This window comes from Salvia hispanica, chromosome 2, assembly GCF_029641045.1.
Source record: "Salvia hispanica isolate PSC_SH4W2 chromosome 2, Shi_PSC_v1, whole genome shotgun sequence".
Classification (NCBI taxonomy): Eukaryota; Viridiplantae; Streptophyta; class Magnoliopsida; order Lamiales; family Lamiaceae; genus Salvia; species Salvia hispanica.
The window spans coordinates 49,372,972-49,517,150 of record NC_142693.1 but is presented as its reverse complement, the minus strand read 5'-3'; positions in this window follow the sequence as shown (position 1 = coordinate 49,517,150).

Sequence of the window (144,179 nt, the reverse complement as noted above, 5' to 3'; positions counted from 1 at the left end):
AGTGGCACATCCTTAAAAACAAAATACGGCATGACACAACATATTTGAATTTTAAGCACATAACTCATACTTGAAAGATATTGCGTAAATTTAAAAGTTAGCCTACACAATAATGTAGGATAGAAAGGCCACCTCGTTCTCTTAATATTCTTAACTTGAAAATTCTCACTCTGCCTTAACTCGCTTGCAAAAATAAACCCTGCAGAAAAATCTTAGTCTCTATTCACGGCTTTCTCCCTACTCCTCTATTTTCTCTCTCTCAGATTTGAATGTGATGAAACGTGAAATCGTGTGGAGAGTATATATATATATATATAAAAAACGAATTGCAATTGTTGGGGGAAAGATATATCAAAAAGCTCCGATTTTTAGTTGGAGATATTTAAGGCGGTGGGATAAGGATGAAGCCGTTTAGAATTGGGAGTGGAAGAAAGATTTGAAGGAAATTTGGGCTTCTCCCAGAATACATTCAAAAGGATTGGGCTCGGATGTATTACTAAAATAAACAAAGATAGGCCCTAAATTTTATTCTTTGACCACTCATTTATATTTGAGAAAAAAATATAATTTCTAATTTCTCCTCAAGAATCGTGTATCATTCCTCGATAAAAGAAAACAAAGGTGCAAAAATTTCCCGGTGCTCAAACGACATCCCTTTAAGAACAAAAAGAAAGGTGGAAAAGGTCGGGGTGTTACAATCTACCCATCTTAACAAAAATTTCATCCCGAAATTTGGTTACGTCCTTCGAATAGCATTATTCTCCATCATCTTGTCTTTCCATTTCCAAGCAGCTTCCTCGTATTGATAAAACTAATAACTATAGTTAAAGGTTGTATCTTCATAATATTTTTGTAATGTCACAAATGTCATTCTCGTAGAATATTTTAATCATCCCCGTGCATGCTCTAAAGGTTCCCTCTGTCGTGTCGCCACTTTTAGCAAATTACGCAAGATTAGCCTATACAAATTTAAATCGCGAGTACGATCTCTCGTCGTTGCATGGTTACATCACTTGGCATCTGCTCTCGTCTCACACTCTTTCTCGTCTGAAATTTTTTTTCATTTTGAACTTCTTTTCTTCTTGAACTCCTTATCACACGCAACATCGTTTTGTATTCTCCTTGTTTTTAAGGTTCAGGGAAAATGATAGGAAATTGTAACTACCCATCTTAACTCGAGCTCAACTACAGATTTTAGTTAATCTTATCACTCAGGGAAGTGGGGTTGCAGCTGAAACTTCTTAACTAAATTCGAGCATGTTCATCCTAGCCTATCTCTTAGTTACTCTATGTTCGCACGCAAAGCTCATTGTCTCATACTTCACTTCCATCAACAATTTCATAATCTACCTCATACCTCAACATCTACAAACCATTACATAAAAACGTCATTCATATCTCACATAATTAAACATGCATAAACACATAACACCTCGCATCCTATGTCGCAGCACCTTCGCGTTTCTCGTCCACTTCCACAATCCAAGCTCTTCGAAAGAAACAAAAGTTACTCGTTTTCTCTTGAAACTCAAAATATATTTGAAACTCACACATTTTCTCCAAACACAAAAGCCTTTACTTTCAAACTTTAAAAGGTTTTGACTCGAAACAAACATCATCATAAAACTCTCAACTTATCTTTAAAAAAATTGAACTGTCTCTCTCACTTTCAAACTCAAAATTCAAACTCAACCCAAACTCAAACACAAACTCATCATTCCTCTTCAAAACTCGCTCTTTTCTTAAACATAGCAAATACTCTTCTCAGTTTGAAATCAGTCCCATGCTTCACATTGAGGAAGAAAAAGGCGAAACAGCCCACGAAAGAGCCTAGTCGACCTTCTTATACCCGTCGAACCAATCTCGGGCCGGAGCCCACCCGACGGGATTGGAAGCCAAAAAAGCCTTCGGCCGACATCCACATCATGAACCCGGACCGAGAGACCACGCCCAAGGAGGCAAGCGTGCCGGGGATAAGCAAAGAGAAGGGGGGTGCGGACGGGACATCAAGAGTGAGAGCACCATCGAAGGCACAAATCCAAGTTGATGAAGATGGGTTTCAATTAGTGTCAAACCGACGGAAAGGAAAACCGACATATACCTTTCACCAACCGCAAGGAGGTGCTCATAAAGCTACCTATTTGGACTCTCTCCTCAAAGGAAGCAACGTGGCGACGGTATCCTTTGGGATAGGCAATGCCGAGGTGATTGATCCGGGAGGAAGTTCGACCAACCTCAACTTGTGAGGTCAATGGAAAGCTTGGTTTTGCGATGCGGGTGGCATCATTCCAATGGTATTAGGTTTCGTTAAGAGTAGATAGGTGGCTACTCTAGTTGATAGAGAAGCCCTCATTGTACTCTCAATGGTCTTGGCGACTCGTCACTTTTGGGCGACTCGGTGTTTGTTTTCATTGTCTTTGGTAATGCACAGGTGTGGGTCCGCCTTAACCCTCCACCCATGGGGTGATTTTAAAAAAAAAAAAAAAAAAACAAAGATAGGCCCTAAATTTTATTCTTTGACCACTCATTTATATTTGAGAAAAAAATATAATTTCGAATTTCTTCTCAAGAATCGTGTATCATTCCTCGATAAAAGAAAACAAAGGTGCAAAAATTTCCCGGTGCTCAAACGACATCCCTTTAAGAACAAAAAGAAAGGTGGAAAAGGTCGGGGTGTTACAATCTACCCATCTTAACAAAAATTTCATCCCGAAATTTGGTTACGTCCTTCGAATAGCATTATTCTCCATCATCTTGTCTTTCCATTTCCAAGCAGCTTCCTCGTATTGATAAAACTAATAACTATAGTTAAAGGTTGTATCTTCATAATATTTTTGTAATGTCACAAATGTCATTCTCGTAGAATATTTTAATCATCCCCGTGCATGCTCTAAAGGTTCCCTCTGTCGTGTCGCCACTTTTAGCAAATTACGCAAGATTAGCCTATACAAATTTAAATCGCGAGTACGATCTCTCGTCGTTGCATGGTTACATCACTTGGCATCTCCTCTTGTCTCACACTCTTTCTCGTCTGAAATTTTTTTTCATTTTGAACTTCTTTTCTTCTTGAACTCCTTATCACACGCAACATCGTTTTGTATTCTCCTTGTTTTTAAGGTTCAGGGAAAATGATAGGAAATTGTAACTACCCATCTTAACTCGAGCTCAACTACAGATTTTAGTTAATCTTATCACTCAGGAATGTGGGGTTGCAGCTGAAACTTCTTAACTAAATTCGAGCATGTTCATCCTAGCCCATCTCTTAGTTACTCTATGTTCGCACGCAAAGCTCATTGTCTCATACTTCACTTCCATCAACAATTTCATAATCTACCTCATACCTCAACATCTACAAACCATTACATAAAAACGTCATTCATATCTCACATAATTAAACATGCATAAACACATAACACCTCGCATCCTATGTCGCAGCACCTTCGCGTTTCTCGTCCACTTCCACAATCCAAGCTCTTCGAAAGAAACAAAAGTTACACATTTTCTCTTGAAACTCAAAATATATTTGAAACTCACACATTTTCTCCAAACTCAAAAGCCTTTACTTTCAAACTTTAAAAGGTTTTGACTCGAAACAAACATCATCATAAAACTCGCAACTTATCTTTAAAAAAATTGAACTGTCTCTCTCACTTTCAAAATCAAAATTCAAACTCAACCCAAACTCAAACTCAAACTCATCATTCCTCTTCAAAACTCGCTCTTTTTTTAAACATAGCAAATACTCTTCTCAGTTTGAAATCAGTCCCTCACGGAAAGATTTTACTTCCTCATTCTTACAAAAAATTTCTCTTCTTTCTTTCTCAAAAATTTTCTACTTCCTTTTCTCATTAAAATAAATTACCTCTTTCTCGGTTGAGCGTGGTGAGCCTTCATTACTAAAACTGTTTAGTCTAGTGAAACGAAACTAGACTAACGCTGAAAAAGACTCTCGGGTCCAGAGCGGAAAGAAAAATTGCTCTGATACCAATTTGTCACGACCGCATTTTCTAAGGATAGAAAACACGGTTGAATCGCGACTAGGGGAGGATTAAAGAAGAGGGGAAGAAAGGGGAAAACAACAAAACTCGACCATAGCTCGAAATAAATGGGAATAGCTCGAACAAAATCAGAGTGTCTCAACAATCAACAACTTGAAAAGAATATTATCTCAACAATACAAGAACTCAAAAGAAAGATAACTACTCAGCGGAAGCATTCGAGAGAAGGAATATGCCACGTGTGAAGACATGACACATTCTGAACACTTATATTTCCTGCACATTTTTAAAACATATGCAGGGCTGAGTACTTGATGTACCCAGTGAACACGTGCCAAAATAATTCAATAAAATATTGTGTCAGCATTTAAAAGTGAACTCGGTGTTTTACAAAAGACCAAGTCACCAAAACATTTCTCGCTCAAAAGTATGGCTGAAGCCCATTTTTCTCTCTCCTCATACCATATCTGAACCTCATATGTGAAACGAGAACGTGGCCACATTGTCGATCACCGCACCGGCCATCTCGAAAGCTAGCGCACGAACCCCTCTGTTTACACTAGCTTGAATAGGGACTCACTCCCTAGACAAACCCGAATTCGATTAAACTCAAAACTTCTAGTAGGGACTCACTCCCCACTAGGGCGATCAGATAGTGGCACATCCTTAAAAACAAAATACGGCATGACACAACATATTTGAATTTTAAGCACATAACTCATACTTGAAAGATATTGCGTAAATTTAAAAGTTAGCCTACACAATAATGTAGGATAGAAAGGCCACCTCGTTCTCTTAATATTCTTAACTTGAAAATTCTCACTCTGCCTTAACTCGCTTGCAAAAATAAACCCTGCAGAAAAATCTTGGTCTCTACTCACGGCTTTCTCCCTACTCCTCTATTTTCTCTCTCTCGGATTTGAATGTGATGAAACGTGAAATCGTGTGGAGAGTATATATATATATATATATAAAACGGATTGCTATTGTTGGGGGAAAGATATATCAAAAAGATCCGATTTTTAGTTGTTGATATTTAAGGCGGTGGGATAAGGATGAAGCCGTTTAGAATTGGGAGTGGAAGAAAGATTTGAAGGAAATTTGGGCTTCTCCCAGAATACACTCAAAAGGATTGGGCTCGGATGTATTACTAAAATAAACAAAGATAGGCCCTAAATTTTATTCTTTGACCACTCATTTATATTTGAGAAAAAAATATAATTTCTAATTTCTCCTCAAGAATCGTGTATCATTCCTCGATAAAAGAAAACAAAGGTGCAAAAATTTCCCGGTGCTCAAACGACATCCCTTTAAGAACAAAAAGAAAGGTGGAAAAGGTCGGGTCTTAACAAAAATTTCATCCCGAAATTTGGTTACGTCCTTCGAATAGCATTATTCTCCATCATCTTGTCTTTCCATTTCCAAGCAGCTTCCTCGTATTGATAAAACTAATAACTATAGTTAAAGGTTGTATCTTCATAATATTTTTGTAATGTCACAAATGTCATTCTCGTAGAATATTTTAATCATCCCCGTGCATGCTCTAAAGGTTCCCTCTGTCGTGTCGCCACTTTTAGCAAATTACGCAAGATTAGCCTATACAAATTTAAATTGCGAGTACGATCTCTCGTCGTTGCATGGTTACATCACTTGGCATCTCCTCTTGTCTCACACTCTTTCTCGTCTGAATTTTTTTTTCATTTTGAACTTCTTTTCTTCTTGAACTGCTTATCACACGCAACATCGTTTTGTATTCTCCTTGTTTTTAAGGTTCAGGGAAAATGATAGGAAATTGTAACTACCCATCTTAACTCGAGCTCAACTACAGATTTTAGTTAATCTTATCACTCAGGAAAGTGGGGTTGCAGCTGAAACTTCTTAACTAAATTCGAGCATGTTCATCCTAGCCCATCTCTTAGTTACTCTATGTTCGCACGCAAAGCTCATTGTCTCATACTTCACTTCCATCAACAATTTCATAATCTACCTCATACCTCAACATCTACAAACCATTACATAAAAACGTCATTCATATCTCACATAATTAAACATGCATAAACACATAACACCTCGCATCCTATGTCGCAGCACCTTCGCGTTTCTCGTCCACTTCCACAATCCAAGCTCTTCGAAAGAAACAAAAGTTACACATTTTCTCTTGAAACTCAAAATATATTTGAAACTCACACATTTTCTCCAAACTCAAAAGCCTTTACTTTCAAACTTTAAAAGGTTTTGACTCGAAACAAACATCATCATAAAACTCTCAACTTATCTTTAAAAAAATTGAACTGTCTCTCTCACTTTCAAACTCAAATTCAAACTCAACCCAAACTCAAACTCAAACTCATCATTCCTCTTCAAAACTCGCTCTTTTTTTAAACATAGCAAATACTCTTCTCAGTTTGAAATCAGTCCCTCACGGAAAGATTTTACTTCCTCATTCTTACAAAAAATTTCTCTTCTTTCTTTCTCAAAAATTTTCTACTTCCTTTTCTCATTAAAATAAATTACCTCTTTCTCGGTTGAGCGTGGTGAGCCTTCATTACTAAAACTGTTTAGTCTAGTGAAACGAAACTAGACTAACGCTGAAAAAGACTCTCGGGTCCAGAGCGGAAAGAAAAATTGCTCTGATACCAATTTGTCACGACCGCATTTTCTAAGGATAGAAAACACGGTTGAATCGCGACTAGGGGAGGATTAAAGAAGAGGGGAAGAAAGGGGAAAACAACAAAACTCGACCATAGCTCGAAATAAATGGGAATAGCTCGAACAAAATCAGAGTGTCTCAACAATCAACAACTTGAAAAGAATATTATCTCAACAATACAAGAACTCAAAAGAAAGATAACTACTCAGCGGAAGCATTCGAGAGAAGGAATATGCCACGTGTGAAGACATGACACATTCTGAACACTTATATTTCCTGCACATTTTTAAAACATATGCAGGGCTGATACTTGATGTACCCAGTGAACACGTGCCAAAATAATTCAATAAAATATTGTGTCAGCATTTAAAAGTGAACTCGGTGTTTTACAAAAGACCAAGTCACCAAAACATTTCTCGCTCAAAAGTATGGATGAAGCCCATTTTTCTCTCTCCTCATACCATATCTGAACCTCATATGTGAAACGAGAACGTGGCCACATTGTCGATCACCGCACCGGCCAACTCGAAAGCTAGCGCACGAACCCCTCTGTTTACACTAGCTTGAATAGGGACTCACTCCCTAGACAAACCCGAATTCGATTAAACTCAAAACTTCTAGTAGGGACTCACTCCCCACTAGGGCGATCAGATAGTGGCACATCCTTAAAAACAAAATACGGCATGACACAACATATTTGAATTTTAAGCACATAACTCATACTTGAAAGATATTGCGTAAATTTAAAAGTTAGCCTACACAATAATGTAGGATAGAAAGGCCACCTCGTTCTCTTAATATTCTTAACTTGAAAATTCTCACTCTGCCTTAACTCGCTTGCAAAAATAAACCCTGCAGAAAAATCTTGGTCTCTACTCACGGCTTTCTCCCTACTCCTCTATTTTCTCTCTCTCGGATTTGAATGTGATGAAACGTGAAATCGTGTGGAGAGTATATATATATATATATAAAACGGATTGCTATTGTTGGGGGAAAGATATATCAAAAAGATCCGATTTTTAGTTGGAGATATTTAAGGCGGTGGGATAAGGATGAAGCCGTTTAGAATTGGGAGTGGAAGAAAGATTTGAAGGAAATTTGGGCTTCTCCCAGAATACACTCAAAAGGATTGGGCTCGGATGTATTACTAAAATAAACAAAGATAGGCCCTAAATTTTATTCTTTGACCACTCATTTATATTTGAGAAAAAAATATAATTTCTAATTTCTCCTCAAGAATCGTGTATCATTCCTCTATAAAAGAAAACAAAGGTGCAAAAATTTCCCGTTGCTCAGACGACATCCCTTTAAGAACAAAAAGAAAGGTGGAAAAGGTCGGGGTGTTACAATCTACCCATCTTAACAAAAATTTCATCCCGAAATTTGGTTACGTCCTTCGAATAGCATTATTCTCCATCATCTTGTCTTTCCATTTCCAAGCAGCTTCCTCGTATTGATAAAACTAATAACTATAGTTAAAGGTTGTATCTTCATAATATTTTTGTAATGTCACAAATGTCATTCTCGTAGAATATTTTAATCATCCCCGTGCATGCTCTAAAGGTTCCCTCTGTCGTGTCGCCACTTTTAGCAAATTACGCAAGATTAACCTATACAAATTTAAATCGAGAGTACGATCTCTCGTCGTTGCATGGTTACATCACTTGGCATCTCCTCTTGTCTCACACTCTTTCTCGTCTGAAATTTTTTTTCATTTTGAACTTCTTTTCTTCTTGAACTCCTTATCACACGCAACATCATTTTGTATTCTCCTTGTTTTTAAGGTTCAGGGAAAATGATAGGAAATTGTAACTACCCATCTTAACTCGAGCTCAACTACAGATTTTAGTTAATCTTATCACTCAAGAAAGTGGGGTTGCAGCTGAAACTTCTTAACTAAATTCGAGCATGTTCATCCTAGCCCATCTCTTAGTTACTCTATGTTCGCACGCAAAGCTCATTGTCTCATACTTCACTTCCATCAACAATTTCATAATCTACCTCATACCTCAACATCTACAAACCATTACATAAAAACGTCATTCATATCTCACATAATTAAACATGCATAAACACATAACACCTCGCATCCTATGTCGCAGCACCTTCGCGTTTCTCGTCCACTTCCACAATCCAAGCTCTTCGAAAGAAACAAAAGTTACTCGTTTTCTCTTGAAACTCAAAATATATTTGAAACTCACACATTTTCTCCAAACTCAAAAGCCTTTACTTTCAAACTTTAAAAGGTTTTGACTCGAAACAAACATCATCATAAAACTCTCAACTTATCTTTAAAAAAATTGAACTGTCTCTCTCACTTTCAAACTCAAAATTCAAACTCAACCCAAACTCAGACTCAAACTCATCATTCCTCTTCAAAACTCGCTCTTTTCTTAAACATAGCAAATACTCTTCTCAGTTTGAAATCAGTCCCTCACGGAAAGATTTTACTTCCTCATTCTTACAAAAATTTTCTCTTCTTTCTTTCTCTTTTTTTTTTTATTTTTTTTAAAATCACCCCATGGGTGGAGGGTTAAGGCGGACCCACACCTGTGCATTACCAAAGACAATGAAAACAAACACCGAGTTGCCCAAAAGTGACGAGTCGCCAAGACCATTGAGAGTACAATGAGGGCTTCTCTATCAACTAGAGTACCCACCTATCTACTCTTAACGAAACCTAATACCATTGGAATGATGCCACCCGCATCGCAAAACCATGCTTTCCATTGACCTCACAAGTTGAGGTTGGTCGAACTTCCTCCCGGATCAATCACCTCGGCATTGCCTATCCCAAAGGATACCGTCGCCACGTTGCTTCCTTTGAGGAGAGAGTCCAAATAGGTAGCTTTATGAGCACCTCCTTGCGGTTGGTGAAAGGTATTGTCGGTTTTCCTTTCCGTCGGTTTGACACTAATTGAAACCCATCTTCATCAACTTGGATTTGTGCCTTCGATGGTGCTCTCACTCTTGATGTCCCGTCTGCACCCCCCTTCTCTTTGCTTGTCCCCGGCACGCTTGCCTCCTTGGGCGTGGTCTCTCGGTCCGGGTTCATGATGTGGATGTCGGCCGAAGGCTTTTTTGGCTTCCAATCCCGTCGGGTGGGCTCCGACCCGAGATTGGTTCGACGGGTATGAGAAGGTCGACTAGGCTCTTTCGTGGGCTGTTTCGCCTTTTTCTTCCTCAATGTGAAGCATGCTTCCTTGACGTGCCCAACATGCTTGCATTCCACACAATACAACGGGATACGCTCCCACACCACCTTGTACCTAGTGTCCTTGCCTAGGATGTTGAGGATGATCTCTTCCGGTGGAGGCGTCGAGATATCAATCTCAATACACATCCGGGCAAAAGTGAGTCGGTTTTGGTTAAGTGTCGCCCGATCAGCTTGAATTGGCTTACCCAAGAGCTTGCCAATCGCAATAAGGGCTGATTGGTCGTAGAGGTGGATTGGGAGGCCAATCACCCTACACCAAACCACGGCAAATGGAGATTCAAAGAAAGTGTCGAAATCCGGTGTCCACTTGAAGACCCGCATAGGATGTTGTTCTATGTACCACACCGGCGCTCCATTGGGGCCATTGAGCATCCGGCCGTAGTCTCGTGCATCCCGGAATTGAATGTGGATGTGTTTGGCATTTACAAACTTCCACTTAAACCCATCAACGAATTGGATGTGGGATAGGGATTTTTGGATTTGATGTGGTGTCGGGATGGTATGGGAGAACTTCCCGATGATGGCATGCCCAATCTTGTCCGCCAATACCTTTGTTTCGTCGTTTGAGAAAGTGAGCGATGGAACTCCATCGCTCCTCCCGGCTGTTCCTAGCTCCTTATTATTGCCAGCGTCGAGGTTCACCGGGTCGAAATCCGCTGCACCTCCAAACTCTCCCTCGGTGCTTTGTCTCTCGGGCTTCTCCCCATGCGTCGGCTTGGCACGGTGGCTCCACACATTGCCGTGCAGATCGGCATTAGGGACCAACGGCTCTACTGGTCTCTCGGGGAGTGCAACCACGCTTCCTTCCTCGCAAGTCGGGCTGTCGGGATGGGGCTGCTCGTTGTCATGCTGGGCCAAACTTTCCTCCGGTGAGCTTTCCGGCGCCGGCGGCTCCCCGGCGACCTCAGCCCCACCGACCCCATTAGCTTCCTTGGTCAAGGTGGTTGTACCTTCATCCAATTTGAATTCAAAATTGTTTGTACTAAGAGGTAAGTCACATGTCTTACCCTCTAGAGTACAACTAGACATTTCCGGAAATGGTGCAGCAAGTTTGGTTGACTCGGAAAGCATGTTGGCACCTTTCCCGATCTGGATTTCGTCCTCATCCATTGTGGATAGGCTTGCAACAACCTCCACTTGTGTTGACCGAGACAAGTCAAGTTCACCGGCCCTATTTCCTTCCGGTCGGTCATCCTCCGGCCGAACTCCGGCCGAGCTCGCCTGACCGGTTCCGGCAGCAACATCCGGTTGGCTCCAGGCCGAGGCATCCTTTCGGCCCATTGTGAAATGCAGCTCCCTCGCAAGCAATGGTAGAGCTCCTGGCACCATTTCGGAAGCTCTATAGCTGGCCTCGAACGGACCAGGCCGTGCCTTCCTAGACCACCGGCCTCCCTTTCTAACACCATTTGGAGAGCTCACCTTGACTTCACCGGCAAGGGCATTGGTTCCCCCATTATTTCCGGCAGCAAGCTCTTCGAGCTCAAATACAATCTTCTTCCTCACCCGCCCGGTCTCCACCAATGAAACAATAGCATTACGTTTTGGGTTACCTTCGATTTTCCCGGGATGAGGAGTGGCTGGCCTTTTCATTTTCCGCCCCGCTTTGGGTGGCCGGAACTTCCATCTTGGCGTGGAGGACGAGTTCAAATCCTTGCCCTCCTTCGCCGGTGAGTCCCTTCCGGACTGAACCATGACCGGGGAGAAGCCGGTCACATATCCACCTCACCCAAGGTGAGGGAGGTGGACGAAATCTTAGAGAGAAGTGAGAGCGGGGTGGTGTTCTCTTCTTTCTTTCTCAAAAATTTTCTACTTCCTTTTCTCATTAAAATAAATTACCTCTTTCTCGGTTGAGCGTGGTGAGCCTTCAATACTAAAACTGTTTAGTCTAGTGAAACGAAACTAGACTAACGCTGAAAAAGAATCTCGGGTCCAGAGCGGAAAGAAAAATTGCTCTGATACCAATTTGTCACGACCGCATTTTCTAAGGATAGAAAACACGGTTGAATCGCGACTAGGGGAGGATTAAAGAAGAGGGGAAGAAAGGGGGAAACAACGAAACTCGACCATAGCTCGAAATAAATGGGAATAGCTCGAATAAAATCGGAGTGTCTCAACAATCAACAACTTGAAAAGAATATTATCTCAACAGTACAAGAACTCAAAAGAAAGATAACTACTCAGCGGAAGCATTCGAGAGAAGGAATATGCCACGTGTGAAGACATGACACATTCTGAACACTTATATTTCCTGCACATTTTTAAAACATATGCAGGGCTGAGTACCTGATGTACCCAGTGAACACGTGCCAAAATAATTCAACAAAATATTGTGTCAGCATTTAAAAGTCAACTCGATGTTTTACAAAATACCAAGTCACCAAAACATTTCTCGCTCAAAAGTATGGCTGAAGCCCATTTTTCTCTCTCCTCATACCATATCTGAACCTCATATGTGAAACGAGAACGTGGCCACATTGTCGATCACCGCACCGGCCAACTCGAAAGCTAGCGCACGAACCCCTCTGTTTACACTAGCTTGAATAGGGACTCACTCCCTAGACAAACCCGAACTCGATTAAACTCAAAACATCTAGTAGGGACTCACTCCCCACTAGGGCGATCAGATAGTGGCACATCCTTAAAAACAAAATACGGCATGACACAACATATTTGAATTTTAAGCACATAACTCATACTTGAAAGATATTGCGTAAATTTAAAAGTTAGCCTACACAATAATGTAGGATAGAAAGGCCACCTCGTTCTCTTAATATTCTTAACTTGAAAATTCTCACTCTGCCTTAACTCGCTTGCAAAAATAAACCCTACAGAAAAATCTTGGTCTCTACTCACGGCTTTCTCCCTACTCCTCTATTTTCTCTCTCTCGGATTTGAATGTGATGAAACGTGAAATCGTGTGGAGAGTATATATATATATATATAAAACGGATTGCTATTGTTGGGGGAAAGATATATCAAAAAGATCCGATTTTTAGTTGGAGATATTTAAGGCGGTGGGATAAGGATGAAGCCGTTTAGAATTGGGAGTGGAAGAAAGATTTGAAGGAAATTTGGGCTTCTCCCAGAATACACTCAAAAGGATTGGGCTCAGATGTATTACTAAAATAAACAAAGATAGGCCCTAAATTTTATTCTTTGACCACTCATTTATATTTGAGAAAAAAATATAATTTCTAATTTCTCCTCAAGAATCGTGTATCATTCCTCGATAAAAGAAAACAAAGGTGCAAAAATTTCCCGGTGCTCAAACGACATCCCTTTAAGAACAAAAAGAAAGGTGGAAAAGGTCGGGGTGTTACAATATACCCATCTTAACAAAAATTTCATCCCGAAATTTGGTTACGTCCTTCGAATAGCATTATTCTCCATCATCTTGTCTTTCCATTTCCAAGCAGCTTCCTCGTATTGATAAAACTAATAACTATAGTTAAAGGTTGTATCTTCATAATATTTTTGTAATTTCACAAATATCATTCTCGTAGAATATTTTAATCATCCCCGTGCATGCTCTAAAGGTTCCCTCTGTCGTGTCGCCACTTTTAGCAAATTACGCAAGATTAGCCTATACAAATTTAAATCGCGAGTACGATCTCTCGTCGTTGCATGGTTACATCACTTGGCATCTCCTCTTGTTCTCGTCTGAATTTGTTTTTCATTTTGAACTTCTTTTCTTCTTGAACTCCTTATCACACGCAACATCGTTTTGTATTCTCCTTGTTTTTAAGGTTCAGGGAAAATGATAGGAAATTGTAACTACCCATCTTAACTCGAGCTCAACTACAGATTTTAGTTAATCTTATCACTCAGGAAAGTGGGGTTGCAGCTGAAACTTCTTAACTAAATTCGAGCATGTTCATCCTAGCCCATCTCTTAGTTACTCTATGTTCGCACGCAAAGCTCATTGTCTCATACTTCACTTCCATCAACAATTTCATAATCTACCTCATACCTCAACATCTACAAACCATTACATAAAAACGTCATTCATATCTCACATAATTAAACATGCATAAACACATAACACCTCGCATCCTATGTCGCAGCACCTTCGCGTTTCTCGTCCACTTCCACAATCCAAGCTCTTCGAAAGAAACAAAAGTTACTCGTTTTCTCTTGAAACTCAAAATATATTTGAAACTCACACATTTTCTCCAAACTCAAAAGCCTTTACTTTCAAACTTTAAAAGGTTTTGACTCGAAACAAACATCATCATAAAACTCTCAACTTATCTTTAAAAAAATTGAACTATCTCTCTCACTTTCAAATTCAAAATTCAAACTCAACCCAAACTCAAACTCAAACTCATCATTCCTCTTCAAAACTCGCTCTTTTCTTAAACATAGCAAATACTCTTCTCAGTTTGAAATCAGTCCCTCACGGAAAGATTTTACTTCCTCATTCTTACAAAAATTTTCTCTTCTTTCTTTCTCAAAAATTTTCTACTTCCTTTTCTCATTAAAATAAATTACCTCTTTCTCGGTTGAGCGTGGTGAGCCTTCAATACTAAAACTGTTTAGTCTAGTGAAATGAAACTAGACTAACGCTGAAAAAGACTCTCGGGTCCAGAGCGGAAAGAAAAATTGCTCTGATACCAATTTGTCACGACCGCATTTTCTAAGGATAGAAAACACGGTTGAATCGCGACTAGGGGAGGATTAAAGAAGAGGGGAAGAAAGGGGAAAACAACGAAACTCGACCATAGCTCGAAATAAATGGGAATAGCTCGAACAAAATCAGAGTGTCTCAACAATCAACAACTTGAAAAGAATATTATCTCAACAATACAAGAACTCAAAAGAAAGATAACTACTCAGCGGAAGCATTCGAGAGAAGGAATATGCCACGTGTGAAGACATGACACATTCTGAACACTTATATTTCCTTCACATTTTTAAAACATATGCAGGGCTGAGTACTTGATGTACCCAGTGAACACGTGCCAAAATAATTCAATAAAATATTGTGTCAGCATTTAAAAGTGAACTCGGTGTTTTACAAAAGACCAAGTCACCAAAACATTTCTCGCTCAAAAGTATGGCTGAAGCCCATTTTTCTCTCTCCTCATACCATATCTGAACCTCATATGTGAAACGAGAACGTGGCCACATTGTCAATCACCGCACCGGCCAACTCGAAAGCTAGCGCACGAACCCCTCTGTTTACACTAGCTTGAATAGGGACTCACTCCCTAGACAAACCCGAATTCGATTAAACTCAAAACTTCTAGTAGGGACTCACTCCCCACTAGGGCGATCAGATAGTGGCACATCCTTAAAAACAAAATACGGCATGACACAACATATTTGAATTTTAAGCACATAACTCATACTTGAAAGATATTGCGTAAATTTAAAAGTTAGCCTACACAATAATGTAGGATAGAAAGGCCACCTCGTTCTCTTAATATTCTTAACTTGAAAATTCTCACTCTGCCTTAACTCGCTTGCAAAAATAAACCCTACAGAAAAATCTTGGTCTCTACTCACGGCTTTCTCCCTACTCCTCTATTTTCTCTCTCTCGGATTTGAATGTGATGAAACGTGAAATCGTGTGGAGAGTATATATATATATATATAAAACGGATTGCTATTGTTGGGGGAAAGATATATCAAAAAGATCCGATTTTTAGTTGGAGATATTTAAGGCGGTGGGATAAGGATGAAGCCGTTTAGAATTGGGAGTGGAAGAAAGATTTGAAGGAAATTTGGGCTTCTCCAAGAATACACTCAAAAGGATTGGGCTCGGATGTATTACTAAAATAAACAAAGATAGGCCCTAAATTTTATTCTTTGACCACTCATTTATATTTGAGAAAAAAATATAATTTCTAATTTCTCCTCAAGAATCGTGTATCATTCCTCGATAAAAGAAAACAAAGGTGCAAAAATTTCCCGGTGCTCAAACGACATCCCTTTAAGAACAAAAAGAAAGGTGGAAAAGGTCGGGGTGTTACAATCTACCCATCTTAACAAAAATTTCATCCCGAAATTTGGTTACGTGCTTCGAATAGCATTATTCTCCATCATCTTGTCTTTCCATTTCCAAGCAGCTTCCTCGTATTGATAAAACTAATAACTATAGTTAAAGGTTGTATCTTCATAATATTTTTGTAATGTCACAAATGTCATTCTCGTAGAATATTTTAATCATCCCCGTGCATGCTCTAAAGGTTCCCTCTGTCGTGTCGCCACTTTTAGCAAATTACGCAAGATTAGCCTATACAAATTTAAATCGCGAGTACGATCTCTCGTCGTTGCATGGTTACATCACTTGGCATCTCCTCTTGTCTCACACTCTTTCTCGTCTGAAATTTTTTTTCATTTTGAACTTCTTTTCTTCTTGAACTCCTTATCACACGCAACATCGTTTTGTATTCTCCTTGTTTTTAAGGTTCAGGGAAAATGATAGGAAATTGTAACTACCCATCTTAACTCGAGCTCAACTACAGATTTTAGTTAATCTTATCACTCAGGAAAGTGGGGTTGCAGCTGAAACTTCTTAACTAAATTCAAGCATGTTCATCCTAGCCCATCTCTTAGTTACTCTATGTTCGCACGCAAAGCTCATTGTCTCATACTTCACTTCCATCAACAATTTCATAATTTACCTCATACCTCAACATCTACAAACCATTACATAAAAACGTCATTCATATCTCACATAATTAAACATGCATAAACACATAACACCTCGCATCCTATGTCGCAGCACCTTCGCGTTTCTCGTCCACTTCCACAATCCAAGCTCTTCGAAAGAAACAAAAGTTACTCGTTTTCTCTTGAAACTCAAAATATATTTGAAACTCACACATTTTCTCCAAACTCAAAAGCCTTTACTTTCAAACTTTAAAAGGTTTTGACTCGAAACAAACATCATCATAAAACTCTCAACTTATCTTTAAAAAAATTGAACTGTCTCTCTCACTTTCAAACTCAAAATTCAAACTCAACCCAAACTCAAACTCAAACTCAAACTCATCATTCCTCTTCAAAACTCGCTCTTTTCTTAAACATAGCAAATACTCTTCTCAGTTTGAAATCAGTCCCTCACGGAAAGATTTTACTTCCTCATTCTTATAAAAATTTTCTCTTCTTTCTTTCTCAAAAATTTTCTACTTCCTTTTCTCATTAAAATAAATTACCTCTTTCTCGGTTGACCGTGGTGAGCCTTCAATACTAAAACTGTTTAGTCTAGTGAAACGAAACTAGACTAACGCTGAAAAAGACTCTCGGGTCCAGAGCGGAAAGAAAAATTGCTCTGATACCAATTTGTCACGACCGCATTTTCTAAGGATAGAAAACACGATTGAATCGCGACTAGAGGAGGATTAAAGAAGAGGGGAAGAAAGGGGAAAACAACGAAACTCGACCATAGCTCGAAATAAATGGGAATAGCTCGAACAAAATCAGAGTGTCTCAACAATCAACAACTTGAAAAGAATATTATCTCAACAATACAAGAACTCAAAAGAAAGATAACTACTCAGCGGAAGCATTCGAGAGAAGGAATATGCCACGTGTGAAGACATGACACATTCTGAACACTTATATTTCCTGCACATTTTTAAAACATATGCAGGGCTGAGTACTTGATGTACCCAGTGAACACGTGCCAAAATAATTCAATAAAATATTGTGTCAGCATTTAAAAGTGAACTCGGTGTTTTATAAAAGACCAAGTCACCAAAACATTTCTCGCTCAAAAGTATGGCTGAAGCCCATTTTTCTCTCTCCTCATACCATATCTGAACCTCATATGTGAAACGAGAACGTGGCCACATTGTCGATCACCGCACCGGCCAACTCGAAAGCTAGCGCACGAACCCCTCTGTTTACACTAGCTTGAATAGGGACTCACTCCCTAGACAAACCCGAATTCGATTAAACTCAAAACTTCTAGTAGGGACTCACTCCCCACTAGGGCGATCAGATAGTGGCACATCCTTAAAAACAAAATACGGCATGACACAACATATTTGAATTTTAAGCACATAACTCATACTTGAAAGATATTGCGTAAATTTAAAAGTTAGCCTACACAATAATGTAGGATAGAAAGGCCACCTCGTTCTCTTAATATTCTTAACTTGAAAATTCTCACTCTGCCTTAACTCGCTTGCAAAAATAAACCCTGCAGAAAAATCTTGGTCTCTACTCACGGCTTTCTCCCTACTCCTCTATTTTCTCTCTCTCGGATTTGAATGTGATGAAACGTGAAATTGTGTGGAGAGTATATATATATATATATAACGGATTGCTATTGTTGGGGGAAAGATATATCAAAAAGATCCGATTTTTAGTTGGAGATATTTAAGGCGGTGGGATAAGGATGAAGCCGTTTAGAATTGGGAGTGGAAGAAAGATTTGAAGGAAATTTGGGCTTCTCCTAGAATACACTCAAAAGGATTGGGCTCGGATGTATTACTAAAATAAACAAAGATAGGCCCTAAATTTTATTCTTTGACCACTCATTTATATTTGAGAAAAAAATATAATTTCTAATTTCTCCTCAAGAATCGTGTATCATTCCTCGATAAAAGAAAACAAAGGTGCAAAAATTTCCCGGTGCTCAAACGACATCCCTTTAAGAACAAAAAGAAAGGTGGAAAAGGTCGGGGTGTTACAATCTACCCATCTTAACAAAAATTTCATCCCGAAATTTGGTTACGTGCTTCGAATAGCATTATTCTCCATCATCTTGTCTTTCCATTTCCAAGCAGCTTCCTCGTATTGATAAAACTAATAACTATAGTTAAAGGTTGTATCTTCATAATATTTTTGTAATGTCACAAATGTCATTCTCGTAGAATATTTTAATCATCCCCGTGCATGCTCTAAAGGTTCCCTCTGTCGTGTCGCCACTTTTAGCAAATTACGAAAGATTAGCCTATACAAATTTAAATCGCGAGTACGATCTCTCGTCGTTGCATGGTTACATCACTTGGCATCTCCTCTTGTCTCACACTCTTTCTCGTCTGGATTTTTTTTTCATTTTGAACTTCTTTTCTTCTTGAACTCCTTATCACACGCAACATCGTTTTGTATTCTCCTTGTTTTTAAGGTTCAGGGAAAATGATAGGAAATTGTAACTACCCATCTTAACTCGAGCTCAACTACAGATTTTAGTTAATCTTATCACTCAGGAAAGTGGGGTTGCAGCTGAAACTTCTTAACTAAATTCGAGCATGTTCATCCTAGCCCATCTTTTAGTTACTCTATGTTCGCACGCAAAGCTCATTGTCTCATACTTCACTTCCATCAACAATTTCATAATCTACCTCATACCTCAACATCTACAAACCATTACATAAAAACGTCATTCATATCTCACATAATTAAACATGCATAAACACATAACACCTCGCATCCTATGTCGCAGCACCTTCGCGTTTCTCGTCCACTTCCACAATCCAAGCTCTTCGAAAGAAACAAAAGTTACTCGTTTTCTCTTGAAACTCAAAATATATTTGAAACTCACACATTTTCTCCAAACTCAAAAGCCTTTACTTTCAAACTTTAAAAGGTTTTGACTCGAAACAAACATCATCATAAAACTCTCAACTTATCTTTAAAAAAATTGAACTGTCTCTCTCACTTTCAAACTCAAAATTCAAACTCAACCCAAACTCAAACTCAAACTCATCATTCCTCTTCAAAACTCGCTCTTTTCTTAAACATAGCAAATACTCTTCTCAGTTTGAAATCAGTCCCTCACGGAAAGATTTTACTTCCTCATTCTTACAAAAATTTTCTCTTCTTTCTTTCTCAAAAATTTTCTACTTCCTTTTCTCATTAAAATAAATTACCTCTTTCTCGGTTGAGCGTGGTGAGCCTTCAATACTAAAACTGTTTAGTCTAGTGAAACGAAACTAAACTAACGCTGAAAAAGACTCTCGGGTCCAGAGCGGATAGAAAAATTGCTCTGATACCAATTTGTCACGACCGCATTTTCTAAGGATAGAAAACACGGTTGAATCGCGACTAGGGGAGGATTAAAGAAGAGGGGAAGAAAGGGGAAAACAACGAAACTCGACCATAGCTCGAAATAAATGGGAATAGCTCGAACAAAATCAGAGTGTCTCAACAATCAACAACATGAAAAGAATATTATCTCAACAATACAAGAACTCAAAAGAAAGATAACTACTCAGCGGAAGCATTCGAGAGAAGGAATATGCCACGTGTGAAGACATGACACATTCTGAACACTTATATTTCCTGCACATTTTTAAAACATATGCAGGGCTGAGTACTTGATGTACCCAGTGAACACGTGCCAAAATAATTCAATAAAATATTGTGTCAGCATTTAAAAGTGAACTCGGTGTTTTACAAAAGACCAAGTCACCAAAACATTTCTCGCTCAAAAGTATGGCTGAAGCCCATTTTTCTCTCTCCTCATACCATATCTGAACCTCATATGTGAAACGAGAACGTGGCCACATTGTCGATCACCGCACCGGCCAACTCGAAAGCTAGCGCACGAACCCCTCTGTTTACACTAGCTTGAATAGGGACTCACTCCCTAGACAAACCCGAATTCGATTAAACTCAAAACTTCTAGTAGGGACTCACTCCCCACTAGGGCGATCAGATAGTGGCACATCCTTAAAAACAAAATACGGCATGACACAACATATTTGAATTTTAAGCACATAACTCATACTTGAAAGATATTGCGTAAATTTAAAAGTTAGCCTACACAATAATGTAGGATAGAAAGGCCACCTCGTTCTCTTAATATTCTTAACTTGAAAATTCTCACTCTGCCTTAACTCGCTTGCAAAAATAAACCCTGCAGAAAAATCTTGGTCTCTACTCACGGCTTTCTCCCTACTCCTCTATTTTCTCTCTCTCGGATTTGAATGTGATGAAGCGTGAAATCGTGTGGAGAGTATATATATATAAATATATAAAACGGATTGCTATAGTTGGGGGAAAGATATATCAAAAAGATCCGATTTTTAGTTGGAGATATTTAAGGCGGTGGGATAAGGATGAAGCCCGTTAGAATTGGGAGTGGAAGAAAGATTTGAAGGAAATTTGGGCTTCTCCCAGAATACACTCAAAAGGATTGGGCTCGGACGTATTACTAAAATAAACAAAGATAGGCCCTAAATTTTATTCTTTGACCACTCATTTAAATTTGAGAAAAAAATATAATTTCTAATTTCTCCTCAAGAATCGTGTATCATTCCTCGATAAAAGAAAACAAAGGTGCAAAAATTTCCCGGTGCTCAAACGACATCCCTTTAAGAACAAAAAGAAAGGTGGAAAAGGTCGGGGTGTTACAATCTACCCATCTTAACAAAAATTTCATCCCGAAATTTGGTTACGTCCTTCGAATAGCATTATTTTCCATCATCTTGTCTTTCCATTTCCAAGCAGCTTCCTCGTATTGATAAAACTAATAACTATAGTTAAAGGTTGTATCTTCATAATATTTTTGTAATGTCACAAATGTCATTTTCGTAGAATATTTTAATCATCCCCGTGCATGCTCTAAAGGTTCCCTCTGTCGTGTCGCCACTTTTAGCAAATTACGCAAGATTAGCCTATACAAATTTAAATCGCGAGTACGATCTCTCGTCGTTGCATGGTTACATCACTTGGCATCTCCTCTTGTCTCACACTCTTTCTCGTCTGAATTTTTTTTTCATTTTGAACTTCTTTTCTTCTTGAACTCCTTATCACACGCAACATCGTTTTGTATTCTCCTTGTTTTTAAGGTTCAGGGAAAATGATAGGAAATTGTAACTACCCATCTTAACTTGAGCTCAACTACAGATTTTAGTTAATCTTATCACTCAGGAAAGTGGGGTTGCAGCTGAAACTTCTTAACTAAATTCGAGCATGTTCATCCTAGCCCATCTCTTAGTTACTCTATGTTCGCACGCAAAGCTCATTGTCTCATACTTCACTTCCATCAACAATTTCATAATCTACCTCATACCTCAACATCTACAAACCATTACATAAAAACGTCATTCATATCTCACATAATTAAACATGCATAAACACATAACACCTCGCATCCTATGTCGCAGCACCTTCGCGTTTCTCGTCCACTTCCACAATCCAAGCTCTTCGAAAGAAACAAAAGTTACTCGTTTTCTCTTGAAACTCAAAATATATTTGAAACTCACACATTTTCTCCAAACTCAAAAGCCTTTACTTTCAAACTTCATCATAAAACTCTCAACTTATCTTTAAAAAAATTGAACTGTCTCTCTCACTTTCAAACTCAAAATTCAAACTCAAACTCAAACTCATCATTCTTCTTCAAAACTCGCTCTTTTCTTAAACATAGCAAATACTCTTCTCAGTTTGAAATCAGTCCCTCACGGAAAGATTTTACTTCCTCATTCTTACAAAAAATTTCTCTTCTTTCTTTCTCAAAACTTTTCTACTTCCTTTTCTCATTAAAATAAATTACCTCTTTCTCGGTTGAGCGTGGTGAGCCTTCAATACTAAAACTGTTTAGTCTAGTGAAACGAAACTAGACTAACGCTGAAAAAGACTCTCGGGTCCAGAGCGGAAAGAAAAATTGCTCTGATACCAATTTGTCACGACCGCATTTTCTAAGGATAGAAAACAAGGTTGAATCGCGACTAGGGGAGGATTAAAGAAGAGGGGAAGAAAGGGGAAAACAACGAAACTCGACCATAGCTCGAAATAAATGGGAATAGCTCGAACAAAATCAGAGTGTCTCAACAATCAACAACATGAAAAGAATATTATCTCAACAATACAAGAACTCAAAAGAAAGATAACTACTCAGCGGAAGCATTCGAGAGAAGGAATATGCCACGTGTGAAGACATGACACATTCTGAACACTTATATTTCATGCACATTTTTAAAACATATGCAGGGCTGAGTACTTGATGTACCCAGTGAACACATGCCAAAATAATTCAATAAAATATTGTGTCAGCATTTAAAAGTGAACTCGGGGTTTTACAAAAGACCAAGTCACCAAAACATTTCTCGCTCAAAAGTATGGCTGAAGCACATTTTTCTCTCTCCTCATACCATATCTGAACCTCATATGTGAAACGAGAACGTGGCCACATTCTCGATCACCGCACCGGCCAACTCGAAAGCTAGTGCACGATCCCTTTGTGTACACTAGCTTGAATAGGGACTCACTCCCTAGACAAACCCGAATTCGATTAAACTCATAACTTCTAGTAGGGACTCACTCCCCACTAGGGCGATCAGATAGTGGCACATCCTTAAAAACAAAATACGGCATGACACAACATATTTGAATTTTAAATACATAACTCATACTTGAAAGATATTGCGTAAATTTAAAAGTTAGCCTACACAGTAATGTAGGATAGAAAGGCCACCTCGTTCTCTTAATATTCTTAACTTGAAAATTCTCACTCTGCCTTAAATCGCTTGCGAAAATAAACCCTGCAGAAAAATCTTGGTCTCTACTCACGGCTTTCTCCGTACTCCACTAGGATAAGGAGATATTTAAGGCGGTGGGATAAGGATGAAGCCCGTTAGAATTGGGAGTGGAAGAAAGATTTGAAGGAAATTTGGGCTTCTCCCAGAATACACTCAAAATGATTGGGCTCGGATGTATTACTAAAATAAACAAAGATAGGCCCTAAATTTTATTCTTTGACCACTCATTTAAATTTGAGAAAAAAATATAATTTCTAATTTCTCCTCAAGAATCGTGTATCAGAGGGGAGGATTAAAGAAGAGGGGAAGAAAGGGGAAAACAACGAAACTCGACCATAGCTCGAAATAAATGGGAATAGCTCGAACAAAATCAGAGTGTCTCAACAATCAACAACATGAAAAGAATATTATCTCAACAATACAAGAACTCAAAAGAAAGATAACTACTCAGCGGAAGCATTCGAGAGAAGGAATATGCCACGTGTGAAGACATGACACATTCTGAACACTTATATTTCCTGCACATTTTTAAAACATATGCAGGGCTGAGTACTTGATGTACCCAGTGAACACGTGCCAAAATAATTCAATAAAATATTGTGTCAGCATTTAAAAGTGAACTCGGTGTTTTACAAAAGACCAAGTCACCAAAACATTTCTCGCTCAAAAGTATGGCTGAAGCCTATTTTTCTCTCTCCTCATACCATATCTGAACCTCATATGTGAAACGAGAACGTGGCCACATTGTCGATCACCGCACCGGCCAACTCGAAAGCTAGCGCACGAACCCCTCTGTTTACACTAGCTTGAATAGGGACTCACTCCCTAGACAAACCCGAATTCGATTAAACTCAAAACTTCTAGTAGGGACTCACTCCCCACTAGGGCGATCAGATAGTGGCACATCCTTAAAAACAAAATACGGCATGACACAACATATTTGAATTTTAAGCACATAACTCATACTTGAAAGATATTGCGTAAATTTAAAAGTTAGCCTACACAATAATGTAGGATAGAAAGGCCACCTCGTTCTCTTAATATTCTTAACTTGAAAATTCTCACTCTGCCTTAACTCGCTTGCAAAAATAAACCCTGCAGAAAAATCTTGGTCTCTACTCACGGCTTTCTCCCTACTCCTCTATTTTCTCTCTCTCGGATTTGAATGTGATGAAGCGTGAAATCGTGTGGAGAGTATATATATATAAATATATAAAACGGATTGCTATTGTTGGGGGAAAGATATATCAAAAAGATCCGATTTTTAGTTGGAGATATTTAAGGCGGTGGGATAAGGATGAAGCCCGTTAGAATTGGGAGTGGAAGAAAGATTTGAAGGAAATTTGGGCTTCTCCCAGAATACACTCAAAAGGATTGGGCTCGGACGTATTACTAAAATAAACAAAGATAGGCCCTAAATTTTATTCTTTGACCACTCATTTAAATTTGAGAAAAAAATATAATTTCTAATTTCTCCTCAAGAATCGTGTATCATTCCTCGATAAAAGAAAACAAAGGTGCAAAAATTTCCCGGTGCTCAAACGACATCCCTTTAAGAACAAAAAGAAAGGTGGAAAAGGTCGGGGTGTTACAATCTACCCATCTTAACAAAAATTTCATCCCGAAATTTGGTTACGTCCTTCGAATAGCATTATTTTCCATCATCTTGTCTTTCCATTTCCAAGCAGCTTCCTCGTATTGATAAAACTAATAACTATAGTTAAAGGTTGTATCTTCATAATATTTTTGTAATGTCACAAATGTCATTTTCGTAGAATATTTTAATCATCCCCGTGCATGCTCTAAAGGTTCCCTCTGTCGTGTCGCCACTTTTAGCAAATTACGCAAGATTAGCCTATACAAATTTAAATCGCGAGTACGATCTCTCGTCGTTGCATGGTTACATCACTTGGCATCTCCTCTTGTCTCACACTCTTTCTCGTCTGAATTTTTTTTTCATTTTGAACTTCTTTTCTTCTTGAACTCCTTATCACACGCAACATCGTTTTGTATTCTCCTTGTTTTTAAGGTTCAGGGAAAATGATAGGAAATTGTAACTACCCATCTTAACTTGAGCTCAACTACAGATTTTAGTTAATCTTATCACTCAGGAAAGTGGGGTTGCAGCTGAAACTTCTTAACTAAATTCGAGCATGTTCATCCTAGCCCATCTCTTAGTTACTCTATGTTCGCACGCAAAGCTCATTGTCTCATACTTCACTTCCATCAACAATTTCATAATCTACCTCATACCTCAACATCTACAAACCATTACATAAAAACGTCATTCATATCTCACATAATTAAACATGCATAAACACATAACACCTCGCATCCTATGTCGCAGCACCTTCGCGTTTCTCGTCCACTTCCACAATCCAAGCTCTTCGAAAGAAACAAAAGTTACTCGTTTTCTCTTGAAACTCAAAATATATTTGAAACTCACACATTTTCTCCAAACTCAAAAGCCTTTACTTTCAAACTTCATCATAAAACTCTCAACTTATCTTTAAAAAAATTGAACTGTCTCTCTCACTTTCAAACTCAAAATTCAAACTCAAACTCAAACTCATCATTCCTCTTCAAAACTCGCTCTTTTCTTAAACATAGCAAATACTCTTCTCAGTTTGAAATCAGTCCCTCACGGAAAGATTTTACTTCCTCATTCTTACAAAAAATTTCTCTTCTTTCTTTCTCAAAACTTTTCTACTTCCTTTTCTCATTAAAATAAATTACCTCTTTCTCGGTTGAGCGTGGTGAGCCTTCAATACTAAAACTGTTTAGTCTAGTGAAACGAAACTAGACTAACGCTGAAAAAGACTCTCGGGTCCAGAGCGGAAAGAAAAATTGCTCTGATACCAATTTGTCACGACCGCATTTTCTAAGGATAGAAAACACGGTTGAATCGCGACTAGGGGAGGATTAAAGAAGAGGGGAAGAAAGGGGAAAACAAAGAAACTCGACCATAGCTCGAAATAAATGGGAATAGCTCGAACAAAATCAGAGTGTCTCAACAATCAACAACTTGAAAAGAATATTATCTCAACAATACAAGAACTCAAAAGAAAGATAACTACTCAGCGGAAGCATTCGAGAGAAGGAATATGCCACGTGTGAAGACATGACACATTCTGAACACTTATATTTCCTGCACATTTTTAAAACATATGCAGGGCTGAGTACTTGATGTACCCAGTGAACACGTGCCAAAATAATTCAATAAAATATTGTGTCAGCATTTAAAAGTGAACTCGGTGTTTTATAAAAGACCAAGTCACCAAAACATTTCTCGCTCAAAAGTATGGCTGAAGCCCATTTTTCTCTCTCCTCATACCATATCTGAACCTCATATGTGAAACGAGAACGTGGCCACATTGTCGATCACCGCACCGGCCAACTCGAAAGCTAGCGCACGAACCCCTCTGTTTACACTAGCTTGAATAGGGACTCACTCCCTAGACAAACCCGAATTCGATTAAACTCAAAACTTCTAGTAGGGACTCACTCCCCACTAGGGCGATCAGATAGTGGCACATCCTTAAAAACAAAATACGGCATGACACAACATATTTGAATTTTAAGCACATAACTCATACTTGAAAGATATTGCGTAAATTTAAAAGTTAGCCTACACAATAATGTAGGATAGAAAGGCCACCTCGTTCTCTTAATATTCTTAACTTGAAAATTCTCACTCTGCCTTAACTCGCTTGCAAAAATAAACCCTGCAGAAAAATCTTGGTCTCTACTCACGGCTTTCTCCCTACTCCTCTATTTTCTCTCTCTCGGATTTGAATGTGATGAAACGTGAAATTGTGTGGAGAGTATATATATATATATATAACGGATTGCTATTGTTGGGGGAAAGATATATCAAAAAGATCCGATTTTTAGTTGGAGATATTTAAGGCGGTGGGATAAGGATGAAGCCGTTTAGAATTGGGAGTGGAAGAAAGATTTGAAGGAAATTTGGGCTTCTCCTAGAATACACTCAAAAGGATTGGGCTCGGATGTATTACTAAAATAAACAAAGATAGGCCCTAAATTTTATTCTTTGACCACTCATTTATATTTGAGAAAAAAATATAATTTCTAATTTCTCCTCAAGAATCGTGTATCATTCCTCGATAAAAGAAAACAAAGGTGCAAAAATTTCCCGGTGCTCAAACGACATCCCTTTAAGAACAAAAAGAAAGGTGGAAAAGGTCGGGGTGTTACAATCTACCCATCTTAACAAAAATTTCATCCCGAAATTTGGTTACGTGCTTCGAATAGCATTATTCTCCATCATCTTGTCTTTCCATTTCCAAGCAGCTTCCTCGTATTGATAAAACTAATAACTATAGTTAAAGGTTGTATCTTCATAATATTTTTGTAATGTCACAAATGTCATTCTCGTAGAATATTTTAATCATCCCCGTGCATGCTCTAAAGGTTCCCTCTGTCGTGTCGCCACTTTTAGCAAATTACGAAAGATTAGCCTATACAAATTTAAATCGCGAGTACGATCTCTCGTCGTTGCATGGTTACATCACTTGGCATCTCCTCTTGTCTCACACTCTTTCTCGTCTGGATTTTTTTTTCATTTTGAACTTCTTTTCTTCTTGAACTCCTTATCACACGCAACATCGTTTTGTATTCTCCTTGTTTTTAAGGTTCAGGGAAAATGATAGGAAATTGTAACTACCCATCTTAACTCGAGCTCAACTACAGATTTTAGTTAATCTTATCACTCAGGAAAGTGGGGTTGCAGCTGAAACTTCTTAACTAAATTCGAGCATGTTCATCCTAGCCCATCTTTTAGTTACTCTATGTTCGCACGCAAAGCTCATTGTCTCATACTTCACTTCCATCAACAATTTCATAATCTACCTCATACCTCAACATCTACAAACCATTACATAAAAACGTCATTCATATCTCACATAATTAAACATGCATAAACACATAACACCTCGCATCCTATGTCGCAGCACCTTCGCGTTTCTCGTCCACTTCCACAATCCAAGCTCTTCGAAAGAAACAAAAGTTACTCGTTTTCTCTTGAAACTCAAAATATATTTGAAACTCACACATTTTCTCCAAACTCAAAAGCCTTTACTTTCAAACTTTAAAAGGTTTTGACTCGAAACAAACATCATCATAAAACTCTCAACTTATCTTTAAAAAAATTGAACTGTCTCTCTCACTTTCAAACTCAAAATTCAAACTCAACCCAAACTCAAACTCAAACTCATCATTCCTCTTCAAAACTCGCTCTTTTCTTAAACATAGCAAATACTCTTCTCAGTTTGAAATCAGTCCCTCACGGAAAGATTTTACTTCCTCATTCTTACAAAAATTTTCTCTTCTTTCTTTCTCAAAAATTTTCTACTTCCTTTTCTCATTAAAATAAATTACCTCTTTCTCGGTTGAGCGTGGTGAGCCTTCAATACTAAAACTGTTTAGTCTAGTGAAACGAAACTAAACTAACGCTGAAAAAGACTCTCGGGTCCAGAGCGGATAGAAAAATTGCTCTGATACCAATTTGTCACGACCGCATTTTCTAAGGATAGAAAACACGGTTGAATCGCGACTAGGGGAGGATTAAAGAAGAGGGGAAGAAAGGGGAAAACAACGAAACTCGACCATAGCTCGAAATAAATGGGAATAGCTCGAACAAAATCAGAGTGTCTCAACAATCAACAACATGAAAAGAATATTATCTCAACAATACAAGAACTCAAAAGAAAGATAACTACTCAGCGGAAGCATTCGAGAGAAGGAATATGCCACGTGTGAAGACATGACACATTCTGAACACTTATATTTCCTGCACATTTTTAAAACATATGCAGGGCTGAGTACTTGATGTACCCAGTGAACACGTGCCAAAATAATTCAATAAAATATTGTGTCAGCATTTAAAAGTGAACTCGGTGTTTTACAAAAGACCAAGTCACCAAAACATTTCTCGCTCAAAAGTATGGCTGAAGCCCATTTTTCTCTCTCCTCATACCATATCTGAACCTCATATGTGAAACGAGAACGTGGCCACATTGTCGATCACCGCACCGGCCAACTCGAAAGCTAGCGCACGAACCCCTCTGTTTACACTAGCTTGAATAGGGACTCACTCCCTAGACAAACCCGAATTCGATTAAACTCAAAACTTCTAGTAGGGACTCACTCCCCACTAGGGCGATCAGATAGTGGCACATCCTTAAAAACAAAATACGGCATGACACAACATATTTGAATTTTAAGCACATAACTCATACTTGAAAGATATTGCGTAAATTTAAAAGTTAGCCTACACAATAATGTAGGATAGAAAGGCCACCTCGTTCTCTTAATATTCTTAACTTGAAAATTCTCACTCTGCCTTAACTCGCTTGCAAAAATAAACCCTGCAGAAAAATCTTGGTCTCTACTCACGGCTTTCTCCCTACTCCTCTATTTTCTCTCTCTCGGATTTGAATGTGATGAAGCGTGAAATCGTGTGGAGAGTATATATATATAAATATATAAAACGGATTGCTATAGTTGGGGGAAAGATATATCAAAAAGATCCGATTTTTAGTTGGAGATATTTAAGGCGGTGGGATAAGGATGAAGCCCGTTAGAATTGGGAGTGGAAGAAAGATTTGAAGGAAATTTGGGCTTCTCCCAGAATACACTCAAAAGGATTGGGCTCGGACGTATTACTAAAATAAACAAAGATAGGCCCTAAATTTTATTCTTTGACCACTCATTTAAATTTGAGAAAAAAATATAATTTCTAATTTCTCCTCAAGAATCGTGTATCATTCCTCGATAAAAGAAAACAAAGGTGCAAAAATTTCCCGGTGCTCAAACGACATCCCTTTAAGAACAAAAAGAAAGGTGGAAAAGGTCGGGGTGTTACAATCTACCCATCTTAACAAAAATTTCATCCCGAAATTTGGTTACGTCCTTCGAATAGCATTATTTTCCATCATCTTGTCTTTCCATTTCCAAGCAGCTTCCTCGTATTGATAAAACTAATAACTATAGTTAAAGGTTGTATCTTCATAATATTTTTGTAATGTCACAAATGTCATTTTCGTAGAATATTTTAATCATCCCCGTGCATGCTCTAAAGGTTCCCTCTGTCGTGTCGCCACTTTTAGCAAATTACGCAAGATTAGCCTATACAAATTTAAATCGCGAGTACGATCTCTCGTCGTTGCATGGTTACATCACTTGGCATCTCCTCTTGTCTCACACTCTTTCTCGTCTGAATTTTTTTTTCATTTTGAACTTCTTTTCTTCTTGAACTCCTTATCACACGCAACATCGTTTTGTATTCTCCTTGTTTTTAAGGTTCAGGGAAAATGATAGGAAATTGTAACTACCCATCTTAACTTGAGCTCAACTACAGATTTTAGTTAATCTTATCACTCAGGAAAGTGGGGTTGCAGCTGAAACTTCTTAACTAAATTCGAGCATGTTCATCCTAGCCCATCTCTTAGTTACTCTATGTTCGCACGCAAAGCTCATTGTCTCATACTTCACTTCCATCAACAATTTCATAATCTACCTCATACCTCAACATCTACAAACCATTACATAAAAACGTCATTCATATCTCACATAATTAAACATGCATAAACACATAACACCTCGCATCCTATGTCGCAGCACCTTCGCGTTTCTCGTCCACTTCCACAATCCAAGCTCTTCGAAAGAAACAAAAGTTACTCGTTTTCTCTTGAAACTCAAAATATATTTGAAACTCACACATTTTCTCCAAACTCAAAAGCCTTTACTTTCAAACTTCATCATAAAACTCTCAACTTATCTTTAAAAAAATTGAACTGTCTCTCTCACTTTCAAACTCAAAATTCAAACTCAAACTCAAACTCATCATTCTTCTTCAAAACTCGCTCTTTTCTTAAACATAGCAAATACTCTTCTCAGTTTGAAATCAGTCCCTCACGGAAAGATTTTACTTCCTCATTCTTACAAAAAATTTCTCTTCTTTCTTTCTCAAAACTTTTCTACTTCCTTTTCTCATTAAAATAAATTACCTCTTTCTCGGTTGAGCGTGGTGAGCCTTCAATACTAAAACTGTTTAGTCTAGTGAAACGAAACTAGACTAACGCTGAAAAAGACTCTCGGGTCCAGAGCGGAAAGAAAAATTGCTCTGATACCAATTTGTCACGACCGCATTTTCTAAGGATAGAAAACAAGGTTGAATCGCGACTAGGGGAGGATTAAAGAAGAGGGGAAGAAAGGGGAAAACAACGAAACTCGACCATAGCTCGAAATAAATGGGAATAGCTCGAACAAAATCAGAGTGTCTCAACAATCAACAACATGAAAAGAATATTATCTCAACAATACAAGAACTCAAAAGAAAGATAACTACTCAGCGGAAGCATTCGAGAGAAGGAATATGCCACGTGTGAAGACATGACACATTCTGAACACTTATATTTCATGCACATTTTTAAAACATATGCAGGGCTGAGTACTTGATGTACCCAGTGAACACATGCCAAAATAATTCAATAAAATATTGTGTCAGCATTTAAAAGTGAACTCGGGGTTTTACAAAAGACCAAGTCACCAAAACATTTCTCGCTCAAAAGTATGGCTGAAGCACATTTTTCTCTCTCCTCATACCATATCTGAACCTCATATGTGAAACGAGAACGTGGCCACATTCTCGATCACCGCACCGGCCAACTCGAAAGCTAGTGCACGATCCCTTTGTGTACACTAGCTTGAATAGGGACTCACTCCCTAGACAAACCCGAATTCGATTAAACTCATAACTTCTAGTAGGGACTCACTCCCCACTAGGGCGATCAGATAGTGGCACATCCTTAAAAACAAAATACGGCATGACACAACATATTTGAATTTTAAGTACATAACTCATACTTGAAAGATATTGCGTAAATTTAAAAGTTAGCCTACACAGTAATGTAGGATAGAAAGGCCACCTCGTTCTCTTAATATTCTTAACTTGAAAATTCTCACTCTGCCTTAAATCGCTTGCGAAAATAAACCCTGCAGAAAAATCTTGGTCTCTACTCACGGCTTTCTCCGTACTCCACTAGGATAAGGAGATATTTAAGGCGGTGGGATAAGGATGAAGCCCGTTAGAATTGGGAGTGGAAGAAAGATTTGAAGGAAATTTGGGCTTCTCCCAGAATACACTCAAAATGATTGGGCTCGGATGTATTACTAAAATAAACAAAGATAGGCCCTAAATTTTATTCTTTGACCACTCATTTAAATTTGAGAAAAAAATATAATTTCTAATTTCTCCTCAAGAATCGTGTATCAGAGGGGAGGATTAAAGAAGAGGGGAAGAAAGGGGAAAACAACGAAACTCGACCATAGCTCGAAATAAATGGGAATAGCTCGAACAAAATCAGAGTGTCTCAACAATCAACAACATGAAAAGAATATTATCTCAACAATACAAGAACTCAAAAGAAAGATAACTACTCAGCGGAAGCATTCGAGAGAAGGAATATGCCACGTGTGAAGACATGACACATTCTGAACACTTATATTTCCTGCACATTTTTAAAACATATGCAGGGCTGAGTACTTGATGTACCCAGTGAACACGTGCCAAAATAATTCAATAAAATATTGTGTCAGCATTTAAAAGTGAACTCGGTGTTTTACAAAAGACCAAGTCACCAAAACATTTCTCGCTCAAAAGTATGGCTGAAGCCTATTTTTCTCTCTCCTCATACCATATCTGAACCTCATATGTGAAACGAGAACGTGGCCACATTGTCGATCACCGCACCGGCCAACTCGAAAGCTAGCGCACGAACCCCTCTGTTTACACTAGCTTGAATAGGGACTCACTCCCTAGACAAACCCGAATTCGATTAAACTCAAAACTTCTAGTAGGGACTCACTCCCCACTAGGGCGATCAGATAGTGGCACATCCTTAAAAACAAAATACGGCATGACACAACATATTTGAATTTTAAGCACATAACTCATACTTGAAAGATATTGCGTAAATTTAAAAGTTAGCCTACACAATAATGTAGGATAGAAAGGCCACCTCGTTCTCTTAATATTCTTAACTTGAAAATTCTCACTCTGCCTTAACTCGCTTGCAAAAATAAACCCTGCAGAAAAATCTTGGTCTCTACTCACGGCTTTCTCCCTACTCCTCTATTTTCTCTCTCTCGGATTTGAATGTGATGAAGCGTGAAATCGTGTGGAGAGTATATATATATAAATATATAAAACGGATTGCTATTGTTGGGGGAAAGATATATCAAAAAGATCCGATTTTTAGTTGGAGATATTTAAGGCGGTGGGATAAGGATGAAGCCCGTTAGAATTGGGAGTGGAAGAAAGATTTGAAGGAAATTTGGGCTTCTCCCAGAATACACTCAAAAGGATTGGGCTCGGACGTATTACTAAAATAAACAAAGATAGGCCCTAAATTTTATTCTTTGACCACTCATTTAAATTTGAGAAAAAAATATAATTTCTAATTTCTCCTCAAGAATCGTGTATCATTCCTCGATAAAAGAAAACAAAGGTGCAAAAATTTCCCGGTGCTCAAACGACATCCCTTTAAGAACAAAAAGAAAGGTGGAAAAGGTCGGGGTGTTACAATCTACCCATCTTAACAAAAATTTCATCCCGAAATTTGGTTACGTCCTTCGAATAGCATTATTTTCCATCATCTTGTCTTTCCATTTCCAAGCAGCTTCCTCGTATTGATAAAACTAATAACTATAGTTAAAGGTTGTATCTTCATAATATTTTTGTAATGTCACAAATGTCATTTTCGTAGAATATTTTAATCATCCCCGTGCATGCTCTAAAGGTTCCCTCTGTCGTGTCGCCACTTTTAGCAAATTACGCAAGATTAGCCTATACAAATTTAAATCGCGAGTACGATCTCTCGTCGTTGCATGGTTACATCACTTGGCATCTCCTCTTGTCTCACACTCTTTCTCGTCTGAATTTTTTTTTCATTTTGAACTTCTTTTCTTCTTGAACTCCTTATCACACGCAACATCGTTTTGTATTCTCCTTGTTTTTAAGGTTCAGGGAAAATGATAGGAAATTGTAACTACCCATCTTAACTTGAGCTCAACTACAGATTTTAGTTAATCTTATCACTCAGGAAAGTGGGGTTGCAGCTGAAACTTCTTAACTAAATTCGAGCATGTTCATCCTAGCCCATCTCTTAGTTACTCTATGTTCGCACGCAAAGCTCATTGTCTCATACTTCACTTCCATCAACAATTTCATAATCTACCTCATACCTCAACATCTACAAACCATTACATAAAAACGTCATTCATATCTCACATAATTAAACATGCATAAACACATAACACCTCGCATCCTATGTCGCAGCACCTTCGCGTTTCTCGTCCACTTCCACAATCCAAGCTCTTCGAAAGAAACAAAAGTTACTCGTTTTCTCTTGAAACTCAAAATATATTTGAAACTCACACATTTTCTCCAAACTCAAAAGCCTTTACTTTCAAACTTCATCATAAAACTCTCAACTTATCTTTAAAAAAATTGAACTGTCTCTCTCACTTTCAAACTCAAAATTCAAACTCAAACTCAAACTCATCATTCCTCTTCAAAACTCGCTCTTTTCTTAAACATAGCAAATACTCTTCTCAGTTTGAAATCAGTCCCTCACGGAAAGATTTTACTTCCTCATTCTTACAAAAAATTTCTCTTCTTTCTTTCTCAAAACTTTTCTACTTCCTTTTCTCATTAAAATAAATTACCTCTTTCTCGGTTGAGCGTGGTGAGCCTTCAATACTAAAACTGTTTAGTCTAGTGAAACGAAACTAGACTAACGCTGAAAAAGACTCTCGGGTCCAGAGCGGAAAGAAAAATTGCTCTGATACCAATTTGTCACGACCGCATTTTCTAAGGATAGAAAACACGGTTGAATCGCGACTAGGGGAGGATTAAAGAAGAGGGGAAGAAAGGGGAAAACAAAGAAACTCGACCATAGCTCGAAATAAATGGGAATAGCTCGAACAAAATCAGAGTGTCTCAACAATCAACAACTTGAAAAGAATATTATCTCAACAATACAAGAACTCAAAAGAAAGATAACTACTCAGCGGAAGCATTCGAGAGAAGGAATATGCCACGTGTGAAGACATGACACATTCTGAACACTTATATTTCCTGCACATTTTTAAAACATATGCAGGGCTGAGTACTTGATGTACCCAGTGAACACGTGCCAAAATAATTCAATAAAATATTGTGTCAGCATTTAAAAGTGAACTCGGTGTTTTACAAAAGACCAAGTCACCAAAACATTTCTCGCTCAAAAGTATGGCTGAAGCCCATTTTTCTCTCTCCTCATACCATATCTGAACCTCATATGTGAAACGAGAACGTGGCCACATTGTCGATCACCGCACCGGCCAACTCGAAAGCTAGCGCACAACCCCTCTGTTTACACTAGCTTGAATAGGGACTCACTCCCTAGACAAACCCGAATTCGATTAAACTCAAAACTTCTAGTAGGGACTCACTCCCCACTAGGGCGATCAGATAGTGGCACATCCTTAAAAACAAAATACGGCATGACACAACATATTTGAATTTTAAGCACATAACTCATACTTGAAAGATATTGCGTAAATTTAAAAGTTAGCCTACACAATAATGTAGGATAGAAAGGCCACCTCGTTCTCTTAATATTCTTAACTTGAAAATTCTCACTCTGCCTTAACTCGCTTGCAAAAATAAACCCTGCAGAAAAATCTTGGTCTCTACTCATGGCTTTCTCCCTACTCCTCTATTTTCTCTCTCTCGGATTTGAATGTGATGAAGCGTGAAATCGTGTGGAGAGTATATATATATAAATATATAAAACGGATTGCTATTGTTGGGGGAAAGATATATCAAAAAGATCCGATTTTTAGTTGGAGATATTTAAGGCGGTGGGATAAGGATGAAGCCCGTTAGAATTGGGAGTGGAAGAAAGATTTGAAGGAAATTTGGGCTTCTCCCAGAATACACTCAAAAGGATTGGGCTCGGACGTATTACTAAAATAAACAAAGATAGGCCCTAAATTTTATTCTTTGACCACTCATTTAAATTTGAGAAAAAAATATAATTTCTAATTTCTCCTCAAGAATCGTGTATCATTCCTCGATAAAAGAAAACAAAGGTGCAAAAATTTCCCGGTGCTCAAACGACATCCCTTTAAGAACAAAAAGAAAGGTGGAAAAGGTCGGGGTGTTACAATCTACCCATCTTAACAAAAATTTCATCCCGAAATTTGGTTACGTCCTTCGAATAGCATTATTTTCCATCATCTTGTCTTTCCATTTCCAAGCAGCTTCCTCGTATTGATAAAACTAATAACTATAGTTAAAGGTTGTATCTTCATAATATTTTTGTAATGTCACAAATGTCATTTTCGTAGAATATTTTAATCATCCCCGTGCATGCTCTAAAGGTTCCCTCTGTCGTGTCGCCACTTTTAGCAAATTACGCAAGATTAGCCTATACAAATTTAAATCGCGAGTACGATCTCTCGTCGTTGCATGGTTACATCACTTGGCATCTCCTCTTGTCTCACACTCTTTCTCGTCTGAATTTTTTTTTCATTTTGAACTTCTTTTCTTCTTGAACTCCTTATCACACGCAACATCGTTTTGTATTCTCCTTGTTTTTAAGGTTCAGGGAAAATGATAGGAAATTGTAACTACCCATCTTAACTTGAGCTCAACTACAGATTTTAGTTAATCTTATCACTCAGGAAAGTGGGGTTGCAGCTGAAACTTCTTAACTAAATTCGAGCATGTTCATCCTAGCCCATCTCTTAGTTACTCTATGTTCGCACGCAAAGCTCATTGTCTCATACTTCACTTCCATCAACAATTTCATAATCTACCTCATACCTCAACATCTACAAACCATTACATAAAAACGTCATTCATATCTCACATAATTAAACATGCATAAACACATAACACCTCGCATCCTATGTCGCAGCACCTTCGCGTTTCTCGTCCACTTCCACAATCCAAGCTCTTCGAAAGAAACAAAAGTTACTCGTTTTCTCTTGAAACTCAAAATATATTTGAAACTCACACATTTTCTCCAAACTCAAAAGCCTTTACTTTCAAACTTCATCATAAAACTCTCAACTTATCTTTAAAAAAATTGAACTGTCTCTCTCACTTTCAAACTCAAAATTCAAACTCAAACTCAAACTCATCATTCCTCTTCAAAACTCGCTCTTTTCTTAAACATAGCAAATACTCTTCTCAGTTTGAAATCAGTCCCTCACGGAAAGATTTTACTTCCTCATTCTTACAAAAAATTTCTCTTCTTTCTTTCTCAAAACTTTTCTACTTCCTTTTCTCATTAAAATAAATTACCTCTTTCTCGGTTGAGCGTGGTGAGCCTTCAATACTAAAACTGTTTAGTCTAGTGAAACGAAACTAGACTAACGCTGAAAAAGACTCTCGGGTCCAGAGCGGAAAGAAAAATTGCTCTGATACCAATTTGTCACGACCGCATTTTCTAAGGATAGAAAACACGGTTGAATCGCGACTAGGGGAGGATTAAAGAAGAGGGGAAGAAAGGGGAAAACAAAGAAACTCGACCATAGCTCGAAATAAATGGGAATAGCTCGAACAAAATCAGAGTGTCTCAACAATCAACAACTTGAAAAGAATATTATCTCAACAATACAAGAACTCAAAAGAAAGATAACTACTCAGCGGAAGCATTCGAGAGAAGGAATATGCCACGTGTGAAGACATGACACATTCTGAACACTTATATTTCCTGCACATTTTTAAAACATATGCAGGGCTGAGTACTTGATGTACCCAGTGAACACGTGCCAAAATAATTCAATAAAATATTGTGTCAGCATTTAAAAGTGAACTCGGTGTTTTACAAAAGACCAAGTCACCAAAACATTTCTCGCTCAAAAGTATGGCTGAAGCCCATTTTTCTCTCTCCTCATACCATATCTGAACCTCATATGTGAAACGAGAACGTGGCCACATTGTCGATCACCGCACCGGCCAACTCGAAAGCTAGCGCACAACCCCTCTGTTTACACTAGCTTGAATAGGGACTCACTCCCTAGACAAACCCGAATTCGATTAAACTCAAAACTTCTAGTAGGGACTCACTCCCCACTAGGGCGATCAGATAGTGGCACATCCTTAAAAACAAAATACGGCATGACACAACATATTTGAATTTTAAGCACATAACTCATACTTGAAAGATATTGCGTAAATTTAAAAGTTAGCCTACACAATAATGTAGGATAGAAAGGCCACCTCGTTCTCTTAATATTCTTAACTTGAAAATTCTCACTCTGCCTTAACTCGCTTGCAAAAATAAACCCTGCAGAAAAATCTTGGTCTCTACTCACGGCTTTCTCCCTACTCCTCTATTTTCTCTCTCTCGGATTTGAATGTGATGAAGCGTGAAATCGTGTGGAGAGTATGTTAGAGTTTGTATACTAGAAATCACGTTTCGAGTGATTGAATACTGTAAAACTCTTATTTTATTTTCCAATGAATAAAACAGATTATTTTTGTCATAATGTTGTTATGTTTTACATTTAATGGATGTTAATGCATGTTTAAATGTATAAGTTAACTTAACAAAGTCTAAGTCTTTGTTTTAGTAGACCGGTTGTGGGCGTCGTCCACTTTAAGGTAATACGGTCAGTTCTAAACAAAGAAAAATATGAATTTCACAACCTAGATGGAATTAGACTACCCATCGAGAAAGGTTGCAATGTCAGTCCGTATATTTCTAAGCCTTACTGAAATAAGATGACATTGGTGTGGTATAGCACTGAACGGATCTAACAGCAAGACTTGCCTTGGGCTATCTACTGAAAGGCGAGGTCTTGATAAATATTTATTTCTTAATCAATGTAGGTTAGCATTGAGCATACGGTATTGATTATGCATTGCTTTGACTTATCAAATGGTGCGGGTTTTTCGTAGCCCAATTATCCTGATATATTGGGCAGTGGTGATCGATATCTAGCGGTGCTAGGATTGCTATTATATTGAATCGTGCACGAGGTGAGTCTCGTTTGATAATGTCCTCAAGAGGAGCGCGAAACTAAGTTTTATTATTCGGAACCTAGCTAGTTGGAGTATGATTACTCTATGAATAATAAATGAGTGTTTCATGCTAAGTCCACTCTTGGAATTAATAAGAAGTTAATTAATTAAGTCAATAGCAGACATTAATTAATTAATGGACATATTAATCTTAAGCACGGGAAATGAAAGATAAACGGAAACCCGGATTACTTATAATTTCGGATTTGGATGGGGAGAGTTCAATATTACTTCTGTAGTGGCTGCTCGTAATATTCCAATTATAACTTATATTAAATTGTGGGTTCAATTTAATTAGTAAAAAGTAAATTGGATGAGCCCATATCCAAAGCCTTCCATAGATCCCTGTCTGGGCCCAAAAGGAACTTAATATAAATAGGAGAATAAAGGAGACAGAAAATACACAATATCTCATATTGCAATTTTCGAAAATTTCGATCTCTCCCAGCTGTAGGAGATTTCGAATTTGAGTCCTATTCCAAAAAGGATTTCTTCTGTCTTCTTTATTTAAGTCCTAGTATTCTAGTAAGATCAGCCCACACTGATATTAGAGTACAGTTCGGGAACCAGAGAGAAGATTTGTGGTCTAGTACTTAAAGCTACACGTGGAGAAGTCGCTAGCCATCTTCAATTCTTTGGAGAATTAATTAGGTATTATTCTACTCCGTAGAAAAGCATGTTTTAGGTTTTCAATATTCTTAAAGCATGATTAATTCAAGTTATGAGCATGATACATGTGATAATTACGCGAATAGATTTTGTCTAAATAATCTGCTAAATAGATCTGATTATTATGTGATTTATTTACATGCTCTTCCGCTGCGTGCACCAACAATTGGTATCAGAGCCAGGTTTTGGCTCTGATTATTTGGATTTAAATTTCGCGAAATTCATGTATGCATGTCTTGATTGATTACGAAGCATGTTCTTGTGTTTTTATTTTTTTTATGTTTATGCATGTTGAACTCAAGAACATTCGAATCATAGAACTTGAATTATTCGAACGAACTAGATGTGCGATTCGTCGGCGCTTGCGCCGGGACGAATTGCGCTATGATCGATCGAAGAGGGTTGCCAATCGAGTGGGAGCCGAGGGCGACGGGCATGGGGCGACGCGCCGGCGAGCAAGGGCTCGCGCGCGCCACCGGCCAAGCCCGCCAAACCCTAGCCGGCCCCGATCAAACGGCGTGGTGGCTCGTCCGAGAGCTGCCGAGGCGCCAAGAATCCGACGAAACCCTAACCCTAACCCTAGAATCCTAGTCGACCCAGCCCTAACGAGGCGCAACCGAGAGCAGCAACGCCGGCAGGCGGCGTCTGCTGGAGCGCGCGAGCTCGTTGGGCAGTGGGAGATCGCCGGAAAGTCGCGGCTCCGGCTGTGCTTTCTGGCTTGACGTTGACGGAGGGAGATGCGGCGATGCCGCGGAAGGGAGAAGGAAGCAGCGCGCCATCGGTGCGAACTGTCGGCGGTGGTCGGGCGGCGAACACGCCGCTCCGGCGAGCATCTCCGGGAGGAGTCTTCAAATCTTCGTCGTGTTGATTCGTGCAAACCTCGAATCGCAAGATAATGACGAAAGATTATTTTAATGATTATTTAATTCCTAAATTAATAGAAATCATTAAAAATAATATTATTTAATGAAATAAAATATTTTGGGAAGATTTCCCTAGATTTTAGGAATATTTGGATTATTTTCTATATCTATGAATATTTTATATCCTAGATGATATAGATAAGAATAATTTAATAGTTTCCTAAATATAATATATCTAGAATCTATAATAAGATAAGATATATATAAGATTACATTAAATAATATATTTTAATTTTCTTCCTAATCTTGAACTTGGAAATTATATGAATTTAATTTTTCATGTCTAATTAAGATTATAAATAATGTACTTTATTTTAGATATATCTTATAGAATGACGTGAATAAGAATTAAATTCTAGAACAATAATTCCTAAACTAAGATATTAAAGATTATAAAAGATTTAATTATCCAGTAAATTAAATACCAATAGAATTTAATTAGTCTTAATCTGCCTTAAGGCTAAAGGATAATTAATTAAAACCATAACCCAAATATCTAAGCGATAATTATGAACTAATGGTTTATATATGGTCTCCATCGGTTGGACTGCCAAATTTTGTGAAGCTGATTTTCTAATATTATCGCCACCTACAGAGTAGGGACAATAATCCTACGAAAACAGTAAGTTCATAAGGGCGGACTTCTCAAATAATGAATAGAGTGAACTAGAAAGTGATTCCTAATATTATCGCCACCTACAGAGTAGGGACAATAATCCTAAGGAATTGCGAGTTTCAGGGTTCAATCGGAATTTATGAGATAGCTTGATTTTGTTATCAACACATGAACATTGTTATGGGAGTGTGTTGTAGAAATAAAATACTGTAATGCTAAACCAGGTGGTCGTGCTTAGGAAGCATTTGACATGTCAACCTCCAGAGGAGGAAGCTATTGATATGTCGGTGTTGTGACCAGTAAATTGTCGAAATTTTAATGCGTATTAACCTCCTGAGGAGGATACAATTTATTAATTTTGCTGTTGTAAGATTTTGAAAAGTTTTATGGTTAATCTACTCAATTTCCTTACATAAGTTTATGACAAATAGTAAAAACTTCTGTTTGCAGTGCAATAAAATTCGTCAAGATGTCTTTTAATCCTCTTTCTGCCATTCTCAAAGAAAACAAACTCGAAGGCCAAAATTACATCGAATGGAAACAAAACTTGGATATCGTTCTCACAGCAGAAGAGTACAAGTTCGTACTCACTACTCCACGCCCAGCTGTCCCGGCTGCTAGTGCCAGCCAAGCATTGCGAGATGCGCATAGACGGTGGCATAAGGCGAATGAGATGGCTAAGTGCTACATGTTGGCTTCTATGTCATCAGTACTCAAGCATCAGCATTCTGCCATGGAAACTGCCGCCGAGATCATGACAAATCTCGCAAATCTTTTTGGTACTCAGAATCGAACGGCTAAGTCTCAAGCCTTTCGGAGTATCATGACGAAGTCTATGAAGGAAGGCTCGTCTGTGAGGCAACACGTCCTCGAGATGATGAGTCACCTCAACCAGATTGAGGTATTGGGAGGGACGATCGATCCCGAGTCCCAGGTTACTATAATCCTTCAGAGTCTTCCCCCTAGCTTCCAGCAGTTCAAGCTCAACTTTGAGATGAACAAACGGAATTATACTTTAGCAGAGTTGCTGACTGAACTTCAGTCGGCGGAGGACCTTATGGTTCAAGCTAAAGTAGCTATGATGAGTATCGCGCCTAATTCCTCTGGCTCTAAGGCTAGAAGAGGAAAGAAAAAGGCACCGAACCAAGTAGCAGTCAACAATGCTAAGGGAAAGAAGAAACAGCGGGGTGACAAGAAGCAAACTGGAAAATGCTTCAAGTGTGGAGAGAAAGGTCATTGGAAGCCAGATTGTCCTAAAAAGGGCAAGGCTACAGGTATGCACCATGCTCTAGTAGTCGAGTCATGTTTGGCTTTGACATCTACTCATACTTGGGTTATTGATACTGGAGCAACTGATCATATATGTTTTGATCCTGACTTGATGCAGGTGACAAGACGGCTACATGATCGTGAGATAGAGGTCCAGCTGGGCGACGCTACGAAAGTGGCGGCCGTTGCAGTGGGAGACGTTTATTTACGTTTTTCTAGTGATAGATTTTTGATTTTGAAGAATGTTTTGTTGATACCCTCTTTTAGAAGAAATTTAATTTCAGTTTCTAAATTGTCTTATGATGGATATTCGATTTCTTTTAATGACAATTGCGTTATTAAGAAAGATGGTTCTTATATCTGTCGCGGTATCATGGAAAACAATCTGTACACGATCACTTCTACACAATTTAATCAACGTAAATCAGAACTCAATGCTACATCGAAAATTTCTAAGAAAAGAAAAGAACCTTCAACTTCAATGAATGAAACGTACTTATGGCACCTTAGACTTGGTCATGCCAACGAAAGAAGGATTCATGCGATGGTTGATCAAGATCTTATTAAAGGTCTTGAGAAGGAACCGTTTTCGAAGTGTGAGTCCTGTCTCGAAGGCAAGATGACTAAGAGATCTTTTAGATCAAAGGGGAATAGGGCCAAAGAAGTACTTGAGCTCATTCATACTGATGTGTGTGGACCAATGTCAACCGAGGCAAGGGGCGGTTTTCGATATTTCGTCACCTTTACAGATGACTACTCGAAAATCGGATACATCTATTTGATGCGCTACAAGTCTGAAACTTTTGACAAGTTCAAGGAGTTTAAGGCTAAAGTAGAGACGCAACATGGTAAGAGTATCAAATGCCTGCGATCTGATCGCGGAGGCGAATACCTAAGTGCCGAGTTTTTGGACTATTTATCGGTAGCTGGGATTGAATCCCAAACGACTGCGCCGGGCACACCCCAGCAGAATGGCGTGGCTGAAAGAAGGAATAGGACCTTATTAAATATGGTCAGATCGATGATGAGTTATGCACGGTTACCTGTTTCGTTTTGGGGTCATGCTTTGCTTTCTGCAAACTATCTCTTAGACGTCTTACCTTCTAAATCTGTTCCTACTACCCCATATGAGTTGTGGAATGGGCGTAAGCCCAATCTAGAACATCTCAGAGTATGGGGGTGTCCGGCTCATGTATTGGAAAAGGATCCAACTAAGCTGGAATCTAGGACTGAGGTTTGCGTGTTTATAGGATACCCTAGAGGAACGAAAGCTTATGAATTCTATAGTCTCAGAGATCAGAAAGTGATTGTGAGCACTCATGCCACATTCTTAGAGGAAGACTATGTAATGAATCATAAGTCCAGCAGTGAGATTGCTCTAGAAGAGCTAACTCAAGTTTCAACTTCCATTAACCAAGAACAATTACCAAGTGTAACAACAATTCCAGAAACTTCAACTAATACTCCAGATATTGTAGTGCCGCGCCGCAGTGGGAGGGTCTCTCATGAGCCCGATAGATACATTGGTTTGGGTGAGTGTATGGATCACTCCTCGGACAGCAATGTACTGGATCCCTGGAATTTTGCAGAGGCGCAGGCTGATGTCGATCATTGCGAATGGGTGAAAGCAATGGATTCGGAACTACAATCTATGTTAGACAAAGACGTCTACGATTTGTCTGTCCTACCCGAAGGCTGTACTGCCATTGGGAGCAAGTGGATATACAAACGTAAACGTGGACCCGATGGACGAGTTAAAGTCTTCAAGGCAAGACTAGTGGCTAAGGGGTATACCCAAAAGGAAGGTATCGATTACGATGAGACCTTCTCCCCAGTGGCCATGCTCAAATCGATCCGTATACTTTTGTCTATAGCAGCTTACATGGATTGGGAAGTATGGCAGATGGACGTTAAGACTGCGTTTCTAAACGGGAGTCTTGAGGAGACCATCTACATGGAACAACCCGAAGGCTATGTAGTGAAGGGCAAGGAACACATGGTTTGGAAGCTTAAGAAGGCCATTTATGGTCTCAAGCAAGCATCTAGATCATGGAACCAGTGTTTCGATCAAACTGTTCAAAAGTTTGGATTCGAAAAATGCCCTAATGAAAACTGCGTGTATAAGAAGGTTGAAAAAGGAAATGTTGTGTTCTTAGTTTTGTATGTAGATGACATTCTTCTAATTGGAAACAATAAAAAGATGTTGTCATCAGTGCGAACTTGGTTGTCCAGCCAGTTCGAGATGAAAGATATGGGTGATGCGGGACACATTCTCGGTATCAAGGTTCTTAGGAACCGAGGTAAGAAATTGTTGTGCTTATCCCAAGAATCTTACATCGAAACGGTACTTAGACGCTTTAGCATGCAAGATGCCAAGAAAGGTTTCCTACCTTTTAGACATGGCATCCAGTTGTCTCAAGAGATGTGTCCTAAGACAGCATCTGAGATAGCAGAGATGAGAAGAATACCATATGCCCCGGCAGTTGGTAGTCTCATGTATGCTATGCTTTGTACTAGACCCGATATCTGCTTTGCTGTTGGCATGGTAGCAAGATATCAATCAAATCCCGGCCAAGGACATTGGACTGCCGTAAAGAACATACTCAAGTACCTTAATCGGACTAAGGACTATGTTCTAGTTTACAATGCAGCCGAGCTCTGTCCTTTAGGATATACAGATTCAGACTTTCAGGCTGATCTGGATTCGAGAAAATCAACTTCCGGATATGTGTTTACCTTAGGAGGTGGAGCTATAGTTTGGAAGAGTGTAAAGCAGAAATGCATTGCAGACTCTACCATGGAAGCCGAGTATGTAGCCGCTTCGGAGGCTGCAAAGGAGGCTGTATGGCTTAAGAACTTCCTTCTGGACTTAGGTGTGGTTACGAATATGCCCAAGCGCATCACCGTTTATTGTGATAACTCTGGTGCTGTGGCAAATTCGAGGGAACCACGGGCTCATAAGGCGAGCAAGCACATAGAGAGGAAGTATCATATCATTCGAGATATAGTGCAGAGAGGAGACATACAAGTGGTCAAGATTGAGTCAGAAAACAACCTGGCAGATCCTTTCACGAAGGCGTTAGCGGTAAAGCCGTATGAAAGCCATGTTGAAGGAATGGGAGTTCGACTAATTCAAGACCTCAATCCGCTTTCAGTATAAGTGGGAGATTTAGACGTTAGCACATTTTGTATACTCGAAAGTGTTTTGAGTATAAGTGGGAGATTGTTAGAGTTTGTATACTAGAAATCACGTTTCGAGTGATTGAATACTGTAAAACTCTTATTTTATTTTCCAATGAATAAAACAGATTATTTTTGTCATAATGTTGTTATGTTTTACATTTAATGGATGTTAATGCATGTTTAAATGTATAAGTTAACTTAACAAAGTCTAAGTCTTTGTTTTAGTAGACCGGTTGTGGGCGTCGTCCACTTTAAGGTAATACGGTCAGTTCTAAACAAAGAAAAATATGAATTTCACAACCTAGATGGAATTAGACTACCCATCGAGAAAGGTTGCAATGTCAGTCCGTATATTTCTAAGCCTTACTGAAATAAGATGACATTGGTGTGGTATAGCACTGAACGGATCTAACAGCAAGACTTGCCTTGGGCTATCTACTGAAAGGCGAGGTCTTGATAAATATTTATTTCTTAATCAATGTAGGTTAGCATTGAGCATACGGTATTGATTATGCATTGCTTTGACTTATCAAATGGTGCGGGTTTTTCGTAGCCCAATTATCCTGATATATTGGGCAGTGGTGATCGATATCTAGCGGTGCTAGGATTGCTATTATATTGAATCGTGCACGAGGTGAGTCTCGTTTGATAATGTCCTCAAGAGGAGCGCGAAACTAAGTTTTATTATTCGGAACCTAGCTAGTTGGAGTATGATTACTCTATGAATAATAAATGAGTGTTTCATGCTAAGTCCACTCTTGGAATTAATAAGAAGTTAATTAATTAAGTCAATAGCAGACATTAATTAATTAATGGACATATTAATCTTAAGCACGGGAAATGAAAGATAAACGGAAACCCGGATTACTTATAATTTCGGATTTGGATGGGGAGAGTTCAATATTACTTCTGTAGTGGCTGCTCGTAATATTCCAATTATAACTTATATTAAATTGTGGGTTCAATTTAATTAGTAAAAAGTAAATTGGATGAGCCCATATCCAAAGCCTTCCATAGATCCCTGTCTGGGCCCAAAAGGAACTTAATATAAATAGGAGAATAAAGGAGACAGAAAATACACAATATCTCATATTGCAATTTTCGAAAATTTCGATCTCTCCCAGCTGTAGGAGATTTCGAATTTGAGTCCTATTCCAAAAAGGATTTCTTCTGTCTTCTTTATTTAAGTCCTAGTATTCTAGTAAGATCAGCCCACACTGATATTAGAGTACAGTTCGGGAACCAGAGAGAAGATTTGTGGTCTAGTACTTAAAGCTACACGTGGAGAAGTCGCTAGCCATCTTCAATTCTTTGGAGAATTAATTAGGTATTATTCTACTCCGTAGAAAAGCATGTTTTAGGTTTTCAATATTCTTAAAGCATGATTAATTCAAGTTATGAGCATGATACATGTGATAATTACGCGAATAGATTTTGTCTAAATAATCTGCTAAATAGATCTGATTATTATGTGATTTATTTACATGCTCTTCCGCTGCGTGCACCAACAGAGTATATATATATAAATATATAAAACGGATTGCTATTGTTGGGGGAAAGATATATCAAAAAGATCCGATTTTTAGTTGGAGATATTTAAGGCGGTGGGATAAGGATGAAGCCCGTTAGGATTGGGAGTGGAAGAAAGATTTGAAGGAAATTTGGGCTTCTCCCAGAATACACTCAAAAGGATTGGGCTCGGACGTATTACTAAAATAAACAAAGATAGGCCCTAAATTTTATTCTTTGACCACTCATTTAAATTTGAGAAAAAAATATAATTTCTAATTTCTCCTCAAGAATCGTGTATCATTCCTCGATAAAAGAAAACAAAGGTGCAAAAATTTCCCGGTGCTCAAACGACATCCCTTTAAGAACAAAAAGAAAGGTGGAAAAGGTCGGGGTGTTACAATCTACCCATCTTAACAAAAATTTCATCCCGAAATTTGGTTACGTCCTTCGAATAGCATTATTTTCCATCATCTTGTCTTTCCATTTCCAAGCAGCTTCCTCGTATTGATAAAACTAATAACTATAGTTAAAGGTTGTATCTTCATAATATTTTTGTAATGTCACAAATGTCATTTTCGTAGAATATTTTAATCATCCCCGTGCATGCTCTAAAGGTTCCCTCTGTCGTGTCGCCACTTTTAGCAAATTACGCAAGATTAGCCTATACAAATTTAAATCGCGAGTACGATCTCTCGTCGTTGCATGGTTACATCACTTGGCATCTCCTCTTGTCTCACACTCTTTCTCGTCTGAATTTTTTTTTCATTTTGAACTTCTTTTCTTCTTGAACTCCTTATCACACGCAACATCGTTTTGTATTCTCCTTGTTTTTAAGGTTCAGGGAAAATGATAGGAAATTGTAACTACCCATCTTAACTTGAGCTCAACTACAGATTTTAGTTAATCTTATCACTCAGGAAAGTGGGGTTGCAGCTGAAACTTCTTAACTAAATTCGAGCATGTTCATCCTAGCCCATCTCTTAGTTACTCTATGTTCGCACGCAAAGCTCATTGTCTCATACTTCACTTCCATCAACAATTTCATAATCTACCTCATACCTCAACATCTACAAACCATTACATAAAAACGTCATTCATATCTCACATAATTAAACATGCATAAACACATAACACCTCGCATCCTATGTCGCAGCACCTTCGCGTTTCTCGTCCACTTCCACAATCCAAGCTCTTCGAAAGAAACAAAAGTTACTCGTTTTCTCTTGAAACTCAAAATATATTTGAAACTCACACATTTTCTCCAAACTCAAAAGCCTTTACTTTCAAACTTCATCATAAAACTCTCAACTTATCTTTAAAAAAATTGAACTGTCTCTCTCACTTTCAAACTCAAAATTCAAACTCAAACTCAAACTCATCATTCCTCTTCAAAACTCGCTCTTTTCTTAAACATAGCAAATACACTTCTCAGTTTGAAATCAGTCCCTCACGGAAAGATTTTACTTCCTCATTCTTACAAAAAATTTCTCTTCTTTCTTTCTCAAAACTTTTCTACTTCCTTTTCTCATTAAAATAAATTACCTCTTTCTCGGTTGAGCGTGGTGAGCCTTCAATACTAAAACTGTTTAGTCTAGTGAAACGAAACTAGACTAACGCTGAAAAAGACTCTCGGGTCCAGAGCGGAAAGAAAAATTGCTCTGATACCAATTTGTCACGACCGCATTTTCTAAGGATAGAAAACACGGTTGAATCGCGACTAGGGGAGGATTAAAGAAGAGGGGAAGAAAGGGGAAAACAACGAAACTCGACCATAGCTCGAAATAAATGGGAATAGCTCGAACAAAATCAGAGTGTCTCAACAATCAACAACTTGAAAAGAATATTATCTCAACAATACAAGAACTCAAAAGAAAGATAACTACTCAGCGGAAGCATTCGAGAGAAGGAATATGCCACGTGTGAAGACATGACACATTCTGAACACTTATATTTCCTGCACATTTTTAAAACATATGCAGGGCTGAGTACTTGATGTACCCAGTGAACACGTGCCAAAATAATTCAATAAAATATTGTGTCAGCATTTAAAAGTGAACTCGGTGTTTTACAAAAGACCAAGTCACCAAAACATTTCTCGCTCAAAAGTATGGCTGAAGCCCATTTTTCTCTCTCCTCATACCATATCTGAACCTCATATGTGAAACAAGAACGTGGCCACATTGTCGATCACCGCACCGGCCAACTCGAAAGCTAGCGCACGAACCCCTCTGTTTACACTAGCTTGAATAGGGACTCACTCCCTAGACAAACCCGAATTCGATTAAACTCAAAACTTCTAGTAGGGACTCACTCCCCACTAGGGCGATCAGATAGTGGCACATCCTTAAAAACAAAATACGGCATGACACAACATATTTGAATTTTAAGCACATAACTCATACTTGAAAGATATTGCGTAAATTTAAAAGTTAGCCTACACAATAATGTAGGATAGAAAGGCCACCTCGTTCTCTTAATATTCTTAACTTGAAAATTCTCACTCTGCCTTAACTCGCTTGCAAAAATAAACCCTGCAGAAAAATCTTGGTCTCTACTCACGGCTTTCTCCCTACTCCTCTATTTTCTCTCTCTCGGATTTGAATGTGATGAAGCGTGAAATCGTGTGGAGAGTATATATATATATATATATATAAAACGGATTGCTATTGTTGGGGGAAAGATATATCAAAAAGATCCGATTTTTAGTTGGAGATATTTAAGGCGGTGGGATAAGGATGAAGCCCGTTAGAATTGGGAGTGGAAGAAAGATTTGAAGGAAATTTGGGCTTCTCCCAGAATACACTCAAAAGGATTGGGCTCGGATGTATTACTAAAATAAACAAAGATAGGCCCTAAATTTTATTCTTTGACCACTCATTTAAATTTGAGAAAAAAATATAATTTCTAATTTCTCCTCAAGAATCGTGTATCATTCCTCGATAAAAGAAAACAAAGGTGCAAAAATTTCCCGGTGCTCAAACGACATCCCTTTAAGAACAAAAAGAAAGGTGGAAAAGGTCGGGGTGTTACAATCTACCCATCTTAACAAAAATTTCATCCCGAAATTTGGTTACGTCCTTTGAATAGCATTATTTTCCATCATCTTGTCTTTCCATTTCCAAGCAGCTTCCTCGTATTGATAAAACTAATAACTATAGTTAAAGGTTGTATCTTCATAATATTTTTGTAATGTCACAAATGTCATTTTCGTAGAATATTTTAATCATCCCAGTGCATGCTCTAAAGGTTCCCTCTGTCGTGTCGCCACTTTTAGCAAATTACGCAAGATTAGCCTATACAAATTTAAATTGCGAGTACGATCTCTCGTCGTTGCATGGTTACATCACTTGGCATCTCCTCTTGTCTCACACTCTTTCTCGTCTGAATTTTTTTTTCGTTTTGAACTTCTTTTCTTCTTGAACTCCTTATCACACGCAACATCGTTTTGTATTCTCCTTGTTTTTAAGGTTCAGGGAAAATGATAGGAAATTGTAACTACCCATCTTAACTTGAGCTCAACTACAGATTTTAGTTAATCTTATCACTCAGGAAAGTGGGGTTGCAGCTGAAACTTCTTAACTAAATTCGAGCATGTTCATCCTAGCCCATCTCTTAGTTACTCTATGTTCGCACGCAAAGCTCATTGTCTCATACTTCACTTCCATCAACAATTTCATAATCTACCTCATACCTCAACATCTACAAACCATTACATAAAAACGTCATTCATATCTCACATAATTAAACATGCATAAACACATAACACCTCGCATCCTATGTCGCAGCACCTTCGCGTTTCTCGTCCACTTCCACAATCCAAGCTCTTCGAAAGAAACAAAAGTTACTCGTTTTCTCTTGAAACTCAAAATATATTTGAAACTCACACATTTTCTCCAAACTCAAAAGCCTTTACTTTCAAACTTCATCATAAAACTCTCAACTTATCTTTAAAAAAATTGAACTGTCTCTCTCACTTTCAAACTCAAAATTCAAACTCAAACTCAAACTCATCATTCCTCTTCAAAACTCGCTCTTTTCTTAAACATAGCAAATACTCTTCTCAGTTTGAAATCAGTCCCTCACGGAAAGATTTTACTTCCTCATTCTTACAAAAAATTTCTCTTCTTTCTTTCTCAAAACTTTTCTACTTCCTTTTCTCATTAAAATAAATTACCTCTTTCTCGGTTGAGCGTGGTGAGCCTTCAATACTAAAACTGTTTAGTCTAGTGAAACGAAACTAGACTAACGCTGAAAAAGACTCTCGGGTCCAGAGCGGAAAGAAAAATTGCTCTGATACCAATTTGTCACGACCGCATTTTCTAAGGATAGAAAACACGGTTGAATCGCGACTAGGGGAGGATTAAAGAAGAGGGGAACAAAAGGGGAAAACAACGAAACTCGACCATAGCTCGAAATAAATGGGAATAGCTCGAACAAAATCAGAGTGTCTCAACAATCAACAACATGAAAAGAATATTATCTCAACAATACAAGAACTCAAAAGAAAGATAACTACTCAGCGGAAGCATTCGAGAGAAGGAATATGCCACGTGTGAAGACATGACACATTCTGAACACTTATATTTCCTGCACCTTTTTAAAACATATGCAGGGATGAGTACTTGATGTACCCAGTGAACACGTGCCAAAATAATTCAATAAAATATTGTGTCAGCATTTAAAAGTGAACTCGGTGTTTTACAAAAGACCAAGTCACCAAAACATTTCTCGCTCAAAAGTATGGCTGAAGCCCATTTTTCTCTCTCCTCATACCATATCTGAACCTCATATGTGAAACGAGAACGTGGCCACATTCTCGATCACCGCACCGGCCAACTCGAAAGCTAGCGCACGAACCCCTCTGTTTACACTAGCTTGAATAGGGACTCACTCCCTAGACAAACCCGAATTCGATTAAACTCAAAACTTCTAGTAGGGACTCATTCCCCACTAGGGCGATCAGATAGTGGCACATCCTTAAAAACAAAATACGGCATGACACAACATATTTGAATTTTAAGCACATAACTCATACTTGAAAGATATTGCGTAAATTTAAAAGTTAGCCTACACAATAATGTAGGATAGAAAGGCCACCTCGTTCTCTTAATATTCTTAACTTGAAAATTCTCACTCTGCCTTAACTCGCTTGCAAAAATAAACCCTGCAGAAAAATCTTGGTCTCTACTCACGGCTTTCTCCCTACTCCTCTATTTTCTCTCTCTCGGATTTGAATGGGATGAAACGTGAAATCGTGTGGAGGGTATATATATATATATGTATAAAACGGATTGCTATTGTTGGGGGAAAGATATATCAAAAAGATCCGAATTTTAGTTGGAGATATTTAAGGCGGTGGGATAAGGATGAAGCCGTTTAGAATTGGGAGTGGAAGAAAGATTTGAAGAAAATTTGGGCTTCTCCCAGAATACACTCAAAAGGATTGGGCTCGGATGTATTACTAAAATAAACAAAGATAGGCCCTAAATTTTATTCTTTGACCACTCATTTATATTTGAGAAAAAAATATAATTTCTAATTTCTCATCAAGAATCGTGTATCATTCCTCGATAAAAGAAAACAAAGGTGCAAAAATTTCCCGGTGCTCAAACGACATCCCTTTAAGAACAAAAAGAAAGGTGGAAAAGGTCGGGGTGTTACAATCTACCCATCTTAACAAAAATTTCATCCCGAAATTTGGTTACGTCCTTCGAATAGCATTATTTTCCATCATCTTGTCTTTCCATTTCCAAGCAGCTTCCTCGTATTGATAAAACTAATAACTATAGTTAAAGGTTGTATCTTCATAATATTTTTGTAATGTCACAAATGTCATTTTCGTAGAATATTTTAATCATCCCAGTGCATGCTCTAAAGGTTCCCTCTGTCGTGTCGCCACTTTTAGCAAATTACGCAAGATTAGCCTATACAAATTTAAATTGCGAGTACGATCTCTCGTCGTTGCATGGTTACATCACTTGGCATCTCCTCTTGTCTCACACTCTTTCTCGTCTGAATTTTTTTTTCATTTTGAACTTCTTTTCTTCTTGAACTCCTTATCACACGCAACATCGTTTTGTATTCTCCTTGTTTTTAAGGTTCAGGGAAAATGATAGGAAATTGTAACTACCCATCTTAACTTGAGCTCAACTACAGATTTTAGTTAATCTTATCACTCAGGAAAGTGGGGTTGCAGCTGAAACTTCTTAACTAAATTCGAGCATGTTCATCCTAGCCCATCTCTTAGTTACTCTATGTTCGCACGCAAAGCTCATTGTCTCATACTTCACTTCCATCAACAATTTCATAATCTACCTCATACCTCAACATCTACAAACCATTACATAAAAACGTCATTCATATCTCACATAATTAAACATGCATAAACACATAACACCTCGCATCCTATGTCGCAGCACCTTCGCGTTTCTCGTCCACTTCCACAATCCAAGCTCTTCGAAAGAAACAAAAGTTACTCGTTTTCTCTTGAAACTCAAAATATATTTGAAACTCACACATTTTCTCCAAACTCAAAAGCCTTTACTTTCAAACTTCATCATAAAACTCTCAACTTATCTTTAAAAAAATTGAACTGTCTCTCTCACTTTCAAACTCAAAATTCAAACTCAAACTCAAACTCATCATTCCTCTTCAAAACTCGCTCTTTTCTTAAACATAGCAAATACTCTTCTCAGTTTGAAATCAGTCCCTCACGGAAAGATTTTACTTCCTCATTCTTACAAAAAATTTCTCTTCTTTCTTTCTCAAAACTTTTCTACTTCCTTTTCTCATTAAAATAAATTACCTCTTTCTCGGTTGAGCGTGGTGAGCCTTCAATACTAAAACTGTTTAGTCTAGTGAAACGAAACTAGACTAACGCTGAAAAAGACTCTCGGGTCCAGAGCGGAAAGAAAAATTGCTCTGATACCAATTTGTCACGACCGCATTTTCTAAGGATAGAAAACACGGTTGAATCGCGACTAGGGGAGGATTAAAGAAGAGGGGAACAAAAGGGGAAAACAACGAAACTCGACCATAGCTCGAAATAAATGGGAATAGCTCGAACAAAATCAGAGTGTCTCAACAATCAACAACATGAAAAGAATATTATCTCAACAATACAAGAACTCAAAAGAAAGATAACTACTCAGCGGAAGCATTCGAGAGAAGGAATATGCCACGTGTGAAGACATGACACATTCTGAACACTTATATTTCCTGCACCTTTTTAAAACATATGCAGGGATGAGTACTTGATGTACCCAGTGAACACGTGCCAAAATAATTCAATAAAATATTGTGTCAGCATTTAAAAGTGAACTCGGTGTTTTACAAAAGACCAAGTCACCAAAACATTTCTCGCTCAAAAGTATGGCTGAAGCCCATTTTTCTCTCTCCTCATACCATATCTGAACCTCATATGTGAAACGAGAACGTGGCCACATTCTCGATCACCGCACCGGCCAACTCGAAAGCTAGCGCACGAACCCCTCTGTTTACACTAGCTTGAATAGGGACTCACTCCCTAGACAAACCCGAATTCGATTAAACTCAAAACTTCTAGTAGGGACTCATTCCCCACTAGGGCGATCAGATAGTGGCACATCCTTAAAAACAAAATACGGCATGACACAACATATTTGAATTTTAAGCACATAACTCATACTTGAAAGATATTGCGTAAATTTAAAAGTTAGCCTACACAATAATGTAGGATAGAAAGGCCACCTCGTTCTCTTAATATTCTTAACTTGAAAATTCTCACTCTGCCTTAACTCGCTTGCAAAAATAAACCCTGCAGAAAAATCTTGGTCTCTACTCACGGCTTTCTCCCTACTCCTCTATTTTCTCTCTCTCGGATTTGAATGGGATGAAACGTGAAATCGTGTGGAGGGTATATATATATATATGTATAAAACGGATTGCTATTGTTGGGGGAAAGATATATCAAAAAGATCCGAATTTTAGTTGGAGATATTTAAGGCGGTGGGATAAGGATGAAGCCGTTTAGAATTGGGAGTGGAAGAAAGATTTGAAGAAAATTTGGGCTTCTCCCAGAATACACTCAAAAGGATTGGGCTCGGATGTATTACTAAAATAAACAAAGATAGGCCCTAAATTTTATTCTTTGACCACTCATTTATATTTGAGAAAAAAATATAATTTCTAATTTCTCATCAAGAATCGTGTATCATTCCTCGATAAAAGAAAACAAAGGTGCAAAAATTTCCCGGTGCTCAAACGACATCCCTTTAAGAACAAAAAGAAAGGTGGAAAAGGTCGGGGTGTTACAATCTACCCATCTTAACAAAAATTTCATCCCGAAATTTGGTTACGTCCTTCGAATAGCATTATTCTCCATCATCTTGTCTTTCCATTTCCAAGCAGCTTCCTCGTATTGATAAAACTAATAACTATAGTTAAAGATTGTATCTTCATAATATTTTTGTAATGTCACAAATGTCATTCTCGTTGAATATTTTAATCATCCCCGTGCATGCTCTAAAGGTTCCCTCTGTCGTGTCGCCACTTTTAGCAAATTACGCAAGATTAGCCTATACAAATTTAAATCGCGAGTACGATCTCTCGTCGTTGCATGGTTACATCACTTGGCATCTCCTCTTGTCTCACACACTTTCTCGTCTGAAATTTTTTTTCATTTTGAACTTCTTTTCTTCTTGAACTCCTTATCACACGCAACATCGTTTTGCATCTCCTTGTTTTTAAGGTTCAGGGAAAATGATAGGAAATTGTAACTACCCATCTTAACTCGAGCTCAACTACAGATTTTAGTTAATCTTATCACTCAGGAAAGTGGGGTTGCAGCTGAAACTTCTTAACTAAATTCGAGCATGTTCATCCTAGCCCATCTCTTAGTTACTCTATGTTCGCACGCAAAGCTCATTGTCTCATACTTCACTTCCATCAACAATTTCATAATCTACCTCATACCTCAACATCTACAAACCATTACATAAAAACGTCATTCATATCTCACATAATTAAACATGCATAAACACATAACACCTCGCATCCTATGTCGCAGCACCTTCGCGTTTCTCGTCCACTTCCACAATCCAAGCTCTTCGAAAGAAACAAAAGTTACTCGTTTTCTCTTGAAACTCAAAATATATTTGAAACTCACACATTTTCTCCAAACTCAAAAGCCTTTACTTTCAAACTTTAAAAGGTTTTGACTCGAAACAAACATCATCATAAAACTCTCAACTTATCTTTAAAAAAATTGAACTGTCTCTCTCACTTTCAAACTCAAAATTCAAACTCAACCCTAACTCAAACTCAAACTCATCATTCCTCTTCAAAACTCGCTCTTTTCTTAAACATAGCAAATACTCTTCTCAGTTTGAAATCAGTCCCTCACGGAAAGATTTTACTTCCACATTCTTACAAAAATTTTCTACTTCCTTTTCTCATTAAAATAAATTACCTCTTTCTCGGTTGAGCGTGGTGAGCCTTCAAAACTGTTTAGTCTAGTGAAACGAAACTAGACTAACGCTGAAAAAGACTCTCGGGTCCAGAGCGGAAAGAAAAATTGCTCTGATACCAATTTGTCACGACCGCATTTTCTAAGGATAGAAAACACGGTTGAATCGCGACTAGGGGAGGATTAAAGAAGAGGGGAAGAAAGGGGAAAACAACGAAACTCTACCCATAGCTCGAAATAAATGGGAATAGCTCGAACAAAATCAGAGTGTCTCAACAATCAACAACTTGAAAAGAATATTATCTCAACAATACAAGAACTCAAAAGAAAGATAACTACTCAGCGGAAGCATTCGAGAGAAGGAATATGCCACGTGTGAAGACATGACACATTCTGAACACTTATATTTCCTGCACATTTTTAAAACATATGCAGGGCTGAGTACTTGATGTACCCAGTGAACACGTGCCAAAATAATTCAATAAAATATTGTGTCAGCATTTAAAAGTGAACTCGGTGTTTTACAAAAGACCAAGTCACCAAAACATTTCTCGCTCAAAAGTATGGCTGAAGCCCATTTTTCTCTCTCCTCATACCATATCTGAACCTCATATGTGAAACGAGAACGTGGCCACATTCTCGATCACCGCACCGGCCAACTCGAAAGTTAGCGCACGAACCCCTCTGTTTACACTAGCTTGAATAGGGACTCACTCCCTAGACAAACCCGAATTCGATTAAACTCAAAACTTCTAGTAGGGACTCACTCCCCACTAGGGCGATCAGATAGTGGCACATCCTTAAAAACAAAATACGGCATGACACAACATATTTGAATTTTAAGCACATAACTCATACTTGAAAGATATTGCGTAAATTTAAAAGTTAGCCTACACAATAATGTAGGATAGAAAGGCCACCTCGTTCTCTTAATATTCTTAACTTGAAAATTCTCACTCTGCCTTAACTCGCTCGCAAAAATAAACCCTGCAGAAAAATCTTGGTCTCTACTCACGGCTTTCTCCCTACTCCTCTATTTTCTCTCTCTCGGATTTGAATGGGATGAAACGTGAAATCGTGTGGAGAGTATATATATATATATATATAAAACGGATTGCTATTGTTGGGGGAATGATATATCAAAAAGATCCGATTTTTAGTTGGAGATATTTAAGGCGGTGGGATAAGGATGAAGCCGTTTAGAATTGGGAGTGGAAGAAAGATTTGAAGGAAATTTGGGCTTCTCCCAGAATACACTCAAAAGGATTGGGCTCGGATGTATTACTAAAATAAACAAAGATAGGCCCTAAATTTTATTCTTTGACCACTCATTTATATTTGAGAAAAAAAAATAATTTCTAATTTCTCCTCAAGAATCGTGTATCATTCCTCGATAAAAGAAAACAAAGGTGCAAAAATTTCCCGGTGCTCAAACGACATCCCTTTAAGAACAAAAAGAAAGGTGGAAAAGGTCGGGGTGTTACAATCTACCCATCTTAACTAAAATTTCATCCCGAAATTTGGTTACGTCCTTCGAATAGCATTATTCTCCATCATCTTGTCTTTCCATTTCCAAGCAGCTTCCTCGTATTGATAAAACTAATAACTATAGTTAAAGGTTGTATCTTCATAATATTTTTGTAATGTCACAAATGTCATTCTCGTAGAATATTTTAATCATCCCCGTGCATGCTCTAAAGGTTCCCTCTGTCGTGTCGCCACTTTTAGCAAATTACGCAAGATTAGCCTATACAAATTTAAATCGCGAGTACGATCTCTCGTCGTTGCATGGTTACATCACTTGGCATCTCCTCTTGTCTCACACTCTTTCTCGTCTGAAATTTTTTTTCATTTTGAACTTCTTTTCTTCTTGAACTCCTTATCACACGCAACATCGTTTTGTATTCTCCTTGTTTTTAAGGTTCAGGGAAAATGATAGGAAATTGTAACTACCCATCTTAACTCGAGCTCAACTACAGATTTTAGTTAATCTTATCACTCAGGAAAGTGGGGTTGCAGCTGAAACTTCTTAACTAAATTCGAGCATGTTCATCCTAGCCCATCTCTTAGTTACTCTATGTTCGCACGCAAAGCTCATTGTCTCATACTTCACTTCCATCAACAATTTCATAATCTACCTCATACCTCAACATCTACAAACCATTACATAAAAACGTCATTCATATCTCACATAATTAAACATGCATAAACACATAACACCTCGCATCCTATGTCGCAGCACCTTCGCGTTTCTCGTCCACTTCCACAATCCAAGCTCTTCGAAAGAAACAAAAGTTACTCGTTTTCTCTTGAAACTCAAAATATATTTGAAACTCACACATTTTCTCCAAACTCAAAAGCCTTTACTTTCAAACTTTAAAAGGTTTTGACTCGAAACAAACATCATCATAAAACTCTCAACTTATCTTTAAAAAAATTGAACTGTCTCTCTCACTTTCAAACTCAAAATTCAAACTCAACCCAAACTCAAACTCAAACTCATCATTCCTCTTCAAAACTCGCTCTTTTCTTAAACATAGCAAATACTCTTCTCAGTTTGAAATCAGTCCCTCACGGAAAGATTTTACTTCCTCATTCTTACAAAAATTTTCTCTTCTTTCTTTCTCAAAAATTTTCTACTTCCTTTTCTCATTAAAATAAATTACCTCTTTCTCGGTTGAGCGTGGTGAGCCTTCAAAACTGTTTAGTCTAGTGAAACAAAACTAGACTAACGCTGAAAAAGACTCTCGGGTCCAGAGCGGAAAGAAAAATTGCTCTGATACCAATTTGTCACGACCGCATTTTCTAAGGATAGAAAACACGGTTGAATCGCGACTAGGGGAGGATTAAAGAAGAGGGGAAGAAAGGGGAAAACAACGAAACTCGACCATAGCTCGAAATAAATGGGAATAGCTCGAACAAGATCAGAGTGTCTCAACAATCAACAACTTGAAAAGAATATTATCTCAACAATACAAGAACTCAAAAGAAAGATAACTACTCAGCGGAAGCATTCGAGAGAAGGAATATGCCACGTGTGAAGACATGACACATTCTGAACACTTATATTTCCTGCACATTTTTAAAACATATACAGGGTTGAGTACTTGATGTACCCAGTGAACACGTGCCAAAATAATTCAATAAAATATTGTGTCAGCATTTAAAAGTGAACTCGGTGTTTTACAAAAGACCAAGTCACCAAAATATTTTTCGCTCAAAAGTATGGCTGAAGCCCATTTTTCTCTCTCCTCATACCATATCTGAACCTCATATGTGAAACGAGAACGTGGCCACATTCTCGATCACCGCACCGGCCAACTCGAAAGTTAGCGCACGAACCCCTCTTTTACACTAGCTTGAATAGGGACTCACTCCCTAGACAAACCCGAATTCGATTAAACTCAAAACTTCTAGTAGGGACTCACTCCCCACTAGGGCGATCAGATAGTGGCACATCCTTAAAAACAAAATACGGCATGACACAACATATTTGAATTTTAAGCACATAACTCATACTTGAAAGATATTGCGTAAATTTAATAGTTTGCCTACACAATAATGTAGGATAGAAAGGTCACCTCGTTCTCTTAATATTCTTAACTTGAAAATTCTCACTCTGCCTTAACTCGCTTGCAAAAATAAACCCTGCAGAAAAATCTTGGTCTCTACTCACGGCTTTCTCCCTACTCCTCTATTTTCTCTCTCTCGGATTTGAATGGGATGAAACGTGAAATCGTGTGGAGGGTATATATATATATATGTATAAAACGGATTGCTATTGTTGGGGGAAAGATATATCAAAAAGATCCGAATTTTAGTTGGAGATATTTAAGGCGGTGGGATAAGGATGAAGCCGTTTAGAATTGGGAGTGGAAGAAAGATTTGAAGAAAATTTGGGCTTCTCCCAGAATACACTCAAAAGGATTGGGCTCGGATGTATTACTAAAATAAACAAAGATAGGCCCTAAATTTTATTCTTTGGCCACTCATTTATATTTGAGAAAAAAATATAATTTCTAATTTCTCCTCAAGAATCGTGTATCATTCCTCGATAAAAGAAAACAAAGGTACAAAAATTTCCCGGTGCTCAAACGACATCCCTTTAAGAACAAAAAGAAAGGTGGAAAAGGTCGGGGTGTTACAATCTACCCATCTTAACAAAAATTTCATCCCGAAATTTGGTTACGTCCTTCGAATAGCATTATTCTCCATCATCTTGTCTTTCCATTTCCAAGCAGCTTCCTTGTATTGATAAAACTAATAACTATAGTTAAAGGTTGTATCTTCATAATATTTTTGTAACGTCACAAATGTCATTCTCGCAGAATATTTTAATCATCCCCGTGCATGCTCTAAAGGTTCCTTCTGTCGTGTCGCCACTTTTAGCAAATTACGCAAGATTAGCCTATACAAATTTAAATCGCGAGTACGATCTCTCGTCGTTGCATGGTTACATCACTTGGCATCTCCTCTAGTCTCACACTCTTTCTCGTCTGAAATTTTTTTTCATTTTGAACTTCTTTTCTTCTTGAACTCCTTATCACACGCAACATCGTTTTGTATTCTCCTTGTTTTTAAGGTTCAGGGAAAATGATAGGAAATTGTAACTACCCATCTTAACTCGAGCTCAACTACAGATTTTAGTTAATCTTATCACTCAGGAAAGTGGGGTTGCAGCTGAAACTTCTTAACTAAATTCGAGCATGTTCATCCTAGCCTATCTCTTAGTTACTCTATGTTCGCACGCAAAGCTCATTGTCTCATACTTCACTTCCATCAACAATTTCATAATCTACCTCATACCTCAACATCTACAAACCATTACATAAAAACGTCATTCATATCTCACATAATTAAACATGCATAAACACATAACACCTCGCATCCTATGTCGCAGCACCTTCGCGTTTCTCGTCCACTTCCACAATCCAAGCTCTTCGAAAGAAACAAAAGTTACTCGTTTTCTCTTGAAACTCAAAATATATTTGAAACTCACACATTTTCTCCAAACTCAAAAGCCTTTACTTTCAAACTTTAAAAGGTTTTGACTCGAAACAAACATCATCATAAAACTCTCAAATTATCTTAAAAAAAATTGAACTGTCTCTCTCACTTTCAAACTCAAAATTCAAACTCAACCCAAACTCAAACTCAAACTCATCATTCCTCTTCAAAACTCGCTCTTTTCTTAAACATAGCAAATACACTTCTCAGTTTGAAATCAGTCCCTCACGGAAAGCTTTTACTTCCTCATTCTTACCAAAATTTTCTCTTCTTTCTTTCTCAAAAATTTTCTACTTCCTTTTCTCATTAAAATAAATTACCTCTTTCTCGGTTGAGCGTGGTGAGCCTTCAATACTAAAACTGTTTAGTCTAGTGAAACGAAACTAGACTAACGCTGAAAAAGACTCTCGGGTCCAGAGCGGAAAGAAAAATTGCTCTGATACCAATTTGTCACGACCGCATTTTCTAAGGATAGAAAACACGGTTGAATCGCGACTAGGAGAGGATTAAAGAAGAGGGGAAGAAAGGGGAAAACAACGAAACTCGACCATTGCTCGAAATAAATGGGAATAGCTCGAATAAAATCAGAGTGTCTCAACAATCAACAACTTGAAAAGAATATTATCTCAACAATACAAGAACTCAAAAGAAAGATAACTACTCAGCGGAAGCATTCGAGAGAAGGAATATGCCACGTGTGAAGACATGACACATTCTGAACACTTATATTTCCTGCACATTTTTAAAACATATGCAGGGCTGAGTACTTGATGTACCCAGTGAACACGTGCCAAAATAATTCAATAAAATATTGTGTCATCATTTAAAAGTGAACTCGGTGTTTTACAAAAGACCAAGTCACCAAAACATTTCTCGCTCAAAAGTATGGCTGAAGCCAATTTTTCTCTCTCCTCATATCTGAACCTCATATGTGAAACGAGAACGTGGACACATTCTCGATCACCGCACCGGCCAACTCGAAAGTTAGCGCACGAACCCCTCTGTTTACACTAGCTTGAATAGGGACTCACTCCCTAGACAAACTCGAATTCGATTAAACTCAAAACTTCTAGTAGGGACTCACTCCCCACTAGGGTGATCAGATAGTGGCACATCCTTAAAAACAAAATACGGCATGACACAACATATTTGAATTTTAAGCACATAACTCATACTTGAAAGATATTGCGTAAATTTAAAAGTTAGCCTACACAATAATGTAGGATAGAAAGGCCACCTCGTTCTCTTAATATTCTTAACTTGAAAATTCTCACTCTGCCTTAACTCGCTTGCAAAAATAAACCCTGCAGAAAAATCTTGGTCTCTACTCACGGCTTTCTCCCTACTCCTCTATTTTCTCTCTCTCGGATTTGAATGGGATGAAACGTGAAATCGTGTGGAGAGTTCGTGGGCCCCTCATCCCTTTTTATCAAAACTCAACAGGTACAAAGCTTGGCCACGCCCAAAAGTGGCGTGCCGAAGGAAGGAAAAACAAGCAGCCCAACAATACATGGCCACGACCAAAAGTGCCGTGCCGGGAAGAAACAAGACAAACAGGCTTATCAAAGCAGAAGCACCATAAGAGTAAACGGGGGACAAGCTAAAGTAGCTCGACACCTACCTACTCTAAGGCGGCCACGAGGGAACAGCAGCCGATTGCCAATCACAATGGTTTGAAGTTTAGCCATAATCCTCATCGTGCACACGAATATTAGGTACTCCCGTTTCTTCCAATCGAACGATAGCTTTTAGTAACCTTGGGGCTGTTTGGGCATTGAAGCGAGTGAATTCCTCGAGTTCCAATCCCATTTTGGCTAGAAGATCCGCGGCTCTATTCCCTTCCCGGTGGATGAAGGAAATGCGATAATCTCCATGTCTCCTATGCAAGGCCAGGAGGGCCATGGCTCGGCAAACGTGGGCTGGGCCCCAGCTTAGACCCTTGGCTAAGCTGATTGCTTGGGCAGCGTCCGATTCAACCCAAATTGGCTGGGCCAACTCTCTAGCCAAGGCCACTCCATGATGGATGGCCAATAGTTCGGCCTCCAAAGCTGAATGTGCCTCGAGAGGAGTAGAGAAGGCGGCGACCATTCTTCCCAAGTGGTCTCTAATAATGCCTCCACCCCCTGCTCTTCCTATTGATTCTGCAAAGGCACCATCCGTGTTAAGTTTGATCCACGGGTGGTCCGGGGGGTTCCATTTCACCGCCAAAGCGCGCGGGATGGGTTGCCTTCCTTCATCACGGTTTGGGCTGCACACTCCCAGCTTCACATTCTTCCAATGCTTCGGCTTGATACTCCCATTGGCGATGCTGTTTCGTACAAACATTTGGACTTGCCAAATCACATTGAACGGCTTGAACTGTGTCTCTTGATGGCGGCTCCTATTTCGTTCAGCCCAAAGAAACCACAAAATGAGGTAAGGCAAGGAACGACTAAGGTGCTTCTTACTTGTTTGGTTGGTTCTTTGGGGCCAAACTTCAAGCCTATCCGGGATAGTGTCATTGATGCGGAGTGGTGGGGAGGACCCTTCAAACCAGCCATCGAACTCTCTCCATACTCTAGAGGCCCCGCTGCCTTGGATGAAGAGGTGCTGGAGGGACTCCGTGCCGGGTCTAAGGGGGCAGCAAAGGCACTTAGACGCCAACTCGATCTTGCGCCATTGGAGCTTGGTGTCGACTGGAATTCGATTCGAAAGGAGTCTCCAGGCAAAAATGGAGATGGAAGAGGTGAGACCGGCCTTCCAAATATCATCAAGGCTTGGGACGATCGGCCTCTGTGTACGGATAGTATCCCAAGTAGAGGACACAGAGAAATCGCCAAGGCGAGATAAAGACCATCTCGGGATGTCTGGCCCCCCGGGGATGATTGGGATATTCCGAATCTTCATAATGATGTGCTGAGGAAGTCCAGCCTGGTCTTGAAGCTGCTGGAGTTTGGGCTCGTCCCAAGTACCCCCGTCCCTAATAAACTCCGAAACAAGGGTCCTAAGGCTGCCCCTCTCATCAAGGCATAGTTCTCTCAAGGTGGTATCGCCAATCCATATGTCATCCCAAAAGTAGATTTTCCCTTCCCCAACCAGCCACCGGATATACGGTTGAGCAACGGGCCGAGCTCTTAAGATCCTCCTCCAAGTTGGGCTCGCTCGACTCGAGGCACCATGCGTGAGCGGCGATGAATTGAAGCAATACTTAGCCAACAAATATCTTGCCCAAAGGGAGTTCTGCTCCCGGAAACGCCACCACAATTTGATAGTAAAGGCTCGTAGTACCTCTTTGAAATTCCGTATTCCAAGTCCTCCTTCGGCGGTTGGGCGACAAATCTGGTCCCAACTGATCCAATGGGTCCTTTTCTTCTCGTGTGATGATCCCCAAAAGAACCGAGCCATGATCTGATCCAGTTGTTTAAGTACGCTAAGTGTTGGCTCGATGGCTTGAAAGATGTGGATCGGGATCGCTTCGAGGGTGCTTTTGATGAGCGTGAGCCTTCCCCCAAAGGACAGGTGTCGGTGGGCCCACCCCGAGATCCTGTTGGCGATCTTTTCCCGAAGAAACATGAACATCTCTGTGCGTTTGGCACCACGATAGATAGGCACTCCCAAGTAAGTACAAGGAAACGAACCCGGAGAGAAGCCTCCTTCCCGCTGAATAGGGGTGGACCATCCCACGTGCGCCTCCGCGATGTAGAAATTGCTTTTGCCGAGGTTAATCTGCTGCCCGGAAACCGCCTCATACTCGGTGAGGCAAGCTCGAAGTTGATGCAAGGTAGGTGTCGCTGCTTGCGTGAAAATAATGATGTCATCGGCATAGGCAAGGTGGCTGATCTCCATGCACCGACCAGCCGCCTTGAATGTCATTTCTCTCTTGCCCAGAATGAGCCTATCAATGGCTTTTGACAGATATTCCGCTGCAATCACAAACAAAGCCGGGTCACCTTGTCTGAGCCCCCGCGTGGATTTGAAGAAGCCCGAGGGGCACCATTAATGAGGATAGAAAACCAGCACGATCCCACACATCTATCAATAAGGGACAGGCAAGCTTCCGGGAATCCCATGCACCTAAGGACTTGAATAAGGAACGACCATTGAACGCGATCATAAGCCTTAGCCATATCAATTTTAATCGCAACATTTGGGGCTGGTGAACATTGTCATGGAGGAGTCGCCCTTTCACAAAGCCACTTTGGTTAGGGGAGATAACCAACGGGAGGAGGGGGGTGATTCTCGCTGTAAGGATTTTGGTAATGATTTTGTTGATGACGTTGCAAAGACTAATTGTGTGATAATCAGCCCAAGTCTCTGGGAGGGTTTTCTTTGGGATGAGGACAATGCTTGTCGCCGTGATGCTACGGGGTAAGAAGGCCCCGTTGAAGAACTGTTGAACTGCCGCAATAACATCCGAGCCAACAATGCTCCAACAAGATTGGTAGAAGGTAGCCGAGAAACCATCCGGACCAGGTGTGCTATCCCCGGAAATATCAAACACCGCTCTCTTCACTTCATCCGCATCCGGAGGTTCGGAGAGGGCCTCGAGTTGGGCTGAATGGGGAAGTGGCTGTATAAGAGTCGGGTCCATCTCGGCAAGGGCTGGGGCGTCAGGAGCAAGGAGGTTTTTAAAGAAATCAACCGCAGAGCTTTTAATCTCCAAATCATCAGTAAGCTCTATACCGTTCACTTGGATTTTATGGATGCGAAGCCTAACCCTTTTTTGCTTCACCCAGCTTTGGTAGAATCTAGTGTTTTTGTCTCCCTCCGCAAGCCATTTCATGGCTGCTTTTTGTCGCCAAAAATCCTCCTCCATCTTTAGACATAGGATGTAGGTAGCAATGGCTTTGTTGATCGTCGTCCTATTTGTGGGCGAGGGATCAGCTTCAAAATTAGCTTGAGCTGTAGCAATCTCCCCCTCCATGATCCTAATGTTGGCGTGGATGTTGCCAAACACCTCTCTATTCCACCTCTTGAGGGTCTTCTTCACTTTGGCAAGTTTGATTTGGAGCCCAAGAAGACCGTGTGCACCCGAGGGCTGATCGCACACCTCCCGGACCAGATCCAAGAAACCTTCATACCGTGTCCACATATTTTGAAATCGGAAGGCACTTCCCGTTGACGTGGTGTTCAACAATTTGCAACGGACAAGAACCGGGCCATGATCCGAGGACACCCGAGGCAGGTTTGTCACCTTAGAGGCCTCAAAGATCCTATCCCACATCTCGTTGACCAAGACCCTATCCAACCTCTCGAAAAGCCCATTCTTAGCCCAAGTGTATTCTGAGCCATCAAAGCCCAGGTCCAGCAATCTGCAATCCTCAATAGTTTCCGCAAAGTCGACCATTTCGGCTTGTCGGTTGGTATCGCTACCAGCCCTATCTCCCGGGGTTAAAATGGTATTGAAATCCCCCCTGATCATCCACGGAGATCCATCAAAGCTGTTTGAGAGTTCCCTCATTTTATCCCAAAGCAAGTATCTTTCCACCCTCGCACACTTAGCATAGACGGCCGAGATGGCAATGTGATTAGCTAGCCGCGGAGATGTAAAGCGGCCATGTAGGATCTGCTCCGAGTCATCTTCGACAACAAAATCAGCCCCTTCTTTCACAAAGATCCAGATCTTTCCATTGGTGTTGGAGCCTTTGAAGACTAGCCCCAAAGCCTTGGAGTATCGATCCGGGTTAGGAAGAGTGAGCGGCTCCATTATTGCAAGAAAATCAACATTGAAATTTTTAATTAATCGTTTAAGGACGTTTTGGGTAGGCGCGTTAGCGATTCCCCGAACGTTCCAAAACAAGAAATTGATAGACATAATTAACAAGGTAAGATCGTACCCGGCGAGGGGGAGGGCCCGCCTTGAAATTCAGTGATTTGTAAATCAGTGCCCCCTTCGATGTTTGGAGGGAACGTTGCATTAGCCCCGGGGCCATGTTGCACTTCCATCTCCGAGGCCTCACTCTCTCCTTTGCCATCAACGTCGAATTTGCCGTTTTCCATAAGAGAGTAGTATTGATTGGAGCTCATATAGCTTCTAAAAGCCGATCCACCACGCCCCCCTTCCGTTGAGTGACGTCCAGCCCCCCTTGAACCTCTTCGGCCATTAAAGGAAGATCCCCGCCCTGCCTGGTTGCCGCCCCTTTTTTTTTTTTTTTAATCAAACACCTTTCGGTGGAGGGTTCGTGGGTCCCTCATCCCTTCATATCAAAAACTTCAAAGGTACAATACTTGGCCACGCCCAAAAGTGACGTGCCGGGATAAGCAAGGCAACAAACCAAACGTCCCAAATCAGGGGTAAACAAAACACAAACAAGGGGAACACTAAAGTCACCACAAGAGTAAACAGAGGACAAGTCAAGGGAACTCGACACCCGCATACTCTAAGGCGACCACGAGGGCCAACCTCCGGTTGTCACCCATTGAGGTCAGGCCTAGTCCGGATCATCCTCATACACTCGGATATTAGGTATTCCCATTTCTTCCATGCGAACGATTGCTTTGAGTAGTCTTGGGGCTGATTGGTCGTTGAATCGGGTGAACTCCTCAATCTCCAAACCCATCTTAGCCAAGTGGTCAGCGGCTTTATTTCCTTCCTGGGGGGTGTAGGAGATTCGAAAGTTCCCATGTCTCCGATGCAGAGCCAGGTGAGCCATGGCTCGGCGTGACTGGGCTGGGCCCCAACTTGCGCCCTTGATTAGGCTGATTGCTTGGGCAGCATCCGATTCGACCCAAATTGGCTGAGCAAACTCCCATGCCAATGTCAAACCATGGTGGATGGCCAGGAGTTCAGCCTCCAACGCCGATTGAGCATCAAGAGGGTTGGTGAAGGCAGCAATCAAATTGCCGCAGTGGTTCCGCAAGATGCCCCCACCCCCTGCTCTGCCTGATGTCTCTGAGTATGCGCCATCCGTGTTGAGTTTGAGCCACGGTTGATCTGGGGGGTTCCACTTCAGCACCATGGCGCGTGGAATGGGGCGCCTCGCTTCCTCTTGCCTCGGGCAGCAAAAGCCCAACTTGACATCCTTCCAGTGTTTCAGTTTGAGGCCCCCATTAGCCATGCTGTTTCTGATGAACATTTGAACTTGCCAAATAACGTTGTACGCCTTAAATTGTGTCTCCTGATGCCGGCACCGATTTCGTTCAGCCCATAGAAACCATAAGATGAGGAGAGGCATCGAACGACTGAGATGCTTCCTGCTTGTGTGCTGAACTCTCTGCGACCACACTGCAAGCCTATCCGGGATGGTGTCATTGATCCGAAGGCTCGGGGAGTCACCTTCGAACCAGCCATCAAACTCTCTCCATACCCTTGAAGCCCCAGTTCCTTGGATAAAGAGGTGCTGGAGCGATTCAATGCCAGGACGATGTAGGCAGCAAAGACACTTGGACGCAAGCTCGATCTTACAACATTGGAGCTTGGTGTCAACTGGGATTCTATTTGAAAGAAGTCAGCCCAGCCTTCCAGATGTCGGCAACGCTTGGGATAAGCGGCCTGCGAGAGCGGATGGTGTCCCAAGTCGAAGACACCGAGAAATCTCCAAGTTTGGATAGGGTCCATCTCGGGATGTCCGGGTCATCCGTGATGATTGGGGTATCCCGAATCATTGTAATTATGTGGTGGGGGAGCCCGGCTTGATCATGTAGCTGCTGGAGTTTAGGCACGTCCCAGTCACCGCCACTGATGTAGTCCGAGACCAAAGCCTGGGGGGATCCTCTGTCATCAAGGCATAGCTCTCTCAAGGAGATGTTGCCAATCCAAATGTCATCCCAAAAGGAAATGCTGCCCTTCCCAATAATCCATCGAATGTGCGGTTGAGCATGAGGTCGGGCTCTGAGAATTCGCCTCCATGTGGGACTAGCACACCCCGTGGGTCCGCGCGTGGTTGGCTACGAGTTGGAACAATATTTAGACATCAAATATCTTGCCCAGAGGGAGTTTTGCTCCCGGAACCGCCACCAAAGCTTAATAGTGAAGGCTCGGAGTACCTCTTTAAAGTTGCGAATACCGAGGCCTCCTTCGGATGTTGGCAAGCAGATTTGGTTCCAGCTGATCCAATGAGTCCGTTTCCTCTCATTTGTTGAACCCCAAAAAAACCGCGCAAGAATCTGGTCCAGCAATTTGAGGGCACTAACCGTAGGCTCGATGGCTTGGAAGATATGGATTGGAACGGCTTCCAGGGTGCTCTTGATGAGCGTGAGTCTTCCTCCAAAGGATAGATGTCGATGGGCCCATCCTGAGATCCTGTTGGCGATCTTATCCCGGAGGAACATAAACATCTCCGTACGCTTTGTTCCTCGGTAAATAGGCACTCCCAAATAGAGGAAAGGGAATGAACCAGGGGAAAAACCTCCTTCCAGCTGGATGGGAGAAGTCCAGCCCGTGTGCGCCTCCGCAATGTAGAAATTGCTCTTGCCAAGGTTGATCTGTTGGCCGGAGATCGCCTCATACTCATTAAGGCAAGTTCTGAGTTGGCTCAATGAGGAGGCCGCCGCTTGCATGAAGATAATAATGTCATCGACATACGCGAGGTGGCTGATTTCCATGCATCGTCGCGCCGCCTTAAATGTCATCTCTCTCTTGCCCAAAATAAGTTTATCAAGGGCTTTCGAGAGGTATTCCGCCGCAATCACAAAGAGGGCTGGGGAGATAGGGTCACCTTGTCTGAGTCCTCGTGATGATTTGAAGAAACCCGAGGGAGCACCGTTGATGAGGACAGAGAACCAGCATGAGCCAATGCAACGGTCAATCAGTGAAATCCAAGCATCCGGAAACCCTATACACTTAAGGACTTTAAGCAGAAACGGCCATTGGACCCGATCATAAGCCTTGGCCATGTCAATCTTAATAGCGACGTTGGGGGCGGGTGAGCACCTATGAAGTTCATGAAACATTTCTTGCGCGAGGAGGACATTATCATTGAGAAGCCGCCCTTTCACGAAGCCACTTTGGTTGGGGGAGATGACCAATGGGAGGATGGGTGTGACTCTTGCCGTCAAGATCTTGGTGATGATCTTGTTAATGACGTTGCAGAGACTAATAGGGCGGTAGTCGGCCCAAGTTGCGGGAAGGGACTTCTTGGGGATAAGGACAATACTTGTGGCCGTGATGCTACGGGGAAGGAAGGCCCCATTGAAGAATTGTTGAACTGCCTCAACAACATCTAAACCAATAATACTCCAGCAAGATTGATAGAAGGTGGCCGAGAACCCATCCGGACCCGGTGTACTATCTCCTGAAATACCGAAAGCCGCTTTTTTCACTTCTTCCTCGTTTGGCACTTCCACAAGGGCGTTGAGCTGAGCCGATTGGGGGAGAGGCTGGAACAGGTTGGTATCCATATCGGCAAGGACCAGGGCGTCGGGGGCAAGAAGGTTTTTGAAGAAATCAACCGCGGAGTTTTTAATCTCCAAGTCATCAGTCACTTCGCGTCCGTTCACCTGGATTTTGTGGATGCGAAGTCGAACCCTTTTCTGTCTTACCCAGCTTTGATAAAACTTGGTGTTTTTTTCTCCTTCCGCAAGCCATTTCATGGCTGCTTTTTGGCGCCAAAAGTCTTCTTCCATCTTGAGGAGAAGAATGTATGAGGCAATGGCTTTATTGATTTTCGACCTATTGGCGGGCGAGGGATCCCCTTCAAATTTAGCTTGAGCCTCCGCAATCTCCTCCTCCATGATTTTGATGTTGTTGTGAATATTCCCAAAGACCTCTCTATTCCATCGCTTGAGGGACTTCTTAATTCTTGCAAGTTTGATTTGTAGGCCGAGGAGCCCCTGGGCTCCCGAGGGTTCCGCCCACACTTCCCGGACCAGGTCCAAAAATCCTTCGTGTCTAACCCACATGTTTTGAAAACGGAAGGCTCTCCCTGTGGTCGTAGTGTTCGCCATTTTGCACCGCACAAGGACTGGTCCGTGATCAGAGGAAATCCGCGGAAGGTTTGTAACTCTTGAGGCCTCGAACACCCTAGCCCATGTTTCGCTGACCAAGACCCTATCCAGCCTTTCGAATAACCCATTCTTAGCCCAGGTGAACTCCGATCCATCGAAGCCCGGATCAAGGAGTCTACAATCTTCAATGGTTTCTGCAAAATCAATCATCTCGGCTTGCCTGTTAGTGTCACTTCCAACCCTATCCCCCGGGGTTAGGATAGTATTGAAATCTCCCCCGATCAGCCAAGGAGAGCCATCGAGGGTATTTGAAAGCTCCCTCATTTTATCCCATAAGGGGTATCTCTCTGCCCTAGAACACTTAGCATAGACGGCTGCGATCGCAATTTGGGTATTTAGTCGAGGTGTAGAAAAACGGCCTTGAAGCATCTGCTCTGAATCCTCCTCGACTACAAAATCAGCCCCTTCCTCTACGAAAACCCAGATTTTTCCGTTGGTGTTGGAGCCTTTGAAGACCAGCCCCAAGGCCTTGGAGTATCGATCCAGATTAGGGAGTGTAAGCGGCTCCATTATTGCAAGAAAACCAACATTGAAATTTTTAATCAATCGTTTAAGGACGTTTTGGGTGGGCGCGTTAGCGATTCCCCGAACGTTCCAAAACAAGAAATTGATAGACATAATTAACAAGGAAGGATCATACCCGGCGAGGAAGAAGTCCCCCCTTGAAATTCTGTGACCTGAAAATTGTCCATCCCTTCGGTGCTTGAATGGATAACCGCATCGGCCCCGGGGTCATGTTGTACCTCCATCCCCGAGGCCTCACTCTCCCCATAATTGTCGGATGTAGCGTTTCCTCGACCCCCAACAGATTGAGGCCGTCCACCCCCCCTTGATCCGCCTCGGCCATTGTAGAATGTCTCGCGTCTAGCAAGGTGGGAGTCCCGCGTGTGGCTTGAGGGTCCACAAATGTGCAGGTTGGTGGCTGCATTAAAGCCAGAGGGATTCTCGAAGGCCCGGACATTGTTCCGGTCTCCTCTCCTCTCATGTGGTTCGGCCACCCCTCCAAACTCGTCCTGGAGCTCGCCCATAACATCCGGGCCTTCCCAAGCCGGTTCCTTGGTTTCCTTCCCTTTCGTCCTAGGGTTAGTAAAGGCGCCGTGGTCAGCCACGTCCGCACTCCTAGTACCACCCTTTTGCTTCCCCTGCCCCGAGTTCTTTCCTTGTTGGCCCTTTTTGGGGTCTCTTGGCTTTTGGTGCTCTTGATTTTGCCTCCCTTTTCCACCTTGATCCCCATTTTGTTTCTGTTGTGGTGTTGCAAATGTTGTAGTTTCTCTTTTCCGGCCTTTCCATTTTTCCCGCCGCGTAACACACCTCGCTAGAGTGTCCCACATGCTTGCATTCTCGACAATATTGGGGAATTTTTCCCCATCTAACCTGTTGAACCGTTTCGCGACCGCAAATGTCTAGGATGATCTCCTCCGGGGGGGGCATTGTGATGTCGATCTCAATGCATAGACGAGCAAATGATAGTCTTGACTTATCGGCTGTGGCGCGATCAACTTGTATCGGCGTGCCTAGTAGCTTCCCGATGGCGAAGAGAGCCGATTGGTCAAAGAGATGGATGGGAAGACCGATTAGGTTGCACCAAATTGCCGCAATAGGAGATTCACAATAAGCGTCGAAATCCGGCGTCCATTTGAACACCCGCATCGGGTGGCGATCAATATACCAAACTGGGGTGCCCTTCGGTCCATTAAGCATCCGTGCATAGTCCACAATATCCTCAAATTGAACAAGAATATGTTTTGCATTAATATACTTCCAAGAGTAGCTACGCCCAAATTTAATGTTATCAAGAGCCTTTTGAATTTGATGAGCCTTTTGAATTTGATGAGAAGCCGGGATGGAGTGAGAGAACTTACCCACGATAGCATGCCCGACATTATCCGCGAGCTTCTGAATTTCAGATCCGGAGAAGTAGATTGCCGGTATGCCATTTGAGAGGGAAGCGAATCCAATATTCTGAATCTTTTCGGGGACGAAAACTTGTGGGCCGTTGGGGTTTGGACTCTCCCGAAGTACATCAGCCATGGATCTCGGTTTTCCGGCATGTCCCATGTTCTCCGCGGTGCCTCCTGTCCCATTTGGATTGTTTGAAGCCTTGTTGATTCCATCCCTTGCTACACTCGGCATCCCATCAATCAGCATGGATGTAGGCTTCCCAAGCGGGTCCACCTTGGTCCTTGACTCGTTGATGGGTCTCGGTTCCGGATTATGGTCTCCAGCGATGTTAGGGTCAGCCGAGCCCGCGCTAGCTCCAGCCCCAAACGCCGGAGTATCTTCGAGACTGTACACGGGGGGTGTTGTGTCTCGTGGCTCTTGGGTGCCTCCGGTCAGTCTCGGCCATGCCGAGCCCTTTCCATGCTTCGCAGCGCTTGTCTCGAAGGAGTCTCGGATTTTCAAGGTACGGCCTTTTCCGAGAGGTGGGAATTCGTCTAGAGGGAGGACATAAGAGGCCAAGTGGGGTGGCATTGCTGTCTCGGCTGGTGGGGGGTGGTTCCCGTGAAGCACAACGGCGAGGTGGCCAACCTCCGATGGACTTCCGGCGAGCAGGGGCTGAGCAACAAAGGTATCTAGTGATTCGGCCGAGGTCAAAGATGCTAGCTGCAAAATGGTGTCATATTTTGGCTGCATTGGAGTAGTAACGGCTATGTCACCATGTGAACCTTCAATTTGGTAAGCCTCCAAGCCTCTTTCTAAAAGCAGATTTGTCTTTAGTTCCTTTTTGGGAAGGTTGACTAGCTCACCAACCACCACTTCATTTGCATTGGAGGGAACATCCATCTTTGACTGGAGTTTGAATCGGTTGTAATCATCCACCGGGGCGGCAGACACTTCGTCGCCGGCGACCTTGCCGGAGCTTCTTCATCAATGGAAGGCGGAGGGAAGATAGACCCCTTGCATTTTGGAGCCTCCATGGAAAGGTTATCCGCTGCTCCAAAATCGATCCTTTTCCGTAGTTGTTTATCTTCCGGGAGGGGCGAGAGGTCAAGCCGTTTCCGGCCATTTCCTTTAGTGGGTGGCGCCGGCGTGTTCTTCCTTGCCTTAAGCCTTGCCTTGGCAGCCATTTTCTTAGGCATTCCGGTTAGAATTGGGGCTTGATTTGAACGAAATACCATCTTTTGGTCTGAGATATATGAGGCTTCTTCGGTGTCTTGCGCCTTGGTTGCTGTTGAGGTCGCCATATCCGGCAAGGCCGAGCCTCCCCGGGGCCAGGGGTGGGAGGCCTCGCACGAAGTAGCCATGGATTTGGCCAAGGGATTCGTCACCGGTTGGCCATTACGATAGAGAGAGAAAGTAGAGAGAAGGAGGAGCTTCTTCTACCCATCTTAACAAAAATTTCTCTTTGCAGGCTGCTTGCCCCCTTTCCTGGTTGCCGCCCCTTGAGCTACTAGTAGAACCCCTTTCTTGTGAAATGTGGGCTAAGCCCAAGCCCCCAAAGGATCCCAGTTCCTCACCCTTGTCTCGGTCTCCTCTTCCTCCCTTTGAGCCGGGGTCCCCACCGTAGGCATTGCTTGATTCACCCATGATATCCGGCCCCATCCACGCTGGTTCCTTAGTTTCCTTCCCCTTCGACCCAACGTGAGCATCCTTTATCTTTTCCTGTCCGAGATCATTCTCTTTTGGTATTCGGTGTGGCTGATCTTGTTTCGCTTTCCCATTTTGCTCCCCATGGTGTTTCTGTTTTGGGATGTTGTAGTTCCTCTTTTCCGGCCTTTCCATCTTTCCCGCCGCATAGCACACCTCACTCGAGTGTCCCACATGCTTGCACTTTCGGCAATATGAGGGGATCTTTCCCCACTTAACTAGCTGCACCGTTTCGCGCCCACAAATGTCAAGGATGATCTCCTCCGGAGGTGGCTTTGTAATGTCGATCTCAACACAAATACGCGCAAAAGATAGTCTTGTTTTATCGGCTGTAGCACGATCAACTTGTATCGGTGTTCCAAGGAGTTTCCCAATGGCGAATAGGGCAGATTGATCAAAAAGGTGTATGGGGAGGCCAATTAGGTTGCACCAAATTGCCGCAATCGGAGACTCACAATAGGCATCGAAATCCGGCGTCCATTTGAAGACCCTCATGGGATGGCGATCAATATACCAAACTGGAGTGCCTTTCGGACCGCCAAGCATCCGCGCATAGTCCACAATATCCTCAAATTGAACAAGAATGTGTTTTGCATTAATATACTTCCAAGAGAAACTCCGGCCAAATTTAATGTTATCAAGAGCCTTTTGAATTTGAAAAAAGGCCGGAATGGAGTGAGAAAAATCTTGGTCTCTACTCACGGCTTTCTCCCTACTCCTCTATTTTCTCTCTCTCAGATTTGAATGAGATGAAACGTGAAATTGTGTGGAGAGTATATATATATATATATATATAAAACGGATTGCTATTGTTGGGGGAAAGATATATCAAAAAGATCCGATTTTTAGTTGGAGATATTTAAGGCGGTGGGATAAGGATGAAGCCGTTTAGAATTGGGAGTGGAAGAAAGATTTGAAGGAAATTTGGGCTTCTCCCAGAATACACTCAAAAGGATTGGGCTCGGATGTATTACTAAAATAAACAAAGATAGGCCCTAAATTTTATTCTTTGACCACTCATTTATATTTGAGAAAAAAATATAATTTCTAATTTCTCCTCAAGAATCGTGTATCATTCCTCGATAAAAGAAAACAAAGGTGCAAAAATTTCTTGGTGCTCAAACGACATCCCTTTAAGAACAAAAAGAAAGGTGGAAAAGGTCGGGGTGTAACAATCTACCCATCTTAACAAAAATTTCATCCTGAAATTTGGTTACGTCCTTCGAATTGCATTATTCTCCATCATCTTGTCTTTCCATTTCCAAGAAGCTTCCTCGTATTGATAAAACTAATAACTATAGTTAAAGGTTGTATCTTCATAATATTTTTGTAATGTCACAAATGTCATTCTCATAGAATATTTTAATCATCCCCGTGCATGCTCTAAAGGTTCCCTCTGTCGTGTCGCCACTTTTAGCAAATTACGCAAGATTAGCCTATACAAATTTAAATCGCGAGTACGATCTCTCGTCGTTGCATGGTTACATCACTTGGCATCTCCTCTTGTCTCACACTCTTTCTCGTCTGAAATTTTTTTCATTTTGAACTTCTTTTCTTCTTGAACTCCTTATCACACGCAACATCGTTTTGTATTCTCCTTGTTTTTACGGTTCAGGGAAAATGATAGGAAATTGTAACTACCCATCTTAACTCGAGCTCAACTACAGATTTTAGTTAATCTTATCACTCAGGAAAGTGGGGTTGTAGCTGAAACTTCTTAACTAAATTCGAGCATGTTCATCCTAGCCCATCTCTTAGTTACTCTATGTTCGCACGCAAAGCTCATTGTCTCATACTTCACTTCCATCAACAATTTCATAATCTACCTCATACCTCAACATCTACAAACCATTACATAAAAACGTCATTCATATCTCACATAATTAAACATGCATAAACACATAACACCTCGCATCCTAGGTCGCAGCACCTTCGCGTTTCTCGTCCACTTCCACAATCCAAGCTCTTCGAAAGAAACAAAAGTTACTCGTTTTCTCTTGAAACTCAAAATATATTTGAAACTCACACATTTTCTCCAAACTCAAAAGCCTTTACTTTCAAACTTTAAAAGGTTTTGACTCGAAACAAACATCATCATAAAACTCTCAACTTATCTTAAAAAAAATTGAACTGTCTCTCTCACTTTCAAATTCAAAATTCAAACTCAACCCAAACTCAAACTCAAACTCATCATTCCTCTTCAAAACTCGCTCTTTTCTTAAACATAGCAAATACTCTTCTCAGTTTGAAATCAGTCCCTCACGGAAATATTTTACTTCCTCATTCTTACAAAAATTTTCTCTTCTTTCTTTGTCAAAAATTTTCTACTTCCTTTTCTCATTAAAATAAATTACCTCTTTCTCGGTTGAGCGTGGTGAGCCTTCAATACTAAAACTGTTTAGTCTAGTGAAACGAAACTAGACTAACGCTGAAAAAGACTCTCGGGTCCAGAGCGGAAAGAAAAATTGCTCTGATACCAATTTGTCACGACCGCATTTTCTAAGGATAGAAAACACGGTTGAATCGCAACTAGGGGAGGATTAAAGAAGAGGGGAAGAAAGGGGAAAACAACGAAACTCGACCATAGCTCGAAATAAATGGGAATAGCTCGAATAAAATCAGAGTGTCTCAACAATCAACAACTTGAAAAGAATATTATCTCAACAATACAAGAACTCAAAAGAAAGATAACTACTCAGCGGAAGCATTCGAGAGAAGGAATATGCCACGTATGAAGACATGACACATTCTGAACACTTATATTTCCTGCACATTTTTAAAACATATGCAGGGCTGAGTACTTGATGTACCCAGTGAACACGTGCCAAAATAATTCAATAAAATATTGTGTCAGCATTTAAAAGTGAACTCGGTGTTTTACAAAAGACCAAGTCACCAAAACATTTCTCGCTCAAAAGTATGGCTGAAGCCAATTTTTCTCTCTCCTCATACCATATCCGAACCTCATATGTGAAACGAGAACGTGGACACATTCTCGATCACCGCACCGGCCAACTCGAAAGCTAGCGCACGAACCCCTCTGTTTACACTAGCTTGAATAGGGACTCACTCCCTAGACAAACCCGAATTCGATTAAACTCAAAACTTTTAGTAGGGACTCACTCCCCACTAGGGCGATCAGATAGTGGCACATCCTTAAAAACAAAATACGGCATGACACAACATATTCGAATTTTAAGCACATAACTCATACTTGAAAGATATTGCGTAAATTTAAAAGTTAGCCTACACAATAATGTAGGATAGAAAGGCCACCTCGTTCTCTTAATATTCTTAACTTGAAAATTCTCACTCTGCCTTAACTCGCTTGCAAAAATAAACCCTGCAGAAAAATCTTGGTCTCTACTCACGGCTTTCTCTCTACTCCTCTATTTTCTCTCTCTCAGATTTGAATGTGATGAAACGTGAATTTGTGTGGAGAGTATATATATATATATATAAAACGGATTGCTATTGTTGGGGGAAAGATATATCAAAAAGATCCGATTTTTAATTGGAGATATTTAAGGCGGTGGGATAAGGATGAAGCCGTTTAAAATTGGGAGTGGAAGAAAGATTTGAAGGAAATTTGGGCTTCTCCCAGAATACACTCAAAAGGATTGGGCTCGGATGTATTACTAAAATAAACAAAGATAGGCCCTAAATTTTATTCTTTGACCACTCATTTATATTTGAGAAAAAAATATAATTTCTAATTTCTCCTCAAGAATCGTGTATCATTCCTCGATAAAAGAAAACAAAGGTGCAAAAATTTCTTGGTGCTCAAACGACATCCCTTTAAGAACAAAAGGAAAGGTGGAAAAGGTCGGGGTGTAACAATCTACCCATCTTAACAAAAATTTCATCCTGAAATTTGGTTACGTCCTTCGAATTGCATTATTCTCCATCATCTTGTCTTTCCATTTCCAAGAAGCTTCCTCGTATTGATAAAACTAATAACTATAGTTAAAGGTTGTATCTTCATAATATTTTTGTAATGTCACAAATGTCATTCTCGTAGAATATTTTAATCATCCCCGTGCATGCTCTAAAGGTTCCCTCTGTCGTGTCGCCACTTTTAGCAAATTACGCAAGATTAGCCTATACAAATTTAAATTGCGAGTACGATCTCTCGTCGTTGCATGGTTACATCACTTGGCATCTCCTCTTGTCTCACACTCTTTCTCGTCTGAAATTTTTTTCATTTTGAACTTCTTTTCTTCTTGAACTCCTTATCACACGCAACATCGTTTTGTATTCTCCTTGTTTTTACGGTTCAGGGAAAATGATAGGAAATTGTAACTACCCATCTTAACTCGAGCTCAACTACAGATTTTAGTTAATCTTATCACTCAGGAAAGTGGGGTTGTAGCTGAAACTTCTTAACTAAATTCGAGCATGTTCATCCTAGCCCATCTCTTAGTTACTCTATGTTCGCACGCAAAGCTCATTGTCTCATACTTCACTTCCATCAACAATTTCATAATCTACCTCATACCTCAACATCTACAAACCATTACATAAAAACGTCATTCATATCTCACATAATTAAACATGCATAAACACATAACACCTCGCATCCTAGGTCGCAGCACCTTTGCGTTTCTCGTCCACTTCCACAATCCAAGCTCTTCGAAAGAAACAAAAGTTACTCGTTTTCTCTTGAAACTCAAAATATATTTGAAACTCACACATTTTCTCCAAACTCAAAAGCCTTTACTTTCAAATTTTAAAAGGTTTTGACTCGAAACAAACATCATCATAAAACTCTCAACTTATCTTAAAAAAAATTGAACTGTCTCTCTCACTTTCAAATTCAAAATTCAAACTCAACCCAAACTCAAACTCAAACTCATCATTCCTCTTCAAAACTCGCTCTTTTCTTAAACATAGCAAATACTCTTCTCAGTTTGAAATCAGTCCCTCACGGAAATATTTTACTTCCTCATTCTTACAAAAATTTTCTCTTCTTTCTTTGTCAAAAATTTTCTACTTCCTTTTCTCATTAAAATAAATTACCTCTTTCTCGGTTGAGCGTGGTGAGCCTTCAATACTAAAACTGTTTAGTCTAGTGAAACGAAACTAGACTAACGCTGAAAAAGACTCTCGGGTCCAGAGCGGAAAGAAAAATTGCTCTGATACCAATTTGTCACGACCGCATTTTCTAAGGATAGAAAACACGGTTGAATCGCAACTAGGGGAGGATTAAAGAAGAGGGGAAGAAAGGGGAAAACAACGAAACTCGACCATAGCTCGAAATAAATGGGAATAGCTCGAATAAAATCAGTGTGTCTCAACAATCAACAACCTGAAAAGAATATTATCTCAACAATACAAGAACTCAAAAGAAAGATAACTACTCAGCGGAAGCATTCGAGAGAAGGAATATGCCACGTGTGAAGACATGACACATTCTGAACACTTATATTTCCTGCACATTTTTAAAACATATGCAGGGCTGAGTACTTGATGTACCCAGTGAACACGTGCCAAAATAATTCAATAAAATATTGTGTCAGCATTTAAAAGTGAACTCGGTGTTTTACAAAAGACCAAGTCACCAAAACATTTCTCGCTCAAAAGTATGGCTGAAGCCAATTTTTCTCTCTCCTCATACCATATCCGAACCTCATATGTGAAACGAGAACGTGGACACATTCTCGATCACCGCACCGGCCAACTCGAAAGCTAGCGCACGAACCCCTCTGTTTACACTAGCTTGAATAGGGACTCACTCCCTAGACAAACCCGAATTCGATTAAACTCAAAACTTTTAGTAGGGACTCACTCCCCACTAGGGCGATCAGATAGTGGCACATCCTTAAAAACAAAATACGGCATGACACAACATATTCGAATTTTAAGCACATAACTCATACTTGAAAGATATTGCGTAAATTTAAAAGTTAGCCTACACAATAATGTAGGATAGAAAGGCCACCTCGTTCTCTTAATATTCTTAACTTGAAAATTCTCACTCTGCCTTAACTCGCTTGCAAAAATAAACCCTGCAGAAAAATCTTGGTCTCTACTCACGGCTTTCTCTCTACTCCTCTATTTTCTCTCTCTCAGATTTGAATGTGATGAAACGTGAATTTGTGTGGAGAGTATATATATATATATATAAAACGGATTGCTATTGTTGGGGGAAAGATATATCAAAAAGATCCGATTTTTAATTGGAGATATTTAAGGCGGTGGGATAAGGATGAAGCCGTTTAAAATTGGGAGTGGAAGAAAGATTTGAAGGAAATTTGGGCTTCTCCCAGAATACACTCAAAAGGATTGGGCTCGGATGTATTACTAAAATAAACAAAGATAGGCCCTAAATTTTATTCTTTGACCACTCATTTATATTTGAGAAAAAAATATAATTTCTAATTTCTCCTCAAGAATCGTGTATCATTCCTCGATAAAAGAAAACAAAGGTGCAAAAATTTCTTGGTGCTCAAACGACATCCCTTTAAGAACAAAAGGAAAGGTGGAAAAGGTCGGGGTGTAACAATCTACCCATCTTAACAAAAATTTCATCCTGAAATTTGGTTACGTCCTTCGAATTGCATTATTCTCCATCATCTTGTCTTTCCATTTCCAAGAAGCTTCCTCGTATTGATAAAACTAATAACTATAGTTAAAGGTTGTATCTTCATAATATTTTTGTAATGTCACAAATGTCATTCTCGTAGAATATTTTAATCATCCCCGTGCATGCTCTAAAGGTTCCCTCTGTCGTGTCGCCACTTTTAGCAAATTACGCAAGATTAGCCTATACAAATTTAAATTGCGAGTACGATCTCTCGTCGTTGCATGGTTACATCACTTGGCATCTCCTCTTGTCTCACACTCTTTCTCGTCTGAAATTTTTTTCATTTTGAACTTCTTTTCTTCTTGAACTCCTTATCACACGCAACATCGTTTTGTATTCTCCTTGTTTTTACGGTTCAGGGAAAATGATAGGAAATTGTAACTACCCATCTTAACTCGAGCTCAACTACAGATTTTAGTTAATCTTATCACTCAGGAAAGTGGGGTTGTAGCTGAAACTTCTTAACTAAATTCGAGCATGTTCATCCTAGCCCATCTCTTAGTTACTCTATGTTCGCACGCAAAGCTCATTGTCTCATACTTCACTTCCATCAACAATTTCATAATCTACCTCATACCTCAACATCTACAAACCATTACATAAAAACGTCATTCATATCTCACATAATTAAACATGCATAAACACATAACACCTCGCATCCTAGGTCGCAGCACCTTCGCGTTTCTCGTCCACTTCCACAATCCAAGCTCTTCGAAAGAAACAAAAGTTACTCGTTTTCTCTTGAAACTCAAAATATATTTGAAACTCACACATTTTCTCCAAACTCAAAAGCCTTTACTTTCAAATTTTAAAAGGTTTTGACTCGAAACAAACATCATCATAAAACTCTCAACTTATCTTAAAAAAAATTGAACTGTCTCTCTCACTTTCAAATTCAAAATTCAAACTCAACCCAAACTCAAACTCAAACTCATCATTCCTCTTCAAAACTCGCTCTTTTCTTAAACATAGCAAATACTCTTCTCAGTTTGAAATCAGTCCCTCACGGAAATATTTTACTTCCTCATTCTTACAAAAATTTTCTCTTCTTTCTTTGTCAAAAATTTTCTACTTCCTTTTCTCATTAAAATAAATTACCTCTTTCTCGGTTGAGCGTGGTGAGCCTTCAATACTAAAACTGTTTAGTCTAGTGAAACGAAACTAGACTAACGCTGAAAAAGACTCTCGGGTCCAGAGCGGAAAGAAAAATTGCTCTGATACCAATTTGTCACGACCGCATTTTCTAAGGATAGAAAACACGGTTGAATCGCAACTAGGGGAGGATTAAAGAAGAGGGGAAGAAAGGGAAAAACAACGAAACTCGACCATAGCTCGAAATAAATGGGATTAGCTCGAATAAAATCAGTGTGTCTCAACAATCAACAACCTGAAAAGAATATTATCTCAACAATACAAGAACTCAAAAGAAAGATAACTACTCAGCGGAAGCATTCGAGAGAAGGAATATGCCACGTGTGAAGACATGACACATTCTGAACACTTATATTTCCTGCACATTTTTAAAACATATGCAGGGCTGAGTACTTGATGTACCCAGTGAACACGTGCCAAAATAATTCAATAAAATATTGTGTCAGCATTTAAAAGTGAACTCGGTGTTTTACAAAAGACCAAGTCACCAAAACATTTCTCGCTCAAAAGTATGGCTGAAGCCAATTTTTCTCTCTCCTCATACCATATCCGAACCTCATATGTGAAACGAGAACGTGGACACATTCTCGATCACCGCACCGGCCAACTCGAAAGCTAGCGCACGAACCCCTCTGTTTACACTAGCTTGAATAGGGACTCACTCCCTAGACAAACCCGAATTCGATTAAACTCAAAACTTCTAGTAGGGACTCACTCCCCACTAGGGCGATCAGATAGTGGCACATCCTTAAAAACAAAATACGGCATGACACAACATATTCGAATTTTAAGCACATAACTCATACTTGAAAGATATTGCGTAAATTTAAAAGTTAGCCTACACAATAATGTAGGATAGAAAGGCCACCTCGTTCTTTTAATATTCTTAACTTGAAAATTCTCACTCTGCCTTAACTCGCTTGCAAAAATAAACCCTGCAGAAAAATCTTGGTCTCTACTCACGGCTTTCTCCCTACTCCTCTATTTTCTCTCTCTCAGATTTGAATGTGATGAAACGTGAATTTGTGTGGAGAGTATATATATATATATATATAAAACGGATTGCTATTGTTGGGGGAAAGATAAATCAAAAAGATCCGATTTTTAATTGGAGATATTTAAGGCGGTGGGATAAGGATGAAGCCGTTTAGAATTGGGAGTGGAAGAAAGATTTGAAGGAAATTTGGGCTTCTCCCAGAATACACTCAAAAGGATTGGGCTCGGATGTATTACTAAAATAAACAAAGATAGGCCCTAAATTTTATTCTTTGACCACTCATTTATATTTGAGAAAAAAATATAATTTCTAATTTCTCCTCAAGAATCGTGTATCATTCCTCGATAAAAGAAAACAAAGGTGCAAAAATTTCCCGGTGCTCAAACGACATCCCTTTAAGAACAAAAAGAAAGGTGGAAAAGGTCGGGGTGTTACAATCTACCCATCTTAACAAAAATTTCATTCCGAAATTTGGTTACGTCCTTCGAATTGCATTATTCTCCATCATCTTGTCTTTCCATTTCCAAGCAGCTTCCTCGTATTGATAAAACTAATAACTTTAGTTAAAGGTTGTATCTTCATAATATTTTTGTAATGTCACAAATGTCATTTTCGTAGAATATTTTAATCATCCCCGTGCATGCTCTAAAGGTTCCCTCTGTCGTGTCGCCACTTTTAGCAAATTACGCAAGATTAGCCTATACAAATTTAAATCGCGAGTACGATCTCTCGTCGTTGCATGGTTACATCACTTGGCATCTCCTCTTGTCTCACACTCTTTCTCGTCTGAAATTTTTTTCATTTTGAACTTCTTTTCTTCTTGAACTCCTTATCACACGCAACATCGTTTTGTATTCTCCTTGTTTTTAAGGTTCAGGGAAAATGATAGGAAATTGTAACTACCCATCTTAACTCGAGCTCAACTACAGATTTTAGTTAATCTTATCACTCAGGAAAGTGGGGTTGCAGCTGAAACTTCTTAACTAAATTCGAGCATGTTCATCCTAGCCTATCTCTTAGTTACTCTATGTTCGCACGCAAAGCTCATTGTCTCATACTTCACTTCCATCAACAATTTCATAATCTACCTCATACCTCAACATCTACAAACCATTACATAAAAACGTCATTCATATCTCACATAATTAAACATGCATAAACACATAACACCTCGCATCCTATGTCACAGCACCTTCGCGTTTCTCGTCCATTTCCACAATCCAAGCTCTTCGAAAGAAACAAAAGTTACTCGTTTTCTCTTGAAACTCAAAATATATTTGAAACTCACACATTTTCTCCAAACTCAAAAGCCTTTACTTTCAAACTTTAAAAGGTTTTGACTCGAAACAAACATCATCATAAAACTCTCAACTTATCTTAAAAAAAATTGAACTGTCTCTCTCACTTTCAAACTCAAAATTCAAACTCAACCCAAACTCAAACTCAAACTCAAACTCATCATTCCTCTTCAAAACTCGCTCTTTTCTTAAACATAGCAAATACTCTTCACAGTTTGAAATCAGTCCCTCACGGAAAGATTTTACTTCCTCATTCTTACAAAAATTTTCTCTTCTTTCTTTCTCAAAAATTTTCTACTTCCTTTTCTCATTAAAATAAATTACCTCTTTCTCGGTTGAGCGTGGTGAGCCTTCAATACTAAAACTGTTTAGTCTAGTGAAACGAAACTAGACTAACGCTGAAAAAGACTCTCGGGTCCAGAGCGGAAAGAAAAATTGCTCTGATACCATTTTGTCACGACCGCATATTCTAAGGATAGAAAACACGGTTGAATCGCGACTAGGGGAGGATTAAAGAAGAGGGGAAGAAAGGGGAAAACAACGAAACTCGACCATAGCTCGAAATAAATGGGAATAGCTCGAATAAAATCAGAGTGTCTCAACAATCAACAACTTGAAAAGAATATTATCTCAACAATACAAGAACTCAAAAGAAAGATAACTACTCAGCGGAAGCATTCGAGAGAAGGAATATGCCACGTGTGAAGACATGACACATTCTGAACACTTATATTTCCTGCACATTTTTAAAACATATGCAGGGCTGAGTACTTGATGTACCCAGTGAACACGTGCCAAAATAATTCAATAAAATATTGTGTCAGCATTTAAAAGTGAACTCGGTGTTTTACAAAAGACCAAGTCACCAAAACATTTCTCGCTCAAAAGTATGGCTGAAGCCAATTTTTCTCTCTCCTCATACCATATCCGAACCTCATATGTGAAACGAGAACGTGGACACATTCTCGATCACCGCACCAGCCAACTCGAAAGCTAGCGCACGAACCCCTCTGTTTACACTAGCTTGAATAGGGACTCACTCCCTAGACAAACCCGAATTCGATTAAACTCAAAACTTCTAGTAGGGACTCACTCCCCACTAGGGCGATCAGATAGTGGCACATCCTTAAAAACAAAATACGGCATGACACAACATATTCGAATTTTAAGCACATAACTCATACTTGAAAGATATTGCGTAAATTTAAAAGTTAGCCTACACAATAATGTAGGATAGAAAGGCCACCTCGTTCTCTTAATATTCTTAACTTGAAAATTCTCACTCTGCCTTAACTCGCTTGCAAAAATAAACCCTGCAGAAAAATCTTGGTCTCTACTCTCGGCTTTCTCTCTACTCCTCTATTTTCTCTCTCTCAGATTTGAATGTGATGAAACGTGAATTTGTGTGGAGAGTATATATATATATATATAAAACGGATTGCTATTGTTGGGGGAAAGATATATCAAAAAGATCCGATTTTTAATTGGAGATATTTAAGGCGGTGGGATAAGGATGAAGCCGTTTAAAATTGGGAGTGGAAGAAAGATTTGAAGGAAATTTGGGCTTCTCCCAGAATACACTCAAAAGGATTGGGCTCGGATGTATTACTAAAATAAACAAAGATAGGCCCTAAATTTTATTCTTTGACCACTCATTTATATTTGAGAAAAAAATATAATTTCTAATTTCTCCTCAAGAATCGTGTATCATTCCTCGATAAAAGAAAACAAAGGTGCAAAAATTTCCCGGTGCTCAAACGACATCCCTTTAAGAACAAAAAGAAAGGTGGAAAAGGTCGGGGTGTTACAATCTACCCATCTTAACAAAAATTTCATTCCGAAATTTGGTTACGTCCTTCGAATTGCATTATTCTCCATCATCTTGTCTTTCCATTTCCAAGCAGCTTCCTCGTATTGATAAAACTAATAACTTTAGTTAAAGGTTGTATCTTCATAATATTTTTGTAATGTCACAAATGTCATTCTCGTAGAATATTTTAATCATCCCCGTGCATGCTCTAAAGGTTCCCTCTGTCGTGTCGCCACTTTTAGCAAATTACGCAAGATTAGCCTATACAAATTTAAATCGCGAGTACGATCTCTCGTCGTTGCATGGTTACATCACTTGGCATCTCCTCTTGTCTGACACTCTTTCTCGTCTGAAATTTTTTTTCATTTTGAACTTCTTTTCTTCTTGAACTCCTTATCACACGCAACATCGTTTTGTATTCTCCTTGTTTTTAAGGTTCAGGGAAAATGATAGGAAATTGTAACTACCCATCTTAACTCGAGCTCAACTACAGATTTTAGTTAATCTTATCACTCAGGAAAGTGGGGTTGAAGCTGAAACTTCTTAACTAAATTCGAGCATGTTCATCCTAGCCCATCTCTTAGTTACTCTATGTTCGCACGCAAAGCTCATTGTCTCATACTTCACTTCCATCAACAATTTCATAATCTACCTCATACCTCAACATCTACAAACCATTACATAAAAACGCCATTCATATCTCACATAATTAAACATGCATAAACACATAACACCTCGCATCCTATGTCGCAGCACCTTCGCGTTTCTCGTCCACTTCCACAATCCAAGCTCTTCGAAAGAAACAAAAGTTACTCGTTTTCTCTTGAAACTCAAAATATATTTGAAACTCACACATTTTCTCCAAACTCAAAAGCCTTTACTTTCAAACTTTAAAAGGTTTTGACTCGAAACAAACATCATCATAAAACTCTCAACTTATCTTTAAAAAAATTGAACTGTCTCTCTCACTTTCAAACTCAAAATTCAAACTCAACCCAAACTCAAACTCAAACTCATCATTCCTCTTCAAAACTCGCTCTTTTCTTAAACATAGCAAATACTCTTCTCAGTTTGAAATCAGTCCCTCACGGAAAGATTTTACTTCCTCATTCTTACAAAAATTTTCTCTTCTTTCTTTCTCAAAAATTTTCTACTTCCTTTTCTCATTAAAATAAATTACCTCTTTCTCGGTTGAGCGTGGTGAGCCTTCAAAACTGTTTAGTCTAGTGAAACGAAACTAGACTAACGCTGAAAAAGACTCTCGGGTCCAGAGCGGAAAGAAAAATTGCTCTGATACCAATTTGTCACGACCGCATTTTCTAAGGATAGAAAACACGGTTGAATCGCGACTAGGGGAGGATTAAAGAAGGGGGGAAGAAAGGGGAAAACAACGAAACTCGACCATAGCTCGAAATAAATGGAAATAGCTCGAACAAAATCAGAGTGTCTCAACAATCAACAACTTGAAAAGAATATTATCTCAACAATACAAGAACTCAAAAGAAAGATAACTACTCAGCGGAAGCATTCGAGAGAAGGAATATGCCACGTGTGAAGACATGACACATTCTGAACACTTATATTTCCTGCACATTTTTAAAACATATGCAGGGCTGAGTACTTGATGTACCCAGTGAACACGTGCCAAAATAATTCAATAAAAATATTGTGTCAGCATTTAAAAGTGAACTCGGTGTTTTACAAAAGACCAAGTCACCAAAACATTTCTCGCTCAAAAGTATGGCGGAAGCCCATTTTTCTCTCTCCTCATACCGTATCTGAACCTCATATGTGAAACGAGAACGTGGACACATTCTCGATCACCGCACCGGCCAACTCGAAAGCTAGTGCACGAACCCCTCTGTTTACACTAGCTTGAATAGGGACTCACTCCCTAGACAAACCCGAATTCGATTAAACTCAAAACTTCTAGTAGGGACTCACTCCCTACTAGGGCGATCAGATAGTGGCACATCCTTAAAAACAAAATACGGCATGACACAACATATTTGAATTTTAAGCACATGACTCATACTTGAAAGATATTGCGTAAATTTAAAAGTTAGCCTACACAATAATGTAGGATAGAAAGGCCACCTCGTTCTCTTAATATTCTTAACTTGAAAATTCTCACTCTGCCTTAACTCGCTTGCAAAAATAAACCCTGCAGAAAAATCTTGATCTCTACTCACGGCTTTCTCCCTACTCCTCTATTTTCTCTCTCTCAGATTTGAATGTGATGAAACGTGAAATTGTGTGGAGAGTATATATATATATATATAAAACGGATTGCTATTGTTGGGGGAAAGATATATCAAAAAGATCCGATTTTTAGTTGGAGATATTTAAGGCGGTGGGATAAGGATGAAGCCGTTTAGAATTGGGAGTGGAAGAAAGATTTGAAGGAAATTTGGGCTTCTCCCAGAATACACTCAAAAGGATTGGGCTCGGATGTATTACTAAAATAAACAAAGAGAGGCCCTAAATTTTATTCTTTGACCACTCATTTATATTTGAGAAAAAAATATAATTTCTAATTTCTCCTCAAGAATCGTGTATCATTCCTCGATAAAAGAAAACAAAGGTGCAAAAATTTCCCGGTGCTCAAACGACATCCCTTTAAGAACAAAAAGAAAGGTGGAAAAGGTCGGGGTGTTACAATCTACCCATCTTAACAAAAATTTCATCCCGAAATTTGGTTACGTCCTTCGAATAGCATTATTCTCCATCATCTTGTCTTTCCATTTCCAAGCAGCTTCCTCGTATTGATAAAACTAATAACTATAGTTAAAGGTTGTATCTTCATAATATTTTTGTAATGTCACAAATGTCATTCTCGTAGAATATTTTACTCATCCCTGTGCATGCTCTAAAGGTTCCCTCTGTCGTGTCGCCACTTTTAGCAAATTACGCAAGATTAGCCTATACAAATTTAAATCGCGAGTACGATCTCTCGTCGTTGCATGGTTACATCACTTGGCATCTCCTCTTGTCTCACACTCTTTCTCGTCTGAATTTTTTTTTCATTTTGAACTTCTTTTCTTCTTGAACTCCTTATCACACGCAACATCGTTTTGTATTCTCCTTGTTTTTAAGGTTCAGGGAAAATGATAGGAAATTGTAACTACCCATCTTAACTCGAGCTCAACTACAGATTTTAGTTAATCTTATCACTCAGGAAAGTGGGGTTGCAGCTGAAACTTCTTAACTAAATTCGAGCATGTTCATCCTAGCCCATCTCTTAGTTACTCTATGTTCGCACGCAAAGCTCATTGTCTCATACTTCACTTCCATCAACAATTTCATAATCTACCTCATACCTCAACATCTACAAACCATTACATAAAAACGTCATTCATATCTCACATATTTAAACATGTATAAACACATAACACCTCGCATCCTATGTCGCAGCACCTTCGCGTTTCTCGTCCACTTCCACAATCCAAGCTCTTCGAAAGAAACAAAAGTTACTCGTTTTCTCTTGAAACTCAAAATATATTTGAAACTCACACATTTTCTCCAAACTCAAAAGCCTTTACTTTCAAACTTTAAAAGGTTTTGACTCGAAACAAACATCATCATAAAACTCTCAACTTATCTTTAAAAAAATTGAACTGTCTCTCTCACTTTCAAACTCAAAATTCAAACTCAACCCAAACTCAAACTCAAACTCATCATTCCTCTTCAAAACTCGCTCTTTTCTTAAACATAGCAAATACTCTTCTCAGTTTGAAATCAGTCCCTCACGGAAAGATTTTACTTCCTCATTCTTACAAAAATTTTCTCTTCTTTCTTTCTCAAAAATTTTCTACTTCCTTTTCTCATTAAAATAAATTACCTCTTTCTCGGTTGAACGTGGTGAGCCTTCAAAACTGTTTAGTCTAGTGAAACGAAACTAGACTAACGCTGAAAAAGACTCTCAAGTCCAGAGCGGAAAGAAAAATTGCTCTGATACCAATTTGTCACGACCGCATTTTCTAAGGATAGAAAACACGGTTGAATCGCGACTAGGGGAGGATTAAAGAAGAGGGGAAGAAAGGGGAAAACAACGAAACTCGACCATAGCTCGAAATAAATGGGAATAGCTCGAACAAAATCAGAGTGTCACAACAATCAACAACTTGAAAAGAATATTATCTCAACAATACAAGAACTCAAAAGAAAGATAACTACTCAGCGGAAGCATTCGAGAGAAGGAATATGCCACGTGTGAAGACATGACACATTCTGAACACTTATATTTCGTGCACATTTTTAAAACATATGCAGGGCTGAGTACTTGATGTACCCAGTGAACACGTGCCAAAATAATTCAATAAAATATTGTGTCAGCATTTAAAAGTGAACTCGGGGTTTTACAAAAAGACCAAGTCACCAAAACATTTCTCGCTCAAAAGTATGGCTGAAGCCCATTTTTCTCTCTCCTCATACCATATCTGAACCTCATATGTGAAACGAGAACGTGGCCACATTCTCGATCACCGCACCGGCCAACTCGAAAGTTAGCGCATGAACCCCTCTATTTACACTAGCTTGAATAGGGACTCACTCCCTAGACAAACCCGAATTCGATTAAACTCAAAACTTCTAGTAGGGACTCACTCCCCACTAGGGCGATCAGATAGTGGCACATCCTTAAAAACAATATACGGCATGACACAACATATTTGAATTTTAAGCACATAACTCATACTTGAAAGATATTGCGTAAATTTAAAAGTTAGCCTACACAATAATGTAGGATAGAAAGGCCACCTCGTTCTCTTAATATTCTTAACTTGAAAATTCTCACTCTGCCTTAACTCGCTTGCAAAAATAAACCCTGCAGAAAAATCTTGGTCTCTACTCACGGCTTTCTCCCTACTCCTCTATTTTCTCTCTCTCGGATTTGAATGGGATGAAACGTGAAATCTTGTGGAGAGTATATATATATATATATATATATATATAAAACGGATTGCTATTGTTGGGGGAAAGATATATCAAAAGATCCGATTTTTAGTTGGAGATATTTAAGGCGGTGGGATAAGGATGAAGCCGTTTAGAATTGGGAGTGGAAGAAAGATTTGAAGGAAATTTGGGCTTCTCCCAGAATACACTCAAAAGGATTGGGCTCGGATGTATTACTAAAATAAACAAAGATAGGGCCCTAAATTTTATTCTTTGACCACTCATTTATATTTGAGAAAAAAATATAATTTCTAATTTCTCCTCAAGAATCGTGTATCATTCCTCGATAAAAGAAAACAAAGGTGCAAAAATTTCCCGGTGCTCAAACGACATCCCTTTAAGAACAAAAAGAAAGGTGGAAAAGGTCGGGGTGTTACAATCTACCCATCTTAACAAAAATTTCATCCTGAAATTTGGTTACGTCCTTCGAATTGCATTATTCTCCATCATCTTGTCTTTCCATTTCCAAGCAGCTTCCTCGTATTGATAAAACTAATAACTATAGTTAAAGGTTGTATCTTCATAATATTTTTGTAATGTCACAAATGTCATTCTCGTAGAATATTTTAATCATCCCCGTGCATGCTCTAAAGGTTCCCTCTGTCGTGTCGCCACTTTTAGCAAATTACGCAAGATTAGCCTATACAAATTTAAATCGCGAGTACGATCTCTCGTTGTTGCATGGTTACATCACTTGGCATCTCCTCTTGTCTCACACTCTTTCTCGTCTGAATTTTTTTTCATTTTGAACTTCTTTTCTTCTTGAATTCCTTATCACACGCAACATCGTTTTGTATTCTCCTTGTTTTTAAGGTTCAGGGAAAATGATAGGAAATTGTAACTACCCATCTTAACTCGAGCTCAACTACAGATTTTAGTTAATCTTATCACTCAGGAAAGTGGGGTTGCAGCTGAAACTTCTTAACTAAATTCGAGCATGTTCATCCTAGCCTATCTCTTAGTTACTCTATGTTCGCACGCAAAGCTCATTGTCTCATACTTCACTTCCATCAACAATTTCATAATCTACCTCATACCTCAACATCTACAAACCATTACATAAAAACGTCATTCATATCTCACATAATTAAACATGCATAAACACATAACACCTCGCATCCTATGTCGCAGCACCTTCGCGTTTCTCGTCCACTTCCACAATCCAAGCTCTTCGAAAGAAACAAAAGTTACTCGTTTTCTCTTGAAACTCAAAATATATTTGAAACTCACACATTTTCTCCAAACTCAAAAGCCTTTACTTTCAAACTTTAAAAGGTTTTGACTCGAAACAAACATCATCATAAAACTCTCAACTTATCTTAAAAAAAATTGAACTGTCTCTCTCACTTTCAAACTCAAAATTCAAACTCAACCCAAACTCAAACTCAAACTCATCATTCCTCTTCAAAACTCGCTCTTTTCTTAAACATAGCAAATAGTCTTCTCAGTTTGAAATCAGTCCCTCACGGAAAGATTTTACTTCCTCATTCTTACAAAAATTTTCTCTTCTTTCTTTCTCAAAAATTTTCTACTTCCTTTTCTCATTAAAATAAATTACCTCTTTCTCGGTTGAGCGTGGTGAGCCTTCAAAACTGTTTAGTCTAGTGAAACGAAACTAGACTAACGCTGAAAAAGACTCTCGGGTCCAGAGCGGAAAGAAAAATTGCTCTGATTCCAATTTGTCACGACCGCATTTTCTAAGGATAGAAAACACGGTTTAATCGCGACTAGGGGAGGATTAAAGAAGAGGGGAAGAAAGGGGAAAACAACGAAACTCGACCATAGCTCGAAATAAATGGGAATAGCTCGAACAAAATCAGAGTGTCTGAACAATCAACAACTTGAAAAGAATATTATCTCAACAATACAAGAACTCAAAAGAAAGATAACTACTCAGCGGAAGCATTCGAGAGAAGGAATATGCCACGTGTGAAGACATGACACATTCTGAACACTTATATTTCCTGCACATTTTTAAAACATATGCAGGGCTGAGTACTTGATGTACCCAGTGAACACGTGCCAAAATAATTCAATAAAATATTGTGTCAGCATTTAAAAGTGAACTCGGTGTTTTACAAAAGACCAAGTCACCAAAACATTTCTCGCTCAAAAGTATGGCTGAAGCCCATTTTTCTCTCTCCTCATACCATATCTGAACCTCATATGTGAAACGAGAACGTGGCCACATTCTCGATCACCGCACCGGCCAACTCGAAAGCTAGCGCACGATCCCCTCTGTGTACACTAGCTTGAATAGGGACTCACTCCCTAGACAAACCCGAATTCGATTAAACTCATAAGTTCTAGTAGGGACTCACTCCCCACTAGGGCGATCAGATAGTGGCACATCCTTAAAAACAAAATACGGCATGACACAACATATTTGAATTTTAAGCACATAACTCATACTTGAAAGATATTGCGTAAATTTAAAAGTTAGCCTACATAATAATGTAGGATAGAAAGGCCACCTCGTTCTCTTAATATTCTTAACTTGAAAATTCTCACTCTGCCTTAACTCGCTTGCAAAAATAAACCCTGCAGAAAAATCTTGGTCTCTACTCACGGCTTTCTCCCTACTCCTCTATTTTCTCTCTCTCAGATTTAAATGGGATGAAACGTGAAATCGTGTGGAGAGTATATATATATATATATATATAAAACGGATTGCTATTGTTGGGGGAAAGATATATCAAAAAGATCCGATTTTTAAATCGCGAGTACGATCTCTCGTCGTTGCATGGTTACATCACTTGGCATCTCCTCTTGTCTCACACTCTTTCTCGTCTGAAATTTTTTTCATTTTGAACTTCTTTTCTTCTTGAACTCCTTATCACACGCAACATCATTTTGTATTCTCCTTGTTTTTAAGGTTCAGGGAAAATGATAGGAAATTGTAACTACCCATCTTAACTCGAGCTCAACTACAGATTTTAGTTAATCTTATCACTCAGGAAAGTGGGGTTGCAGCTGAAACTTCTTAACTAAATTCGAGCATGTTCATGTTAACCTATCTCTTAGTTACTCTATGTTCGCACGCAAAGCTCATTGTCTCATACTTCACTTCCATCAACAATTTCATAATCTACCTCATACCTCAACATCTACAAACCATTACATAAAAACGTCATTCATATCTCACATAATTAAACATGCATAAATACATAACACCTCGCATCCTATGTCGCAGCACCTTCGCGTTTCTCGTCCACTTCCACAATCCAAGCTCTTCGAAAGAAACAAAAGTTACTCGTTAAGAGAACGAGGTGGCCTTTCTATCCTACATTATTGTGTAGGCTAACTTTTAAATTTAACGAATATGCAACCACTTGCAGCTGCAAGAGGAAGCAATAGTAATTTAACGAATTCCTTTTCTTTTGTTTCTTTCGAAGAGCTTGGATTGTGGAAGTGAACGAGAAACGCGAAGGTGCTGCGCCATAGGATGCGAGGTGTTATGTGTTTATGCATGTTTAATTATGTGAGATATGAATGACGATTTAAGTAATGGTTTTTAGATGTTGAGGTATGAGGTAGATTATGAAATTGTTGATGGAAGTGAAGTATGAGACAATGAGCTTTGCGTGCGAACATAGAGTAACTAAGAGATAGGCTAGGATGAATATGCTCGAATTTAGTTAAGAAGTTTCAGCTGCTACCCCACTTTCCTGAGTGATAAGATTAACTAAAATCTGTAGTTGAGCTCGAGTTAAGATGGGTAGTTACAATTTCCTATCATGATCCCTGAACCTTAATAACAAGGAGAATACAAAACGATGTTGCGTGTGATAAGGAGTTCAAGAAGAAAAGAAGTTCAAAATGAAAAGAATTTTCAGACGAGAAAGAGTGTGAGACAAGAGGAGATGCCAAGTGATGTAACGACGAGAGATCGTACTCGCGATTTAAATTTGTATAATTTGCTAAAAGTGGCGACACGACAGAGAGAACCTTTAGAGCATGCAGAGAAGCACGGGGATGATTAAAATATTCTACGAGAATGACACTTGTGACATTATAAAAATATTATGAAGACACAACCTTTAACTATAGTTAGAAAGACAAGATGATGGAGAATAATGTTATTCGAAGGACGTAACCAAATTTCGGGATGAATTTTTTGTTAAGATGGGTAGATTGTAACACCCCGACTTTTTTCACCTTTCTTTTTGTTCTTAAAGGGATGTCGTTTGAGCACCGGGAAATTTTTGCACCTTTGTTTTCTTTTATCGAGGAATGATACACGATTCTTGAGGAGAAATTAGAAATTATATTTTTTTCTCAAATATAAATGAGTGGTCAAAGAATAAAATTTAGGGCCTATCTTTGTTTATTTTAGTAATACATCCGAGCCCAATACTTTTGAGTGAATTTTGGGAGAAGCCCAAATTTCCTTCAAATCTTTCTTCCACTCCCAATTCTAAACGGCTTCATCCTTGTCCCACCGCCTTAAATATCTCCAACTAAAAATCGGATCTTTTTGATATATCTTTCCCCCAACAATAGAAATCCGTTTTATATATATATATATATACTCTCCACACGATTTCACGTTTCATCACATTCAAATCTGAGAGAGAGAAAATAGAGGAGTAGGGAGAAAGCCGTGAGTAGGGGCCAAGATTTTTCTGCAGGGTTTATTTTCGCAAGCGAGTTAAGGCAGAGTGAGAATTTTCAAGTTAAGAATATTAAGAGAACGAGGTGGCCTTTCTATCCTACATTATTGTGTAGGCTAACTTTTAAATTTACGCAATATCTTTCAAGTATGAGTTATGTACTTAAAATTCAAATATGTTGTGGCATGCCGTATTTTATTTTTAAGGATGTGCCACTATCTGATCGCCCTAGTGGGGAGTGAGTCCTTACTAGAAGTTATGAGTTTAATCGAATTCGGGTTTGTCTAGGGAGTGAGTCCCTATTCAAGCTAGTGTACACAGAGGGGATCGTGCGCTAGCTTTCGAGTTGGCCGGTGCGGTGATCGAGAATGTGGCCACGTTCTCGTTTCACATATGAGGTTCAGATATGGTATGAGGAGAGAGAAAAATGGACTTCAGCCATACTTTTGAGCAAGAAATGTTTTGGTGACTTGGTCTTTTTGTAAAACCCCGAGTTCACTTTTAAATGCTGACACAATATTTTATTGAATTATTTTGGCACGTGTTCACTGGGTACATCAAGTACTCAGCCCTGCATATGTGCAGGAAATGTAAGTGTTCAGAATGTGTCATGTCTTCACACGTGGCATATTCCTTCTCTCGAATGCATCCGCTGAGTAGTTATCTTTCTTTTGAGTTCTTGTATTGTTGAGATAATATTCTTTTCAAGTTGTTGATTGTTGAGACACTCTGATTTTATTCGAGCTATTCCCATTTATTTCGAGCTATGGTCGAGTTTCGTTGTTTTCCCCTTTCTTCCCCTCTTCTTTAATCCTCCCCTAGTCGCGATTCAACCGTGTTTTCTATCCTTAGAAAATGCGGTCGTGACAAATTGGTATCAGAGCAATTTTTCTTTCCGCTCTGGACCCGAGAGTCTTTTTCAGCGTTAGTCTAGTTTCGTTTCACTAGACTAAACAGTTTTAGTATTGAAGGCTCAACATCCCGACTCACCACGCTCAACCAAGAAAGAGGTAATTTATTTTTATGAGAAAAGGAAGAAGAAAATTTTTGAGAAAGAAAGAAGAGAAAATTTTTGTAAGAATGAGGAAGTAAAATCTTTCCGTGAGGGACTGACTGATTTCAAACTGAGAAGAGTATTTGCTATGTTTAAGAAAAGAACGAGTTTTGAAGAGGAATGATGAGTTTGAGTTTGAATTTTGAGTTTGAAAGTGAGAGAGTCAGTTCAATTTTTTTTAAGATAAGTTGAGAGTTTTTGATGATGTTTGTTTCGAGTCAAAACCTTTTAAAGTTTGAAAGTAAAGGCTTTTGAGTTTGGAGAAAATGTGTGAGTTTCAAAAATATTTTGAGTTTCAAGTGAAAACGAGTAACTTTTGTTTCTTTCGAAGAGCTTGGATTGTGGAAGTGAACGAGAAACGCGAAGGTGCTGCGCCATAGGATGCGAGGTGTTATGTGTTTATGCATGTTTAATTATGTGAGATATGAATGACGATTTAAGTAATGGTTTTTAGATGTTGAGGTATGAGGTAGATTATGAAATTGTTGATGGAAGTGAAGTATGAGACAATGAGCTTTGCGTGCGAACATAGAGTAACTAAGAGATAGGCTAGGATGAACATGCTCGAATTTAGTTAAGAAGTTTCAGCTGCAACCCCACTTTCCTGAGTGATAAGATTAACTAAAATCTGTAGTTGAGCTCGAGTTAAGATGGGTAGTTACAATTTCCTATCATGATCCCTGAACCTTAATAACAAGGAGAATACAAAACGATGTTGCGTGTGATAAGGAGTTCAAGAAGAAAAGAAGTTCAAAATGAAAAGAATTTTCAGACGAGAAAGAGTGTGAGACAAGAGGAGATGCCAAGTGATGTAACCATGCAACGACGAGAGATCGTACTCGCGATTTAAATTTGTATAATTTGCTAAAAGTGGTGACACGACAGAGAGAACCTTTAGAGCATGCAGAGAAGCACGGGGATGATTAAAATATTCTACGAGAATGACACTTGTGACATTATAAAAATATTATGAAGACACAACCTTTAACTATAGTTAGAAAGACAAGATGATGGAGAATAATGTTATTCGAAGTACGTAACCAAATTTCGGGATGAAATTTTTGTTAAGATGGGTAGATTGTAACACCCCGACTTTTTTCACCTTTCTTTTTGTTCTTAAAGGGATGTCGTTTGAGCACCGGGAAATTTTTGCACCTTTGTTTTCTTTTATCGAGGAATGATACACGATTCTTGAGGAGAAATTAGAAATTATATTTTTTTCTCAAATATAAATGAGTGGTCAAAGAATAAAATTTAGGGCCTATCTTTGTTTATTTTAGTAATACATCCGAGCCCAATACTTTTGAGTGAATTTTGGGAGAAGCCCAAATTTCCTTCAAATCTTTCTTCCACTCCCAATTCTAAACGGCTTCATCCTTATCCCACCGCCTTAAATATCTCCAACTAAAAATCGGATCTTTTTGATATATCTTTCCCCCAACAATAGAAATCCGTTTTATATATATATATATATACTCTCCACACGATTTCACGTTTCATCACATTCAAATCTGAGAGAGAGAAAATAGAGGAGTAGGGAGAAAGCCGTGAGTAGGGGCCAAGATTTTTCTGCAGGGTTTATTTTCGCAAGCGAGTTAAGGCAGAGTGAGAATTTTCAAGTTAAGAATATTAAGAGAACGAGGTGGCCTTTCTATCCTACATTATTGTGTAGGCTAACTTTTAAATTTACGCAATATCTTTCAAGTATGAGTTATGTACTTAAAATTCAAATATGTTGTGGCATGCCGTATTTTGTTTTTAAGGATGTGCCACTATCTGATCGCCCTAGTGGGGAGTGAGTCCTTACTAGAAGTTATGAGTTTAATCGAATTCGGGTTTGTCTAGGGAGTGAGTCCCTATTCAAGCTAGTGTACACAGAGGGGATCGTGCGCTAGCTTTCGAGTTGGCCGGTGCGGTGATCGAGAATGTGGCCACGTTCTCGTTTCACATATGAGGTTCAGATATGGTATGAGGAGAGAGAAAAATGGGCTTCAGCCATACTTTTGAGCGAGAAATGTTTTGGTGACTTGGTCTTTTTGTAAAACCCCGAGTTCACTTTTAAATGCTGACACAATATTTTATTGAATTATTTTGGCACGTGTTCACTGGGTACATCAAGTACTCAGCCCTGCATATGTGCAGGAAATGTAAGTGTTCAGAATGTGTCATGTCTTCACACGTGGCATATTCCTTCTCTCGAATGCATCCGCTGAGTAGTTATCTTTCTTTTGAGTTCTTGTATTGTTGAGATAATATTCTTTTCAAGTTGTTGATTGTTGAGACACTCTGATTTTATTCGAGCTATTCCCATTTATTTCGAGCTATGGTCGAGTTTCGTTGTTTTCCCCTTTCTTCCCCTCTTCTTTAATCCTCCCCTAGTCGCGATTCAACCGTGTTTTCTATCCTTAGAAAATGCGGTCGTGACAAATTGGTATCAGAGCAATTTTTCTTTCCGCTCTGGACCCGAGAGTCTTTTTCAGCGTTAGTCTAGTTTCGTTTCACTAGACTAAACAGTTTTAGTATTGAAGGCTCAACATCCCGACTCACCACGCTCAACCAAGAAAGAGGTAATTTATTTTTATGAGAAAAGGAAGAAGAAAATTTTTGAGAAAGAAAGAAGAGAAAATTTTTGTAAGAATGAGGAAGTAAAATCTTTCCGTGAGGGACTGACTGATTTCAAACTGAGAAGAGTATTTGCTATGTTTAAGAAAAGAACGAGTTTTGAAGAGGAATGATGAGTTTGAGTTTGAATTTTGAGTTTGAAAGTGAGAGAGTCAGTTCAATTTTTTTTAAGATAAGTTGAGAGTTTTTGATGATGTTTGTTTCGAGTCAAAACCTTTTAAAGTTTTAAAGTAAAGGCTTTTGAGTTTGGAGAAAATGTGTGAGTTTCAAAAATATTTTGAGTTTCAAGTGAAAACGAGTAACTTTTGTTTCTTTCGAAGAGCTTGGATTGTGGAAGTGAACGAGAAACGCGAAGGTGCTGCGCCATAGGATGCGAGGTGTTATGTGTTTATGCATGTTTAATTATGTGAGATATGAATGACGATTTAAGTAATGGTTTGTAGATGTTGAGGTATGAGGTAGATTATGAAATTGTTGATGGAAGTGAAGTATGAGACAATGAGCTTTGCGTGCGAACATAGAGTAACTAAGAGATAGGCTAGCATGAACATGCTCGAATTTAGTTAAGAAGTTTCAGCTGCAACCCCACTTTCCTGAGTGATAAGATTAACTAAAATCTGTAGTTGAGCTCGAGTTAAGATGGGTAGTTACAATTTCCTATCATGATCCCTGAACCTTAATAACAAGGAGAATACAAAACGATGTTGCGTGTGATAAGGAGTTCAAGAAGAAAAGAAGTTCAAAATGAAAAGAATTTTCAGACGAGAAAGAGTGTGAGACAAGAGGAGATGCCAAGTGATGTAACCATGCAACGACGAGAGATCGTACTCGCGATTTAAATTTGTATAATTTGCTAAAAGTGGCGACACGACAGAGAGAACCTTTAGAGCATGCAGAGAAGCACGGGGATGATTAAAATATTCTACGAGAATGACACTTGTGACATTATAAAAATATTATGAAGACACAACCTTTAACTATAGTTAGAAAGACAAGATGATGGAGAATAATGTTATTCGAAGGACGTAACCAAATTTCGGGATGAATTTTTTGTTAAGATGGGTAGATTGTAACACCCCGACTTTTTTCACCTTTCTTTTTGTTCTTAAAGGGATGTCGTTTGAGCACCGGGAAATTTTTGCACCTTTGTTTTCTTTTATCGAGGAATGATACACGATTCTTGAGGAGAAATTAGAAATTATATTTTTTTCTCAAATATAAATGAGTGGTCAAAGAATAAAATTTAGGGCCTATCTTTGTTTATTTTAGTAATACATCCGAGCCCAATACTTTTGAGTGAATTTTGGGAGAAGCCCAAATTTCCTTCAAATCTTTCTTCCACTCCCAATTCTAAACGGCTTCATCCTTATCCCACCGCCTTAAATATCTCCAACTAAAAATCGGATCTTTTTGATATATCTTTCCCCCAACAATAGAAATCCGTTTTATATATATATATATATACTCTCCACACGATTTCACGTTTCATCACATTCAAATCTGAGAGAGAGAAAATAGAGGAGTAGGGAGAAAGCCGTGAGTAGGGGCCAAGATTTTTCTGCAGGGTTTATTTTCGCAAGCGAGTTAAGGCAGAGTGAGAATTTTCAAGTTAAGAATATTAAGAGAACGAGGTGGCCTTTCTATCCTACATTATTGTGTAGGCTAACTTTTAAATTTACGCAATATCTTTCAAGTATGAGTTATGTACTTAAAATTCAAATATGTTGTGGCATGCCGTATTTTGTTTTTAAGGATGTGCCACTATCTGATCGCCCTAGTGGGGAGTGAGTCCCTACTAGAAGTTATGAGTTTAATCGAATTCGGGTTTGTCTAGGGAGTGAGTCCCTATTCAAGCTAGTGTACACAGAGGGGATCGTGCGCTAGCTTTCGAGTTGGCCGGTGCGGTGATCGAGAATGTGGCCACGTTCTCGTTTCACATATGAGGTTCAGATATGGTATGAGGAGAGAGAAAAATGGGCTTCAGCCATACTTTTGAGCGAGAAATGTTTTGGTGACTTGGTCTTTTTGTAAAACCCCGAGTTCACTTTTAAATGCTGACACAATATTTTATTGAATTATTTTGGCACGTGTTCACTGGGTACATCAAGTACTCAGCCCTGCATATGTGCAGGAAATGTAAGTGTTCAGAATGTGTCATGTCTTCACACGTGGCATATTCCTTCTCTCGAATGCATCCGCTGAGTAGTTATCTTTCTTTTGAGTTCTTGTATTGTTGAGATAATATTCTTTTCAAGTTGTTGATTGTTGAGACACTCTGATTTTATTCGAGCTATTCCCATTTATTTCGAGCTATGGTCGAGTTTCGTTGTTTTCCCCTTTCTTCCCCTCTTCTTTAATCCTCCCCTAGTCGCGATTCAACCGTGTTTTCTATCCTTAGAAAATGCGGTCGTGACAAATTGGTATCAGAGCAATTTTTCTTTCCGCTCTGGACCCGAGAGTCTTTTTCAGCGTTAGTCTAGTTTCGTTTCACTAGACTAAACAGTTTTAGTATTGAAGGCTCAACATCCCGACTCACCACGCTCAACCAAGAAAGAGGTAATTTATTTTTATGAGAAAAGGAAGAAGAAAATTTTTTAGAAAGAAAGAAGAGAAAATTTTTGTAAGAATGAGGAAGTAAAATCTTTCCGTGAGGGACAGACTGATTTCAAACTGAGAAGAGTATTTGCTATGTTTAAGAAAAGAACGAGTTTTGAAGAGGAATGATGAGTTTGAGTTTGAATTTTGAGTTTGAAAGTGAGAGAGTCAGTTCAATTTTTTTTAAGATAAGTTGAGAGTTTTTGATGATGTTTGTTTCGAGTCAAAACCTTTTAAAGTTTGAAAGTAAAGGCTTTTGAGTTTGGAGAAAATGTGTGAGTTTCAAAAATATTTTGAGTTTCAAGTGAAAACGAGTAACTTTTGTTTCTTTCGAAGAGCTTGGATTGTGGAAGTGAACGAGAAACGCGAAGGTGCTGCGCCATAGGATGCGAGGTGTTATGTGTTTATGCATGTTTAATTATGTGAGATATGAATGACGATTTAAGTAATGGTTTGTAGATGTTGAGGTATGAGGTAGATTATGAAATTGTTGATGGAAGTGAAGTATGAGACAATGAGCTTTGCGTGCGAACATAGAGTAACTAAGAGATATGCTAGCATGAACATGCTCGAATTTAGTTAAGAAGTTTCAGCTGCAACCCCACTTTCCTGAGTGATAAGATTAACTAAAATCTGTAGTTGAGCTCGAGTTAAGATGGGTAGTTACAATTTCCTATCATGATCCCTGAACCTTAAAAACAAGGAGAATACAAAACGATGTTGCATGTGATAAGGAGTTCAAGAAGAAAAGAAGTTCAAAATGAAAAGAATTTTCAGACGAGAAAGAGTGTGAGACAAGAGGAGATGCCAAGTGATGTAACCATGCAACGACGAGAGATCTTACTCGCGATTTAAATTTGTATAATTTGCTAAAAGTGGCGACACGACAGAGAGAACCTTTAGAGCATGCAGAGAAGCACGGGGATGATTAAAATATTGTACAAGAATGACATTTGTGACATTATAAAATTATTATGAAGATACAACCTTTAACTATAGTTAATAAGACAAGATGATGGAGAATAATGTTATTCGAAGGACGTAACTAAATTTCGGGATGAAATTTTTGTTAAGATGGGTAGATTGTAACACCCCGACTTTTTTCACCTTTCTTTTTGTTCTTAAAGGGATGTCGTTTGAGCACCGGGAAATTTTTGCACCTTTGTTTTCTTTTATCGAGGAATGATACACGATTCTTGAGGAAAAATTAGAAATTATATTTTTTTCTCAAATATAAATGAGTGGTCAAAGAATAAAATTTAGGGCCTATCTTTGTTTATTTTAGTAATACATTCGAGCCCACTACTTTTGAGTGAATTCTGGGAGAAGCCCAAATTTCCTTCAAATCGTTCTTCCACTCCCAATTCTAAACGGCTTCATCCTTATCCCACCGCCTTAAATATCTTCAACTAAAAATCGGATCTTTTTGATATATCTTTCCCCCAACAATAGAAATCCATTTTATATATATATATATACTCTCCACACGATTTCACGTTTCATCACATTCAAATCTGAGAGAGAGAAAATAGAGGAGTAGGGAGAAAGCCGTGAGTAGGGGCCAAGATTTTTCTGCAGGGTTTATTTTCGCAAGCGAGTTAAGGCAGAGTGAGAATTTTCAAGTTAAGAATATTAAGAGAACGAGGTGGCCTTTCTATCCTACATTATTGTGTAGGCTAACTTTTAAATTTACGCAATATCTTTCAAGTATGAGTTATGTACTTAAAATTCAAATATGTTGTGTCATGCCGTATTTTGTTTTTAAGGATGTGCCACTATCTGATCGCCCTAGTGGGGAGTGAGTCCCTACTAGAAGTTATGAGATTAATCGAATTCGGGTTTGTCTAGGGAGTGAGTCCCTATTCAAGCTAGTGTACACAGAGGGGATCGTGCGCTAGCTTTCGAGTTGGCCGGTGCGGTGATCGAGAATGTGGCCACGTTCTCGTTTCACATATGAGGTTCAGATATGGTATGAGGAGAGAGAAAAATGGGCTTAAGCCATACTTTTGAGCGAGAAATGTTTTGGTGACTTGGTCTTTTTGTAAAACCCTGAGTTCACTTTTAAATGCTGACACAATATTTTATTGAATTATTTTGGCACGTGTTCACTGGGTACATCAAGTACTCAGCCCTGCATATGTGCAGGAAATGTAAGTGTTCAGAATGTGTCATGTCTTCACACGTGGCATATTACTTCTCTCGAATGCATCCGCTGAGTAGTTATCTTTCTTTCGAGTTCTTGTATTGTTGAGATAATATTCTTTTCAAGTTGTTGATTGTTGAGACACTCTGATTTTATTCGAGCTATTCCCATTTATTTCGAGCTATGGTCGAGTTTCGTTGTTTTCCCCTTTCTTCCCCTCTTCTTTAATCCTCCCCTAGTCGCGATTCAACCGTGTTTTCTATCCTTAGAAAATGCGGTCGTGACAAATTGGTATCAGAGCAATTTTTCTTTCCGCTCTGGACCCGAGAGTCTTTTTCAGCGTTAGTCTAGTTTCGTTTCACTAGACTAAACAGTTTTAGTATTGAAGTCTCAACATCCCGACTCACCACGCTCAACCGAGAAAGAGGTAATTTATTTTTATGAGAAAAGGAAGAAGAAAATTTTTGAGAAAGAAAGAAGAGAAAATTTTTGTAAGAATGAGGAAGTAAAATCTTTCCGTGAGGGACTGACTGATTTCAAACTGAGAAGAGTATTTGCTATGTTTAAGAAAAGAACGAGTTTTGAAGAGGAATGATGAGTTTGAGTTTGAAAGTGAGAGAGTCAGTTCAATTTTTTTTAAGATAAGTTGAGAGTTTTTGATGATGTTTGTTTCGAGTCAAAACCTTTTAAAGTTTGAAAGTAAAGGCTTTTGAGTTTGGAGAAAATGTGTGAGTTTCAAAAATATTTTGAGTTTCAAGTGAAAACGAGTAACTTTTGTTTCTTTCGAAGAGCTTGGATTGTGGAAGTGAACGAGAAACGCGAAGGTGCTGCGCCATAGGATGCGAGGTGTTATGTGTTTATGCATGTTTAATTATGTGAGATATGAATGACGATTTAAGTAATGGTTTGTAGATGTTGAGGTATGAGGTAGATTATGAAATTGTTGATGGAAGTGAAGTATGAGACAATGAGCTTTGCGTGCGAACATAGAGTAACTAAGAGATAGGCTAGCATGAACATGCTCGAATTTAGTTAAGAAGTTTCAGCTGCAACCCCACTTTCCTGAGTGATAAGATTAACTAAAATCTGTAGTTGAGCTCGAGTTAAGATGGGTAGTTACAATTTCCTATCATGATCCCTAAACCTTAAAAACAAGGAGAATACAAAACGATGTTGCATGTGATAAGGAGTTCAAGAAGAAAAGAAGTTCAAAATGAAAAGAATTTTCAGACGAGAAAGAGTGTGAGACAAGAGGAGATGCCAAGTGATGTAACCATGCAACGACGAGAGATCGTACTCGCGATTTAAATTTGTATAATTTGCTAAAAGTGGCGACACGACAGAGAGAACCTTTAGAGCATGCAGAGAAGCACGGGGATGATTAAAATATTGTACGAGAATGACATTTGTGACATTATAAAAATATTATGAAGATACAACTTTTAACTATAGTTAATAAGACAAGATGATGGAGAATAATGTTATTCGAAGGACGTAACTAAATTTCGGGATGAAATTTTTGTTAAGATGGGTAGATTGTAACACCCCGACTTTTTTCACCTTTCTTTTTGTTCTTAAAGGGATGTCGTTTGAGCACCGGGAAATTTTTGCACCTTTGTTTTCTTTTATCGAGGAATGATACACGATTCTTGAGGAAAAATTAGAAATTATATTTTTTTCTCAAATATAAATGAGTGGTCAAAGAATAAAATTTAGGGCCTATCTTTGTTTATTTTAGTAATACATCCGAGCCCACTACTTTTGAGTGAATTCTGGGAGAAGCCCAAATTTCCTTCAAATCGTTCTTCCACTCCCAATTCTAAACGGCTTCATCCTTATCCCACCGCCTTAAATATCTCCAACTAAAAATCGGATCTTTTTGATATATCTTTCCCCCAACAATAGAAATCCATTATATATATATATATACTCTCCACACGATTTCACGTTTCATCACATTCAAATCTGAGAGAGAGAAAATAGAGGAGTAGGGAGAAAGCCGTGAGTAGGGGCCAAGATTTTTCTGCAGGGTTTATTTTCGCAAGCGAGTTAAGGCAGAGTGAGAATTTTCAAGTTAAGAATATTAAGAGAACGAGGTGGCCTTTCTATCCTACATTATTGTGTAGGCTAACTTTTAAATTTACGCAATATCTTTCAAGTATGAGTTATGTACTTAAAATTCAAATATGTTGTGTCATGCCGTATTTTGTTTTTAAGGATGTGCCACTATCTGATCGCCCTAGTGGGGAGTGAGTCCCTACTAGAAGTTATGAGATTAATCGAATTCGGGTTTGTCTAGGGAGTGAGTCCCTATTCAAGCTAGTGTACACAGAGGGGATCGTGCGCTAGCTTTCGAGTTGGCCGGTGCGGTGATCGAGAATGTGGCCACGTTCTCGTTTCACATATGAGGTTCAGATATGGTATGAGGAGAGAGAAAAATGGGCTTAAGCCATACTTTTGAGCGAGAAATGTTTTGGTGACTTGGTCTTTTTGTAAAACCCCGAGTTCACTTTTAAATGCTGACACAATATTTTATTGAATTATTTTGGCACGTGTTCACTGGGTACATCAAGTACTCAGCCCTGCATATGTGCAGGAAATGTAAGTGTTCAGAATGTGTCATGTCTTCACACGTGGCATATTCCTTCTCTCGAATGCATCCGCTGAGTAGTTATCTTTCTTTCGAGTTCTTGTATTGTTGAGATAATATTCTTTTCAAGTTGTTGATTGTTGAGACACTCTGATTTTATTCGAGCTATTCCCATTTATTTCGAGCTATGGTCGAGTTTCGTTGTTTTCCCCTTTCTTCCCCTCTTCTTTAATCCTCCCCTAGTCGCGATTCAACCGTGTTTTCTATCCTTAGAAAATGCGGTCGTGACAAATTGGTATCAGAGCAATTTTTCTTTCCGCTCTGGACCCGAGAGTCTTTTTCAGCGTTAGTCTAGTTTCGTTTCACTAGACTAAACAGTTTTAGTATTGAAGGCTCAACATCCCGACTCACCACGCTCAACCGAGAAAGAGGTAATTTATTTTTATGAGAAAAGGAAGAAGAAAATTTTTGAGAAAGAAAGAAGAGAAAATTTTTGTAAGAATGAGGAAGTAAAATCTTTCCGTGAGGGACTGACTGATTTCAAACTGAGAAGAGTATTTGCTATGTTTAAGAAAAGAACGAGTTTTGAAGAGGAATGATGAGTTTGAGTTTGAAAGTGAGAGAGTCAGTTCAATTTTTTTTAAGATAAGTTGAGAGTTTTTGATGATGTTTGTTTCGAGTCAAAACCTTTTAAAGTTTGAAAGTAAAGGCTTTTGAGTTTGGAGAAAATGTGTGAGTTTCAAAAATATTTTGAGTTTCAAGTGAAAACGAGTAACTTTTGTTTCTTTCGAAGAGCTTGGATTGTGGAAGTGAACGAGAAACGCGAAGGTGCTGCGCCATAGGATGCGAGGTGTTATGTGTTTATGCATGTTTAATTATGTGAGATATGAATGACGATTTAAGTAATGGTTTGTAGATGTTGAGGTATGAGGTAGATTATGAAATTGTTGATGGAAGTGAAGTATGAGACAATGAGCTTTGCGTGCGAACATAGAGTAACTAAGAGATAGGCTAGGATGAACATGCTCGAATTTAGTTAAGAAGTTTCAGCTGCAACCCCACTTTCCTGAGTGATAAGATTAACTAAAATCTGTAGTTGAGCTCGAGTTAAGATGGGTAGTTACAATTTCCTATCATGATCCCTGAACCTTAAAAACAAGGAGAATACAAAACGATGTTGCATGTGATAAGGAGTTCAAGAAGAAAAGAAGTTCAAAATGAAAAGAATTTTCAGACGAGAAAGAGTGTGAGACAAGAGGAGATGCCAAGTGATGTAACCATGCAACGACGAGAGATCTTACTCGCGATTTAAATTTGTATAATTTGCTAAAAGTGGCGACACGACAGAGAGAACCTTTAGAGCATGCAGAGAAGCACGGGGATGATTAAAATATTGTACGAGAATGACATTTGTGACATTATAAAAATATTATGAAGATACAACCTTTAACTATAGTTAATAAGACAAGATGATGGAGAATAATGTTATTCGAAGGACGTAACTAAATTTCGGGATGAAATTTTTGTTAAGATGGGTAGATTGTAACACCCCGACTTTTTTCACCTTTCTTTTTGTTCTTAAAGGGATGTCGTTTGAGCACCGGGAAATTTTTGCACCTTTGTTTTCTTTTATCGAGAAATGATACACGATTCTTGAGGAAAAATTAGAAATTATATTTTTTTCTCAAATATAAATGAGTGGTCAAAGAATAAAATTTAGGGCCTATCTTTGTTTATTTTAGTAATACATCCGAGCCCACTACTTTTGAGTGAATTCTGGGAGAAGCCCAAATTTCATTCAAATCGTTCTTCCACTCCCAATTCTAAACGGCTTCATCCTTATCCCACCGCCTTAAATATCTCCAACTAAAAATCGGATCTTTTTGATATATCTTTCCCCCAACAATAGAAATCCATTTTATATATATATATATATACTCTCCACACGATTTCACGTTTCATCACATTCAAATCTGAGAGAGAGAAAATAGAGGAGTAGGGAGAAAGCCGTGAGTAGGGGCCAAGATTTTTCTGCGGGGTTTATTTTCGCAAGCGAGTTAAGGCAGAGTGAGAATTTTCAAGTTAAGAATATTAAGAGAACGAGGTGGCCTTTCTATCCTACATTATTGTGTAGGCTAACTTTTAAATTTACGCAATATCTTTCAAGTATGAGTTATGTACTTAAAATTCAAATATGTTGTGTCATGCCGTATTTTGTTTTTAAGGATGTGCCACTATTTGATCGCCCTAGTGGGGAGTGAGTCCCTACTAGAAGTTATGAGTTTAATCGAATTCGGGTTTGTCTAGGGAGTGAGTCCCTATTCAAGCTAGTGTACACAGAGGGGATCGTGCGCTAGCTTTCGAGTTGGCCGGTGCGGTGATCGAGAATGTGGCCACGTTCTCGTTTCACATATGAGGTTCATATATGGTATGAGGAGAGAGAAAAATGGGCTTAAGCCATACTTTTGAGCGAGAAATGTTTTGGTGACTTGGTCTTTTTGTAAAACCCCGAGTTCAATTTTAAATGCTGACACAATATTTTATTGAATTATTTTGGCACGTGTTCACTGGGTACATCAAGTACTCAGCCCTGCATATGTGCAGGAAATGTAAGTGTTCAGAATGTGTCATGTCTTCACACGTGGCATATTCCTTCTCTCGAATGCATCCGCTGAGTAGTTATCTTTCTTTCGAGTTCTTGTATTGTGGAGATAATATTCTTTTCAAGTTGTTGATTGTTGAGACACTCTGATTTTATTCGAGCTATTCCCATTTATTTCGAGCTATGGTCGAGTTTCGTTGTTTTCCCCTTTCTTCCCCTCTTCTTTAATCCTCCCCTAGTCGCGATTCAACCGTGTTTTCTATCCTTAGAAAATGCGGTCGTGACAAATTGGTATCAGAGCAATTTTTCTTTCCGCTCTGGACCCGAGAGTCTTTTTCAGCGTTAGTCTAGTTTCGTTTCACTAGACTAAACAGTTTTAGTATTGAAGGCTCAACATCCCGACTCACCACGCTCAACCGAGAAAGAGGTAATTTATTTTTATGAGAAAAGGAAGAAGAAAATTTTTGAGAAAGAAAGAAGAGAAAATTTTTGTAAGAATGAGGAAGTAAAATCTTTCCGTGAGGGACTGACTGATTTCAAACTGAGAAGAGTATTTGCTATGTTTAAGAAAAGAACGAGTTTTGAAGAGGAATGATGAGTTTGAGTTTGAAAGTGAGAGAGTCAGTTCAATTTTTTTTAAGATAAGTTGAGAGTTTTTGATGATGTTTGTTTCGAGTCAAAACCTTTTAAAGTTTGAAAGTAAAGGCTTTTGAGTTTGGAGAAAATGTGTGAGTTTCAAAAATATTTTGAGTTTCAAGTGAAAACGAGTAACTTTTGTTTCTTTCGAAGAGCTTGGATTGTGGAAGTGAACGAGAAACGCGAAGGTGCTGCGCCATAGGATGCGAGGTGTTATGTGTTTATGCATGTTTAATTATGTGAGATATGAATGACGATTTAAGTAATGGTTTGTAGATGTTGAGGTATGAGGTAGATTATGAAATTGTTGATGGAAGTGAAGTATGAGACAATGAGCTTTGCGTGCGAACATAGAGTAACTAAGAGATAGGCTAGCATGAACATGCTCGAATTTAGTTAAGAAGTTTCAGCTGCAACCCCACTTTCCTGAGTGATAAGATTAACTAAAATCTGTAGTTGAGCTCGAGTTAAGATGGGTAGTTACAATTTCCTATCATGATCCCTGAACCTTAAAAACAAGGAGAATACAAAACGATGTTGCATGTGATAAGGAGTTCAAGAAGAAAAGAAGTTCAAAATGAAAAGAATTTTCAGACGAGAAAGAGTGTGAGACAAGAGGAGATGCCAAGTGATGTAACCATGCAACGACGAGAGATCATACTCGCGATTTAAATTTGTATAATTTGCTAAAAGTGGCGACACGACAGAGAGAACCTTTAGAGCATGCAGAGAAGCACGGGGATGATTAAAATATTGTACGAGAATGACATTTGTGACATTATAAAAATATTATGAAGATACAACCTTTAACTATAGTTAATAAGACAAGATGATGGAGAATAATGTTATTCGAAGGACGTAACTAAATTTCGGGATGAAATTTTTGTTAAGATGGGTAGATTGTAACACCCCGACTTTTTTCACCTTTCTTTTTGTTCTTAAAGGGATGTCGTTTGAGCACCGGGAAATTTTTGCACCTTTGTTTTCTTTTATCGAGGAATGATACACGATTCTTGAGGAAAAATTAGAAATTATATTTTTTTCTCAAATATAAATGAGTGGTCAAAGAATAAAATTTAGGGCCTATCTTTGTTTATTTTAGTAATACATCCGAGCCCACTACTTTTGAGTGAATTCTGGGAGAAGCCCAAATTTCCTTCAAATCGTTCTTCCACTCCCAATTCTAAACGGCTTCATCCTTATCCCACCGCCTTAAATATCTCCAATTAAAAATCGGATCTTTTTGATATATCTTTCCACCAACAATAGAAATCCATTTTATATATATATATATACTCTCCACACGATTTCACGTTTCATCACATTCAAATCTGAGAGAGAGAAAATAGAGGAGTAGGGAGAAAGCCGTGAGTAGGGGCCAAGATTTTTCTGCAGGGTTTATTTTCGCAAGCGAGTTAAGGCAGAGTGAGAATTTTCAAGTTAAGAATATTAAGAGAACGAGGTGGCCTTTCTATCCTACATTATTGTGTAGGCTAACTTTTAAATTTACGCAATATCTTTCAAGTATGAGTTATGTACTTAAAATTCAAATATGTTGTGTCATGCCGTATTTTGTTTTTAAGGATGTGCCACTATCTGATCGCCCTAGTGGGGAGTGAGTCCCTACTAGAATTTATGAGTTTAATCGAATTCGGGTTTGTCTAGGGAGTGAGTCCCTATTCAAGCTAGTGTACACAGAGGGGATCGTGCGCTAGCTTTCGAGTTGGCCGGTGCGGTGATCGAGAATGTGGCCACGTTCTCGTTTCACATATGAGGTTCATATATGGTATGAGGAGAGAGAAAAATGGGCTTAAGCCATACTTTTGAGCGAGAAATGTTTTGGTGACTTGGTCTTTTTGTAAAACCCCGAGTTCACTTTTAAATGCTGACACAATATTTTATTGAATTATTTTGGCACGTGTTCACTGGGTACATCAAGTACTCAGCCCTGCATATGTGCAGGAAATGTAAGTGTTCAGAATGTGTCATGTCTTCACACGTGGCATATTCCTTCTCTCGAATGCATCCGCTGAGTAGTTATCTTTCTTTCGAGTTCTTGTATTGTTGAGATAATATTCATTTCATGTTGTTGATTGTTGAGACACTCTGATTTTATTCGAGCTATTCCCATTTATTTCGAGCTATGGTCGAGTTTCGTTGTTTTCCCCTTTCTTCCCCTCTTCTTTAATCCTCCCCTAGTCGCGATTCAACCGTGTTTTCTATCCTTAGAAAATGCGGTCGTGACAAATTGGTATCAGAGCAATTTTTCTTTTCGCTCTGGACCCGAGAGTCTTTTTCAGCGTTAGTCTAGTTTCGTTTCACTAGACTAAACAGTTTTAGTATTGAAGGCTCAACATCCCGACTCACCACGCTCAACCGAGAAAGAGGTAATTTATTTTTATGAGAAAAGGAAGAAGAAAATTTTTGAGAAAGAAAGAAGAGAAAATTTTTGTAAGAATGAGGAAGTAAAATCTTTCCGTGAGGGACTGACTGATTTCAAACTGAGAAGAGTATTTGCTATGTTTAAGAAAAGAACGAGTTTTGAAGAGGAATGATGAGTTTGAGTTTGAATTTTGAGTTTGAAAGTGAGAGAGTCAGTTCAATTTTTTTTAAGATAAGTTGAGAGTTTTTGATGATGTTTGTTTCGAGTCAAAACCTTTTAAAGTTTGAAAGTAAAGGCTTTTGAGTTTGGAGAAAATGTGTGAGTTTGAAAAATATTTTGAGTTTCAAATGAAAACGAGTAACTTTTGTTTCTTTCGAAGAGCTTGGATTGTGGAAGTGAACGAGAAACGCGAAGGTGCTGCGCCATAGGATGCGAGGTGTTATGTGTTTATGCATGTTTAATTATGTGAGATATGAATGACGATTTAAGTAATGGTTTGTAGATGTTGAGGTATGAGGTAGATTATGAAATTGTTGATGGAAGTGAAGTATGAGACAATGAGCTTTGCGTGCGAACATAGAGTAACTAAGAGATAGGCTAGGATGAACATGCTCGAATTTAGTTAAGAAGTTTCAGCTGCAACCCCACTTTCCTGAGTGATAAGATTAACTAAAATCTGTAGTTGAGCTCGAGTTAAGATGGGTAGTTACAATTTCCTATCGTGATCCCTGAACCTTAAAAACAAGGAGAATACAAAACGATGTTGCGTGTGATAAGGAGTTCGAGAAGTAAAGAAGTTCAAAATGAAAAGAATTTTCAGACGAGAAAGAGTGTGAGACAAGAGGAGATGCCAAGTGATGTACCATGCAACGACGAGAGATCGTACTCGCGATTTAAATTTGTATAATTTGATAAAAGTGGCGACACGACGGAGAGCACCTTTAGAGCATGCAAAGAAGCACGGGGATGATTAAAATATTCTACGAGAATGACATTTGTGACATTATAAAAATATTATGAAGATACAACCTTTAACTATAGTTAGAAAGACAAGATGATGGAGAATAATGTTATTCGAAGGACGTAACCAAATTTCGGGATGAAATTTTTGTTAAGATGGGTAGATTGTAACACCCCGACTTTTTTCACCTTTCTTTTTGTTCTTAAAGGGATGTCGTTTGAGCACCGGGAAATTTTTGCACCTTTGTTTTCTTTTATCGAGGAATGATACACGATTCTTGAGGAAAAATTAGAAATTATATTTTTTTCTCAAATATAAATGAGTGGTCAAAGAATAAAATTTAGGGCCTATCTTTGTTTATTTTAGTAATACATCCGAGCCCAATACTTTTGAGTGAATTCTGGGAGAAGCCCAAATTTCCTTCAAATCTTTCTTCCACTCCCAATTCTAAACGGCTTCATCCTTATCCCACCGCCTTAAATATCTCCAACTAAAAATCGGATCTTTTTGATATATCTTTCCCCCAACAGTAGAAATCCGTTTTATATATATATATATACTCTCCACACGATTTCACGTTTCATCACATTCAAATCTGAGAGAGAGAAAATAGAGGAGTAGGGAGAAAGCCGTGAGTAGGGGCCAAGATTTTTCTGCAGGGTTTATTTTCGCAAGCGAGTAAAGGCAGAGTGAGAATTTTCAAGTTAAGAATATTAAGAGAACGAGGTGGCCTTTCTATCCTACATTATTGTGTAGGCTAACTTTTAAATTTACGCAATATCTTTCAAGTATGAGTTATGTACTTAAAATTCAAATATGTTGTGTCATGCCGTATTTTGTTTTTAAGGATGTGCCACTATCTGATCGCCCTAGTGGGGACTGAGTCCCTACTAGAAGTTATGAGTTTAATCGAATTCGGGTTTGTCTAGGGAGTGAGTCCCTATTCAAGCTAGTGTACACAGAGGGGATCGTGCGCTAGCTTTCGAGTTGGCCGGTGCGGTGATCGAGAATGTGGCCACGTTCTCGTTTCACATATGAGGTTCAGATATGGTATGAGGAGAGAGAAAAATGGGCTTAAGCCATACTTTTGAGCGAGAAATGTTTTGGTGACTTGGTCTTTTTGTAAAACCCCGAGTTCACTTTTAAATGCTGACACAATATTTTATTGAATTATTTAGGCACGTGTTCACTGGGTACATCAAGTACTCAGCCCTGCATATGTGCAGGAAATGTAAGTGTTCAGAATGTGTCATGTCTTCACACGTGGCATATTCCTTCTCTCGAATGCATCCGCTGAGTAGTTATCTTTCTTTCGAGTTCTTGTATTGTTGAGATAATATTCTTTTCAAGTTGTTGATTGTTGAGACACTCTGATTTTATTCGAGCTATTCCCATTTATTTCGAGCTATGGTCGAGTTTCGTTGTTTTCCCCTTTCTTCCCCTCTTCTTTAATCCTTCCCTAGTCGCGATTCAATCGTGTTTTCTATCCTTAGAAAATGCGGTCGTGACAAATTGGTATCAGAGCAATTTTTCTTTTCGCTCTGGACCCGAGAGTCTTTTTCAGCGTTAGTCTAGTTTCGTTTCACTAGACTAAACAGTTTTAGTATTGAAGGCTCAACATCCCGACTCACCACGCTCAACCGAGAAAGAGGTAATTTATTTTTATGAGAAAAGGAAGAAGAAAATTTTTGAGAAAGAAAGAAGAGAAAATTTTTGTAAGAATGAGGAAGTAAAATCTTTCCATGAGGGACTGACTGATTTCAAACTGAGAAGAGTATTTGCTATGTTTAAGAAAAGAACGAGTTTTGAAGAGGAATGATGAGTTTGAGTTTGAATTTTGAGTTTGAAAGTGAGAGAGTCGGTTCAATTTTTTTTAAGATAAGTTGAGAGTTTTTGATGATGTTTGTTTCGAGTCAAAACCTTTTAAAGTTTGAAAGTAAAGGCTTTTGAGTTTGGAGAAAATGTGTGAGTTTCAAAAATATTTTGAGTTTCAAGTGAAAACGAGTAACTTTTCTTTCTTTCGAAGAGCTTGGATTGTGGAAGTGAACGAGAAACGCGAAGGTGCTGCGCCATAGGATGCGAGGTGTTATGTGTTTATGCATGTTTAATTATGTGAGATATGAATGACGATTTAAGTAATGGTTTGTAGATGTTGAGGTATGAGGTAGATTATGAAATTGTTGATGGAAGTGAAGTATGAGACAATGAGCTTTGCGTGCGAACATAGAGTAACTAAGAGATAGGCTAGGATGAACATGCTCGAATTTAGTTAAGAAGTTTCAGCTGCAACCCCACTTTCCTGAGTGATAAGATTAACTAAAATCTGTAGTTGAGCTCGAGTTAAGATGGGTAGTTACAATTTCCTATCATGATCCCTGAACCTTAAAAACAAGGAGAATACAAAACGATGTTGCGTGTGATAAGGAGTTCAAGAAGAAAAGAAGTTCAAAATGAAAAGAATTTTCAGACGAGAAAGAGTGTGAGACAAGAGGAGATGCCAAGTGATGTAACCATGCAACGACGAGAGATCGTACTCGCGATTTAAATTTGTAAAATTTGCTAAAAGTGGCGACACGACAGAGAGAACCTTTAGAGCATGCAAAGAAGCACGGGGATGATTAAAATATTCTACGAGAATGACATTTGTGACATTATAAAAATATTATGAAGATACAACCTTTAACTATAGTTAGAAAGACAAGATGATGGAGAATAATGTTATTCGAAGGACGTAACCAAATTTCGGGATGAAATTTTTGTTAAGATGGGTAGATTGTAACACCCCGACTTTTTTCACCTTTCTTTTTGTTCTTAAAGGGATGTCGTTTGAGCACCGGGAAATTTTTGAACCTTTGTTTTCTTTTATCGAGGAATGATACACGATTCTTGAGGAGAAATTAGAAATTATATTTTTTTCTCAAATATAAATGAGTGGTCAAAGAATAAAATTTAGGGCCTATCTTTGTTTATTTTAGTAATACATCCAAGCCCAATACTTTTGAGTGAATTCTGGGAGAAGCCCAAATTTCCTTCAAATCTTTCTTTCACTCCCAATTCTAAACGGCTTCATCCTTATCCCACCGCCTTAAATATCTCCAACTAAAAATCGGATCTTTTTGATATATCTTTCCCCCAACAATAGAAATCCGTTTTATATATATATATATACTCTCCACACGATTTTACGTTTCATCACATTCAAATCTGAGAGAGAGAAAATAGAGGAGTAGGGAGAAAGCCGTGAGTAGGGGCCAAGATTTTTCTGCAGGGTTTATTTTCGCAAGCGAGTTAAGGCAGAGTGAGAATTTTCAAGTTAAGAATATTAAGAGAACGAGGTGGCCTTTCTATCCTACATTATTGTGTAGGCTAACTTTTAAATTTACGCAATATCTTTCAAGTATGAGTTATGTACTTAAAATTCAAATATGTTGTGTCATGCCGTATTTTGTTTTTAAGGATGTGCCACTATCTGATCGCCCTAGTGGGGAGTGAGTCCCTATTCAAGCTAGTGTACACAGAGGGGATCGTGCGCTAGCTTTCGAGTTGGCCGGTGCGGTGATCGAGAATGTGGCCACGTTCTCGTTTCACATATGAGGTTCAGATATGGTATGAGGAGAGAGAAAAATGGGCTTAAGCCATACTTTTGAGCGAGAAATGTTTTGGTGACTTGGTCTTTTTGTAAAACCCCGAGTTCACTTTTAAATGCTGACACAATATTTTATTGAATTATTTTGGACGTGTTCACTGGGTACATCAAGTACTCAGCCCTGCATATGTGCAGGAAATGTAAGTGTTCAGAATGTGTCATGTCTTCACACGTGGCATATTCCTTCTCTCGAATGCATCCGCTGAGTAGTTATCTTTCTTTCGAGTTCTTGTATTGTTGAGATAATATTCTTTTCAAGTTGTTGATTGTTGAGACACTCTGATTTTATTCGAGCTATTCCCATTTATTTCGAGCTATGGTCGAGTTTCGTTGTTTTCCCCTTTCTTCCCCTCTTCTTTAATCCTCCCCTAGTCGCGATTCAACCGTGTTTTCTATCCTTAGAAAATGCGGTCGTGACAAATTGGTATCAGAGCAATTTTTCTTTCCGCTCTGGACGCGAGAGTCTTCTTCAGCGTTAGTCTAGTTTCGTTTCACTAGACTAAACAGTTTTGGTATTGAAGGCTCAACATCCCGATTCACCACAATCAACCGAGAAAGAGGTAATTTATTTTTATGAGAAAAGGAAGAAGAAAATTTTTGAGAAAGAAAGAAGAGAAAATTTTTGTAAGAATGAGGAAGTAAAATCTTTCCGTGAGGGACTGACTGATTTCAAACTGAGAAGAGTATTTGCTATGTTTAAGAAAAGAACGAGTTTTGAAGAGGAATGATGAGTTTGAGTTTGAATTTTGAGTTTGAAAGTGAGAGAGTCAGTTCAATTTTTTTTAAGATAAGTTGAGAGTTTTTGATGATGTTTGTTTCGAGTCAAAACCTTTTAAAGTTTGAAAGTAAAGGCTTTTGAGTTTGTAGAAAATGTGTGAGTTTCAAAAATATTTTGAGTTTCAAGTGAAAACGAGTAACTTTTCTTTCTTTCGAAGAGCTTGGATTGTGGAAGTGAACGAGAAACGCGAAGGTGCTGCGCCATAGGATGCGAGGTGTTATGTGTTTATGCATGTTTAATTATGTGAGATATGAATGACGATTTAAGTAATGGTTTGTAGATGTTGAGGTATGAGGTAGATTATGAAATTGTTGATGGAAGTGAAGTATGAGACAATGAGCTTTGCGTGCGAACATAGAGTAACTAAGAGATAGGCTAGGATGAACATGCTCGAATTTAGTTAAGAAGTTTCAGCTGCAACCCCACTTTCCTGAGTGATCAGATTAACTAAAATCTGTAGTTGAGCTCGAGTTAAGATGGGTAGTTACAATTTCCTATCATGATCCCTGAACCTTAAAAACAAGGAGAATACAAAACGATGTTGCGTGTGATAAGGAGTTCAAGAAGAAAAGAAGTTCAAAATGAAAAGAATTTTCAGACGAGAAAGAGTGTGAGACAAGAGGAGATGCCAAGTGATGTAACCATGCAACGACGAGTGATCGTACTCGCGATTTAAATTTGTATAATTTGCTAAAAGTGGCGACACGACAGAGAGAACCTTTAGAGCATGCAAAGAAGCACGGGGATGATTAAAATATTCTACGAGAATGACATTTGTGACATTATAAAAATATTATGAAGATACAACCTTTAACTATAGTTAGAAAGACAAGATGATGGAGAATAATGTTATTCGAAGGACGTAACCAAATTTCGGGATGAAATTTTTGTTAAGATGGGTAGATTGTAACACCCCGACTTTTTTCACCTTTCTTTTTGTTCTTAAAGGGATGTCGTTTGAGCACCGGGAAATTTTTGCACCTTTGTTTTCTTTTATCGAGGAATGATACACGATTCTTGGGATCTTTTTGATATATCTTTCCCCCAACAATAGAAATCCGTTATATATATATATATATACTCTCCACACGATTTCACGTTTCATCACATTCAAATCTGAGAGAGAGAAAATAGAGGAGTAGGGAGAAAGCCGTGAGTAGGAGCCAAGATTTTTCTGCAGGGTTTATTTTCGCAAGCGAGTTAAGGCAGAGTGAGAATTTTCAAGTTAAGAATATTAAGAGAACGAGGTGGCCTTTCTATCCTACATTATTGTGTAGGCTAACTTTTAAATTTACGCAATATCTTTCAAGTATGAGTTATGTACTTAAAATTCAAATATGTTGTGTCATGCCGTATTTTGTTTTTAAGGATGTGCCACTATCTGATCGCCCTAGTGGGGAGTGAGTCCCTACTAGAACTTATGAGTTTAATCGAATTCGGGTTTGTCTAGGGAGTGAGTCCCTATTCAAGCTAGTGTACACAGAGGGGATCGTGCGCTAGCTTTCGAGTTGGCCGGTGCGGTGATCGAGAATGTGGCCACGTTCTCGTTTCACATATGAGGTTCAGATATGGTATGAGGAGAGAGAAAAATGGGCTTCAGCCATACTTTTGAGCGAGAAATGTTTTGGTGACTTGGTCTTTTTGTAAAACCCCGAGTTCACTTTTAAATGCTGACACAATATTTTATTGAATTATTTTGGCACGTGTTCACTGGGTACATCAAGTACTCAGCCCTGCATATGTGCAGGAAATGTAAGTGTTCAGAATGTGTCATGTCTTCACACGTGGCATATTCCTTCTCTCGAATGCATCTGCTGAGTAGTTATCTTTCTTTTGAGTTCTTGTATTGTTGAGATAATATTCTTTTCAAGTTGTTGATTGTTGAGACACTCTGATTTTATTCGAGCTATTCCCATTTATTTCGAGCTATGGTCGAGTTTCGTTGTTTTCCCCTTTCTTCCCCTCTTCTTTAATCCTCCCCTAGTCGCGATTCAACTGTGTTTTCTATCCTTAGAAAATGCGGTCGTGACAAATTGGTATCAGAGCAATTTTTTTTTCCGCTCTGGACCCGAGAGTCTTTTTCAGCGTTAGTCTAGTTTCGTTTCACTAGACTAAACAGTTTTAGTATTGAAGGCTCAACATCCCGACTCACCACGCTCAACCGAGAAAGAGGTAATTTATTTTTATGAGAAAAGGAAGAAGAAAATTTTTGTAAGAATGAGGAAGTAAAATCTTTCCGTGAGGGACTGATTTCAAACTGAGAAGAGTATTTGCTATGTTTAAGAAAAGAACGAGTTTTGAAGAGGAATGATGAGTTTGAGTTTGAATTTTGAGTTTGAAAGTGAGAGAGACAGTTCAAATTTTTTTTAAGATAAGTTGAGAGTTTTTGATGATGTTTGTTTCGAGTCAAAACCTTTTAAAGTTTGAAAGTAAAGGCTTTTGAGTTTGGAGAAAATGTGTGAGTTTCAAAAATATTTTGAGTTTCAAGTGAAAACAAGTAACTTTTGTTTCTTTCGAAGAGCTTGGATTGTGGAAGTGAACGAGAAACGCGAAGGTGCTGCGCCATAGGATGCGAGGTGTTATGTGTTTATGCATGTTTAATTATGTGAGATATGAATGACGATTTAAGTAATGGTTTGTAGATGTTGAGGTATGAGGTAGATTATGAAATTGTTGATGGAAGTGAAGTATGAGACAATGAGCTTTGCGTGCGAACATAGAGTAACTAAGAGATAGGCTAGGATGAACATGCTCGAATTTAGTTAAGATGTTTCAGCTGCAACCCCACTTTCCTGAGTGATAAGATTAACTAAAATCTGTAGTTGAGCTCGAGTTAAGATGGGTAGTTACAATTTCCTATCATGATCCCTGAACCTTAAAAACAAGGAGAATACAAAACGATGTTGCGTGTGATAAGGAGTTCAAGAAGAAAAGAAGTTCAAAATGAAAAGAATTTTCAGACGAGAAAGAGTGTGAGACAAGAGGAGGTGCCAAGTGATGTAACCATGCAACGACGAGAGATCGTACTCGCGATTTAAATTTGTATAATTTGCTAAAAGTGGCGACACAACAGAGAGAACCTTTAGAGCATGCAGAGAAGCACGGGGATGATTAAAATATTCTACGAGAATGACATTTGTGACATTATAAAAATATTATGAAGATACAACCTTTAACTATAGTTAGAAAGACAAGATGATGGAGAATAATGTTATTCGAAGGACGTAACCAAATTTCGGGATGAAATTTTTGTTAAGATGGGTAGATTGTAACACCCCGACTTTTTTCACCTTTCTTTTTGTTCTTAAAGGGATGTCGTTTGAGCACCGGGAAATTTTTGCACCTTTGTTTTCTTTTATCGAGGAATGATACACGATTGTTGAGGAGAAATTAGAAATTATATTTTTTTCTCAAATATAAATGAGTGGTCAAAGAATAAAATTTACGGCCTATCTTAGTTTATTTTAGTAATACATCCGAGCCCAATCCTTTTTAGTGTATTCTGGGAGAAGCCCAAATTTCCTTCAAATCTTTCTTCCACTCCCAATTCTAAACGGCTTCATCCTTATCCCACCGCCTTAAATATCTCCAACTAAAAATCGGATCTTTTTGATATATCTTTCCCCCAACAATAGAAATCCGTTTTATATATATATATATACTCTCCACACGATTTCACGTTTCATCACATTCAAATCTGAGAGAGAGAAAATAGAGGAGTAGGGAGAAAGCCGTGAGTAGGAGCCAAGATTTTTCTGCAGGGTTTATTTTCGCAAGCGAGTTAAGGCAGAGTGAGAATTTTCAAGTTAAGAATATTAAGAGAACGAGGTGGCCTTTCTATCCTACATTATTGTGTAGGCTAACTTTTAAATTTACGCAATATCTTTCAAGTATGAGTTATGTACTTAAAATTCAAATATGTTGTGTCATGCCGTATTTTGTTTTTAAGGATGTGCCACTATCTGATCGCCCTAGTGGGGAGTGAGTCCCTACTAGAACTTATGAGTTTAATCGAATTCGGGTTTGTCTAGGGAGTGAGTCCCTATTCAAGCTAGTGTACACAGAGGGGATCGTGCGCTAGCTTTCGAGTTGGCCGGTGCGGTGATCGAGAATGTGGCCACGTTCTCGTTTCACATATGAGGTTCAGATATGGTATGAGGAGAGAGAAAAATGGGCTTCAGCCATACTTTTGAGCGAGAAATGTTTTGGTGACTTGGTCTTTTTGTAAAACCCCGAGTTCACTTTTAAATGCTGACACAATATTTTATTGAATTATTTTGGCACGTGTTCACTGGGTACATCAAGTACTCAGCCCTGCATATGTGCAGGAAATGTAAGTGTTCAGAATGTGTCATGTCTTCACACGTGGCATATTCCTTCTCTCGAATGCATCTGCTGAGTAGTTATCTTTCTTTTGAGTTCTTGTATTGTTGAGATAATATTCTTTTCAAGTTGTTGATTGTTGAGACACTCTGATTTTATTCGAGCTATTCCCATTTATTTCGAGCTATGGTCGAGTTTCGTTGTTTTCCCCTTTCTTCCCCTCTTCTTTAATCCTCCCCTAGTCGCGATTCAACTGTGTTTTCTGTCCTTAGAAAATGCGGTCGTGACAAATTGGTATCAGAGCAATTTTTTTTTCCGCTCTGGACCCGAGAGTCTTTTTCAGCGTTAGTCTAGTTTCGTTTCACTAGACTAAACAGTTTTAGTATTGAAGGCTCAACATCCCGACTCACCACGCTCAACCGAGAAAGAGGTAATTTATTTTTATGAGAAAAGGATGAAGAAAATTTTTGTAAGAATGAGGAAGTAAAATCTTTCCGTGAGGGACTGATTTCAAACTGAGAAGAGTATTTGCTATGTTTAAGAAAAGAACGAGTTTTGAAGAGGAATGATGAGTTTGAGTTTGAATTTTGAGTTTGAAAGTGAGAGAGACAGTTCAAATTTTTGTTAAGATAAGTTGAGAGTTTTTGATGATGTTTGTTTCGAGTCAAAACCTTTTAAAGTTTGAAAGTAAAGGCTTTTGAGTTTGGAGAAAATGTGTGAGTTTCAAAAATATTTTGAGTTTCAAGTGAAAACAAGTAACTTTTGTTTCTTTCGAAGAGCTTGGATTGTGGAAGTGAACGAGAAACGCGAAGGTGCTGCGCCATAGGATGCGAGGTGTTATGTGTTTATGCATGTTTAATTATGTGAGATATGAATGACGATTTAAGTAATGGTTTGTAGATGTTGAGGTATGAGGTAGATTATGAAATTGTTGATGGAAGTGAAGTATGAGACAATGAGCTTTGCGTGCGAACATAGAGTAACTAAGAGATAGGCTAGGATGAACATGCTCGAATTTAGTTAAGAAGTTTCAGCTGCAACCCCACTTTCCTGAGTGATAAGATTAACTAAAATCTGTAGTTGAGCTCGAGTTAAGACGGGTAGTTACAATTTCCTATCATGATCCCTGAACCTTAAAAACAAGGAGAATACAAAATGATGTTGCGTGTGATAAGGAGTTCAAGAAGAAAAGAAGTTCAAAATGAAAAGAATTTTCAGACGAGAAAGAGTGTGAGACAAGAGGAGGTGCCAAGTGATGTAACCATGCAACGACGAGAGATCGTACTCGCGATTTAAATTTGTATAATTTGCTAAAAGTGGCGACACAACAGAGAGACCTTTAGAGCATGCAGAGAAGCACGGGGATGATTAAAATATTCTACGAGAATGACATTTGTGACATTATAAAAATATTATGAAGATACAACCTTTAACTATAGTTAGAAAGACAAGATGATGGAGAATAATGTTATTCGAAGGACGTAACCAAATTTCGGGATGAAATTTTTGTTAAGATGGGTAGATTGTAACACCCCGACTTTTTTCACCTTTCTTTTTGTTCTTAAAGGGATGTCGTTTGAGCACCGGGAAATTTTTGCACCTTTGTTTTCTTTTATCGAGGAATGATACACGATTCTTGAGGAGAAATTAGAAATTATATTTTTTTCTCAAATATAAATGAGTGGTCAAAGAATAAAATTTACGGCCTATCTTAGTTTATTTTAGTAATACATCCGAGCCCAATCCTTTTTAGTGTATTCTGGGAGAAGCCCAAATTTCCTTCAAATCTTTCTTCCACTCCCAATTCTAAACGGCTTCATCCTTATCCCACCGCCTTAAATATCTCCAACTAAAAATCGGATCTTTTTGATATATCTTTCCCCCAACAATAGAAATCCGTTTTATATATATATATATACTCTCCACACGATTTCACGTTTCATCACATTCAAATCTGAGAGAGAGAAAATAGAGGAGTAGGGAGAAAGCCGTGAGTAGGAGCCAAGATTTTTCTGCAGGGTTTATTTTCGCAAGCGAGTTAAGGCAGAGTGAGAATTTTCAACTTAAGAATATTAAGAGAACGAGGTGGCCTTTCTATCCTACATTATTGTGTAGGCTAACTTTTAAATTTACGCAATATCTTTCAAGTATGAGTTATGTACTTAAAATTCAAATATGTTGTGTCATGCCGTATTTTGTTTTTAAGGATGTGCCACTATCTGATCGCCCTAGTGGGGAGTGAGTCCCTACTAGAACTTATGAGTTTAATCGAATTCGGGTTTGTCTAGGGAGTGAGTCCCTATTCAAGCTAGTGTACACAGAGGGGATCGTGCGCTAGCTTTCGAGTTGGCCGGTGCGGTGATAGAGAATGTGGCCACGTTCTCGTTTCACATATGAGGTTCAGATATGGTATGAGGAGAGAGAAAAATGGGCTTCAGCCATACTTTTGAGCGAGAAATGTTTTGGTGACTTGGTCTTTTTGTAAAACCCCGAGTTCACTTTTAAATGCTGACACAATATTTTATTGAATTATTTTGGCACGTGTTCACTGGGTACATCAAGTACTCAGCCCTGCATATGTGCAGGAAATGTAAGTGTTCAGAATGTGTCATGTCTTCACACGTGGCATATTCCTTCTCTCGAATGCATCTGCTGAGTAGTTATCTTTCTTTTGAGTTCTTGTATTGTTGAGATAATATTCTTTTCAAGTTGTTGATTGTTGAGACACTCTGATTTTATTCGAGCTATTCCCATTTATTTCGAGCTATGGTCGAGTTTCGTTGTTTTCCCCTTTCTTCCCCTCTTCTTTAATCCTCCCCTAGTCGCGATTCAACTGTGTTTTCTATCCTTAGAAAATGCGGTCGTGACAAATTGGTATCAGAGCAATTTTTCTTTCCGCTCTGGACCCGAGAGTCTTTTTCAGCGTTAGTCTAGTTTCGTTTCACTAGACTAAACAGTTTTAGTATTGAAGGCTCAACATCCCGACTCACCACGCTCAACCGAGAAAGAGGTAATTTATTTTTATGAGAAAATGAAGAAGAAAATTTTTGAGAAAGAAAGAAGAGAAAATTTTTGTAAGAATGAGGAAGTAAAATCTTTCTGCTATGTTTAAGAAAAGAACGAGTTTTGAAGAGGAATGATGAGTTTGAGTTTGAATTTTGAGTTTGAAAGTGAGAGAGACAGTTCAAATTTTTGTTAAGATAAGTTGAGAGTTTTTGATGATGTTTGTTTCGAGTCAAAACCTTTTAAAGTTTGAAAGTAAAGGCTTTTGAGTTTGGAGAAAATGTGTGAGTTTCAAAAATATTTTGAGTTTCAAGTGAAAACAAGTAACTTTTGTTTCTTTCGAAGAGCTTGGATTGTGGAAGTGAACGAGAAACGCGAAGGTGCTGCGCCATAGGATGCGAGGTGTTATGTGTTTATGCATGTTTAATTATGTGAGATATGAATGACGATTTAAGTAATGGTTTGTAGATGTTGAGGTATGAGGTAGATTATGAAATTGTTGATGGAAGTGAAGTATGAGACAATGAGCTTTGCGTGCGAACATAGAGTAACTAAGAGATAGGCTAGGATGAACATGCTCGAATTTAGTTAAGAAGTTTCAGCTGCAACCCCACTTTCCTGAGTGATAAGATTAACTAAAATCTGTAGTTGAGCTCGAGTTAAGACGGGTAGTTACAATTTCCTATCATGATCCCTGAACCTTAAAAACAAGGAGAATACAAAACGATGTTGCGTGTGATAAGGAGTTCAAGAAGAAAAGAAGTTCAAAATGAAAAGAATTTTCAGACGAGAAAGAGTGTGAGACAAGAGGAGGTGCCAAGTGATGTAACCATGCAACGACGAGAGATCGTACTCGCGATTTAAATTTGTATAATTTGCTAAAAGTGGCGACACAACAGAGAGACCTTTAGAGCATGCAGAGAAGCACGGGGATGATTAAAATATTCTACGAGAATGACATTTGTGACATTATAAAAATATTATGAAGATACAACCTTTAACTATAGTTAGAAAGACAAGATGATGGAGAATAATGTTATTCGAAGGACGTAACCAAATTTCGGGATGAAATTTTTGTTAAGATGGGTAGATTGTAACACCCCGACTTTTTTCACCTTTCTTTTTGTTCTTAAAGGGATGTCGTTTGAGCACCGGGAAATTTTTGCACCTTTGTTTTCTTTTATCGAGGAATGATACACGATTCTTGAGGAGAAATTAGAAATTATATTTTTTTCTCAAATATAAATGAGTGGTCAAAGAATAAAATTTACGGCCTATCTTAGTTTATTTTAGTAATACATCCGAGCCCAATCCTTTTTAGTGTATTCTGGGAGAAGCCCAAATTTCCTTCAAATCTTTCTTCCACTCCCAATTCTAAACGGCTTCATCCTTATCCCACCGCCTTAAATATCTCCAACTAAAAATCGGATCTTTTTGATATATCTTTCCCCCAACAATAGAAATCCGTTTTATATATATATATATACTCTCCACACGATTTCACGTTTCATCACATTCAAATCTGAGAGAGAGAAAATAGAGGAGTAGGGAGAAAGCCGTGAGTAGGAGCCAAGATTTTTCTGCAGGGTTTATTTTCGCAAGCGAGTTAAGGCAGAGTGAGAATTTTCAACTTAAGAATATTAAGAGAACGAGGTGGCCTTTCTATCCTACATTATTGTGTAGGCTAACTTTTAAATTTACGCAATATCTTTCAAGTATGAGTTATGTACTTAAAATTCAAATATGTTGTGTCATGCCGTATTTTGTTTTTAAGGATGTGCCACTATCTGATCGCCCTAGTGGGGAGTGAGTCCCTACTAGAACTTATGAGTTTAATCGAATTCGGGTTTGTCTAGGGAGTGAGTCCCTATTCAAGCTAGTGTACACAGAGGGGATCGTGCGCTAGCTTTCGAGTTGGCCGGTGCGGTGATAGAGAATGTGGCCACGTTCTCGTTTCACATATGAGGTTCAGATATGGTATGAGGAGAGAGAAAAATGGGCTTCAGCCATACTTTTGAGCGAGAAATGTTTTGGTGACTTGGTCTTTTTGTAAAACCCCGAGTTCACTTTTAAATGCTGACACAATATTTTATTGAATTATTTTGGCACGTGTTCACTGGGTACATCAAGTACTCAGCCCTGCATATGTGCAGGAAATGTAAGTGTTCAGAATGTGTCATGTCTTCACACGTGGCATATTCCTTCTCTCGAATGCATCTGCTGAGTAGTTATCTTTCTTTTGAGTTCTTGTATTGTTGAGATAATATTCTTTTCAAGTTGTTGATTGTTGAGACACTCTGATTTTATTCGAGCTATTCCCATTTATTTCGAGCTATGGTCGAGTTTCGTTGTTTTCCCCTTTCTTCCCCTCTTCTTTAATCCTCCCCTAGTCGCGATTCAACTGTGTTTTCTATCCTTAGAAAATGCGGTCGTGACAAATTGGTATCAGAGCAATTTTTCTTTCCGCTCTGGACCCGAGAGTCTTTTTCAGCGTTAGTCTAGTTTCGTTTCACTAGACTAAACAGTTTTAGTATTGAAGGCTCAACATCCCGACTCACCACGCTCAACCGAGAAAGAGGTAATTTATTTTTATGAGAAAATGAAGAAGAAAATTTTTGAGAAAGAAAGAAGAGAAAATTTTTGTAAGAATGAGGAAGTAAAATCTTTCTGCTATGTTTAAGAAAAGAACGAGTTTTGAAGAGGAATGATGAGTTTGAGTTTGAATTTTGAGTTTGAAAGTGAGAGAGACAGTTCAAATTTTTGTTAAGATAAGTTGAGAGTTTTTGATGATGTTTGTTTCGAGTCAAAACCTTTTAAAGTTTGAAAGTAAAGGCTTTTGAGTTTGGAGAAAATGTGTGAGTTTCAAAAATATTTTGAGTTTCAAGTGAAAACAAGTAACTTTTGTTTCTTTCGAAGAGCTTGGATTGTGGAAGTGAACGAGAAACGCGAAGGTGCTGCGCCATAGGATGCGAGGTGTTATGTGTTTATGCATGTTTAATTATGTGAGATATGAATGACGATTTAAGTAATGGTTTGTAGATGTTGAGGTATGAGGTAGATTATGAAATTGTTGATGGAAGTGAAGTATGAGACAATGAGCTTTGCGTGCGAACATAGAGTAACTAAGAGATAGGCTAGGATGAACATGCTCGAATTTAGTTAAGAAGTTTCAGCTGCAACCCCACTTTCCTGAGTGATAAGATTAACTAAAATCTGTAGTTGAGCTCGAGTTAAGACGGGTAGTTACAATTTCCTATCATGATCCCTGAACCTTAAAAACAAGGAGAATACAAAACGATGTTGCGTGTGATAAGGAGTTCAAGAAGAAAAGAAGTTCAAAATGAAAAGAATTTTCAGACGAGAAAGAGTGTGAGACAAGAGGAGGTGCCAAGTGATGTAACCATGCAACGACGAGAGATCGTACTCGCGATTTAAATTTGTATAATTTGCTAAAAGTGGCGACACAACAGAGAGACCTTTAGAGCATGCAGAGAAGCACGGGGATGATTAAAATATTCTACGAGAATGACATTTGTGACATTATAAAAATATTATGAAGATACAACCTTTAACTATAGTTAGAAAGACAAGATGATGGAGAATAATGTTATTCGAAGGACGTAACCAAATTTCGGGATGAAATTTTTGTTAAGATGGGTAGATTGTAACACCCCGACTTTTTTCACCTTTCTTTTTGTTCTTAAAGGGATGTCGTTTGAGCACCGGGAAATTTTTGCACCTTTGTTTTCTTTTATCGAGGAATGATACACGATTCTTGAGGAGAAATTAGAAATTATATTTTTTTCTCAAATATAAATGAGTGGTCAAAGAATAAAATTTACGGCCTATCTTAGTTTATTTTAGTAATACATCCGAGCCCAATCCTTTTTAGTGTATTCTGGGAGAAGCCCAAATTTCCTTCAAATCTTTCTTCCACTCCCAATTCTAAACGGCTTCATCCTTATCCCACCGCCTTAAATATCTCCAACTAAAAATCGGATCTTTTTGATATATCTTTCCCCCAACAATAGAAATCCGTTTTATATATATATATATACTCTCCACACGATTTCACGTTTCATCACATTCAAATCTGAGAGAGAGAAAATAGAGGAGTAGGGAGAAAGCCGTGAGTAGGAGCCAAGATTTTTCTGCAGGGTTTATTTTCGCAAGCGAGTTAAGGCAGAGTGAGAATTTTCAACTTAAGAATATTAAGAGAACGAGGTGGCCTTTCTATCCTACATTATTGTGTAGGCTAACTTTTAAATTTACGCAATATCTTTCAAGTATGAGTTATGTACTTAAAATTCAAATATGTTGTGTCATGCCGTATTTTGTTTTTAAGGATGTGCCACTATCTGATCGCCCTAGTGGGGAGTGAGTCCCTACTAGAACTTATGAGTTTAATCGAATTCGGGTTTGTCTAGGGAGTGAGTCCCTATTCAAGCTAGTGTACACAGAGGGGATCGTGCGCTAGCTTTCGAGTTGGCCGGTGCGGTGATAGAGAATGTGGCCACATTCTCGTTTCACATATGAGGTTCAGATATGGTATGAGGAGAGAGAAAAATGGGCTTCAGCCATACTTTTGAGCGAGAAATGTTTTGGTGACTTGGTCTTTTTGTAAAACCCCGAGTTCACTTTTAAATGCTGACACAATATTTTATTGAATTATTTTGGCACGTGTTCACTGGGTACATCAAGTACTCAGCCCTGCATATGTGCAGGAAATGTAAGTGTTCAGAATGTGTCATGTCTTCACACGTGGCATATTCCTTCTCTCGAATGCATCTGCTGAGTAGTTATCTTTCTTTTGAGTTCTTGTATTGTTGAGATAATATTCTTTTCAAGTTGTTGATTGTTGAGACACTCTGATTTTATTCGAGCTATTCCCATTTATTTCGAGCTATGGTCGAGTTTCGTTGTTTTCCCCTTTCTTCCCCTCTTCTTTAATCCTCCCCTAGTCGCGATTCAACTGTGTTTTCTATCCTTAGAAAATGCGGTCGTGACAAATTGGTATCAGAGCAATTTTTCTTTCCGCTCTGGACCCGAGAGTCTTTTTCAGCGTTAGTCTAGTTTCGTTTCACTAGACTAAACAGTTTTAGTATTGAAGGCTCAACATCCCGACTCACCACGCTCAACCGAGAAAGAGGTAATTTATTTTTATGAGAAAATGAAGAAGAAAATTTTTGAGAAAGAAAGAAGAGAAAATTTTTGTAAGAATGAGGAAGTAAAATCTTTCTGCTATGTTTAAGAAAAGAACGAGTTTTGAAGAGGAATGATGAGTTTGAGTTTGAATTTTGAGTTTGAAAGTGAGAGAGACAGTTCAATTTTTTTTAAGATAAGTTGAGAGTTTTTGATGATGTTTGTTTCGAGTCAAAACCTTTTAAAGTTTGAAAGTAAAGGCTTTTGAGTTTGGAGAAAATGTGTGAGTTTCAAAAATATTTTGAGTTTCAAGTGGAAACGAGTAACTTTTGTTTCTTTCGAAGAGCTTGGATTGTGGAAGTGAACGAGAAACGCGAAGGTGCTGCGCCAAAGGATGCGAGGTGTTATGTGTTTATGCATGTTTAATTATGTGAGATATGAATGACGATTTAAGTAATGGTTTGTAGATGTTGAGGTATAAGGTAGATTATGAAATTGTTGATGGAAGTGAAGTATGAGACAATGAGCTTTGCGTGCGAACATAGAGTAACTAAGAGATAGGCTAGGATGAACATGCTCGAATTTAGTTAAGAAGTTTCAGCTGCAACCCCACTTTCCTGAGTGATAAGATTAACTAAAATCTGTAGTTGAGCTCGAGTTAAGATGGGTAGTTACAATTTCCTATCATGATCCCTGAACCTTAAAAATAAGGAGAATACAAAACGATGTTGCGTGTGATAAGGAGTTCAAGAAGAAAAGAAGTTCAAAATGAAAAGAATTTTCAGACGAGAAAGAGTGTGAGACAAGAGGAGATGCCAAGTGATGTAACCATGCAACGACGAGAGATCGTACTCGCGATTTAAATTTGTATAATTTGCTAAAAGTGGCGACACGACAGAGAGAACCTTTAGAGCATGCAGAGAAGCACGGGGATGATTAAAATATTCTACGAGAATGACATTTGTGACATTATAAAAATATTATGAAGATACAACCTTTAACTATAGTTAGAAAGACAAGATGATGGAGAATAATGTTATTCGAAGGACGTAACCAAATTTTGGGATGAAATTTTTGTTAAGATGGGTAGATTGTAACACCCCGACTTTTTTCACCTTTCTTTTTGTTCTTAAAGGGATGTCGTTTGAGCACCGGGAAATTTTTGCACCTTTGTTTTCTTTTATCGAGGAATGATACACGATTCTTGAGGAGAAATTAGTAATTATATTTTTTTCTCAAATATAAATGAGTGGTCAAAGAATAAAATTTAGGGCCTATCTTTGTTTATTTTAGTAATACATCCGAGCCCAATACTTTTGAGTGAATTCTGGGAGAAGCCCAAATTTCCTTCAAATCTTTCTTCCACTCCCAATTCTAAACGGCTTCATCCTTATCCCACCGCCTTAAATATCTCCAACTAAAAATCGGATCTTTTTGATATATCTTTCCCCCAACAATAGAAATCCGTTTTATATATATATATATATACTCTCCACACGATTTCACGTTTCATCACATTCAAATCTGAGAGAGAGAAAATAGAGGAGTAGGGAGAAAGCCGTGAGTAGGGGCCAAGATTTTTCTGCATGGTTTATTTTCGCAAGCGAGTTAAGGCAGAGTGAGAATTTTCAAGTTAAGAATATTAAGAGAACGAGGTGGCCTTTCTATCCTACATTATTGTGTAGGCTAACTTTTAAATTTACGCAATATCTTTCAAGTATGAGTTATGTACTTAAAATTCAAATATGTTGTGTCATGCTGTATTTTGTTTTTAAGGATGTGCCACTATCTGATCGCCCTAGTGGGGAGTGAGTCCCTACTAGAAGTTATGAGTTTAATCGAATTCGGGTTTGTCTAGGGAGTGAGTCCCTATTCAAGCTAGTGTACACAGAGGGGATCGTGCGCTAGCTTTCGAGTTGGCCGGTGCGGTGATCGTGAATGTGGCCACGTTCTCGTTTCACATATGAGGTTCAGATATGGTATGAGGAGAGAGAAAAATGGGCTTCAGCCATACTTTTGAGCGAGAAATGTTTTGGTGACTTGGTCTTTTTGTAAAACCCCGAGTTCACTTTTAAATGTTGACACAATATTTTATTGAATTATTTTGGCACGTGTTCACTGGGTACATCAAGTACTCAGCCCTGCATATGTGCAGGAAATGTAAGTGTTCAGAATGTGTCATGTCTTCACACGTGGCATATTCCTTCTCTCGAATGCATCTGCTGAGTAGTTATCTTGCTTTTGAGTTCTTGTATTGTTGAGATAATATTCTTTTCAAGTTGTTGATTGTTGAGACACTCTGATTTTATTCGAGCTATTCCCATTTATTTCGAGCTATGGTCGAGTTTCGTTGTTTTCCCCTTTCTTCCCCTCTTCTTTAATCCTCCCCTAGTCGCGATTCAACTGTGTTTTCTATCCTTAGAAAATGCGGTCGTGACAAATTGGTATCAGAGCAATTTTTTTTTCCGCTCTGGACCCGAGAGTCTTTTTCAGCGTTAGTCTAGTTTCGTTTCACTAGACTAAACAGTTTTAGTATTGAAGGCTCAACATCCCGACTCACCACGCTCAACCGAGAAAGAGGTAATTTATTTTTATGAGAAAAGGAAGAAGAAAATTTTTGTAAGAATGAGGAAGTAAAATCTTTCCGTGAGGGACTGATTTCAAACTGAGAAGAGTATTTGCTATGTTTAAGAAAAGAACGAGTTTTGAAGAGGAATGATGAGTTTGAGTTTGAATTTTGAGTTTGAAAGTGAGAGAGACAGTTCAAATTTTTTTTAAGATAAGTTGAGAGTTTTTGATGATGTTTGTTTCGAGTCAAAACCTTTTAAAGTTTGAAAGTAAAGGCTTTTGAGTTTGGAGAAAATGTGTGAGTTTCAAAAATATTTTGAGTTTCAAGTGAAAACAAGTAACTTTTGTTTCTTTCGAAGAGCTTGGATTGTGGAAGTGAACGAGAAACGCGAAGGTGCTGCGCCATAGGATGCGAGGTGTTATGTGTTTATGCATGTTTAATTATGTGAGATATGAATGACGATTTAAGTAATGGTTTGTAGATGTTGAGGTATGAGGTAGATTATGAAATTGTTGATGGAAGTGAAGTATGAGACAATGAGCTTTGCGTGCGAACATAGAGTAACTAAGAGATAGGCTAGGATGAACATGCTCGAATTTAGTTAAGAAGTTTCAGCTGCAACCCCACTTTCCTGAGTGATAAGATTAACTAAAATCTGTAGTTGAGCTCGAGTTAAGATGGGTAGTTACAATTTCCTATCATGATCCCTGAACCTTAAAAACAAGGAGAATACAAAACGATGTTGCGTGTGATAAGGAGTTCAAGAAGAAAAGAAGTTCAAAATGAAAAGAATTTTCAGACGAGAAAGAGTGTGAGACAAGAGGAGGTGCCAAGTGATGTAACCATGCAACGACGAGAGATCGTACTCGCGATTTAAATTTGTATAATTTGCTAAAAGTGGCGACACAACAGAGAGAACCTTTAGAGCATGCAGAGAAGCACGGGGATGATTAAAATATTCTACGAGAATGACATTTGTGACATTATAAAAATATTATGAAGATACAACCTTTAACTATAGTTAGAAAGACAAGATGATGGAGAATAATGTTATTTGAAGGACGTAACCAAATTTCGGGATGAAATTTTTGTTAAGATGGGTAGATTGTAACACCCCGACTTTTTTCAACTTTCTTTTTGTTCTTAAAGGGATGTCGTTTGAGCACCGGTAAAATTTTTGCACCTTTGTTTTCTTTTATCGAGGAATGATACACGATTCTTGAGGAGAAATTAGAAATTATATTTTTTTCTCAAATATAAATGAGTGGTCAAAGAATAAAATTTACGGCCTATCTTAGTTTATTTTAGTAATACATCCGAGCCCAATCCTTTTTAGTGTATTCTGGGAGAAGCCCAAATTTCCTTCAAATCTTTCTTCCACTCCCAATTCTAAACGGCTTCATCCTTATCCCACCGCCTTAAATATCTCCAACTAAAAATCGGATCTTTTTGATATATCTTTCCCCCAACAATAGAAATCCGTTTTATATATATATATATACTCTCCACACGATTTCACGTTTCATCACATTCAAATCTGAGAGAGAGAAAATAGAGGAGTAGGGAGAAAGCCGTGAGTAGGAGCCAAGATTTTTCTGCAGGGTTTATTTTCGCAAGCGAGTTAAGGCAGAGTGAGAATTTTCAAGTTAAGAATATTAAGAGAACGAGGTGGCCTTTCTATCCTACATTATTGTGTAGGCTAACTTTTAAATTTACGCAATATCTTTCAAGTATGAGTTATGTACTTAAAATTCAAATATGTTGTGTCATGCCGTATTTTGTTTTTAAGGATGTGCCACTATCTGATCGCCCTAGTGGGGAGTGAGTCCCTACTAGAACTTATGAGTTTAATCGAATTCGGGTTTGTCTAGGGAGTGAGTCCCTATTCAAGCTAGTGTACACAGAGGGGATCGTGCGCTAGCTTTCGAGTTGTCCGGTGCGGTGATCGAGAATGTGGCCACGTTCTCGTTTCACATATGAGGTTCAGATATGGTATGAGGAGAGAGAAAAATGGGCTTCAGCCATACTTTTGAGCGAGAAATGTTTTGGTGACTTGGTCTTTTTGTAAAACCCCGAGTTCACTTTTAAATGCTGACACAATATTTTATTGAATTATTTTGGCACGTGTTCACTGGGTACATCAAGTACTCAACCCTGCATATGTGCAGGAAATGTAAGTGTTCAGAATGTGTCATGTCTTCACACGTGGCATATTCCTTCTCTCGAATGCATCCGCTAAGTAGTTATCTTTCTTTTGAGTTCTTGTATTGTTGAGATAATATTCTTTTCAAGTTGTTGATTGTTGAGACACTCTGATTTTATTCAAGATATTCCCATTTATTTCGAGCTATGGTCGAGTTTCGTTGTTTTCCCCTTTCTTCCCCTCTTCTTTAATCCTCCCCTAGTCGCGATTCAACCGTGTTTTCTATCCTTAGAAAATGCGGTCGTGACAAATTGGTATCAGAGCAATTTTTCTTTCCGCTCTGGACCCGAGAGTCTTTTTCAGCGTTAGTGTAGTTTCGTTTCACTAGACTAAACAGTTTTAGTATTGAAGGCTCAACATCCCGACTCACCACGCTCAACCGAGAAAGTGGTAATTTATTTTTATGAGAAAAGGAAGAAGAAAATTTTTGAGAAAGAAAGAAGAGAAAATTTTTGTAAGAATGAGGAAGTATAATCTTTCTGCTATGTTTAAGAAAAGAACGAGTTTTGAAGAGGAATGATGAGTTTGAGTTTGAATTTTGAGTTTGAAAGTGAGAGAGACAGTTCAATTTTTTTTAAGATAAGTTGAGAGTTTTTGATGATGTTTGTTTCGAGTCAAAACCTTTTAAAGTTTGAAAGTAAAGGCTTTTGAGTTTGGAGAAAATGTGTGAGTTTCAAAAATATTTTGAGTTTCAAGTGAAAACGAGTAACTTTTGTTTCTTTCGAAGAGCTTGGATTGTGGAAGTGAACGAGAAACGCGAAGGTGCTGCGCCATAGGATGCGAGGTGTTATGTGTTTATGCATGTTTAATTATGTGAGATATGAATGACGATTTAAGTAATGGTTTGTAGATGTTGAGGTATGAGGTAGATTATGAAATTGTTGATGGAAGTGAAGTATGAGACAATGAGCTTTGCGTGCGAACATAGAGTAACTAAGAGATAGGCTAGGATGAACATGCTCGAATTTAGTTAAGAAGTTTCAGCTGCAACCCCACTTTCCTGAGTGATAAGATTAGCTAAAATCTGTAGTTGAGCTCGAGTTAAGATGGGTAGTTACAATTTCCTATCATGATCCCTGAACCTTAAAAATAAGGAGAATACAAAACGATGTTGCGTGTGATAAGGAGTTCAAGAAGAAAAGAAGTTCAAAATGAAAAGAATTTTCAGACGAGAAAGAGTGTGAGACAAGAGGAGATGCCAAGTGATGTAACCATGCAACGACGAGAGATCGTACTCGCGATTTAAATTTGTATAATTTGCTAAAAGTGGCGACACGACAGAGAGAACCTTTAGAGCATGCAGAGAAGCACGGGGATGATTAAAATATTCTACGAGAATGACATTTGTGACATTATAAAAATATTATGAAGATACAACCTTTAACTATAGTTAGAAAGACAAGATGATGGAGAATAATGTTATTCGAAGGACGTAACCAAATTTCGGGATGAAATTTTTGTTAAGATGGGTAGATTGTAACACCCCGACTTTTTTCACCTTTCTTTTTGTTCTTAAAGGGATGTCGTTTGAGCACCGGGAAATTTTTGCACCTTTGTTTTCTTTTATCGAGGAATGATACACGATTCTTGAGGAGAAATTAGTAATTATATTTTTTTCTCAAATATAAATGAGTGGTCAAAGAATAAAATTTAGGGCCTATCTTTGTTTATTTTAGTAATACATCCGAGCCCAATACTTTTGAGTGAATTCTGGGAGAAGCCCAAATTTCCTTCAAATCTTTCTTCCACTCCCAATTCTAAACGGCTTCATCCTTATCCCACCGCCTTAAATATCTCCAACTAAAAATCGGATCTTTTTGATATATCTTTCCCCCAACAATAGAAATCCGTTTTATATATATATATATACTCTCCACACGATTTCACGTTTCATCACATTCAAATCTGAGAGAGAGAAAATAGAGGAGTAGGGAGAAAGCCGTGAGTAGGGGCCAAGATTTTTCTGCATGGTTTATTTTCGCAAGCGAGTTAAGGCAGAGTGAGAATTTTCAAGTTAAGAATATTAAGAGAACGAGGTGGCCTTTCTATCCTACATTATTGTGTAGGCTAACTTTTAAATTTACGCAATATCTTTCAAGTATGAGTTATGTACTTAAAATTCAAATATGTTGTGTCATGCCGTATTTTGTTTTTAAGGATGTGCCACTATCTGATCGCCCTAGTGGGGAGTGAGTCCCTACTAGAAGTTATGAGTTTAATCGAATTCGGGTTTGTCTAGGGAGTGAGTCCCTATTCAAGCTAGTGTACACAGAGGGGATCGTGCGCTAGCTTTCGAGTTGGCCGGTGCGGTGATCGAGAATGTGGCCACGTTCTCGTTTCACATATGAGGTTCAGATATGGTATGAGGAGAGAGAAAAATGGGCTTCAGCCATACTTTTGAGCGAGAAATGTTTTGGTGACTTGGTCTTTTTGTAAAACCCCGAGTTCACTTTTAAATGCTGACACAATATTTTATTGAATTATTTTGGCACGTGTTCACTGGGTACATCAAGTACTCAGCCCTGCATATGTGCAGGAAATGTAAGTGTTCAGAATGTGTCATGTCTTCACACGTGGCATATTCCTTCTCTCGAATGCATCCGCTAAGTAGTTATCTTTCTTTTGAGTTCTTGTATTGTTGAGATAATATTCTTTTCAAGTTGTTCATTGTTGAGACACTCTGATTTTATTCAAGATATTCCCATTTATTTCGAGCTATGGTCGAGTTTCGTTGTTTTCCCCTTTCTTCCCCTCTTCTTTAATCCTCCCCTAGTCGCGATTCAACCGTGTTTTCTATCCTTAGAAAATGCAGTCGTGACAAATTGGTATCAGAGCAATTTTTCTTTCCGCTCTGGACCCGAGAGTCTTTTTCAGCGTTAGTCTAGTTTCGTTTCACTAGACTAAACAGTTTTAGTATTGAAGGCTCAACATCCCTACTCACCACGCTCAACCGAGAAAGAGGTAATTTATTTTTATGAGAAAAGGAAGAAGAAAATTTTTGAGAAAGAAAGAAGAGAAAATTTTTGTAAGAATGAGGAAGTAAAATCTTTCTGCTATGTTTAAGAAAAAAACGAGTTTTGAAGAGGAATGGTGAGTTTGAGTTTGAATTTTGAGTTTGAAAGTGAGAGAGACAGTTCAATTTTTTTTAAGATAAGTTGAGAGTTTTTGATGATGTTTGTTTCGAGTCAAAACCTTTTAAAGTTTGAAAGTAAAGGCTTTTGAGTTTGGAGAAAATGTGTGAGTTTCAAAAATATTTTGAGTTTCAAGTGAAAACGAGTAACTTTTGTTTCTTTCGAAGAGCTTGGATTGTGGAAGTGAACGAGAAACGCGAAGGTGCTGCGCCATAGGATGCGAGGTGTTATGTGTTTATGCATGTTTAATTATGTGAGATATGAATGGCGATTTAAGTAATGGTTTGTAGATGTTGAGGTATGAGGTAGATTATGAAATTGTTGATGGAAGTGAAGTATGAGACAATGAGCTTTGCGTGCGAACATAGAGTAACTAAGAGATAGGCTAGGATGAACATGCTCGAATTTAGTTAAGAAGTTTCAGCTGCAACCCCACTTTCCTGAGTGATAAGATTAGCTAAAATCTGTAGTTGAGCTCGAGTTAAGATGGGTAGTTACAATTTCCTATCATGATCCCTGAACCTTAAAAATAAGGAGAATACAAAACGATGTTGCGTGTGATAAGGAGTTCAAGAAGAAAAGAAGTTCAAAATGAAAAGAATTTTCAGACGAGAAAGAGTGTGAGACAAGAGGAGATGCCAAGTGATGTAACCATGCAACGACGAGAGATTGTACTCGCGATTTAAATTTGTATAATTTGCTAAAAGTGGCGACACGACAGAGAGAACCTTTAGAGCATGCAGAGAAGCACGGGGATGATTAAAATATTCTACGAGAATGAAATTTGTGACATTATAAAAATATTATGAAGATACAACCTTTAACTATAGTTAGAAAGACAAGATGATGGAGAATAATGTTATTCGAAGGACGTAACCAAATTTCGGGATGAAATTTTTGTTAAGATGGGTAGATTGTAACACCCCGACTTTTTTCACCTTTCTTTTTGTTCTTAAAGGGATGTCGTTTGAGCACCGGGAAATTTTTGCACCTTTGTTTTCTTTTATCGAGGAATGATACACGATTCTTGAGGAGAAATTAGTAATTATATTTTTTTCTCAAATATAAATGAGTGGTCAAAGAATAAAATTTAGGGCCTATCTTTGTTTATTTTAGTAATACATCCGAGCCCAATACTTTTGAGTGAATTCTGGGAGAAGCCAAAATTTCCTTCAAATCTTTCTTCCACTCCCAATTCTAAACGGCTTCATCCTTATCCCACCGCCTTAAATATCTCCAACTAAAAATCGGATCTTTTTGATATATCTTTCCCCCAACAATAGAAATCCGTTTTATATATATATATATACTCTCCACACGATTTCACGTTTCATCACATTCAAATCTGAGAGAGAGAAAATAGAGGAGTAGGGAGAAAGCCGTGAGTAGGGGCCAAGATTTTTCTGCATGGTTTATTTTCGCAAGCGAGTTAAGGCAGAGTGAGAATTTTCAAGTTAAGAATATTAAGAGAACGAGGTGGCCTTTCTATCCTACATTGTTGTGTAGGCTAACTTTTAAATTTACGCAATATCTTTCAAGTATGAGTTATGTACTTAAAATTCAAATATGTTGTGTCATGCCGTATTTTGTTTTTAAGGATGTGCCACTATCTGATCGCCCTAGTGGGGAGTGAGTCCCTACTAGAAGTTATGAGTTTAATCGAATTCGGGTTTGTCTAGGGAGTGAGTCCCTATTCAAGCTAGTGTACACAGAGGGGATCGTGGACTAGCTTTCGAGTTGGCCGGTGCGGTGATCGAGAATGTGGCCACGTTCTCGTTTCACATATGAGGTTCAGATATGGTATGAGGAGAGAGAAAAATGGGCTTCAGCCATACTTTTGAGCGAGAAATGTTTTGGTGACTTGGTCTTTTTGTAAAACCCCGAGTTCACTTTTAAATGCTGACACAATATTTTATTGAATTATTTTGGCACGTGTTCACTGGGTACATCAAGTACTCAGCCCTGCATATGTGCAGGAAATGTAAGTGTTCAGAATGTGTCATGTCTTCACACGTGGCATATTCCTTCTCTCGAATGCATCCGCTGAGTAGTTATCTTTCTTTTGAGTTCTTGTATTGTTGAGATAATATTCTTTTCAAGTTGTTGATTGTTGAGACACTCTGATTTTATTCGAGCTATTCCCATTTATTTCGAGCTATGGTCGAGTTTCGTTGTTTTCCCCTTTCTTCCCCTCTTTTTTAATCCTCCCCTAGTCGCGATTCAACCGTGTTTTCTATCCTTAGAAAATGCGGTCGTGACAAATTGGTATCAGAGCAATTTTTCTTTCCGCTCTGGACCCGAGAGTCTTTTTCAGCGTTAGTCTAGTTTCGTTTCACTAGACTAAACAGTTTTAGTATTGAAGGCTAAACATCCCGACTCACCACGCTCAACCGAGAAAGAGGTAATTTATTTTTATGAGAAAAGGAAGAAGAAAATTTTTGAGAAAGAAAGAAGAGAAAATTTTTGTAAGAATGAGGAAGTAAAATCTTTCCGTGAGGGACTGATTTCAAACTGAGAAGAGTATTTGCTATGTTTAAGAAAAGAACGAGTTTTGAAGAGGAATGATGAGTTTGAGTTTGAAATTTGAGTTTCAAAGTGAGAGAGACAGTTCAATTTTTTTTAAGATAAGTTGAGAGTTTTTGATGATGTTTGTTTCGAGTCAAAACCTTTTAATGTTTGAAAGTAAAGGCTTTTGAGTTTGGAGAAAATGTGTGAGTTTCAAAAATATTTTGAGTTTCAAGTGAAAACGAGTAACTTTTGTTTCTTTCGAAGAGCTTGGATTGTGGAAGTGAACGAGAAACGCGAAGGTGCTGCGCCATAGGATGCGAGGTGTTATGTGTTTATGCATGTTTAATTATGTGAGATATGAATGACGATTTAAGTAATGGTTTGTAGATGTTGAGGTATGAGGTAGAGTATGAAATTGTTGATGGAAGTGAAGTATGACACAATGAGCTTTGCGTAAGAACATAGAGTAACTAAGAGATAGGCTAGGATGAACATGCTCGAATTTAGTTAAGAAGTTTCAGCTGCAACCCCACTTTCCAGAGTGATAAGATTAACTAAAATCTGTAGTTGAGCTCGAGTTAAGATGGGTAGTTACAATTTCCTATCATGATCCCTGAACCTTAAAAACAAGGAGAATACAAAACGATGTTGCGTGTGATAAGGAGTTCAAGAAGAAAAGAAGTTCGAAATGAAAAGAATTTTCAGACGAGAAAGAGTGTGAGACAAGAGGAGGTGCCAAGTGATGTAACCATGCAACGACGAGAGATCGTACTCGCGATTTAAATTTGTATAATTTGCTAAAAGTGGCGACACGATAGAGAGAACCTTTAGAGCATGCAGAGAAGCACGGGGATGATTAAAATATTCTACGAGAATGACATTTGTGACATTATAAAAATATTATGAAGATACAACCTTTAACTATAGTTAGAAAGACAAGATGATGGAGAATAATGTTATTCGAAGGACGTAACCAAATTTCGGGATGAAATTTTTGTTAAGATGGGTAGATTGTAACACCCCGACTTTTTTCACCTTTCTTTTTGTTCTTAAAGGGATGTCGTTTGAGCACCGGGAAATTTTTGCACCTTTGTTTTCTTTTATCGAGGAATGATACACGATTCTTGAGGAGAAATTAGAAATTATATTTTTTTCTCAAATATAAATGAGTGGTCAAAGAATAAAATTTAGGGCCTATCTTAGTTTATTTTAGTATTACATCCGAGCCCAATCCTTTTGAGTGTATTCTGGGAGAAGCCCAAATTTCCTTCAAATCTTTCTTCCACTCCCAATTCTAAACGGCTTCATCCTTATCCCACCGTCTTAAATATCTCCAACTAAAAATCGGATCTTTTTGATTTCAAGTTAAGAATATTAAGAGAACGAGGTGGCCTTTCTATCCTACATTATTGTGTAGGCTAACTTTTAAATTTACGCAATATCTTTCAAGTATAAGTTATGTACTTAAAATTCAAATATGTTGTGTCATGCCGTATTTTGTTTTTAAGGATGTGCCACTATCTGATCGCCCTAGTGGGGAGTGAGTCCCTACTAGAAGTTATGAGTTTAATCGAATTCGGGTTTGTCTAGGGAGTGAGTCCCTATTCAAGCTAGTGTACACAGAGGGGATCGTGCGCTAGCTTTCGAGTTGGCCGGTGCGGTGATCGAGAATGTGGCCACGTTCTCGTTTCACATATGAGGTTCAGATATGGTATGAGGAGAGAGAAAAATGGGCTTCAGCCATACTTTTGAGCGAGAAATGTTTTGGTGACTTGGTCTTTTTGTAAAACCCCGAGTTCACTTTTAAATGCTGACACAATATTTTATTGAATTATTTTGGCACGTGTTCACTGGGTAAATCAAGTACTCAGCCCTGCATATGTGCAGGAAATGTAAGTGTTCAGAATGTGTCATGTCTTCACACGTGGCATATTCCTTCTCTCGAATGCATCCGCTGAGTAGTTATCTTTCTTTTGAGTTCTTGTATTGTTGAGATAATATTCTTTTCAAGTTGTTGATTATTGAGACACTCTGATTTTATTCGAGCTATTCCCATTTATTTCGAGTTATGGTCGAGTTTCGTTGTTTTCCCCTTTCTTCCCCTCTTCTTTAATCCTCCCCTAGTCGCGATTCAACCGTGTTTTCTATCCTTAGAAAATGCGGTCGTGACAAATTGGTATCAGAGCAATTTTTCTTTCCGCTCTGGACCCGAGAGTCTTTTTCAGCGTTAGTCTAGTTTCGTTTCACTAGACTAAACAGTTTTAGTATTGAAGGCTCCACATCCCGACTCACCACGCTCAACCGAGAAAGAGGTAATTTATTTTTATGAGAAA